Raw genomic sequence first — 139,810 nt, 5'->3', positions numbered from 1 at the left:
GTAAAAGTTATAACCTAAAGTTCATATGGTTAGACTTGTCTTCTAAAAACTGAAAAAAGCTTTACTACTTCAGTGTGACTGAAAAAAACCACAGTGCAAAACAGCAGATTTCTATGGCAAATAAATAAATAGACAACGTTATTATTATTATTGTCAGGATCACCATGCAACTGCCTAGAAATAAAAAAAATGTCCAGGATTTCTTTGAAATTTATCAGTTTAACCCAAACAACATGATATGGTACCAGACCAAAAAAAAAAAAAAAGCTTATGTACAAAAGTAAAGCTGATTTAATGAGTTTAGGGAAGGTTTGGAGAGGATCAACAGCTGGAAAAAACAGATAAGTCTTAGAGTGCATGAGTCATTCTTAAGTTCTGAAAACAAGGCAAGTATCAGTGCAGGCTGAATAACTGTCGATATTATTACTGAAAAGGAAATTCAATTCTAGCAGTCTTAAATCACACACAATCTTGTTTTTCATTGAATTTGTGTCAGCATTCTAAGATTCTATGTGTTTAAGTGGCACCAAATAGTTTTTAACTTGACAGTACTCCTTTCACAGTAAAGAACTCAAAACGTATCTTACATAACAGCTTCCAGGTGACACAGGCCATCTGCTTTCTGCACTTCAAACCTCTCCACTCTTTGGAGAATTCCTTCGGGAATTCCATGTGAAATTTTCATGCAACAGTTGAAGGCCCCAGGAAACAAAGCTAAAAAAGAGTAATAAGAATGTTAGAAACAACATAGGTATGAAGCGGAAAAGTCATAACTTGACTTCACAGAATCACAGAATGCCTGAGGTTGGAAGGGACCTCTGGAGGTCATCTAGTCCAGCTCACCTGCTCAAGCAGAGCCACCTGGAGCTGCTTGCCCATGACCATGCTCAGACACCTGGTGGATATCTCCAAAGATGGAGACTGCACAACGTATCTCAGCAACCTGCTCCAGTGTTTGAACACCCTCACCAGGGAAAAAAAAAAAAAAAAGGTGTTTCCCTGTGTTTGGATTGAATTTCATGTGTTTTATTTTGTGTCCATTGCTTTCTGTCCTAGTCAGTGGGGACTACTGCAAAGTGCCTGGCTCCCTTCTTTCATTCCCATCAGGTCTGGGAATGATGGTTACAACACCTTGATGACAACTGCCTTGAGCCTTCTCTGGGCTAAACAGTCACAGCTCTGTCAAGCTTTCCTCATATGCAAGTCCCATATGCTCCAGACCCTTTATCATCTTTGTGGCCCTTTGCTGGACTCTCTCCACTAAGTCCATGTCTCTCTAGTGCTGGGGAGCCCAGGACCCAACACTCCAGCTTTGGCCTTGCTAGTGCTCAGGGGAAGTATCACACTTGACCCTGTGACGGGTACCCCCTGCTCTTGACCCCTGGTAAAGGGTTTAGCATAACTAACGCCATTTTATTAGGCAAGCAGCCATTCTGTGACTGAGCCAGTGACATATTCATTCCCTTTCCCACATTACCAGGCCCTGAAGGTCCTGTGAACCAAGCAGATGGACCAGACACATTTCTTCCTCCCTTCTCTACCAGCCCCCAGCATGTACTGCTGCCTGGTATTATTCCTCCCCAGACACAGGACTTTGCATTTCCCCTTTTGAACCTCATGAGATTTCTCTCTGCCCATTTTTACAGTCTGTTGAGGTCTATTTGTAAAGCAGCAAAACCATGTGGTGCATCAGCCACAGTTCCCAGTTTTTATCATCTGCGAACTAGCTGAGGGCACCTTCTGCCACATTGTCCAGGTCATTAATGAGAATGTTGAACAGTATTGGGCTCATGTTGACCTATGGGGTACATCACTTGCTTGCAATTGGACTTCGTGCTACTGATCACAACCCTCTGGACCTGGTTGTTTGGCTGCTTTTCAGTCCACCTCACTATTCACTCACCTACCCTGTACTTTGTCAACTTAGTCTATGATGATGTTATAGGAGACAGTATCAACGGCTTTACTAAAGTCAATGTAAACAACATTCACTGCTCACCTCTTGACCACCACACTAGTCACCTCACTGTAGAAGGCTACCAGGTTGATCAAGCATGATTTCCCCTTCATAAATCCATTCTGTCTACTCTTGATCACTGTCTCATCCTTTAGATCTTTGGAAATGCCTTCCAGGATTTTCTCCATCACCTTCCCAGGGATTGAGGTGAGCTTGACCAAGCTATAGTTCTCTTGGATCTTCCCTCTTGCCTTTCTTGAAGATAGGAATGACATTTGCTTTCTTCCACTCTTCAGGAACCTCTCCCAGTTGCCATGGCTGTTTGAAGATCATTGATGATGGCCTCACAATGACATCGGCCAGCTCCTCAGCACTGGTGGGTGGTGCATCCCATCTGTCCCTGTGGCCTTGTGTAGGTTCAGTTTTTCCAAGTGCTCCCTAATCTGTTCCTCCTCCACTAACGATAAGTTTTCCCTGCTCCAGACTTTCCTCTGGTCTCAGAGATGTGGAATTCTTGAAGGCCAGTTTGAATGGTAAAGAATAAGGCAGAGAAGGCACTGAGTTACCTCAGCTTGACCATGTCATTTATCAGCAGTTGCCCTGCTCCACTGAATAGTGGGTTCACATATTCCCTCCTCTTTCTTTTATTTTTTATGTACCTGTGGGATCCTTTCTTGCTGCATGTCACATCCCTTGCCAGATTGAACTCCAGCTCAGCTTTGGCCTTCCTAAACCCATTCCTGCATAATCAAAGAGCAACTCTATAATCCACCTGAGTCACCTGTCCCTGCGTCCACTCTGTTCCACACTTTGTTTTCATGTTTGAGTTCAGGTAGGAGCTCTGTGGTCATCCATGCAGACCTCCTGCCACTTTGCTTGGTTTTCTGTTTGAGACAGACCTTTCTAGAGCTTGCCAGACAACTCTCCTTGACCCTTCTCCTCTCCAGAGTCATATTCCATGGATTCTTCCAAGCAGGTCTCTGAAGAGGTTGTTAATCTACTCTCCTGAAATCCAGGGCCATGCTCTTGCTTTTTGCTCTGCTCCCTTCTCCTGGGATCCTAAACTCCACCATCTTATGGACACTGCAGCCAGCACTGCGTCTGACTTTCATGTTCCTGAGCAGTTCTTCCTTGTTTCCAAGTATCTGGTCCAGCTGAGTGCTTTTTCTTACTTGTTCCTTTGATTACTTGTGCTGGAAGATGCTATCAATGCACTTGAGAAATCTTGTTGATTCCTTGAGCACTGCTGTGTTTTCCTTTCAGCAGGTATCACGGTGGTTAAAGTCACCCATGAGGGCGAGGGCCTGTGAACGTGAGGGTTTTTCCAGCTGTTTGAAGAAGATCTCATCTACTTCTTCCTAGTCAGGAAGTCCACAGCAGACACCCACTACAATGTTGCCCCTGTTGGCTTGCCCACTAATCCTGACCCATAAGCTCTCAGTAGGCTCATCATCCATCCTCAGGCAGAGCTCCACGCATTCCTGCCACTCTCATGCATAAAAGGCCTCTACTCACCTTCCAGCCTGTTCTTCCTCAAAGCCCATACCCCTCCATTGCAGCATACCCGCCATGTGAGCCATCCCACCACATCTCCATGACTCCGGTGAAGTCCTAGCCCTGTGCCTGCAGACAGACTTTAGGCTCCTGCTGTTTGGTCTCCACACTGCACACATTAGTGGAAGGGCATTTCAGAGGTGTCAAGGGTTAGTCATCTTTACAGCTTACAGGATGAGATATCAGCCTCTCAGATTTTCTGACAAGACGGGTGATTTTGTTGTTTAAAGAACAGCTTCCTCCACCTCTCCTTGTCTGCACATATGTAAAGGCTTTTAATAATACAATAAAATAACAATAAAAATATTTAAGTGTTTTATTTGGGTATTTAAGTGTTTTATTTGTGGAAGAAGGTCACCAACATTAATGACACAGGAAGTGTCATGAGTATAATTTAAAAGCTCTGCCTTGCAAGGTTGAATCAGGCTCATTATCTTTTGTCTTTGAAATTATTAATGGTGTTGCTGGGTTTTATGTTTTCTATTGCCCAAGGGCTCCCATGGCTGAACATGTCTCCAATAGGGAATGATCTCCTGCAAATTTTTTCCTGCTTGCTAATACCATCTTGAAAATAAAAAGTCACTGAGCCTTAAAAAAGAGATCATATCTCAATAATTTTTTATGACAAATATTAACATTTTGGTGTTTGATTTCTTCTGCTCTAGCACAGGAATATGTCTTCTAAAAGGGATTCCCTCCATCAGCTCAAGGACAAGCAAAGGTATGTGTCTTAGGGATTTATCTAGGATATGAGGGTCTCAGGAACAAAACCCTGCTTCAAAGTGAGCACAGCAAGGACACCTGTGTCCCAGTCCATGAGATAATCTGGGAGAAATGGTGAGACACTCTTCTTCCTCTTTGTTTTGGTTAATTTATGTTTCTTAGCCTGTAAATCATGCTGTTCCTTAAGTAATCATTTAGCTTAGGAGCGCAAGAATCATAGAGCATGAAAAAAAAAAAAAACCAAGCAAAGAAGCAGGAGAATCAATTTCAGTTCCTATAAGCAGGAGCTGAGAAATCTCTTTAAAACTGTCCCGGTAAGCAAGAAGGTTGTGTGCTTGGCTCCCTACAAGAGTGCTCACTGAGTGCCAGGGTAACAGACGCCAGCAGAGCCGGAGGAGGGAGCTGGATCCATGAGCTGGAGCAATGAGCTGGAGCAATGAGCTGGAGCAATGAGCTGGAGCAGCTCGCCAGGCAGCTGAAGTCCCCAAAGACCAGCCACACCATCCACTGCAGCGTGCAGGGTCTGAGAAGACAACAGAGCCTTGGGATTTCACATCCAGAAGGGAAAGTGGAAGAAAGCAGCTGGGCCGGCAGTTGCCTCTTCAGCAACCCAGCGAGGAGGACTAAAAATAATCATATGGCGCAGAAGGATTAATTAAGTGTTGAACGTTACCTGTATTATTTCCCTGTTGTCCTTTGCTTTTCTCTCTTTGACAGCGTACTGCTTGTGAGGCCAATTATTAATAGTTGTTGTTTGCAAATGGGAGTTCAGCTCACTGAGCACCACTAAGTTAAATTTTTTCTGGGCGCTCAAGACAGTGTGGGTAACACTAAAATATGATCTTCTGTCATCACCAGTCAGCTCCTGGCAGAAGGATTATGTGGGATAAAAACTCAAGGAAAGGTAATCATACCTTGAACTTTATCTGAGGTTGCCAGCTCTGCTTTCTGGAGAGGTCTAGTCCTGTGCTTCTTTGGGGTCTACTAAACTAAAATAGTTGGCAAGGCCAGCACTCCCATGGAATGGCTGGATATCACAGAAGGTCTTAGGGTGAGCCAGCTGCCTCCTGAACTCTTCCTCACCTGGTTACTCAGGTGTCTGGATGCCACCTCTTGCTCTCATCTCACTTCACCTACTCAGAAACGTCACTCGCTCTAATCCTCAGATCTCAGCCACCTGCATTGCACTTTATAGTGCGATATAGTGCACTGTGTTAGCCAGTTGTATACTTTATGACTGAAAATTAAGAAATATTGATATACTTTTATAGCTTTATAAATAAATATATACACAAATTCATATAAGGAAAATAAAGCAAAATTCTTGATGCATCCAGGTGGCCTTATGAGTATCGCACTGGCCACTCACAACAGACTGTCCTTTTACAGGGAACTTGGCCAACAGGAATCGCATCTTTTAGACACTTGTATATAATTGCACTTTTAGACAGCACTTCTATAACTAGAGTAGCAGTTTTAGAGTGAATTCAATCACCTGATACTCAGTCAATCTTTGGAATATTAAGCCACTGACATCTCATTCATGCAGATATACAAAAGTCTGTGCCTCTCAGCATGAGAACATGCAACAGACTGCATGTGAAACTGGTGAATACACCAACAGAAAGCAAATTGAAATTTTGTGTAAAATGTGAGTAAGGTGGTGCTTAAGATTTTGCTAAAGAGGCAAAAGCTTTTCTTATGGAGATTGAGAGCCTGCTAGTAACTTTTTATTTGATTCATATGCCTGGAGAGGGTCTCTTGCTTTCACAGATTTGTATGGGTGTTTGCCTTGAGAAATGCTGATCTGCATTGTTTTTTTGACCAAAAAAAGCTGTCACTTTTAAATATTGTTCTTGTTGTTATGTGCATGAAAGTACATCTACAATACGGAAAATATAAATTATCTTTGAATCACAGATGAATACATGGCATCAGGGTCTTTTTGTCAGACAATATGAAAGTGACATCAGCAACTTGTTTACAGAGGTATTGTGAGAACTGGTACCTTTTTACATGGGAGTCAGTTTTAAAAGTTGTGGTGTTTTGTTTGCTCATTGATTCGGTTTGCTTTGTGTTTTTGTTTGTTTGTTTTGGTTTTGTTTGTTTGCTTCAGTTCCTGAGTGTGAAGAACAATTGGAGCAGTGAGCCAAGGAATTCCTGTATTTCCCCAGAGCCCCAGGAGAGGGGATGCTGCTCTCCTGGAGCACTGAGCCATCCTGCCCACCCCATTGCCCAGTCCATTATTACAGCACAAAAACCAGTTCTGGTGGAACAAGACCTTTGTGAGTATTGTTCATTATATATGTCTTTATGCTTCTGTTCATCAGTATCAAGTCTCTTTGATGGATGAAAGTTTATTTTTTCTGATTACTATCTCCTACCTGGCCAAACTCAGTCCACAGAAACTTCTCTCATCCTTTCTGCTTTACTTTTTTCATTGTCCTTCTCAAACTTCTCAAGCTGAGGAAGCTGAGGAAGGCTGTGTCATCTAGGATTCAGGCAAGAAATATTAAAAGCAGTTATTGGTGCCTGAGAATATCTGCTTGACACTGAAAAAAGAGGGACAGGTTCTTTGTCCCTCTTTTTTCAGTGTCAAGCAGATATTCTCAGGTTTGCCTGCCTGTTTAGGGAAACCCCAGTGCCTGATGAAGAGCCGGTCTGTGGCACACAGCAGCAGTCCGTGGCTGCTCTGCCTCTCTCTGGCTGCAGTTTTTAGGCAGGTAGGAGTAGGTTAATGTCTTGGTATGGGCAGGGCAGACCACTGGTAAGGAGAAATACAGCAGTTCAGCCAGGCACTTCTGTAGAAAATTCAATATGACAGTGTAGCTCTTTCCCTCCTGGAGGGGGGCCAGATGGAGAAAAAAGGGGAGATGAAGCCTCATGGAAATGGTTGGAGAGTGATGGTGCCATTTCCCACAACCCTGTGCTTGCTCTTAACTACATTTGGTGTAATTTTTGCCTCTTTTGACTAAACACGACAGGAAAAGCTAGGTTCCAGGTGACAACAGTGGGAAAGGCACCTTTGGTCCCTGTATTCATTTCTGTCCACTCCAGAGCCAGCCCAGCTGCCTTGGGCAGGCCTTGCGCAGCCCTTTTCCTGACAACTGTCACTCCAGCAGTCAGTGTTTTGACTGGCCCTTGGTGGTCCCTCCAGAATCCCACTGGCAGCACAGAGGAGCCTGTCGGTACTGCTGGCAGAGCAGTTGGTTGTCCTTCGTGAACTGGATGTGACCCATGGACTGCTGAACGAAAGGCCATGCTGTAGACATTCTATGTAAGCAAAAGACTCCCAGAAAGATAGTTCTCACACTTACACAAACTAAGGGAGCCCAGCAAAGATGTATATGGTCATTAAGCAGAATGGGTTCCCCCAAAGCACTGCACGGTCGGTGGGACAGCTTCTCCTGCACAGTGAGATCCATCAGCCTGAGGCACTTTCTGTATCTACGCTGAAATGTGAGAGCTGCTGCTAATGGGCCTTGAGTTCAGCATGAACCGATGCTGCTCTGCACTGGTTGCACACCTGGGGCTATTAGCAGGCATTAGTGTTTCCTAATGGAACTATTCGGTGGTTACAAAGTAGGCTCTCTACATCTGGGGAAAAAAAAGCAAAACAAAAGAAAACAAAACCACCACCACCACCAAAAAAACAACACAAAAACACCCACAAACCTTTGCATCTATTAATCTGATTAATGTTTTGCTTAGTCAGAACATGATATGTACTGAACTGCTCTGGTCTCAATACAGCAATTTCCATAGGCAAGTTTCAGCTCTTAAACTGGTGTTGCTGGCTTATGGACACAGAATCCAGGCTCTGTCCTTGGAAGGAGATTTACTATCACATCACCTGTGCTTTAAGTTAGCTACTGTAAAGCAGCTCATGTAGTACTCATTCACTCATGAAGCTGCCAGAAAATGTTCCTTTCTCCTAAAAAATTCTTGAGGCTATTTTAAGAGTTCAGTACCTCAAAGCAGGTCTGTTCCGCCTAACCTAAAACAAATCAATAACTATTTTGTTAGGCAGAAGGCTCTGATCCTGGTTGACAGGTGAACAAAGCAGGATGATAGACTCACAGAAACACAGAATGTAAGGGATTGGAAGGGACCTTGAAAGATCATCCAGTCCAATCCCCCTGCCAGAGCAGAAACGCCTAGATGAGGTTACACAGGAATATGTCCAGGTGGGTTTTGAATGTCTCCAGAGTAGGAGACTCCACAACCTCCCTGGGCAGCCTGTTCCAGTGCTCTGTTACCCTCACTGAGAAGAAGTTTCTTCTCAAATTTAAGTGTAACCTCTTGTGTTCCAGTTTGAACCCATTACCACTTGTCCTACCGTTGGTTGTCACCAAGAAGAGCCTGGCTCCATCCTCGTGACACTCACCCTTTACATATTTACAAACATTAATAAGGTCACCCCTCAGTCTCCTCTTCTCCAAGCTAAAGAGATCCAGCACTCTCAGCCTTCCCTCATAAAGGAGATGCTCCACTTCCTTGATCATCCTCGCTGCCCTGCGCTGGACCCTCTCCAGCAGTTCCCTGTCCTTCTTGAACTGAGGGGCCCAGAACTGGACACAATATTCCAGGCGTGGTCTCACCAGGGCAGAGTAGAGGGGAAGGAGAACCTCTCTTGACCTACTAACCACCCCCTTCTTATATACCCCAGGATGCCATTGGCCTTCCTGGCCACAAGGGCACAGTGCTGGCTCATGGTCACCCTGCTGTCCACCAGGACCCCCAGATCCATTTCCCCTATGCTGCTCTCTAATAGGTCATTCCCCAACTTATACTGGAACCTGGGGTTGTTCCTACCCAGATGAAAGACTCTACACTTGCCAGTCCTCAGCAAATGTAGCATAGCTGTACTCTGTAAAAACAAGGAGGTTGCTTAATAGCTGGAGATGAGAGGGAAAGTCAAATACTGAAAAATGCCCTAATGCATCTTGCTATTTTGACTGCATGGCGATATACAGAGTTAAAGCATAATTCTGAGAAAGAGATGAACAAAAGATAGAAGGGATTGTAAGCTATAGCTGCTGAAGTGGTGGAAATAACCATAAATAAAGTATATATATAAATATATATATACTTTATATACATAAATATATAAATATATATATATATTTATATATATAAATACATAAATCATATAATGTAATTTTGTGGCCAAGAATAAATAAAAACAAAGCTATGCAGGGATGCTTTTCCTGCTCTGCTCTGAGGATGGCTGTAAATACGGACATTTTCAAGGCTGGAAGGCTGACTGGAGATGGACAGATTGGTATGTCATATAGGTCATGATTTTCAAATGCATCTTTGTCCACCGAATCACAGCACTAATTTGCGAGATGTCTGTACCCATGCATCATCCTTGATGCTCCTGTCTACAGAGTATCAACAAAATGCAGGATGAAAATTGGCAAAACAAAGTGGTGTGATCAAACAAACACTGGCATCCAGTACCTTATCAGTGCCTTATCAGAACGTGAAATTTCTGCTGTTCCTAGCAAAACCAAACCAGATAATGTCCTATACATTAAGACGCAAAAAGAAGCTATCATGAATATACAAATTTTTTTATATATATAAAACAACACTATTTGGTAAGAGGGAACTCACATCCCACACTGCACAGATCATCCTAACTCTGACCAGACCAGTGTTACTGGAATAATTTCACTAGGATAACTAGCTAACTCCTTCGGGAGGACCCGAAGAGTCTTAATTAGTTGTTATTCCTGCCCTGTACATTTAACACTTGTTTTGGATGTTTTTACTGTACAGGAATTACCAAATTTCTCTCTTCATATCTTCAAGATGGAATATATGCAGGAGCTTCGGAAAGAAAACTTCAGCCTTCTCAAACTAAAACTCAAACCAACCACCTTTCAAATGAGTTCCCTTGTCCAACCTGCTGCATACTTTGTCATGGCGAGCTGCCCACTTCACTGCAGGTGTGACAGCACCTGGCACCCTGTAAATCCCTGGCACTCAGATGGGATGATGGAAGAACGCCAGAAGTTTTTAAAGCAAAATTGCAAAAAACTTCTTTTGCATGATATTACTTAAAATCAAACCAAACAAAAACACCACCACCACCAAGAATCAAAACAAAACCCAAACCCAAAAATAAACCAACCACACAACAACTGTGTCACACACTACAAAATAATCTTGATCTCCTCATTTGCTGGCACTGCTTGGGAGGGCCTTGTCCCTGCCTGTGGCTGGCTGTACTTTTGGCCACCAGATGGCTTTCTTGGCCTCTGCCAACAGCTACCAATTCACATCCACAAGCAAAGGGAACTTATGCAAGTTTGCGTGTAGCAGCCCAAACCTTACTTTTATATCTGTACCATGACCCTGAAATAAATGGATGCATAATGGCCAGCCTAAGAAGCCTAACCCTAGTCAGGGTTAACCCTAAATCTGGTTCAGATCAGAGCAGGGTGTGCCTGTATCCAGAAAGCCACATTCAGTTCTGTCTATTTTCATTGTGGGTTCTTCTGTTTTAGTATTTTTGCTAAGTATGGAACATGTTTGCATGAGGAAAGTTGGGTGATAAGGGTATTTCCCCTGTGCCAGATTGTGCAGTGTAAGAAAACATGTTCTAAGAGAACCTTTACTTTGATCTGTGCATGTACATGCCAGTCCTATTATGCAAGACCTTGCTGACTGGCCACGTCATAAATCTAATAGAACACTTGCAGAGCATTCCCGTGCCAGCAGGTGCAGTGGCCATTTTAACAGGATAAAATTTTAAGGCAGATTTTGTCCAGTTTTTCTAAACCCTCAAGGAACTCCACAATTCCTAGTCCTACTGAAGTCAATGGATCTTCAGAAAGGAGCATCTCAAAGGCTGAAGTCTCCAAAACTTGAACTATCTCTTCTGTGAACACAGCTTATTTTACACTAAAAAATTACAAAGAAGAAGTAAGAATTCAAGTACAGCATTGGCTAATTTATTCTGAAAATTTTTCTATTTTGATGAAAATGCAACAAGGCAAAAGCACGTGTTATTAGATCTCTCAAATCCTCGAGACATGCTTCACTGAATGTGGAGCAAAGCTGCATGCAAAACTGCTTTTCTGCAGAGACAAGTCAGTTACCTGAAGTTTGTCATAAAAAGTTTTATAAATCTTTGCCATCCAGGGCGATTTAACTTTAAAGAAAAAAGACCAAGCGATTTTTTAAACATATTACCTCTTGAGAAGGTTGGAAAGGAGAAAACTGCAGCTGAACGAGAGAGATCCCTTTAAACAAACAGTGAAATTTTATTAGGTGTTTCCTCAGGAAATCACTGCTTCAAAGTCTTATGCTTTCAGCAGTTAAAAATCTCTCAGCTATGATGGTTTTGATAATGTTTGCTATGACAACCCACTTGGCTTTTGCTTGCTTAAGCCATCTTACAGAATCAAAGTCCCCACATCTGTTGTGAAAACATCAAGGAAATTATTCTCATGAGAAGCTCCTACTTCACTGAAACAAATACCAATTGTTCTGTGCAGTTTAAGACAGCCAGGTTTCACTGCTTAAATCTTACCATACTACAGCACAGACCTACAAACTATCGTCTGTTGTCCCGTATAGAGCTGCACAGGCTCAAGCAGACACAGTTCCAGGTAGACACTCTGTCTGTCTTCTTTTCTTTCTTTTTTTAGGCGATTAAAGTATAGAAATAGATAAAGGACAATTTTACTTACTCTCAGACGTCTGATGAGCCACAAGTGCTAGAACAGCCAAAACAGTGACCAGTTTCACATCCATTCCTCCCAGATCTGCAGGAGCACAGCCACGCAGCAGGGACGAGCTGCAGGATCTAACGCCTCACGTTACCTCCCGGCTGCTGGGATGAAGGTGCCTCGAAGCCCCACCCTGCGTCCTGTGTGGCACTATGGACTTCAGCAGGGTTCTTCTTCTTACCTATAGACGCGTGGCTAAGTGTTTTGCCAGATGGGAAAATAGGCTATTTTTCACTTAATGTCCCAAGATGGTACAGCCTTACAGCCGCCTCCCAGCCCTCCTCGCTGATGAGGCTCTTCAACAACAGAAATGCTGAGAGTAGAAATACTTCAGAAACAAATATTTGCGGGATTAAAGTAAAAGAAAAAAAACCTTCCCTGTGATTAAGTATCATCCACATGAACGCTAAGCACGCGAAGTTGTGGGCCAAACCTGCTGCAGTATGAACAGGCACTACCTCAGGAAGAGCCAAGCCATGCACTCACCGTGCATTTGACCCGTGTGTTTTCAGTCTGCAAAGATCCCGAGCAAGGACCATGTTATTCAGCACATCTTGGTCCCTTACTCCCTTTTTGCCCACTGGTAATGCAGGAGCCATGCTGCTCATGAAAGAGCATCTGCAATGTTTTTGGTGAAAAGCAGATGGAGAGAAACTGTAGCTGGTGTATCTCCCTCCATTTTTTTTCCTGATTGTTTTTTCTGCAGCCTGTTTCAATAATTTCCTCTGCTATCAAAGGAATGTTCGATTTGAACAAACATGTAGCTTTCAGTTTGGAGAGGGGGGAAATGCATATTTGGAGGCTGATAATGCTTCTGTGAGCAACATCAAAAAAAGGATTTTTCTGACTCATGCAGGAGATGGGGAAAACTGTCTCTGGGGAAAACAGCTGCTCTGATTGCCTGCTACACTTGACTATGTCACTGGTTCAAATCTCCTAAGCCCCAAGAAGATTACTTGGGTAGCAAGCAGTTACTCCAGCAATGTCACTGCAGTGCAGGCTGTCTGCTTTGACCTTTTCCAGGGCTGAACTAGAGAAATCTGTCGGAGAAGCCCCTAAAGTCTTCAACCATGCTCACCTTTGCTCTGGCTCATTACAGCCATTCTTACCATTCCTAAATTTCCAGAAAATGAGACAGAAGAACTTGCTAACCTCAAGGACTTTAATCTACACTCACACTGTCCCAATACCAGTTTTGCAATTCCATCTAATAATAAATTAATACAGTGCAATCAAACTTCCTGGCTATCACAATTTTACTTCATAGCTGTTGGTTTCTGCTTGGCATTGTTATCTACCAGGATAAGAGAACGGGGCAAATGCAGAATACTACACCTTTGAATGGAAGTCTACTGTTAAGAGGATAAAAAGTAGTAGATAATTACATACGCTGTTTAAAGTATGATTTCAGGGAAGTCATTTATGTTGAAATCAAAGAGCTGATTCATTGTCACCATTTAGTCACAGCTTTATAGGCCAGATACAGATTACCAAAGTCTCACTGCAGCAAGAGTATGGAGTATGGGGAGCTGTGGCAGTGATCGGGATGGGGGGAGAAACCAAAGCACTCCAATTTTTAAGACTGGTTCCTGCAGTGACAAGTCCAAAGTGTTCCCAGGTGGTTATTCAGACACGCACACATTCTCTGCTCTCAGAAACACAGAGCAAAACCAGATATCCACAGGTATTCATTTCTCTGCTGCTGTCAACAAACTACAGCATGTTGAATAAAACTACTTCAGTCAAATTACTCAGTTTGAGTTGAAGTTTTACATTGTGAGTTCCCTCGGAGTTCATTATATCATTTATAGGTCCAAAATAAAATAAATGTCAACTTGCTTCAGCGGGAAAGTGTAGTAAGGAAGCTATGATTATGTCAGACCTGCAACATGCTTTCTACTTTATGGAGGCTATATAATGTGTCAACACTTTAAAATGCTAAACCTATTAGAACAGGACAAAGCATAAACTGAGGAAACAACTCTGTTTGATGAGACTGAGAAATTAAAAATAAAAACAAAGCCAGGGAACAACAGCAAATATTGTGCTGTAGCTCCACATGAACATGCAGGCAGCCATCCAGCTTACAAAGGAAGAACGAGTTAGACAGAAATTATTTTCCAAGAACTGCACTGACATAGTTGACAGTGGCATTAATTACAAGTACAGCTAAAGGAAAGTGATGTTTTATTGACATATTGATTTGGATTGCATTCAAAATGAAAGTGCAAACCTGCAGGCAGAAAGTGTTGCAAATGCAAATCCTTCCACCCTGAGAAACAAAGCAAATCCTTGTTTTAATCCTTTTAGAAGTTCTACTGTTTATTTGTGAATGTGGGACTGCTGGAAAGGCTAAAACTGACAGCTCTTTTAACATAAGCTTTCAGTTTTTAAGCAGAGGTTATGATTGTAACTTCTACATTCAGATGCATTGTAATCTAATGCCTTCAGTTATACATATCGTTTTCCAGTTACTGAACCAGAGGCTTGAGTAAATTGTCCTTCTTTAACCCCCTCCTTGCCCTCAGACAATCTTCTTTTGTGAGAGCAGTGCTGATTACTGAAGATGACTAAAACTACTGGCTAAATTTGTTAAAGCAGTACAGTTCATGTTAAAACAATATGGGATCATTGCTGTCTCCAGCAGGACTTGATTTGACAAAGGCTTCTGACATACTGATAGATGCAATAGACTTATCTGTTACTTCAGTACTTCCTATTATTCTATAAATGATCATAATAATCAACTTGCAATAAGAGATATATATTTTCCTAGACTGGCTTAAATAATGAATGGACAGAGGACATAATTTACAATTATACTTTGTGGACTTCCTAGAAGTGTCTCCAATTGTTTGTGCAGGTATCAAAATCCCAAACCCTGACCTCTTCAGATGTCCCCTATTCTAGCCTGCATCAGCTGGCCTTGTGTCTACAACTCAGATACATTAAAGTTCTCAGCACAACTCTCATTCAGCCTTCTGCATACCAGAAATTTATCTGCGGGTAGTTTCCTTTGGGGAAAAAAAAAAAATCAGAGGAAAAATTTGAGCTGTGAACATTTTAAACGGTTAACGCACTTGCTAAGAAGCAAGCCAGCCAGACTCAGTCCTCTGCCCGAGAGGGAGAGCATAGATACACCCACTTCTCAGGAAAGCTCCCCTGACAGACAGCCAAGGCCTCAGGGGGCTATAGTCTACGTTTGGCAGTAAATCTTATTGATATATAAAACAAAGGAGAAACTTGAGGAGGGACTGGACAGCCCTTTTCACTCCCATCAGGTGAACGTCCCCACAAGCAAATAAAGCTCTCGCGCTCCTGCGGTGCTCAGCCTCCCCGAGAGCTGAAAGGCTTGTCCCAGCACGAGCTTCCTGGCACCTGGGGCTTGTAGGGCATGGACTTCTCACCCCTGACCATTAAATTATGATAGAATAGGCTGAAAGTTGAGTTGTCTGGAAGAATGCTGTTTTTATCCTGAAGAAGAGGCTTTACACACCAAGAAAACAAAGGTGCCAGCTCTGGCTGCAGTGCCAAAATTGCAGAGAAATACCTAGTATTTTCTACTGGCCATTTCAATAAAATTTTCATTACAGGTATTTTGAATTCCATTTGAAGGAGCTGACTTCCTCCCTCCACCCCTCTCCACCCGTCACCACCTAAGAGCCAGGCATTTTACCTGGAGGTGCATTTACTGGATTTTAGCTGTTGCGGTAGTAGTAGCTATCACCACCAATGGAAACAGCATGGAGAAAGCCACCAACACTAGTACACAGCAAGATGGACCATTCCTCACAGGGCAGCACTTTAGAGGCCAGACCACAAGAGGAGGAGAGGATGCTGTGGGACAGGTGTAAGCAGAGATGAGAAGCTGACTGGCATTCAAAAGAGAAGTGAAAATCTCTTTGATGTGAGAACGAAGTGGAAGATTTAAGCTGGTAAGTTCTGTGATTCTGTTCCTCTGTGAAGGCAAGAAACAGAGACTGCAGGAAAGATGGGTGTGAAAATTCTGCTGGCTAGAGAATGAGAGGCAGACACCCAGAAATCCATTACTGAAGAAGCAATGATTACCATTTGATAGAAACCACGCTAGCAACATATTGCAGATTTTGAACTGTTCTGGGAAGTAATCTCTGAGCAGAGCCCCAGGATTCACCTCAACAGCTTTCTTCGAGATTGCCATGGAGCACAACCTTGCTGATAAACTGGAACGCTTGGTTTCCAATGGCATGTTCCTATCATTTGAGACAGCCAAATTATAACCCCTTCCTTATATCCAATACAACATTTAAAAGTTGACATAATATAGCATTAGGAAAAGGACCTCATTGATTGTGCAAGTGAGCAAAAGGAGAAAATGAAGAACCTTCCCTTCTCAATCTCTGATTTTAAAAAGTTAATCCCAATTTAGAGAAGGACCACAAGAGGTGTGTTGAGAGGATCTGCAGGTGCTGAAGAGAAAAAATGGCAGATGTCTTCCATGGTTGTCTTGCTCATGAGAAAACCTGATGCTGAGATACACAAGTGGGAAATAAGTAGATTGGGATTTCTAGAACAAAGGCCACTAATTCTGCATGCTTCCTTATTATTTAGAAAATAAAAGGATTTTCTTGACTACATAGCTTAGTCATTCTTGCAGACCATGTAAAAAATGTGATGTCTCCTCTACTCTGCCCTGGTGAGACCACATCTGGCATATTGTGTCCAGTTCTGGGCCCCTCAGTTCAAGAAGGATAGGAACTGCTGGAGAGAGTCCAGCACAGGGCAACAAAGATTATCAAGGGAGTGGAGCATCTCCCTTATGAGGAAAGGCTGAGGGAGCTGGGTCTCTTTAGCCTGGAGGTGACTGAGGGGTGACCTCATTAATGTTTATATAAAGGGTGAGTGTCACAAGGATGGAGCCAGGCTCTTCTTGGTGACAACCAACTGTAGGACAAGTGGTAATGGGTTCAAACTGGAACACAAGAAGTTCCACTTAAATTTGAGAAGAAACTTCTTCACAGTGAGGGTGACAGAACACTGGGACAGGCTGCCCAGGGAGGTTGTGGAGTGTCCTACTCTGGAGACATTCAAAACCCACCTGGACACATTCCTGTGTAACCTTCCTGCTCCTGGATGATCTTTCAAGGTCCCTTCCAATCCCTAGCATTCTGTGATTCTGTATTTCTGTGATTCTGTAATTGTCCACACAGCCTCTTCTCAATTCTGTCTCCCAAAAGACTTCTCATGACAGAGCTGAGTGCCAAAGACCAGGTTCCCCTAAGATTTGGAGTCTTTTTTTGTCCAAGGCCTTAACTGACTTTTTGAATGAGGAAGTGAGTCTGTTATTTTTATTCCAAAAGGCAAAAAAAGCAAGATGAGGACAGAAGGTCTATTCATAAACACGTGATCAGTGGAAGCTCATGCCCTACAGAGGCAATATTTGACTAGAGAAATAAGTGGTCTGGTTCAGCATGATGCTTTTCTTCTAACATGCTTCTCCAGACTCCTAAAAAGCTTGATGTTCACATGTATTCCGAGCATCTCCTCGGATCTCCCTGTCTTTTAAAAATCAACATTGTATGTATGGAGAAATAACAAAAGTGACAAGTGTTCAATGTAAACTCGTTAAGTCAAGATTAAAAAGAAGGTTGGTGCTCTTTTCTTCCAACATAAATAAATACATAAATGTTCTGGTCTTACGCTTTGGCTGAAAACATGTTTATGGTCACAAGAGACTTACGCAGGGATGAGTGCAAACATAACCAGTGAACGAGGTTATACTAACACAAGGCTGTGTGGAGCACATGCAGCACGTTACATCAACGTGTGAGGATCAACAGTCTTGCACCAATTTTACAGGAAACAAATGTCATTCTCTCTCTTTCCTGACCCAAATCCACTGACTATTGCAGTGGTTTGTGAAGTCATTATTAACCCTGAACTATGATCTCTTGCAGCCCTTATTTACACCAGGAAATTAAATTTTGCCTTATGAACCATCCTGCCCATGTTACATTTTCGTTATTTAGCCAGCACTGAGATTTTTATACAACTCCACAGGATCTCACATCTGCCAGGTAACAGGTATCCCCCCTCACAGCTCTGAGGCTGATGTACTCTTTAGTCTCACATAGTATACTCATTTTTTCATTCAGAGAGTTGAATTCAAACTTTCTTTATGCCCAACATAGGTATGGAAGCTGGGGAAGAGGAAAAAGAGCTCCAAGATTTCTTTTATGCTTTTCATAGCTTGGGCTAAGAAATAAGAGGGTAGCTCTAATGAAAGATCTTCCCTTTCTGAATGGACCCTATGGCCCACTGACTGCAAAACAAGAGCAGCGTGCTTTTACCCCAAGTCCTTGCACAAATTTTCTATCAATGTCCATTCTGGACATCCTGGGGAACAAGATGCTGGAAACCAGTTCTGCAGAGAGGGAGCTGGGGGTTGCAGTCAACAGCAAGTTGAACGTGAACCAACAGTCCCTGGCAGCCAAGAGGGCAACCGTGTCCTGGGTGCATTCAGCACAGCATTGCCAGCCGGGCAGGGAGGTGATTGTCCCGCTCTGCTCTGCACTGGTGCGGCCTCACCTGGAGCACTGTGTGCAGTTCTGGGTGACACAGGATAAAAAAGGTATAAAGCTACTGGAGAAAATGATATAAAACTACTGGACAGTGTCCAGAAGAGGGCTATGAAGTTGGTGAAAGGTTTGGAGGAGAAGCCGTATGAGGAGCAGCTAATGTCACCTGTTTTTTTCAGCCTGGAGGGGACTAACGCGAGACCTCATGGCGGCTACAGCTTCTTCACAAGGGGAGGGGGAGGAGCAAGCACCGAACTCTTCTCTTTAGTGACCAACAACAGAACCCAAGGGAATGGCAGGAAGATGTACCGGGGAGGTTTAGGTTGGACATTAGGAAAAGGTTCTTCCCCCAGAGGGTGGTGGAGCACTGAACAGGCTCCCCAGGGAGGTGTCACGGGCCCAAGCCTGACAGTGTTCCAGAAGAGACTGGACAACATCCTCAGACACATGGTGTGAACTGTGGGGTTGTCCTGTGTAGGGACAGGAGTTGGACTCAATGATCCTTGTGGGTCCCTTTCAACTCAGGACATTCTCTGATTCTATGATCCTGTTTCAGGAGCTGCCAGGTAGTTTGGCAGATGTGGGGAAACTCACCATGTAAGGAGTGTTCACCCAAAAAAGCTTCTTCCCTGTGCCTTTTTGATTTTTTTGGTTCTTTTTTTCCGAGAAGGGCAAAAAAGAATGTCAACTCCATTATATGTTACGATGAAACAGTACTGCAAGTGGGTTAATTTCTACTGCCTCATTTGTACAAAATCCAGTATGTCCTGCTTTTGAAAAAGGCTACACTTTAACAACAATGGGAGACATATATAGTAAATTTCTGAACGGTAAAATGATTCGTGAGTTGGCTATAGATCCCCCTTGTCCTCGTCCATGGTGTCACTGTCTGTGGAAAATCTACTTGAGAATTTAAAGAGGAAAAAAAAAGTGTGGGGCTATTCCCGGCAGTTCTTTTTGGAATACCAGATGTATGAGCTTCACAAGTCCAAGGAGTACGGGAAATGTCAACATTTTGAAAAAAGGAGTAGTAATTTGCACTTATTACTTCTAATTTGCATTTATAAAGCCCATTAGTTGAAGCTAAACAAGATCAGAAACACTTCCTCTATTTTCATCTTCTTATAGTTAAATGTTATCTACATGATATAAATCAGATTATTTATACTTTAAGACTACCTGGGCAAGGACTGTCTTACTGTTACACAACATCTAACATAATGGGTGACTAAAAACTTCCTGGAATACACAGAACAAATACATTATTAATAAATTTGCCTGCTTCTGCAGCTCTTACTCATACCAGGAAGGGCTTTGATTGCTGGATTTGGCCTGCTTTTCTTCTGAATTCCACTAAAAGTAATGCAATCACCAAACATTCCTGATTTGCAATAAAGGTTACACTATGAAACTTGCTCGGTGAACCAAGCTAATCTCTCTTCCAACAGATGGAGGCTGCACAGGTGTAACAGGGTAAAATTTGATCCAGTAAAATTCACAGAAACAATTCTGCACTCAAATCTCCTTCAGGTGATGCTAACCACTTGAAGTTGGGCAAGTAAATACTCTCTTTTATTTAATCTGCCTTCAGGTACCCCTGGTATGCTGCCAGTTAAAGATGGGCCACTCTGATTTGTCCGCTCCTTCAGAGATCCAGCCTTTGGGTTGCAGAAGGAAACAAACAGGAACAAGAGAAAAATCTTTGCAGTAAGTGCTGACTGTCCTTCCCAGGGGTGGTTCTGTGCCCTCTAGGAGACATTATACACACTCTCTCCCTGTCATTTCTTTCACTGCCTTTTTTTTTTCAAGTTATCCAGTAGTTTCCAGTCCATCAAATATTTGGATGGAAGATGAGTCCTGCACATTTGTATTTGCTGGCTAACTTGGGGCAGGGAGATGATTTACTTTAGCAAGTGAATATGGTACCTTAGTTTCTCAGCACTAGTCCAAACTCTGTTTCCTGGCATTGGAAAGATGCTTGCAATGCTCTCTTTTTGTAGTTTTAAAACCTGAACTATTTCATCACTCTAGCTCAGCTAGCAGGAAGTCACTGATAGATATCATTTAACCATGAACCTGCAAGCTATTATAGTAATTACAAAATTTGAAACAAGCTCCTCTCTGTAGCAGTCTTTTTCTTGAAAAATTACATTTCATCCTAACATTCCCCAGCCAGCTCTACTTCTTTGGCTTTGAAGAATTTATCTTTGAACATACTTGTCTGTCCCAGCTTCCCCACTTGTTCTCATAACGCAATAAACCCTTTCTTTGTTTTTTCCCTGCCATAAACTAATTAGGGACCTAGTGAGATTGGGTAATGCTTATAAAGCACTTTGGAAATAAACATAAAATGCTACCACCAGGAGAGTCATGGAGATAGGAATACCAGAAGGAAGAAAACAAATGTCAGTTAAGAAATTTTATGTCAATAAATGATGAAGGGATATAACATTTGACAGCATTAAAATGTATTTTATGCATGTCATAGAACACTTCTGTTCAACTGTTCTGATTTTGAAAGCCAGCAGTTACCTCCTCTGGAAGACTGTGTGTATCTCTGCAAGTGCTTTCCTTCTCCATAAAAGGTGCTATTCAATTATTTCTAAAGGCCTGCAAGTATGGGTTACTTTAGGATAGAAAGTAAGCAGAAATAGTAAATGCCCTTTGTAAATGTGACAGCAGAGTGTTTTCAAACAATGTCTTCAACACAAAGTATTCTGCTGCATTTTTTTTTCAAGTCTGGATACAGTGCAAACTTTGAAAATTTTTGTAGAAGCTGTTCTTACTGCACAGAGAAAATCAATGTTTGTTACCTCCGTGGATGTAATTATGTCAGTGTCCCAAATCAGCTGGAATCTCAACTGAAAACCAAAGGTTTTATCTCCATCAACAAAGTAACTCCTGCCAGAGAAACTGGCATAAGGAAACTGGCATAAGGAAACAACACCACTGCCAGGGAAATAAGTGTTCTCTATCTTCAATCAATACTACTCCTTTTAAGAGATGCTTCCTGCTCCATTGGTATCACATATCGAGAACAACCCAGGAACAGGGCATTCTGCCATAATCATGCAACTCACCTTCACCTGTGAAACCTTTGAAACCTTTCATCTTTCATGTAAGCCTGTAGTACGTGTACAGGATGTGGCAACACAAACAAACTCACTGGAACACCAGTCCTTCTGCAAAGCTAGACAGGTAGAGTAACTGGCGGAAGAAAAAAACTGGAGCAAAGGAACTCTGTCTTCAAGGCTTTGTTTTTCATTAGCCTATTTTATGACATCAGTTACTTTCTTCCAGAGGAGATGCATCAACAGCCTGTTGTGTTAAGCAGTCGGGGCGGATTCTGATTAAATACTCAGTGCATGCCTAGTCCAAAGCATTTTCCGTATTTTGTTGAATACCTTTTGTAACCATGATAGGTGAATGTGAATGTGTGCCAAAGGCAAAAAAGTTGTATTCAATGTTTCCAAACTTTTTTATTTGTTAACTATAAAGGGGGAAAATGCTCATGCTCTTGATGGCAAAGAAGGTATTGCCTTCTTTTGCAGAGCTAATTCATGCAACAAAGAAGCAAAGAAAAGTGCCAACATCCATCCCATTGAAATAGACAGCAAGAATATACTTTCTTGTAAACCAATCACAGCCAAGCTGATTTTCTCATCTGAAATGAGTTTTCAAGAAACTTGATCATTCAACAAGACTTTCAGTGGCAGAAGTCCGTTGGGGAAAAACTCTTCTTTTGAAACTCAGCATTTTCTTTTTCACAGAAGCAGCTTTTAACACCCATGGAAACTGCTGAAGCATGGAGCCCTGTACACCCCATACTCAAGCCATGGCTTTCCCTAACACTGCAGCACTCTTCCTTTGCACTGAGCATGCACAAGGCTGCAGCAAGCACAACCCATGTCTCCTTGGTAGCACTGGAGAGTTATATCAGAGGTTTCTAACTGCAATAAACATTTATCCTTACAACAGGTGGTCAGCTTTCATATGTTGCCATTCAGAGAGACTGATAGTACCTAGTCCAAGCTCTGCTGTGGGATACACAAGCAGAGCCTCTTGTAAGTCACCTTTCAAGGGAGAAAGACATGCAACCCTTGAACAAATTTTACATCTCTAGCTGTGGAGCTAGAGCAATTTTTTTTTTTTTTTTCAAATAAATGTAAACTGAAGGAAAGATTTAGCACTAAAAATTTCAGACATGATAAATATGCTAACTGCAATTGTTAAATCATTTAAAGAGAAACTCCTGGCTTTGGACAGATTTTTATTTTGAAATAGAAAATAGTCTAATTTTACAATGAATGTTTGTTCTGAATTTTAAAAGTTACAATTCATTTTAAAAAGCTGATCATTGCTCTACTGAAATCCATCAGTCTAGAAGTGGTGTTAAGTGCTTCGTGAGGACTGCCTTTAGTTGTTTCATTTTTCATGTTTTGCTACATGTCACAGAATCTCCTGGATACATACTCCTTGAAAAGATTGCTTCCTTCTCCAGAAACAGGAAATCATTATGAATGCTAAAAAGACAAGTCCAACCTACAATCCCAATTTTAGTCAGCTGCCATCTAGTTAGTACAACCTATGGTGACTAGAATGCAATTGTGTGCATCAGAAGAAGACATCTTTTACAGGAAGAGGTAAATCACATTTTGAGCACCACTGAACAGACTCACTAGCTGCACACCGAATACAAAGGGACTCTGTGATGCTTTGCTGTGAGTCAGAAGTTCTGCCATTCAGCCTGCTGAACCCAGCTGAGGCATCTGCGTCAGGTACATTGATGCAGAATCATTCTTTTAATCCAACCTGATGTAAGTTAAGCACCAGAAGAGTGCAAAAAACACTGCTGATGTCTCTGTAGCCATATAAAATTACCAGCAATACCACCTGGTCAACATTTACATGGATATGTAAACGTAAGATGCATGATCCAAGATGTACAAGAACACTAAATTGGTTTTACTTTGGGAAAAAAATTATAAATAAATTATGTTCATACATTTTTATGGTATGGAGCTCTAAGTGCCTTTGCTTTGCTTATTTATGTTTGATGTACAAGGACAGAGAACATTCAGTCAAAAGATGCGGCAAACTATTAGGACTTGCACATTAACACATGTCTAGAAGAAGGGAAGATTTCTCTCTCTCCAGGGACTAATGAAACAAAAATTACTTGTGCTAGAAGTTTTTCCTAGCCAGAGTATTCTGTATCAAAACTCCCCAAGCCCCAACCATGCTTCCACAGTAAGACTAGGAAATAACAGATCGCTTGTGCCAGTATCTCATATACAGTTAAATGGACAAAAAGACACAGATGGCTTTGTTGAAAATATACTGATAAAGTAAATTACTACTTGAACCTTACAGTAATAATTTGGCCCTGAAACACTTCATATTTTCAGTGCAGTCATCACAAAATTTGCTTCTAAGTTGTTGCCAGTACTATATAAAGTTGGTTTTGTTTGACTATCAATAATTTAAATTGAAATGTAAAAGTGAAACTAGCAGCCTTACAACCCTGTAAATTCCTTATGCCACTGTTATGTCTGCTACATTTGGTTAAATTTCGTTCCCATGGTTCCTGTACCAGAACTCAGATCTACCAGCTTATTCAGTTTATCTGTAAAAACTGTTGTGGAGGAGTGGACAGCAGATAAGGAAACTGCCCCACACCAGTTCAGAAACCCTTGCACAATGTTACGCAATTTTTAATGGAAAAACTACCAAGATCAAAGTAAGACTGAATTCCCTTGGCAACATGAGGAAGGCTCCGGGGACATCAGTAACATTCCTTGGACAAAGGAATTGTTTTTGTGGTGGATATGGCAACAGTACACGGTCTGACTTGGTCAACTACCCATGCAAAAGTTTCAGCATACAAATCCATTTTCGCACAGATTGTTAACCCATATTTACTAATACAAATGTTTATAGTCAACTTATTTTGATTAAACAAATCTGTTTTTGCAAGCTGCCTAGAAATCTACTTAACATTTCCATCAAAAGGAATACAACATGATTTCATTTCTGGTTTTCAGTATTCTGAAGGTTTCCCTAACATGGTATTACAACATTTTTGCTAAGTAGTAGCATACTTGGTTTTCCTAGTCATTGAGACAAAGACTCCTCACCCCAGGAAAATTCAATACAAAATTAGGTTAAGCAAATGGAAAATGAGTATATAAACATCAAAGGAAATATCAGTGTGTGATATAAATGAGTACTATTTATCTTTAATAGCGGGCTTGTAAGTAACATAAACCAGTTCTACAATACAGCTTTGAAGCTGTAATTCAATGTAGAGGAGGTAATATTTAGGGAATTTGAAGAAATGACTGAAGGCACAAATCTATTATTCTGAGGAAAAGTGTTACTACTGTTTGGGTTGGGTTTTTGTTTGTTTGTGGTTTTTTGTTTGTGGTTTTTGTGGGTTGTTTTGGTTTTTTTTGTAATGAATGCAAAGGATACTTTAATCTGGCAGCTTTTGTGTGGTTCAATGCAGGGTCTGCCTGTAGCAGGGAAAAAAACCCTAGCTTGTGGACTCAAAATTACCAAATGATCAAAGCCCATGCTGAGTAACACAACACAAAAATTCTTCTGCCCTGAATAAATTTGCATAACTGATGGAATTTAGATTGGCTCAGTTACTTAAAAAACAATGTACTCTTCTGATGCATTTCATCATTTAGCTTCATACTGACAGTGGGTGATGGAATAAAAATACATGAGTTCAAAATTAAGTATGTAGTATCATTTCCTTTGGACTGAATTTTAACCTCTTCCCGCTCTCTCTCTTCCTGTAACTTTACTTACATTAGTAGAGGAAATGTTCTTCTGATAATAAGCTAATACCAATGGCCTGGTTATAAAATTATATCAGCTTAATTCAAATTCACCAGCATTTTCCTTGGAGCATGGCATAAATTAGGAATAATCAATTAAAGGCACATGATACCATATACTGTAGAAAAAAGTGGTACCAGTAGTCACGTGAAAATACAGATCACATTTTAAACTAGAATATAAACTGACAGAAAATGTATTAACTCTTTCTGTTAAGGCTGCAAGGGAATTAGGAGAAATTTTATCTTGTTTCCAAAGGACTGGAGAGAAGAAACATTCTAGCATTTTTAACTTGGCAATTATTAGTACCACTTTTTATGACAGTGATTCACCAAAGCAGGAGAAAAAGCAGCAGAGTTCTAACAAAAAGTCTGAAAACCCCTACACTTTCTTCAACTTTATAAGTACAACTTGAAAACAGATGGAAAAAGTTTAGATTAGCATAGTAAATGAATCACTGAAATAAATAATATTTAAGTGATACGTATCACACATTGTGCACAAAATTACTAGCTTGAGTTTGTTAACCATTTTTTGTGTAATTCACATGCTTTTTATACTTCACATTTACTGTTTATTGTAATGCATGCAGTAAAGCACAAATTCAGTATGTTTTCAGTATCATGGTTTATTTTTGCCATGGTTCTGCTACACGTGGCAGGTATCAGTGCATAGCTGGAAATACCAATGAATTTGAAATGCACATGAAATAGTGGTAAGGAATTGTCAGGCAATTCATTCTAACAGGAAGGTGTATCTTGTAGATCACATGGGCTGAAAAAAATCCTTAACTTCTCCCTTGTCCTCTAATCTGACTACTCACAAATTATAGCATTATGTGCAACACGTTCGTTTACCTTGAAAAGTTGTCAATGGCCTGGGCTAAAGTTGCTTAAATCTCAGGATGAAGCAAGAGAATGCTATGTCTGTTTGGAGGGAGAGAGAAAGAAGTCATGTCCCAAGTGCTGGCTACTTTCCTTAATACATTTCTAACTGGTGTTGACATACTGCCGTGGTAGAACATGTATAATGACCAGAAAAATATTACTTCGAAATATAGCTGAAAATTATTGTAAAACAGTCCTCAAAAATGCTAGAAATGCAGAGAAAGAAAAAACATGTTTTTAAACTACTGAAGATGTACCCATTAACTGATTCTTAAACATAACTAGAACAGTACAGTAGTAATTGTAAGGACTGTTCGTGGACATACAGCTACCAAAAATGATACAGCTACGATATAAAAATGAGACAGTGCAATTCTCCATGTGTTTCTATATAGATTTCCCTTTGCAGAAAATCTGGATAAAGGACAAAAAACATAAAAAGAAACAAGAATACTGAAAATTTTCTACATAGATTTAAGTGTTCCCTTATTGCACACAATATATTCACTATTGGCATTTCATTATAGCTTAAAATACAGGTTAGAAGTAAATGAATGAGCAATGCTCCTTCTCTACTAAACCATCACGTCTTTGGATAAAAGCCAGTTCCTGCTTTGAGGGCTCTGAAGCAAGATATTTCTGATGTAGTTTCTGGGAAACTTTTACATACTGTAACAGACAGAAATCCATGCTATGAGGATAATCCTTTAAGGAATGTTCTGCATTTCCAATCTTCTTTCCAAGAAAAAACCTTTTATTAATTTTATAACAAAAGCTATATAGGTCCACTGTACTGTCAGACAAGTTTCCATAGGCATGCACTTCTAACATAAAGAACAAACAGGGTAGAAACTACTCTTATTGTGGCAAGGCACATTTTAAAAGGGTGAAACACATCCCCAAATTAGCTGACTGTGCTGCAGAAAGTCATTAGTACTCTGCAGCTGCAGAAGGTCTCTGGTACGCATTAATCCAGCCATCTCAGTTAATGTTTTCTGTAAGTTTTTTGTACTTTATACTAATATACACTTACTAATGTAAATGTAGTATGAACACTTCACCTAATCTTTGCACCCTTCGATAACTTAAGTTCAGCACATGCTACCCTATACATGCTCTTCCATAAAAATAATCCCCTTTAACAGCTATTCATCACAAACTGGAATAGCTAAGGCCCCATTTCCTTCACAGGCAATGCAGTTCAATTAATACAAAATTAACAATTATTAACAGACATTTCTCAGCTTGTATACTGAACTAGACAAGAGCTTAATATTTACTTTGTGACTTTTTCTGAGAAATTACTATGTTATGAACCTGCAACATAGTAACATTTTTCCTTAAGCAACTTATTTATGAGGAAATTTCTATTTCTGTATACTCATAACAATGCATTTCATTTTGTAATAAGGATGATACTGCACTTAATGGAAAATGCTGCTTATGATTACAGTAGTAAGTTCTTTAAGCAAACTCACATCTGGAGGAATATTGATTTTCTTATATCTTCCTGAATCTTCCCTAAAGCTTATGTTTTACTGCAATAAGCAAGTTTGCCTTTACACAATCCTTAAATATTTGCTAAAATTCCTTAGTTGCACATTAAATAATATTCAGAATTAGTATATTTTTTAAATTAAACTATTTGGCCAACACATATAATACTGTAACCAAACTATTTTCTCTTTTCTAACTATTTTCTCCTTTCTTATCTGCAAATTGAGTATCAAGCAACTCTAGAGAAGTAAAATTTAGTGGAAACACTATATGATAGCAGTGTTCAAATAGGTGCAGATACACAGTTGCACATTGTGAAATACAAACAGCATTTCTCTTAAAACAGTTGAATACAAGAGTCCAGCAGGAAAACAAGGGAATGGTGATCAGATGAACACCATCATGACAGCAGAATGTAATGTAATTACTACAGAGAGAGACTAAGTACTTTATAAATCAGCTAGCTATGCATGAACTAAAATGGAAGACCATGTATTTTACAAGGGGAATGTACAGATATAAAATTATTACCATTCATTAAATAGGTTTCTGTGACCACAAAGAAGTGACACAGGAGCTCTAACTGGCTCCACAGGCTTAAGATGCATACCTTGGAAACATAAGGTAAACACTTCAGTGATAAACAGACAGGTTATTTCAAGTGCCAATACAAACAACCTTTAAGAGCCATAATTCTTATACATCAATGTGGATTCCATGCTTTATAGACATTAACTCCCTAGTGCCTGTTAAATACATAATAAATGAACATAGATGAGGTAAAGATGCTGTAATTGCCACATACAGCCAATATGGCAAAGGAGGAGTTTTTCCAAATGGGCAGATCCAGAGGCCATGACGAATCCCGTCACGGACATGATGAGAAGTCCAGGATATGAACAACATCCAGGGAAGAAAGCACCATGAATCCTTAAGCCTGAAAAGGTGCATAATAAACTTTAATGTCAGAGCCACAACAGGAATCACAGTAGAACAATGAAGAAGTGGTCTTTGTGGAAGAGTCAGAGCAGCCTGCAGGAAAGAAAAATAAAATTGGCAATGGCTACAATCGTGACAAGAAAATAAATGTTTAATGGATGTTTACAGTGCACTATCATGTGGCTAAGCAGAAGGACAAAGGAAAACAAACTGTTCTTTTCCAGTGTAGTAGGTCAAAATCAACAATATGATTATTTAGATGTATGAGAGCTGTGTGCTGCCCTGTCTCTACATTGTGTGATATGAGCCATGCATCCTACATGCATTACCAATGGCAAAACAGGGATGGAGAGGGATGAGGCAGCTATTTGTCATATTGTCATGTGGCATACAGGAATTTGTATAGTCTGCTGCACTGATTATATTTAATTTCAATATAATGAAATGGAAAACAACCATACAATACACCTGAAATATTTAATATGCTTTACTTGAAATATTTCATGTTTTAATGGCATTAATTTTCAAAAACACATCCGGTGTTATCCTACATTTAGCAGCCGTGAAGTTGTTTTAGTTGGACAGTATTGAAAATAGAACACTAATTTCCAATACAACAAAAATATTAGCTAAGTTACATGTATTGTGGTTGCCTTGACGAAGTATTCTTTATGGACAGGCAAAAGACAAGTTCAGAAATCAACATCTGAATTATTTGTGACTTGCGTTTTTATATCCACAACTTGTTCAACATTAACTTGGTGAAAGCCTGATATTTGGTTTTAATTAAGGTGAATGTCTCGGCAGTGACATTACATTTAGCTGTCTTAGTATGTTAAAATTATCAATTTAACATGTATACTTGGACATATATTTCTGATGTACCTACTAACAACAGCTAGAACTATCTCCACAAATTCAAAGATAGTAAAGAAGTTAAATAATAATATTCTAGATTTCTAAACAACGAAGAAGTACATTCTTGTTTCTGTAAGCACAGGAGAAATGATAGCACATTACAAAAGCATCTATACAGGTGGTAATGTAATATCAACTGGCTCAATTCAGATACCGGTTAACATTTGAAAAGACTGCAAAAGGCACCAGAGATGCACTCTTGGCACTTGATAGTGCATCTGATCGTTATGCTGAACACATCCCTCACTCCCCCTACTGCAGAAAGCAAACAAAAGCATCACCACAAGACACCAGACAGCAACCCATTAATACTTCAGTTGTGTTAATTGTTGCAGGGTTCCATAGCTACGCTATCTGACAGTGGAACTCTGTAACAGCTTCATCAAGTTTTCACGGATAATTTAGACAACTGCTTGGAACTCTGTCTTCTCTGTAAGAAACTCTGATGTAGCCTTAGCCTGAGATGGAAACTTTTGGACTATCTCGGAATTTAACAGCCTGTGCTTTAAACCAAAGTCAACATAAAAAGGGTTGCAGTAAGCTTTGCTCTGTTAGCTTCCCACCATATGCCTGTCCATGACTCTTTCAATTGGGTGACAGGATTGAAGAAGCTCACAAAATGTCTCAACAACTTTTAACTGTAATGGTATGGACTCAACTCCCTACAGTTGGTGCACATGGTACATTTTCTACAACTTCATTTCTGTTTCATATAAGCAGATTGTTCACAGATCAAAGTAGAAAAATCTTGTGATGGTGGAATTGTTTATCACCTACCCTACCAAGACAGATTTTTGTTACTGTCAGCGAGAGCCTAGAAAGTCCATATCAGCCTAATTTTGAAAATCATTTTGGCAGATATCCTATTACCTGGTCACTATTTGTGCACTTTGAAAAAATCAGTGACAAAGTCTAAGCAAGTCTCTTCCCTCTGCCCTATGGAGGTTAGGTGCCAACAGGAACACAATGAGTAAAGAGAATTTGAATGTTAATTACATAAGAAATTTATCAGTATTAGTGCCAAATTTCATCCAGTTTCAGGGAGGTGATGCGTATCTTTTTTCATACAGAATTTTAGATGGCAGGCTTGTTCATACAACAAACCTGAGTGCTCAATTTTAGCAAAAGAAAACCTTATTTCGTAAGTGCAGTAGTCATTAGGCTTCTGAAATGCTGTTGCCGAAGTTCTCAGAGAAGAATAGTCTGTTTTCTCTTTTACATTCTGTAACTAGAAGAATATTTACATCTTTGAGTTGCCAAGCCCAAGAGTAAGTAGTTCTATTTGGTAATATAAACTGTTGATCTCTTTCTCCTAACAAGCAAACTTGTCTGCCTTCAGAAATCACTAGATATAAAAAAAAACCCAAAAAACAACAAAAACCAACAAACCAAAATAGTACAAGCCTCTTCCGCGTTAAGCCTCCTGGAAAAAGATGATCATGGTTTGGGTAGATTTAGGGGGATGCCCACCATAAGAGATCAAGCTGCAGTTGCAAGCAGAGTTTATTCATAATACAAATTAACTTTCCATTTGCCTACATGTTCAATTAGGTGCAAGATCTTCTTGAAGATCCTGCTTCTCCAGCCCCTCTCATAGACTACAGTGAGCAGCTGGAGACAGGAGACAACAATCACATGCAAAAGAACCTAAGTAAACTCTGTGTTTTAATGCTCAAAGTGACTCCACTGAATTTATGTAAAAACATGGCTTCCCTCACTCATGTTCTGTGATGCTTAAAAAGCCTGAGGTCCTTAGTTTTGAGGCTGATATATAAATTCAATGTTAAATTAATTATGTGTGTGCAAAGCTTATTCTCCAATTCCAGAAACACTCCTGTGCATCCCAGGTCAGTCACCAGTGGCACATTAACCAGTGATGTTGCATACGTTTGCTGGCACAATCTTGTTTGCCACCGACTGCATTCTCAACATTTTTAGAAGTTGCTGACTCTCAAGTAGCAAACCAGCAATTTCTGCATGTTTGTTCTGCAACATGAGTGTTTGGGTTATAATCCTGGTGGATGCCGGGAGCAGCCCGTCACACTGTTCTTGTTTATCAGTAACATTGAGTATGATGGCAGGCTGCAGTAACTTTCACCTTTAGCGCTAGTCAGTGAGACAGATTATTCAAACACTGATTCTTAGATTCCTCTACACTTGTGTGTATATAATACACAGTAAAAACCACATGGAACACAAAGAACTAGAAAACCTAAGTAGCAAGGTCTTTGTAAACTTTATACTTGTTGCAAAAATTCTGTGGGCAAAAGGGTAGATCACATGCTACTCGGTACACAGGTATTTATCAGCGTAAACATATAAATACCAGAGGTGCCTATTTACCCTGAATACTCCAGAAAAAATAATGATGACACTGTGAAAAACAGCCCAATAGCCAAATAATCCAAGCAGCAAGCTGTGTCAGCAGGAGCAGGAGTAGATGACTGGAATAGTGTGAAGGTCAAAACTGGAGGTAGAAGGCAATACTGCCTTCTGCTGCACAGTAGGGTTACTTCAAAAAAGTAACCCATCATCAGATTTAAGAGTGATGATGAAGAGCTTTACAGATAATTGTGTAGAGCCATTTGAAAAATACTGTTGCTACAAATTAGTAATAGTTGTGTGATTAAGTAATTAGATTTCCTAATTTATTGGTTACTTAGTAATGTGTAGCATAAGTAGTAAACATTGTAGTCTCTTAAATCAGTTTATCTCAATCCCACAATCTAAAGAGGAAGAATGGGTCTGGAACTAATAAACACCTAGTAAAAAAGTACGCCATGAAGCAACAAATTACATAGACAACAGCATCAACTTAGGAAACAAAACTGGAAGGCATATCATATTACGCTGAGGAAAGAAAAATCAGATATTAAAATCAAGTCTAGCTAGTCAGGTAACAACGCATCAGAAAAGCTTATCGGGATTACATTTTATCACAAACCAAAAAGACTCTGATGGCATTGCAAGAAGACACAAAACAGTTGGGTTTTTTTCTTTTTAAAAAGACACAAGTGTTGTATGCATGTGACATTAAAAGGAATTAATCTAAGCTATTTGGCTCAAATGAAGTCTCACCTAGAATACCATACACAGTTTGGGACAGGACTCTCTAAAGATAATTTAGGCAAAAAGCAATCCAGAGGAGATGAGAAAAAAATAGCAAGAGGTTTAGAACACATAAATCCACACGCTTCACTTTTTTTTTCTGCAAGTTATTTAGTTAAGAAGAAACATTTTATAAAGCGTAACGGGTTTCCAAGTTGTAAAAGTAATGCTGTTACTGCTGTGAGGGTCAAGAGGTATAAACAGGATGTGATTTACAGGGAAACAACCTTTATTAGCCCAGTTAATATATTGAAGGGGGTTGAGTTTGCAGGCAAAAAACTATGAAAAAGCCTTTGTGAATCTTGCCTGCTCCTCACCTCAGCTAAGTAAATCTGTCTACTAAAGGTCTATTCTACCTGCAAGATCTTTTATTTCTCATTTGAAAAACATTTTTGGGGAGAGCACAGCAGTCAGCTGCCTTTCACAGAGAGACCTCAAAGCAGGGGTGTCAAACCTTTTTTCACCGGGGGCCACATCAGCCTCGCGATTGCCTTCAAAGGGTCGAGTGTAATTTTAGGACCGTAGCTATTCCTACATTTATACGGTCCTAAAATTACACTCGGCCCTTTGAAGGCAATCGCGAGGCTGATGTGGCCCCCGGTGAAAATGGGTTCGACACCTCTGCCCTAAAGAATGAGAAAAACAAGATCTAACTGTCAACAACAATACTTCAAGCTGGATATTAAAAAAAAAAAAATTGCTAGCTGCTTGGGAACTGAAACAAGACAGGAATAAATTAAGTAATGAAATTGCAATAATTTACATTGTTTGGCATACTAGGGACAGGCTACACAAACATTCTCCATCATGGAAAGTGTAAGCATATTTAATCTTGCCTCATGGAAGGCAGTAAAAAGAGGTTACCTGCCAGTTCTATGATACAACACAATATTTAACTTTCTAAACAGACACTGGTGAGGAGTGTCATCTAGTGGTCATAATCATGAAAAAAACCTGGTAATTATCTCAAATGCAAGAAAAAGTAGCAATAAATTTTAACAGTACTTTCTAAAAACTAGACATTCATTACTTGCATTTACTGATTTTAAAATAAGAAAATACACATAAGCATAATTATAAATTGAAGTGCCATACCAAAAAGTTAACATTATAGGATACATTAATCACCCAACTATAATAACTTCTCTTTCTATAGTTTAATAATTTTACAGTATTTCCATATGCAAAAAGTAAAGAAAAGAGGAGAACTAGAGACTACATAGGGAAAAACAATGCCAGGCACCAGTACATGATGGAGGCTGACTGGTTGGAAAGCAGTTTTGAGCCAGCAACTTGATCCTGTGGCAAAGAAGGCCAGTGGTATCCTGGGCTGCATTAGGGGTGTTGCCAGCAGGTTGAGGAGGTGACCCTTCCCTTTCTCCTCCTCCTCAGTGCTGGTGAGGTCAGGAAGGGACTAGAGCCTCTTGCATATGAGGATGGCCTTCCAACTACAACTATTCTGTGGTTCTGTTAAGTGCCCTCTTTGTTGTAGACAAAGATAAATGGGAAACTAACCAAATGCATAAATAGGCAAAGGTCTTTTTTCTCCAACAGTGATACTGTATGTAAACAATAACTATTTCCCCATCCGAAGTCCGACTTTTACATCTCAACTACAAGCAATAATGTTTCTTGCATGTAGCTGTCCCTCACATAATTTAAAAAAAAAAAAAAAAGGTAAACCATTTTATATTGTTTTTCTTTAATCCAAGGAATACAAGGAATGGCATTTTTCCGTCCATCTCCTTCCTCTGCTTCCCGGGAGCCATTTCCTCTGTCATCCATATGAAGGGTGTAACACCATTATGTTACATAGACACAGGCAGTCAAACAACTAAGTTACACTTTGGCTGAACGGATAAAGGTTGGTATATTCCCCTTATGTGCAGCGCCATCTGTAGGTGGGGGTGTACATTTTTGGGGAGGGAGGACTAAGTACCATATATGTTTAAGTATGCTAGCAACAAATACTAGCATGATCAAACTGTGAGGAGTTGTGTTGCTGAGTAGACCAAATTCCTGACAAGGAGAGCAACAGGGTTCTAGCTATGGGGACCAGGGCTGGCTGGAGCCTGAGGTGTAAGATCTGGAGGACAGTGTCAAGAGAACTGTGGCCCGGGCTGGCACAGCTGGAGCTTAGAGAAGGTGCAAATGTTCTGGAGAGTACACAGAAGAGACTGCTGTGGTCAGTGAAACCTGGGTATAAATGTTTGGAGCAGGCAGGAAGACGGGTATATATATATGATATATGTGAATGAGGAAGCAGGAACAGGACACATCTAAACCACTGGAGGGCCACCAAAAAAGAATGCTATAATGTAGTGGTACTAACCCTATTGAGAAATTCTGTCCTAACAAGGAGTTCTGCAAATGGATAATGATAATATGTATTCCTTAACAGGAGTCAATTCACCTTTTTACATCTACTAAAACGTCTAACACTTTTTTTTTTTTTTAATGAACTATATTTAAGAGCAAACTCAGATGGCCTTTTTAAAGATGACAGCTCATACATAGGTTGCTTCTGGGAGAAATATTTAGGGCTGGCTAAAATCAGCTCACTAAGACTGAATGAAATCAAACAATAGCTGGATTATCAACTTGCCAGATATTTCTGCCCCTTATTCTAAACAGAAATGGAATAATCCACTTTGTTCACAAGGCATGTATAGCAGTACTTAACTGCTTAGATTTGATAACAAAGCCTATGTGATAGATGTAGGATATCATGTACAAGGGCTTTATGAAATCTTTTTTCAGAGCCTTGTAATGAGCAGAACTTTACAGTAGATATAGAATATTTTAAAGCTTTTAAAATCAAAACAACTGCATACAATTATAATTCACATACATCTATTAGAAATGTATCTAATTAAAGTATGATTGGAACTTTTTTGTTTAAGATACGGTGTAAGAACAATAAAGTAAATATTAATGAAGAGAGAAAACAAAAGATCACTGATTTACTGACTTACCTTTAAGGACAGGGAGCCAGCAAGAAAGAAGTGGTCCACATCAATGACAGAGGCAAGGAAGCCAGCCAGAGTGACCTCAGTGAAGTCACTTTTCTTCCTGAGTCCAATCACTATTGCCCAGGACCACATTCCTAGTATACCATGCACAGCATTATCAGAGAAGGCTCGGAGCCAGTCATTTTGCTGAATGAAGGAAAACTGCAGAAATCTGTCTGCTACAAAGCAGAATATTCCCAAACCTAGACTAGAAATAACTGAAGCTGTGCTGAAAGTCTGGAGAAGAGCATGGGCCTTTTCAGTCTCAGATGCCATGGCAAAAACCACGTCACAGAACACAAAATGCCATCAGGATATACACTGTGCATTGTCCTTTGTATTGTCAGTTGTTCTGTGAATGTCAGAGGACAGAAAGAAAAATATTAAAGAGAAACATCCATTAGCACAAAGTGTGTGTTATCACATCTACAACTGAGCACAAAACACAAAAATTCAATGTCTGCACCTAATATTCCTACGGAGTTTTTTATTTCAGTTATGTTAATTTGTTGACTTAAACACTACAGCTCTGAATTAAAGCACTTGTCCTGTTTTAATTAGAACAAGCACCTTTGTAACATGGAAAGCTCTAACCCCACTTTCTGAAATCTTAAATTTTATAAAATAACTTGAAATATGTCTATGATAATACATGTAATATGTTTCAAGATTCCTTCTTGTCTTAAATACATGATATTCATGAAATTAAATCCTTTGCACTATAACAACAAAAAAAGATTCAATTTGGAGGATTCTTAGGACTGTCGCTTGAAAACCCCAAATCTTTCTCTGCAACAGCTGTTAAAACAGAGTTATTATTCTACAATCCAAAACACTATTTTCATTTACATATTTAGTAAACACACGTGTTATCATTCTGGTACCCCTGTCTGAGCAATTACTTGTTTAGCTTGGAGACGGGCATGTAGAATAAGCAGTAAGAAAACCAGAACCACTAAAATACCTTTACTATTTATCATAAACACAAAGACAACAACCATTCAGCCAAGCAAGACTGAATTCAAGATCTTAATGTTCCCCCCACCCTACTCCCAAGAAGCAACTATAGAACACCCAGGTTATGAGTACTCATTTCTGTGGTAACATTAAAAAGAACACTTTTGAAATAAAAATTCTCAATAAACGATGTATTTCCTAGCCTTGTTATGTTAAACACACTTAAAAGCAGTCTTTGAATGACAGTATCAATTCTAACTGTCCCATCTGCTCTTCTACCTTTTCAGAGAGACAGACCACTATTTCAATGCCTGCATCCTATCTAAAACCAGATCCTTCCAAAGTGGTTGCTGTTTCTGTGCAATACATTAAATCTTCATAATGCTTCTTCAACTGATTCTATCAGGTAAATTTTTACTCTAAATTGGCTTTTTGTGAGCGTATTAGACTTCCTCTAAAAATGAATACTTCTAACAACATTGACACATAATATTTATAACTTTATAACTTTAAACACATTATTTATCATAAGGCCGTGAAAATATGTTTCTTCCAGATTATTTACAGGCCTGTTTATTGTGGAATTATCCACAAGACATGACTACTGGTATCCTTATACAAAAAAAGCCCACTGAATCATTTATTTGGAAAACATTTTTTAAAAAAGAGAAGAAAGCATGAATAATGCATGGACTTTGCACATAGATTAAAGAAACTGGGTCAAGTTCAGAGTCTGTTAACCATGACTGCACCTCTTCTGAATTAAAATATTGACATGAAGTATTTCCTGAAACACTGGAACTGCCATTTTCTGGTGAGTGACTACAATATACACCACATTTCTGAATAATTCAATTTTAAGGAAAAAATGGTGATCTCTTCACAGATGTTTCTTCTATATAACCATCATGTCAGACTGGATTTTATTTAAAATTACCATAAAACCTGCATAAGAATCCAACTTGTGAAGAACTGATGTATCAACACACCTTTAAAATGCACACCAGTATTCATAATTAAACTTACCCTGGGACTAGGAGAACGTTTTTTTTTCCATTGCAGCTTCCTTATTGCAGTAGCAAACGTGGTCTATGCCTCTGTGTTTCTTGAATTCACTCTCCCCAGTCAAATGCAGGAAAGGCCAAACACCATTAGTTCCATTCTAAATAAACTGAACCAGGCAGCAGTAAGCACTGATGCTACACAAAGATCTTCAGTCTCTCTGCAAAACACACATGGTACCAAGCAATAGTCAAAAACACAGAAAGAAGCAACACCTTTTTAATTAATTCCTCAACAGAAATATAATTGAGCTAAAATAAACTTCAGCTGGGGCTTAGAAGCTCTATTAAAGAAAGCAGAAAAAAAAAGACAATAAAAGGGGCAGAAATACAGATGGAACAAGATAATAATTTAAATATAAAAAACCCCAGTGTCACAGAGTCAGAAAAGGGCACTTCCAGCCTTTTGGTTTAAGTAATTGCATTTCAAAATATACAGAGATCTACTTTAACAGATTCTTCCTTATGCCTGTGTGCCTGAAAAATGCCCAGATTCCCATCTAATGAAAAATCTGAGTCACATTCAGGGACCTCTCTTTAATTTAACCCCATCAATTAGTAACCTTGGAATAGATAAGCAGAGACCCATAAATTCAAATAACAACAGAGGTCTGTGTCAGTTCTGTGGTAGGCTTACACTACTTTGCTACAGATATTATTAACATGTGCATAAAGTTCACAGGAAAAGTACCACTTAAAAAAAAATCCCAGACTGGTATGATTTGAGAATTACATATTATAAAATTAAGATAACAGTGCCAACTGGATGACAAGGACAATATGTGAATGTGTGTCTTTGAGCCAGAATGAAGAACATAAAGCAAAAATGTGGCTTCAGATTACCGTTAGTCAAGAGCCATGTCAATGGCATAAGGGTTCTCTTTAAACAGTCTATTTCTGCTGTCTTTTGTAGACAAAAATGACTGCTGTCTGTGTAAAAATCAAGTCACATTCCCAGGTACAATAACTCAAGTATAAATATGCTTCAGATCAAGAGTGAAATCAGAGTAGAAAAAGTTTGTTCAACTAAACAATCTAGGAAATTACAATTTCTAATATAAAACTAGAAACTGTACGTTTTGTCTGAAAAGTAATGATTTTCAGACTGTTTACAGAATACCACACAGCGTGGCAGGTTTTTCTACCTTATAAATCTCAGAAATAATACTAGTGGAGCTTACATTCTTGTTAAAAGAGAAAAGTAGGAAATATATGTATTACACAAGAATGCTTGGAAACTTATGGGTGGTCAGTCCAATTAATATAGTGAAAGAAAGATTTAGGTTGGGTTTACATAAGACACATGCACACAAGAGCTGGGAGACTGACACTGTTTAGAGTTGTGATTCCTCATGACATTTTTATATGAGATAAAGCATTATGCATAACCTCTGCCTATAAGAGGCCTTTCAGCTCAAGGTATAAGAGCAAAACAAAAATCCAGTGGCTAAAATTAAAATTCAGAAATATCACCCTCCAAAATTTTTGCCCCAATTTTGCAAGAAGTTATCAGGTACATGAATACGTATACGAATATAATGCATAAAATTAGGACAATTATGCACTTTATCCAAGAAATTAAAAGATCACAGTAGTCCCTTATAATTCTATAATATCCTAAAAAAATATTTTATATTGGATGTTAATTTATATTAAAAACTCTATGAAGTACAATTACCATTTAAGACACAAACTCAAACATTTAATGTATTATCTCATGGAAAAGCAGCTCCAAGGCTAAAACGATCTGTGAAGAACTGATAATGCAAATATTTTCGGGTCAGGTAATTATAATGCATTACTGGGGTCGGAGGGTGGAAGGAGGCTGAGGAATAGAGTACAAAAGCATGCAGAAAATCAGTGTAATTTTACTAAACCACTGAAGAACAAACTGAATTAAACCAACAAAGAAATCAAGTGAAAAAAAAAAAAAGCCAAACAAACAAAAAAAGCCCCAAACCATAAAATCAAGATTTAATTAAATTGTTTCTTTCAGGGACCATAAATGTAAGTGTTTGAAAAGAGATACCAACAAATCACAATACAGACATCCTTAATAAGTACTTTGGAACGGAGACGTACCCAAAAGAAATAGTTGAAATAAATATCCTAAAAGTATTTAGTAACTAGAAATAGACTGCCCAGTGGAAGGAAAAAAGAATCATTTGTCATTCTAGACCAGGAAAAAAAAAAAAAGCACGAAAAGCATGAGCAGTTTGTGCATCACCCTCATTAACTTCAACAGCATTCGGGTCATAAACAGCTAATCCAATTTAAGACTAAAATACAATCAGTATGTTTAAGAGAGGGACAAAGGGAAGACGAGCATGCGGCAGACAGACAAGTAAAATTACAGAGATCACCAACAATTTTTAAGTCTTGAGGAAAGGGTACGGTTTGTTTCAGCACCCAGCACCACAACCCTTCATCGGCCATCTCCTCAGTCAATAAGAAATAAAAACGTGCTATCATCTTCACCGCAAAAAAAGAACCAAGAGTGTGAGGGAGCCTTTTAGGCAAATGACACGCCTGGCTCTCGGTGCAGCGCATTGCCGTGCCTTATGCTAGGACCTGACAGGACGTACAGGCACATATATATATATTAATAAAACAGGAATCTGACGCTGGCACCTGTCAGACCGCTACGACAGTCTTGCTCCGTGGCAGCTTCTCCTCAGTAACACCCAGCGCGCTGCGAACGCCTCGGGCTCCCCTCACCAACCCACCTCCGAAGCCCCAACCCCGCGGCCCGGGGAGGGCGGGCGGCTTCCCGCCTCCGCGGGGCGAGGGGGTTCCAGCCCGCCGCCGCCTGCGCCCTGTCCGCCCCGCTGCCCCCCGTGCCCTGCCCGCCCCGCCGCGCCCACCTGCAGCGCGGCCGCCGCCGGTCGGCCCCTCGGCACCATTAGGTGAAGCGAGGCGAGGCGACCCACCCGCCCGAGCGGCGCGGAGCGGCTGGCGCGGGAGGAGTGCGCGGAGCATGCTGGGGCGGCAGCGCTTCTCTCCGCCCTCCGCGCCGGTGCCGCGCTGGAGTGAGGGGAGCGGGGCTGGCGGCTGAGGGGAAAATTTCTCTAGAAATATTAATAACAGGGTTTAAGTGTTCTCAACATCATTAAACGAAGTGCTGGAAGAGAAACCAACGGTAAAGGCTAGTATTTTGTCATTAAGGATACCGTGGTCCACGGAGTGGCAGGCCACACACCAAAAAGGGCTGAAGATGCTTTAAATAAGTATTTATTCACTACAAAACGGTAGAAAGCGTTTGAAAAACTTTTTATTCAATTATCGGACTATTTGGTGCAAGCTTCTGAATAAGAGCACATTTTCACAGTTAAAACTGCTTATCCCTACCCCAGTCACTTGAGAAAGTTTCTGACACAATCCTCTGTATGATTAAACGATTCAAACAGACGTTCACACATTTAAAAGCAGCACTGTTATGTCAGCCCTGATGCACTTGTACAGCTGTGCTCCATTATTTTACCTGTTCTTTTTGCCTATCCCTAAAATACAACCACAGCGTGACAAGGGCAACCAGTGGACTTTGCTGGTCAGAGGTCACTCCTCTGCCTCCGGCCTCCATCCTGTGGTTGCTCCGGCACCTCAACGCCTCCTCAGACGTGGTTGGCACGGATCATATGAAGATACATAATGCAGGTCTTCATGTTCTCTGAGGCTTCACTTCCCAGAGGCTGCAAGCAAAGATTCAATATCCTGAATTACTTTGGAAGTTTTTTCCAAAGCCTCTAAGACGCACCCTTCACCAATCTCTTCCAGCTTGCTTCCATTTTCCGTTTTTCTTACAGTAATACCAGATGGATTGGTTTTCGCAGCAGATGTCCTCTCCAGAACATTGCTACGATCCAATAAAACTAGTGTTATTTCGTTAAGGAAAAAATATCAAACTCTTCCTCCTAATGAGAAAAATGCTTTTCCATATTTGTGTTCATCATTTTGCATAGCAATTACATAAAGCTAAAAACCAGAAGAGCACATTACTTAAAATGTCTAACATTTATAAAAAATGTCTTTAACTAAGACTCCAATTTATTCAAAAGTTATTTTAAAAATTAAACTACCTATCTGATGTCACACTGTACAATTTAACAGCATGCACTTCACATAATAATAAAATTGCACACTGGCTTAAAACAATTACAGAGTGGTTTTAAGCATGTGCGGCATGGTACGCTTTTTTGAGCTGGCTGAACACAACGGAACAATATTGAAGTAGCTGATAAACAGAAAGGTATTGTACTGCAACAACAAGCCCAAAGGTATTGTCCCTCTTTCAAGAACAGATCAGCAGCTGAGTGTTAGCAAAACCAATGCAATACCCATTAAAGGGATTCCTTTTTTGTGATTTTAATTTTAGTTTTGTACTGTGCCACTGTTTTTGTTTGTGGAGCTGTGATGCAGAAGTTGGACAATATGACAAAACAAGAACGATAAATAACAAAAAATGGCTTAATAATTTTAAGAAGACAGTAAAAAAATGTGTGAACAGGATAGAAAGCCTTTGATGATGTAAAATGCAGATTTGTATATGTGGATGAAAAACAGAATATACAAGTGAAAAAATCTTCGCAACTTTCAAAAAGATACAGTTAAATCTCTGTATTTTTTCGAGCTCAGCTTCAGCAGACCTGTCCAAGAAAACAAATATTATTAAGCAAATTAGTATCATAAAAGGTTCTCAAATATATTTTCCACTTGAGATTTTAATTTTTCAGTTTCCAGCAATACCGAAAATTAGATGAGCAAAATCCAAGTGAAAACAATGCTCTATTTTTGTCTTCCATACCACTAGTGAATAGCTGCCATTTGTCCATCATTTGTGTTTCTAAAAATCAGGGCTCTGCTCTAAGAATAGTCTCTTAGCTCTAGGTGTGTATAAATATAGACAGAATTTTCATTTCATCAGCTAATGAATCTGCTATAATTTGAATAACGAGTGCAATCGATTTCAATTAACACATTTTTAGGACCCGAATATGCTTGTATGTGATGTCACCAGACCTTTGGTCAGTAGCATGTATTAAAAAGGACAAATATGTTAACAAGAGATACAAGTGTTGTTCAGCAGTTAAAAGTACTATTTTGAACTGCTTGTTGTTCTGTTAAAAGGTGCCTTTCTTAGTCTGGTTGCTATTTTTCACCTTGAAAGATACTGTCTCTCTACCATTAATCTTCTTTGGCAAAATCACCAAATGTCTGATATTTAAGTAAGGCAGGCAGAAGTGCAATGAAAAAAGCTTCACTCAGAACTCAACTTACCTAACATTTTAAACACTAAAAGAAAATATGGAACCATAAAAAACAAATAGACATAAAATTGTCTTTTTTGACCCTTAGGAAAAGCAGTCTATAAAATTCAGTTTATAGTCTTTTTGAGATAATTTTCAACATTGTTCGTAGTCAATTATTTAGCATAAAGATGAATACCAATATTCTTCTGTTACAGAGTTTGCAGTACATTCAGGAATCTCCTTCATTTCATTCAAATTTCTGCACCATTCTATTGCTGTTTTGATATACCTATGTGAACATGAAAATTCACAAAAAATAGTTATTTATATGAGAAATACACCCTATAAATTCAAGAAAAAAAAAAAGAAGGCATTAAGCAATACACCTGGATCTGAAAGAAAAAGGCATGATACAAAATCTAACTTTTTCTCTAGGTTTCCTTGCCATTTTTTTGATTCCCACGTTTAGACCAGAATCTCCTTCATATTTAAATCAATGTAATTATGGAAAATCATAACCAACCTGTACGATTTGTAATGTATAATGTGCAAATGTTTATTTTTGTTTGTGAATATCTATATGCTAAAATGCAGCCGAGTAAGCTTCTAACAGTTCCCATAATGATGGTCTAATTAGAGTAAGCAGTCTAGAGAAAGCACTCTGCAGGCAGAGGTCAATGTCTGTAATGAAGCATAAACTGGATCAAGTGCTATTCAGTTCTACGTACCAGCTCCATAAAGGACAAAGATTTTTTCCTTATCCACTGATGTAAGTGCCAAGCTGTATCTCTAGTTTTGCTTTTTTTTTTTTTTTTTTAAAGACATTACTGTAACAATTATAATGGAATGGCTGCATGCAGTGGTCCTGAGTCGCACAGTTCTCAAATCTTTGCCAGATGTAAGATGGAGTTTAACTGTTTGGTTCCTCCCCCTTGCCCTGTATTTTCAGTAAATACCATTTCTTCATACAAAAGGATTTGTACAAAATTGTTTTATATTTAACTTTATATTGTTTACATTACTTATACCTTTCATAGATTCCAGGATGACTTATTTGTATTAGCTGCTGTACGCCATCAGGAGTAGTTAACTTACACCAGCCTACATCTTCATTTACCTTAGAAGAAAAAAAAAAAAAATTCTGCTGCAGTTTGAAGAAAGAAAAGCAAGTATAATATGGCAGTTTAAGAATTAAGTATCTATGAACATTCCACTTTGAGCACTTAGAAATTCGGGTTTTATTAAGTATGGAATTTGGTATAGCCTGCTATGACAAATGCAGGTAAAAAAAAAAGCATACCTAACATGGCCCCAACATTAATTCTATGCTACTGAAGAATAAATTATTTCTAAAAGTGTGTAGAAATGTTTTCAAACCTGTAGAATTTTCAGTTCTTCCTCCTTTTATCAGGAGTGAGCATCCTGATGTGAGCTAGCTAGGAAGTTATACCGTATCTTTTGACACATTGACTATGATATTTATACTATTTATAATAACTATATCTTCAGATACTTTAACATCCTTTTTTTGTCTTGTCACCTTAGAGTAATAAGCAAAGACACTGAAGCCAAAAAGTCTCAGCAGCCAACCTGGAATCCCATGTTCATATAATTTTCTCTGTAGTGTCATTTTACAAAAATCAACATAGTATTTTTACTTCTATATTAAGGAGATTTTAAAATGTGTATGGAATAACATACGTGCAAGGCTACTATTCTGAGTGATTTTTCGCTATCCATTTGCTCACTTATAGAAAATTTGAAACAAAACCAAACACTTCCTTCTTTAATCAACAAAGGCAACTTCCTGAAAGACAAAGTTTCATCTGCCTCTTTGAGCATCAGTTACCTACTAAAATGTTTTTCCCCCTCTTTTCTGGCTAAAATACTGGCAATACATTAATGGTGGTGCTTGCTGATAGCTCCTACTTTCATTTAGACTACTCTACAAGCTCAAGAGTAAGCCACAGCAGTTTGCTGCTGTATGTTATCAATCTCTCAAAGGCTTCCGTTTGTATTTTATAGGCATCAAAACTTTTGTTTCATTTCCACATTAGTTTCCTAGTAACAGTTTTTTATGAAGGGTTTTAAGAATAGTCATTCCTCTAACTCATGCACTACCTGGATCTTACTACAGGAAGAGCTGAAATCCCAGACCATATTCAAGGTTATCCCATCCCAAAAAGCGGCATAGACTTTATGATCTGAGTACACAACGAGTCTTCCTATGCTGGGAACAACATTTTCATACAGCAAAACGGGCAACATTTCTCGTCCATCTGTCTCAGGTACCTAGAACCAAACAAATACATTAAAAACTTGAGGAAATGTTACTTTCATCAATACAACTGTTTCTATCACTCCCAGATTTTGAATTCACTTGTTTTTGCAGATCACAGCACCTTTCTTTATCATCCAGTGGCTTTCTGCTTCACAAATATATCTTTACACTGCATGCATTTAGGTCCCAAATGTATACATTTTGATCTTTGAGAATACACTCACCATGCTTCCCTATAGATTAGGTCCTGTTCCCTATAGCCAGTATAATCATCCTTAAAACACTGAAAGATTTACAAATCTCCAGCTACATACCATTTTGCAGCAGCAGAGATAATAGTTATGAGTTAATGATAGTTTAGCCTTGTAGCAATACTGAAGTATTCTGAGGAGAAAAACAAACAAACAAATTATTAAGCATTTTGTACTTACTATGCCTTCTGAACAGTTGTGACCTTTGTTCTGTAAGTTTATAGATGTCCTCAGTGCTAAAACAAATTCCTTTAATTTTTATACTTAATATCATAATAAGTATTATGTGTAATTTTAACTACTGTCCCTTCAAAGCTGGAGGAATTAATGTAATGAAGAGAAAGCTACCTGGTTGCCTGAGTAATAATGGAGGATATAGAGTACGGATTTCCTGGTACATCAGGAGGTAGGCTGTTTACCGAATACATCTTTTCTTCTCTCTGCAGTAAAGACCAGAAAGGAGATGAGTTAGTTACAGGTACAGTAGCATGAAAACAGTGTTAAGAGCTTGTAAGAGACGAAATTTCTGACGTCTTGGAAAGCAACTATAATCACATTTAAATTTGTCCTAGAACACAGGTAAACAGCTCCTTGAAAAGAAAAAAAAAAAAAAAGAGCTGTTGTATCCTTTAAGCCTACTTCTGTGGGAAGAAACATTGTTTCCACTCCCTCAGCAGGAACCAACAAGTTCTCTTAACACAGACTGTAGTCTGTTACTGAGTAACTATGTTTGGCTACAAGTTAAAGGCTATGTTCAAAGGGTACAAACTCGACCCTTAATTTTGCTTTAAAAATACAAAGCAATGCATAGGCACTTGCAAGGATCAGTACTCTGGGAAACTTAACAACAGACAGAGGAAAAAACACTTTTCCAGCACTGAACAGCTGGGCTGTGGCAAAACCAGAACAGAATCTGCATCTAGTAGGTTCTGTCTCCATACAGTAAAAAAAAATACAGGGCTCTTAGAAAAGATGGACCGAAAACAACTTGTGTTGTGATTTCAAACTGGGTCCATCTTTTTGAAACATCCTGTACAACGCCAAGTACATAAAGATTCAACAAATATGTTTAAACACTAAACTTCTAAATTAGTGAGAAATGGTTATTGTGGAATCTTACTTGAGCTTGTGAAATAAGTGTTACAATGAGCAAGATTGTTCTTCCTATGTCTTGACTATAGACTGCATAGCCAAATGTCTTAAAACTAATAAGACTGCTAACTTGAAGGAAGTTTGAATATACTTTTAAATAGTTTAATACCTTTTTCGTTCTTTTTTGGATGGCATAATGTATGAAATAGTTTCCCAAAAATGCTCCCTCTGACTTGAAAAATGAGTCATCACCAGGATAAATTTCTATGATGTTTGTCCTACCATGGATAAATCTGAGAGAAAGAATAAGATTTTTAACAAGTATTTAAAACGCTGTGTCACTAGACAAACAAAACAGGTCAGCATACTTGAAGAAAGCACCAAGCAGAAACAAATTTTCAACACAGCTCTCACATGAAAAGCTTCTACTTTTTCACAAAAAGCAGAGCATACCAATTACCTCTTTTAACACCAAAGATTCACATTACCAGGCTTTCTCTAATCTGTTTGCTCTAATTAGATGGTCATTCTTTGCATGTGTGCAGGTGGGGTGAGAATTAAGTCAAGGAAAGCTTTTTTTTTTGTGCTGAGGTAAACATCTCACAAGAGCTGCTCATTCCACTGACCACTAAATATAGTGATTCTAAACAGGAAAATCCAATTTTGTTAGTGGACCAGCCTTATCTAATGTACACAGAGAACTGTTGGACTGAACAATTTCTAAGCAACCTGAAGGTCTTCATTTCCACTGCAGCTCTGTGTTTTTTGCTAAATCAGTGGTCTTTTACTTGTGACCATACGGTATCTCGGAGCCTAAAACCCATTCAATGACCCAGTTCTGCAACTCCTTGGTTAGGGGCCTGGACTCTGGCAATGGGACTTAAAAGACTAAGTATGGCCACTCACCATACTTCCATAGAAATGAGGTATAGTACTGAATAGCTGCTAAACGGTTTGCTCAGATGAGATAAAAATTTAGGAATTACACTGAGAAAAATGAACAACACTGGTGCTTTTATCAAAGACTTTTAGATACTGATAGCAACTGTAGCATTTTCAAAGTTTGTATAACAGAATTTAAAGGGCAATTAAAAAAAAAAAAACAACCACCTTTTTTTTTTGTCCATGTGGACAAAGTGATTTGCCACGAAAATCTACACTTTAGCTGTTTGCAACATGCAAATTACATAGGTCACCAAGACAAATGTTTCTAAGGCAGGACATCTTCAGCATCAAAAGGAGCAATTTGCAAAAAAAAAAAGCACTATAATTGTCAGCAAAGTCTGTGTGAGCTCCAGCTGTCCAGGAAACCTTTAAGAAATCAGATAATCAGACCACTTCTTTAAAAGCCTTAAATATGATTTCAGACATACCCACTTTCAGACCTGAAAAAGTACTGTATTAGCAAATCTGAGCTCCAGTGAAGAAACAACAGAAATGAACACACTCTTAGATGAAGATTCTGTACAATTTCTCTAAGAGTGAGAAAGGGATAAAGTAAGACATTTCATCTTAAAGCTTAATTCCCATACAAATGAAGTCTTCCAAAGATGAAATGCATGATCTCCTACATACCTATAAAAAACACCCTGGCACCATACAATTTGAATTAGCTGAGAGCATGAATATTGTTCAGCATCTTGATTCTGAAAGAAGTCACAGAACATCCACCTGTACAAAATACAATGAAAGCTTCAGTAAGTGCAAAGGTCAGGGTTTTTTCTTTTGTGTGTGTGTGGGGGGGGGGGGGGGGGGGGCGGGTAATCATTCCTGTACCAAAACCAAATGCATGTACAACTATTCAAAGAGGCCACATATTTTCAGAGTCCTTCGATGCCTTAGTTATCCACACTAGTTACCAAATTAGTTTTCTCAAACCTGCAAAACTTTTAAAACTATTATTATTATTTTTAGTAGGGCTGACAGAGAATGTATGCCACAGGCCGGCCTCAGAAATATAATCTCAAAAATGAAAAAACCCAAACCAACTAAAAACCTGTGCTCTCTTTTCAGTATTGTCTTTCTTACTTACATATTTATAAAGCATGACAGAAAATAAAATTTATTTTTCTCTGGACTAGTTATTAGATATTCATTAAAACAGGATACATAATGCTGGTTTCACAAATTTCAAGTTTCAAGAAGATCCTTAAAAAAAAAAATACGGTAGTAATTTTTAATTTTTTTTTATAGCTAGAATTCAGTTATTTTAACAGAGATTGAAGTTCCACACTGTAGAACTGTAAAATATATGTTAGCAACAATGAAGTAAACAGCTTAAATTACCTGTGTAAATGTGGGGCTCTGCAGCTGAGTGGCAAAGCTGTAGGTAAATGAGAAACTGTTTCACATGTTTTGGGGTAAATTAAAACATCACCTTCCATAGATGTATGGCTGTTTTCCTCATGTGTCTTCATTACATTCTCAACAGTTTGTAAGTTATAGCACATTAGTGCCAATGACAATGGGTATTTCCATTCTTCTGGATAGAAAGAAACAGACCAGCACTGTGTAACCCAGGTGTACTCAGAAGAACAATTTGTGTAGAACAAAGGGACTCCATCTCTGTCTTTGTAGTCCTTCGGTTTGGTTGGTTCTCTGTATTTATCTTCAGGACAACCCTGTTTATTATTCTTATTCTCTATTCTTGTTTGTTTCAATGGCATCTCTGCAACAGAATTTTTACTTGATTTTCTGTTTTGATATCCAGTTTGATAGTTGCTGTTCTTTTTAGAGGAAGACTGGCTGACTTTGCATAAGAACTCCACTGTAAATTCTTGCTGCAACTTTGACAGGTAAAGGTGAGCATAACCATCTACTGATGAGATCTTCACACTGCCATTCTCTATACATCTTGTCAGATCAACCGAAGCAGGGTCAGGCCATCTAATTTCTAAGATATCACTGAAAATAATCTAATATAAGAAAAAGAATTGGAATGTGCAGCAAGATAAAAATGACCAGCTTCCCAGAAATTACAGTGGGGGATTTACACCTGGCTGTGGTTTAACCCCAGTCAGGAATCAAAACCACGATAGCTTCTTGCTCACTCGCCCCCATCCTCAAGTAGGGGAGAGAACTGGAATCAAAACCATGATAGCTTCTTGCTCACTCGCCCCCATCCTCAAGTAGGGGAGAGAACTGAAAGGGCACGGAGAAAATTTGTGGACTGAGATAAAAACAGCTTAATAACAAAATAATAGTAATATACTGCTACTAATATCCATACATTTTTTTTAAAAAGTGATCCTCAATGCAATTATTCACAAACTCCATCTGTCCTGAGCAGCCGATCCCAGGGAGAGAGCAAAAAAGGCCAAAAAGGCCAAAAGGCCTGAAGACCAACAGCAGAATGGCAGAATAGCAAAAGGCCAAACTAAAGGAGCTCCTGAACAGAACTCAACTGGAACAGAGCTGAACTGGAACAGTTTGCACCAGCCGGAAAACCTGACTCTCCTTGAATACAGAACATGATGCTTATGGCATGGAATGCTTTCACTGATTGGCCTGGCTGTCAGTCAACATCTGTCCCATCTATGCCCACCCTTCCTTGCTGCCTCACACCTGTGGGCCGAGTGCCCAGAAAGACCTTGGTCTCCCAGGCAGCAGCTGTCAGTAAGTTCTTATGTTCTCTTCATTCCAACTCAAAACCACTGGAGAGTTACTTGAAGAAAAACATTAATTCTATCCCTGGGTGCTATCTAATTATTCTCCAACTAAATCTAAATGACCATGCTTGCTATGAGAAAGAAAAGTTTCAAAATGTATGAAGAAATTTAACTCAATTTCAGTCAAACCACCACAATTTAAATTAATTCAATCCGTCCGCAAGGTGATGCATGGCAAGAAACTTTATCCTGTATTTGTTTGCATACTTGAACTCAAAAGGAAGCAAAATATCTAACCTTCATGTCTGCTTCCTCCTGTTCTCACAGAGTTCCGTCCAGGAATAACGTTTTCATTTAATACCCATTCATAAACTAGCAAGGTACATGGCCAACTGTGCAGGCACAACTGTTCAGAGACAGCAGATAGTTTCTCTTTCCAACTGCTTCTTAAGAGACACTGAAGAGAAAGCCTAAATTATCTTGACTATATCTGTTTTCAACAGACTTCATGAAAAGCCCACGTTAAACATTTTGTATGTTAAAACACCCATGTGCTCTGAAATCTTCTTTTTATTATAAGATTAAAATAAGCCTGCAAAATGCCACAAAAAATGCACTTATGTGTTCTCACAAAAACAGAAATTTGTTGAAAATGTTTTGCAGCTAGATGGGTAAAATTACTTAATCCTGTACCACGAAAGATTAAATTACACAGCTATTGCTACGATCTGAATAAAACATATTTCTAAAGAAGAATTTAGAGCTTTAAAATACAACATTTGGAAAGTCTCAAAAGAATAGCCTTATCTTACTGCAGTGATATTCAAGTACAGATTGCTGCTTCAGTTGGCACTTAGTTCAAAACAAACAAAAACATTTTCACAGCATATGCCCTGTGCTACCCCCTCTACAAAAATGAAGCAGATCATTCCCAACAAAGTACTTCAAATAACCACTGTATCTACCACAAACCTCAGGTTAAAGCTTTTCCCAAACAGAAGATAAAGTTATAGTTTAGAAAACGCACTAATCATCTCCTGAAACTAGAAAAATTCTGTCAAGCTAGAGATTGCCTTTCTAGCCATCTGCAGAAGTTCTGCCCTAAAATAAGGTATTTTTGTTTGTATTGTCCTTATACCCGATCACCATACGGCAAATATGCTTAGTTTGCTTTTGATTGAAGACTCTAAGTAAAGCACTGGATCCCAAATAAAGACAAAATGCAAACCTTCTCAACGTGTGAAAGAAACTTACCAAATGAGTATTCACACTCCCCATCATTTATTTTATCTCAATTTAATCAGCTTTGTCTCATTTGACTGACCTTTAATCAGGTATGTTTCAAGTCTGATCATACTTTGGCCCAGAACTGGAAAACCCTGGAAGTCCAATAAAAATGAGACACGGCAGCACTGGTGTATTAGTAAGGTGGGAAAGTCTACTGAAGCTATTTGGGCCATTAAAGAGGAAAATTTACCATAAAGAATTGCAAAAGGACCCTAAACAAAAAATCAAGTGATTAGACAGTAAAGCTGTAGATAAAAATTCAGTAGAGATAAACATAATGTCATCTAAATGGGGAAAAGCAATCTTAACTTTACATATAAAATTATGGTCTCTGAGCTGATTACCATCACCAGGAATAAGATCTCAGTGTTAGGACTGACAGTTCTATGAAAATGTACTATGTGTTCAGAAGCAGTTTTAGTAGTGTATCAAATGTTTGCAAATTCTAGGAAAGAAACAAGAACAGAAGATAGAACCATACTGCTGAAAATATTAATGGTTGATGTTCGTTTTGAATACTATTTGCAGTTCTGACAGGCCACAACACTGACAAGATCCCCCTCATCAAGCTGTCTAGACATGCGGATGCTTAGTGTGGCCCAAGCAGAGGCTAACCAAACTGCGGTACTAGGCTGTTTTGAATTCAAGCATAAGCAAAGCAGTGCAGTATTAACTGTAGAAGTGGTCTTGTACCCAGTGGCCTAGTGAAAGCATTGTCACTGTGAGCAACAGGCCACAGGCCTCAGCCTAACTGTGCCTTACAGGAACTGAGCGAGGCCCAGGCTGGCCCGTCAGGCTCATCATCAGCTTGCTACCAGAACATGCTGAGAGAACTGGAGCTTGGTAACTGTTATCTCATTATAATGGACTGCTGAAGGGTAGCAAATAGCAAAGGCCTTGAAAATTTGGGCACTGGTTGAAAACTGAGGCCACAGAACAACAAACTGATAGTAAATTACTGAAAAAGTACTATCTGAAGAGCTACAAGAAGACTGCTTTTGCTTCCCTAAAATCCTGAAGCAGGTAGTCACAGTGGAAGCTGAAAGATAGAAACTGTCTAGAAACCCAGCCATGTTCCTGAAGAACAAGAGCCTGGCCTGGGGGAGGGTCACCCCCTAGTGCGGCTGACAGAGCATCAGCTCTGTGCCGCTGTGCCTCGCACAAGATGTACAGCACGACTGCTAAGGCCTAACTGCTGTTAAGTATGTCATGATAATGAATGACAGTGTTTTCAGCAACTAAACGTTAGCGTGAAGTGTGTTAGTAATGACGTGCCAGTCTAAAAGTTTTAAAACTTTAAGCTTGTGCGATCTATCAGTTGTCTTGAGACTCCCACCACACTCGCATGCATTCAGTAGGAACACCAGAGGGAAGTTGCTGAGGAGCAAAGCTCTTAGAGCGGTAAATGCGGTCTCTGGATGGACCTTCAGTGTGACACGGTGCAGCCATTCTCACAGTGTCACTGCCCAGTCCTCTCACAGGCCCCTGTAGCAGACTCACACTGGTACTTCAATAGGGAATTCTGAACCTGACAGCCCCTCGGAAAACACTGCCATATTTCACGCGGTCTTCCTTGAAAGGTTTCAAGTGCAAAAAAGTGATACATAAAACAGCTCATTGTATCACATTACAGAATTCTAGGTTTTAGTCTTACTAAGAGTAAACTAACTCTTTAGTGTTTGGCTACAAAGGACATACATAAATAGAGGACTAAATAACAGTTAAAACTGTAATTTAAAATGGCAGTACTCTAATCAAGTTGACAAATTCATTAGCCAAATTGCACTCTATAGATCTTCACGGCCTATACTCACACACATGCATGTAAAGTTATGTCAGACTACTAGGGAAGTTCATTCAATAAAGCGTTACACGTGTAACTCTCACCTTTTTTCTTTCCGGAGGTATAACATGTGAAGGTAAGTATGGGCAAGACGAAAACTTGTTCCGGAAATCCAGAGCTCGCAGAAGCTGTTCCTATAGAAACGAGATGAAGAACAAACCAAATCAACACAACCCTGAGTTTTTCCATGCAGTGGTAAAATTTTAAGCTGATTTCATCGTCTCCTTTTCTGGAGCAGAGGCTAAGAAACCCCTCTCCGTCGCACAGAGCAACTACGATCCCGGTTTTGCGGTGGAGCAGAGGGAATGGGGCTCCCGCGTCCCAGGTTGCCGCCGCTTCCTTCCCGGGCGGCAGCCCCGCCACCCGCCATCGGGGCGGCTTCCAGGACACAGGGCCCTCCTCTCCCTCCCCGCAGCGCCTGACAGCCTGGCCACCCACCCTGTAGGTACTGACGGCGAAGGCGACCCGCTGGCGGGTGGTCTCGGCCGGTCGGAGAGGGTGGGCAGCGGCGGGGAGCGCCGCTTCGTACAGGTATTCGCAGCCGCAAGGAGACAGCAGCAAGCGGGACCCGCCGGCGTAGTGCACCTCCACCGAGTCGTCCCCGTACAGCACCATCAGCCTTTCCGCTGCCATCTCCCCGGATGGCGCAGGCAGCTCTCACCGGCCTTGGCAGCGAGGCGGCCCCGAGAGCGGCGCGGCCGCCGCCTCCGCAGGGCGGGAAGCCCGGGGCGGTACGGCCCGCTGGGCTCCCTCCCTGCCGGCCCCCCCTCCTTTGACTGCTGGATTAACCTTCTCTTCCTGCCAGTAGGGAGCGGGTCGGTAACGTGGTCTGATTTATAGATACATTTGTAAAACAAGCTATTAAAAAGTAGAAAAAGGCTATAAAGCTACTGGAGAGTGTCCAGAAGAGGGCCACGCAGTTCATGAAGCGTTTGGAGGAGAAGCCGTATGAGGAGCAGCTAATGTCACTTGTTTTTTTCAGCCTGGAGGGGACTAACGCGAGACCTCATGGCGGCTACAGCTTCTTCACAAGGGGAGGGGGAGGAGCAAGCACCGAACTCTTCTCTTTAGTGACCAACAACAGAACCCAAGGGAATGGCAGGAAGATGTACCGGGGGAGGTTTAGGTTGGACATTAGGAAAAGGTTCTTACCCCAGAGGGTGATGGAGCACTGAACAGGCTCCCCAGGGAGGTGTCACGGGCCCAAGCCTGACAGTGTTCCAGAAGAGACTGGACAACACCCTCAGACACATGGTGTGAACTGTGGGGTTGTCCTGTGTAGGGACAGGAGTTGGACTCAACAATCCTTGTGGGTCCCTTCCAACTCAGGACATTCTCTGATTCTATGATTCTATATGGAAATACACGTCTTTTTATTTTTAACCTTTTTTTTTTTTTTTTTTTTTTTTTTTTTTGTCGTTATTGTTGCTTTTATCTGCTGGAAACAGGGGTGTCTTTTCTGCTGCTCCAGGAATGAAAATTAACAGTACAATGGTCTAGATAATAGAAAAAACCACTCCTATTTACCTGTAACTGTGCTTCTTCAAGAGTTAAGTGACAGTTTATTATCAGTTCCTGCTTAAAGCACTAGGTAAATGTAATTCAAGATCCTTTGCTATACAGGACACACTAGATCTCGTGGTCTCATGGAACTGTACCAATTGTTCCCCACCTGTAGTAATACAGGTTTTTCAGATCAGTGTGCAATCATGGAAGAAATGCACTTAGTACATCTTTTCCATTCTCTGCAACTGCTTTCTCAGCAATGCAGAGAGTAAATCAACATCCAGTCAAGTGGCTCCACTCACAGCCATGCATGAACATAAATCTGGTTCTCTTTGCAACATGCTTTTAAATTAATATTATTCTGCATAGTACTTGCCTGAAGCAAGTTTCAAAATACATATTTGGATTATGAATCCTACTTCTGTCACTTTTATTGTATAAGAATTTAGCAGTGTAATGATACGTGGTTTTTAGGCAAGCAAGTATAAATCTTTATAGAGCTGGATTAGGGTTTAGAAATGCAGATTCTAGTCCTGTCTGGGTTTTGAAGTTTTCATCTGTTAAAAACACAAATAATGGTAGTTCTCTGCTTTATTACTTTTTATTATTTATGGATGATGCCTTATGTTTTGTCAGCAACTTCACTGCTGTGGCTGGAACCCAGAGAGTAGGAGCTATGGTAGCTGCTCAGGGAGGCTGAAGTAAAAGAGGCAAAGCGGCAATTCATTAGTAATGCAGTATCTTCCTTGACTTTTGGCCAGAATGTTGTTTTCTGTTCCTGTATCAGCTATGGGGATCCACAGGCATAAACTGGTTGGTTTGAACTATAATTTAGTATATTGAGTTTGCCTGGGAAAGTTTTAGTAGCGGGCAGCTACAGAAGTGGCTTCTGTGACAAGCTGCTAGAAGCTTCCCCTATGTCTGACAGAGCCAAAGCCAGATGTCTCCATGATGGATCTGCTGCTGGCCAAAGCCAAGTCCATCAGTGACAGTAGTAGCATCTCGGGGATAGCATATTTAAGAAGGGGGGGAAAAAAAAACCTGCACAACTGCAGCTGGAGAGAGGAGTGAGAATATGTGAGAGAAACTGCTCTGCAGTCACCAAGCTCAGTGCAGGAGGGCAGGAGGTGCTCCAGGCACCCGAGCAGATTCCCCTGCAGCCCTTGGTGTAGCCCATGGTGGGGCCGGCTGTCTCCCTGCAGCCATGGAGGTCCATGGGGGAGCAGATCTCCACCTGCCGCCCGGGGAGGACCCCACACTGGAGCAGGTGGATGCTCCAGGGAGAAGGTTTTATTTCTCATTATCCTACTCTGATTTGATTGGTAATTGTCATAGTTTAACCCGAGCTGGCAATACAACCATGATAGCTGCTCTGCTCACTCACCCCGCTTCCCAACCCTCCACATGGGGGAAAGAATCCGAAGGGAAGGGAGAAACTTGGATTGAGATAAACACAGTTTAATAAAATAATAAAATACTAATACAATACTAGTAAATATTACACACACATTATATATATATATTAGTATATATATACTAGTACATATATATGTATATATATATACACACATAAAATAGAAATAGAATGTAAAATGAAAGATACTCAAGGCAATTCCTCACAAACTCCATCCAGACTGAGCAGCCAGTCCCAGGAGGCAGCACCTGATCCCAAACAGCTGATCCCAAAGAGAAAAAAAAGCAAAAAGGGCAGAAGGGCCCAGCAGCCTCTGCAAATGGCAGGATGGCAAAAGGCCAAACTACATGTCCTGAAGAGAATTCCCCCGGCTCTGTCAAAAAGAGCGAAAAAAGCCAAGAAGTGAGGGACCGGAAGATCCTGAGTCTCCTTGAATATGGAGCCTGATGCTAATGGGATGGAATACTCTTATTGATCAGTCTGGATGTCAGTCAAGCTCTTGCCCATCCATGGCTCCTTCCTCGATGCCTCACACCTGTGGGCAGAGCTCAGAATGTCCCTGGCTCCCCGAACAGAGCAATTAAACACATCGACTCTGTCCTGGGGTGTTATCTGTTGTTCTCAAAATAAATCCAAATAATGACTCTGCTAGCTATGAAAAAAAAACCCAGGTTTTTAACTGCATGAAGAAAATGAACTCAGCATAGTAATAAATTTAATTTCTCCTAGTCGAGGCTGTTTTGCCTGTGATGGTAATTGCTGAGTGATCTCTCCCTGTCCTTATCTCACACCTTTTTGTTGTATTTTCTCTTACCTGTTCAGCTGAGGAGGGGAGTGATAGAACAGCTTGGTGGGCACTTGGTGTTGAGTGAGGGTCAACCCACCACATTCAGAGAGAAGTTTCAGTTAGCAATAGTTCAAGTTTGCGTGAGTTATGTGCAGCAGGAAGGCAGAATGTGATAAGGAAGTACTGTCCCACAGAAAAATAAAAACGGCTGTTCTAAACCAGACTGATACTAATACTCAGGATCAAAATGCATTATTCTATTAAAAAAAAAAAATCTGAGCTGTTTGTGATACCTGATGTCTTACTTCTTTCTGTAGTGCTACAATTACACTTAAAACCAACATTCAAAAACGCAGTGACCAGATTTTTCCTAAAAAAAAAAAAACGGCCAGTAGCAAAAGGTTCTTAGCAGGTTTGAAAGGAAACTGAGAAAAAGCTGGCTTTGTTTCTGAATATATAACTCTCATTCAAAAGCAAAGCACATGCAAAGCAGCGCCTCTTGCAGCCCAGTTTTAAATTACTATAAGCAAAGTGTGATTTTCAAATACTACAGAGTTTGGTTAACTCATAATTGACATGTCAAGAGTGGCAAATATTGTGCATACTTTTTCTGATGTGTGAAACTTGGTCACATGTTAGAATTCAAATACCAACTATGGTTCTTTTCAGAACCAGTGCTAAAGAGATTTGCTTCAGATTTGCTTTCCACACTTCTGTGCCTTCACTGGCTTACCATTACGTTACAAAGAAAATAAATATTTTTAAAAGGTTGTTTATCTGTAAGGTATTGTTCAGAAACCTGTAAACGAGAAGCATTTTTACACAGTGCACCTGAAATATCTAAATGCTAAAATTAATATGAAATAATCTTTAAACTTCTCAAGACTAATTTCTATCTTACACAGAACTATCATAACTAAAAGCAAGCAGACAAGCCACAAATGACAATTACGGCAGTGCAAAACCTGCTTTCTTTTGCTCTCTCACATCTCATTACACCATTACTAATTTATATTAGACCTGTCAGAATTAAGACAATTAGAAAAGATTAAGTGTTTATGGCAAATACTACCCTGTCTTCCTTACTCAATAGGACAGGAGTTACAACCAATTTTTCCTTACTGCAATACAGACCTAAAGCTCTTCAAAAACTTCACACGTGCAGAGACCACAAACTTCTCCACTACTTTGAATAAACGTATCTCTTTATGATTTTTCAGTATTTCTGGTGGAGGACAAAGCTTATTTTGCAAACCATGATCTGAATTGCTTCATATATACAATTCCTAGTTCCCACAATTTTTGTACAGGATGACTTACCCTATTTCTTGTCTACATGTAGATATCCTGTTTCTGCAAGCTGACAGAGTACATTGGGAGTCTGGCAGCTACTTTACAGAAAAAAAGACACACTACAAAAGATGCAGAATTAAAACAGGTAAAGCGGAGTGCCTTGAAGACACTATCACTTTACGATAACGTATATACAAATGCTTCTTCCTTGGGACTTTAAGGTTTGAGTAAATAGGCTTTCCGCAAGGCATCTGCTTATACACTCAGCAGGAAGTCTGGCCTGTATTTGAATTAATGTTTGTATGAAAAATATGCTCAATGCTAGAGAAGATGATAAAGGGAGTGGAGCATCTCCCTTATGAGGAAAGGCTGAGGGAGCTGGGTGTCTCAGCTTGGAGGAGACTGAGGAGTGACCTTATTAATGTTTATAAATATGTCAAGGGTGAGTGGCAGGAGGATGGAGCCAGGCTCTTCTCGGTAACAACCAATGGTAGGAGAAGGGGCAATGGATACAAAGTGGAGCACAGGAGGTTTCACTTATGAGAAGAAACTTCTTCATGGTGAGGGTGACAGAACACTGGAACAGGCTGCCCAGGAAGACTGTGTAGTCTCCTTCTCTGGAGACATTCAAAACCCCGCCTGGACACCTTCCTGTGTAACCTCATGTAGGTGTTCCTGCTCCAGCAGGGGGATTGGACTAGGTGATCTTTTGAGGTCCCTTCCAATCCCTGACATTCAATGAATTAGTGTATGAAAATGATCTAATTTAACTTTCACTTTTCCAGTTTCTGGATTTTAGTCTGGAGACTTTGAAATGCTAATATAGTTCTTATCACCATATTGCCCTTTGATAGATTTTTCCAGTGAGTATTAAAGGATAATACAGTCTGCAAGTGTGTACTTTAAGAAAAAAAAAAACAGTACTAGGTGAAGGGGAAACAGAAGAAGGATCAAAAAATTTCTTTTTTTAAAAGCAAAGAGACAAGTTAGTGAAATTATACCAAGGGAAGCAAAGCTAGTTAAATTTTATTTTCTGAAACTCCAACCTAAACAAGTATGTTAAATAAACATCCAGAAAACAGTCAGTGCTCACTCTATTAGCAGATGCAGAAGTTATTTAACCAAACAAATAACAGTGAAATATTAACAGAATTATTTACATGCATATTTACAACATGTGTTCTTTACAGTAGATAACTTCTCGGAAATATTTCAATTTCTTTTTGGTGAGGGGTTCTATTCAGTCTAACCAGTAACAGTTAACAGAAAACAGTAAAACTGAGTTTGGCAACAACAACAACAGACTATTCTAGGAAAACTAACATGATTATATGGGATCAAAAAAAAAGAGTAGTTGGCTTCAGGATATTAACATTTATGCAAGATATGAATTTACTCCAGCTACAAAATTAAATCAAACTACATAAAATTAGAAGAACAGAGAAAGTTACAAGGATTGCTGGAAGGTCAGACATGTTAAGATACATTAAAAAAAACAAAACCAAAACCAACAACCAAGCACTGCACATACTCTTCAGAAGCATGGTTTAAAACATAACTATATTCATACAGTCTTCAAGAACACAACAAATTATAGTTTTTGCTTGTAAAAATTGAAAATAAGCTTATCTGAACCAAAGACCTGGAAAGCACCTGACTTCCAAAATACTGCTTGCTTTTTCACATATCAACATACACCATATTTATTCCAGGAAAAAAAAGTTCAGAACTCAGCCATATGGGTTTTGGAAGAGGAAGAAAATAAATGAAACAAAAAATCCACCACAAAACAAAATCTTCACAAGCCATTTCTCATTATTGTGATCTACACAAAAAACCTCCAGATTTGGATCATACTCTCATTAGCAATAAAAAAAAAAAATTAAAAAAACCCCAACAGAATCAAATACCAGATATCTTTCATACAGTAAGAAGTTCCAATATATACCAAAACAAGCAAGCAAGCAAATAAATTTAGATCAAGTTATTCTTCCTCTTTCAACCTCAAGGGAAATGTTATTGGATGATCCCCATTAAATTTTAATTTCAATTATGATAACTTTTAAATCGTTTTTATTGCAGCCAAAAAATTGTTCATATACCTGTACATAAAATAAACTATTATATATACACAACATTTTAAGTTACACGGCATAAGTTTACAATTTTTGGCAGATTCTGTTAAACAAACAGAAATTATATAAGTCTAGTACTCTGAGAAACTCAAGTTCCTTATTTTGGTACAAACGTTTTATATCCCCTTGTATTTTAAGTGTACCTAAACTGGTTTAATAGACTAACATTAATGTGTAAAGTTTCACTGTTTTCTCTTATGTTCTGATTCTATACAGAACTTTTCATATGCTTCTTCAATTTCAGGATCCATCTCATCATCAATGTCATCAAAATACCTAAAAAAAAACCCCAAAACAAAACAAATCACTAAATATGTTATGTTTACATATATATTTTCAGAAACATTTATGTAGATGTCAAGAGTAAAAAAGAGTTTTATAAGTAGCAGTTAACGATGACATTTTCTTAAAGAGAATGAAGAGGAAAAAAAAAAAGGACATGGGTACCAGGAAAACAACCAGAACCTTGCAGCTATTTGTACAGAGCTATGCTGGTTCAGTGTTTGTCACTATTTGAGATCTTACATTCTCTAGTTTAAAGGACAGAAACAGTTCCAGAGATGACAGAAAACGAAATAATGCAATGCAAACTTTCAAAAATTTAATAATGCATCTCTAGTGACATATTTTCAAAAAACATAATCAGCATAATATTAGTATAATTTTTGGTTGGTCAATATCCTAGGTCAAATACTGCATCAATCAACTGTGTTGGTTGCACAGTAGTCAAATAATGTATTTGTAAAGAAAACCTGCATTCGTATTTGTTGATATGTAAGAAGAGAACCTTAAGTCACCTCCCTATTGCATCTGCATTGTATTACCTTCTATTCTACTGTAACCAGTCTTTTGTAAAAGACTTTGTAAGAAGACTTTGTCTTATTCAGGTTACGGAAAAGACTGGATCTCTTTACTGGCAGTAAATATTGCACAGAGTGGAGACTATGATAAAAGCTTCAAAATAAAGTGGGAAGTGATGGGGATCACTTCAAGTTTCTCCCCACAGTTATTAGGAAATAAATTCAGTCTTCCTTGTTTTCTCCAGGTTCAACTGGAGTGTCCAGCACTATAAAATCACCATAAACTAGGAAAATGAAGTTACAGCTTGAATGTGATAATGTATATAGTTCTAAACAGCCTTAGCAAAAAAAAAAAAAAAAAAAAAAAAAAAAAGAGGCCTGCAGCTACTAACTCTCAAAAAGTGTGCACTAATTTAACGTTCTCAGTTCTATGACTGGGTTCCAAGCAAGCAAATCAGTGCATCTTATCTGCATAGAAGCCATAAATGGTATGTTTCACACAAAACCACAGTAAGAGCAACAGAAATGTATACAGAAAGTATTTTTTCTTCAGCATTGCGCATTGAAGAAGCAGTCTACATATTTATTTGTTCCTCCTTTCCTATGTAAGGGTAGACTTGAGAAGGGACTCAACATAGAACCTTCTTCCTGAGGTCAGCCATGAGAAACAGCTGACAGAGGATCAGAATACCTAAGCTTTTCTTAAGCCTTCAACAAAGAAGGTTCCACAGTCACCCTGCATGAAGGTTGACTCTGTCTTCCACATGTCACTATTTGGATCTGCTGTGTTTTTTAACTGCTGTCTCCACTTAGCATTTAATTTGTTGTTCTAAGCACTGTAGTTCACATAGGTATTTTTTTCCCCATAGTATGAGACTCTTGATTTTTTGTGACAGCTCTAATTTATCTTCCAAAGTTCTTGCCACTCCCCTCAGCTAGGCATCATCTGAAAGTTTTCTAATTTACTAACAAAAGTATCAATCCAGGCCAGCTCTCTTATCACACATAAACACAACACTGAAAATGTTCCTAGGTACCAAATAATGATCTGAAAGTCCTCCTTCAAGCACATGGGCCCAAAGCTCAGAGCAATTTATTTTAGACCATACTTCTTTTTACTAGTTACCTATTAAATTCCTATAAACTGGTGTCAGAAGTCAGACTATATTCCCATCTACTGCCTCCCCCTTTGCCACTGGGTTGCTGGTTTTGTTCTACAGGAATAATGAATAGTGATTTAATTGAGGGAACACTACTTACTCTGAGGAAAGAAACTTCAAAACCTCTCTTCGAAGGACTCTGAAAATTCTGTAATCATCTCTAGTTAGAATGCGTATGTGCATCAGTCAAATGAATTCAGGCTGCCTTGTTACCAACACTTGAAGATCTGGTGCTTTGCTTTACTTTCCTTTTTTTTTTTAATGCAGAAGGGAGTGTGTTTGTACACGTGTATAAATTTCTGAAATTTAATTACCCTACTCAGTTGGATAATATAAAATTCGTCTCAAACTTGTGCGATTACAAACCAACTTATACCTGAACAAATACATAACTTCCATTGTTGAGCTAAAAAGTTGCTATTTAGTTTCATTTTTATCAAGATTGGATTCTTAATTCTGCAGTAAAAATAACTAGTATTACAAAAACCTATTACTCAAAAAGAAAACATACGTGTCTCCAGATCCTGATAAATCTGTTCCATTTTCTTCATAATCTGGAAAAAAATCCTCTCTTTCAAGCAGCTCCTGGTATTTTTCTTGGTAATCTGGCAAAATAAAAATGAGTCTGAGTAATATGTAAGACTAGTCCTCTAAATTAGCATACTTCTGTACAATTTGAAAATAGCCTATTTAATGAAGCCATAAATGGCATGAAACATATTATAGAAAAAACAGAGTTTTCTCAGGACATCCATTGTCCTCCAAGAACGGTACCTATCTTCCCAGAGAACTTTAGTCACAGATGTCTTTGCTTCAAATGATGCATGCTATGCGATGTTGTACTCAGGTTATAGAAAGCAAATAAACTAAGGAAGAAGAAAAATCTTTTGCTACTAACAGTAGACGAGCAAAAGAAGACTTGAAGATTTCTGCCTTCCTGGAGATACCAAGTACTGAGGACTGTAGCAAAAATTCTTATGAACTATATGAACTCAAGTACATATTCTCCATTTCAAACATTTACCTTCTTTTAATGAAGAATACATCATGTGTTACACAAAGCCAGGAATTCCAACATCATTTTGTCTTTCAAGTTGTACAAGTTTCAGATATCTGAAGAACAACTTTATGTACTTTGACAGGACATAAACCTAATTACAACTTTTTAGAGAAGATAGAGAAGACAGATGTACTAAACTTGTGACGTACCTGGATCTGCTGCAGTGAAAGGAATACCATCAGGAGTGTAAAATGTTGGCTCATTCTAAGAACAAATTTATACAGAATGTTAATATGCATTCAGAGATAACAGCTGTTTGTAGTTTTCAGCAATGTGACCACCCATGAATCAAATTAAATTCATGTTAAATTAAGCAACTTAAGTGTCTGTAAATTCTTACCATAAAATAGTTTGGGTCATTTTCAGGGGTAGCTTCTGTAAGTGGAGAAGTTCCATGAACTCTACCCCAGTTACTTGATCGCAGTTCTACTAGTTTCAGAAGCATATGCTTCACATCTCTGAAATAAAGAGAAGCACTACAGAAGTTAGAATGTTTTGTGCGAGGCAAGATATGGGGCTTATCTTGCAAATGCTAGATAGTTAAGTCTCCCAGACTATAAAAAGCAGAAAATTTGTTCCAGTCTGCAAATAATTTTTAGTGGTGTGTGTTCTTCCCCCCTCATCCCCCGCTGCAAGTCTAGTTGCTTTTTTTGTGTCAGTTATGAGATAGTCACTCTCCCCGTTTCCTCTATGGTAAAGTGAGAAGCCCACAAGAAACAGAACTTGCTGTAGTTTTTAATCAAGATACCAAACCTGCAGCACAAGTTGAGGAACAAATCCTTTTCTGATAAAAGGACAGTAATGGGAAAAACCAGGAGGAGGATCTTCAAATTGCATTTTAATAATCTAATTTATGCTCCCAAATTTAGCCCTCTTAATCACACTGAAATTCTGCAGTCAACTGTGAGAAGAAATGACTCAAATTCATTAGATACTACCACTCATTTCACCCCTAAAATAAGAGAAATGGCTTTCTTCTTGTAAGCAAGTCCATGGAGAAGAGTCTCATTAAGGAATAAATAAGTAAATAAAATCTTCGGTTGTTTTCTCTATTAAAAAATGTTTGTACTTCTACGTCTTTGAAGCCTCAGCTCGTACTATCAATTTTCTCTGGTTAGTGAAGCAAAATTTTCCTCCTCTTCCCTGGGGGCAGCTCAATTACAACCCACAAATGCTATGAGCTGTATTGTTGGCCTTCCTTCATGCAGGAAGAGATCAGGTCACTGTGTCTGAACCCTCTATAGGTTTTTGTAAGTTTGCAAGAAGCTGAGAATGAAGTGCAGCAGAATCAGATAACTTCATGCATGCAGTTCACTGCAAATTAAACAGCAGGCTACATTAACCAACCACTCGTTTTTTCCAGACTGTAGTAAGACCCTGCCAAAAAAGTATGGTCTGCAGAAAATAAAAGCCAAAGCATATTCCATTTTGCCTTGATATTTACAGTGATCTGTCTATATTTAATACTGTTTGTATATATCTAATACTGTTAAATTAGGATTTTAAAGTATATACTACGAGATATCGTCACTATTGTCTCTTTGTATCTATACTTGCTCTTAGAGCCTAAAGCACTTATGGAAGAATTCAAGACCTGAAAGGTTAAAAAAAAGAAAAAAAAATTAGAGTGGAACATGCATCTCTATTAAAAGATTAAAAAAACCCAACAACAACAAAATGCAGCCAACAAACCCAAACCCCCTCTTTTTTTCTTTCCTGTGGGAAGTGACCCAAATATCCCCTTACTTTTCAAAAAGAAAACTTTTAAATATAATGTTTTGGACATGTTTATTATTCTTGAAGATTTTAAGATGTTATGTTTAGTATAAAAACAAAATGCTACACATAAATTTATCTTCCCACCTACTACAGTTTGCATCCAACACAACATTTTCAATTCTTTGAATCATTTCCTCCATATCATTCTTTCCTTTTTCTTTCCAGGCATCTTCTAAAACTGAGCCTGTCAACTAAAGACAAGGGATTAACATTTTTTTAAAAGAAAATTACAAAACTTTAATAAAGTGTCAACAGAAGAGATTCTATAACAATTCAAAACATTTAGATGCAATGCGTGACCACCTGAGGGCTGAAGCTCCCAATCGCCTGTTCTTTTTGCTAAACAGATTAACAGATCTTGTAAATTGTTTTAGACTAGAGACAATATGGTAGCTCTATGTCCAATGTTTATATTACCTAGAAGTTCACAGAGACTTCTTTCAGTCTTGAAATATTATTTTGAAATAACTCCAGTGACTGGCATTTGTCAGATCTTATTTAAGTATATGCTATGAAAAAGGAGACCTTATTTTTGCAGATGATGCCACCAGCTTACCTGAGAACAACAAAGTTTAAGAAACTTTAGAAACACTTCAGTCAATTCAGCTAGCATCAGACACGCCACAGAATTTCATCTGAGTATACATAAGATTAGCCAAAATTATCTGACTGAGCCAGCCTGAATTTCAATTCATAAAATCTGTGATACTGAAGCTGCTGCTGATAAAGCCTTAGTAGCAGTTTAGAACTGCTGTGGAGGAAAGCCTTTCATGTTAACAGTAGGTACTTCATTGCCCAATAATTGCACAGTAGTTAAATCAGAAAAAAATAGTTTGCCACTATGATCAAAGTTAGTAGCAGTTCCTGATGTACTCAGCATAAATATTACATGATCCAAAATGCTTGGAACGGTACCTGATGATGAACAGGAATAAAAAGCAAACATAAAAGCAAGCACCTCAGTACTTGTTTGGTATTCCTAGTTTTGTACTGCAGTCCCACCTTGATTCTAGATAATAGCACCAAGAAGGCTTAATTAAAAATAAACATATTGTGAAGCAAACGGGTGAAAAACCTGTATCTGTCACTATATTAAATAGTAATCACAACAGGAGACATTTATTGCTTCAGCAGTGGAATCAAGGTTTCATGAGGTAGCCCAAACTAGCTGCAGATACACTCCCGTATTTGTAGATACTATAAGACATTAGAAAACACTTGTGTTCAAAAAACCCAAGTCTCTGTTCTGTAACACCTTTTAGATTTAGCAACGTATCATAAAATAGTTTGGATCACTGTCTTTTATTTTAGAATGGATGCTATGAACAAAAATAAATGTTCCAAGAATATCCATAGAAATAGTGAGACCTCCATCTTCTTTGGAGAATGATCTTAAAAAACCAGCAGCATAGGAAAGCTTCCTAATTTCTGTACTGCCTTTTTGAGAGGTCCTTCAGTGGGCCTTGCCTCAGAGGCACTGCCAATGTAAGGATTTACCACAGAAGTGAATGTGCTTGTTGAACACAACCTCACACCTGCTATGAAGCAACCTGCTTAAACATCCAAATTTCAAATGAAGGGCTTAAATTGGAAGGTGTAAAACCTTTCTTGCTGTTCCCTATTTACCATACCAAAAGAAACTGCCAGAATTGGAATTCAGGAGAGAAAAGTCTAAAAAGTAGTGCAGTGGAGAAATGGGGAACAATAAGGAAAACCAAACCAACCAACCCTCCCCAAGACAGAAACAAAACTCCACAGAAATACTGCTTAGCCTTTTGTCTTAATTCCTAAAATAAAGAGTGGTTTCCCAATTATGCATATAACCATGGCTAGTGAAGATAAATTTTCTCACTGCATAGAGGGTAAGAATTTTTTAAAGAAAAAGTAAAATGTAAAAGCAAAGAGGTTTGGTCACAAAAGAGAAATATATAAATTTCTACAGTAATAATGATGCAGACAATACAGTGTAAAATAACTGATATCAAGAACTTTTTGCCACAGAAAGTGGTAGACTTTAGCTGCTGAGTGTCCTTCAGAACGGACAACATAGCCAAAAGCTCATTAATTCATTCAAGTTGGTTACAGTTTCCTCTCACACCAGAAACAGCAAAATGAGACCTGAATGGACTGCTTCTAACTCCTTTGTGCCTTGGTTTTCGTTCTATTGCTCTTGTGTGTACACAAACAGCCTCACTTTTTACTTATAGAGCAGCATGTTATGTTTTTGTTGACTCAATTTCACAATGATACTAAGAAAAAAAACCCTACAGCTTGCTCTGCTAATGATGTAATGCATAAAGCCCTATAAACACTTCCTCATTGGCAGTTTCCTCCACTGCTCCCAAAGGTAGAAAAGTGAAAAAAACTGTTTTTGAAAACTACTGTCTCACCTTCAGCAGCTTCACGGCACATATCAAATTACTGTCCACAGGATTAGAGAATAGTGAGTTTAGTAATTCCCGAAGGCCTTCTTGAAGAATTTCTGCTCGTGTCACCTGTCCCTTTGTTCCTTTAATCTGCAAAATACATAGAAACATTTAAAAGACTTAAGCCTTAGAAATTAATTTAGTTAGATTTTCTCTCTTGAATGCTGCATGATTTTGTGATCAACATAGTTGAGCACTTTAGTTGGAAGAACATGCCACATACTGTAACTATTTTAGAACACAGACTTTGAATAATTACAATTCTGACATGTACATAGCAATGCATGTCTAGCACTTTTTTTTGTTTGCTAATAAATTGCTAAGAGAAACTACCAAATGCCTGGCAAATGGCCCATAAAATCCCAAATTGTCAGAATCCCATGCTCTTTCCCACCCTACATCATGTGTTCTCTGCAGCTGTAGTGGCTTACTTCTACCAGGCACTCTTTATGTATTTAAAATTTTATAGAAAATTGTTTAAAAATAAATGGTAGACACCACAGAACTGCACAACTCCCCCTTCCCCAAACCCTTTGCAAATCTTCCTTTTTACTTCTAGCAACTGAAAAACAGATTTCAAGGCCCACTTATGAACAGAAATGTAAGAGTCAGAGAATTATTTTCTTTCCTCACGTCAGCAAAACGTTTTTATAGTGCCTGTTTAAAGCAAACCACTGAAATAATCCACACAAAAATATACTTCGAGTACACTACTACAGTAAATGAAGTTACTGAACTCACGGGTATAACAGTCAAATAAGTTTTGCTTGTCCATACACTTTTTGTACACTCTAAAACAAAGATTTCATAATTCATGCACTAGCCAAGGACTCAATTTTCAGAGGAAATATGGTTAAAGACCTGCATTTTTAATTGCTTATTTTAAGGATTTCCATGCTTTCCTCAAGGGTTTGATAATAGCTCCTATTAGTGGCTGAATATTGAATTACATGGGTTATTGATCCTGACGGGCTTCTCCTAGGTTGTAACATTTCCTGTGTTGGTTAAATGTAGTCATTTGGGGGTTTTGCCAGACAAAATACCAAAAACTTCATTCCAAAGGTGGTTTATGGCTGGTTCTTTTTATGAAGTCTTACACTATTTAAAAATAATCTTTAATCTTTATACACTTCTGTTTCTAATGATCTTGTCCTTTTTTAAAATCTGTTTCTTGGACAAGTTATAACAAAACTGTTCTAAAGTTCTGTTACTTTATTCCCCTCTCCTTTAGAAAAACACCTCGAATTATATCCCATGTCAGTGTTTACCTAAACACAACAAAAAATGTAATGAAAAACCACTTGACATACAACTTTCTTCTTACCTCTAGGTTAAGGTAAAGTTCAGCTAAGAACAGCACAAAAGCATGAAATTGTTTTCGAGTCGTCTCCTCTCCTTTGGTAGCTTCATCTCTGTTTTCATACTCTGTTCGACACCTATAAAAACACACAACAAAACATCATATCATCTGCAGACATGCCATCATATATAACATCCCATCATATATAACATGCTATGTATTTAACAGAATGCTAAGAGCTGATGAACTTCATTAAAACTGTTAAATGCTGAATGCTGGGAAGTATGATTTGTGAAGGAAACACAAGGACTTCACAAAAACACTATGGTCTTGTGTCCTTTTAGATGAATACATATGATTGCATAATTATGTTTTCAAGCACTGAGGTATCTGACACAGCAAGATGAAACTGTGCAATATCCTGCACTTGATGCAGGGCAATCCCAAACACAAATACAGGCTGGGTGGAGAATGGATTGAGAGCAGTCCTGAGGAGAAGGACTTGGAGGTGTTGACTGATGAGAAGCTTAACATGACCTAGCAATGTGCACTTGCAGCCCAGAAAGACAACTGTATCCTGAGTTGCATCAAGAGAAGCGTGGGCAGCAGACTGAGGGAGGTGATCCTGCCCATCTATTCTGCTCTGGTGAGACTGCACCTGGAGTCCTGCATCCAGGTCTGAAGACCTCAGCATAGGAAGCACAGGGACCTGTTGGAGAGGGTTCAGAGGGGGCCACAGAAATTATCAGAGGGCTGGAATAGTTCTCCTTAAGAAGACAGGCTGAGAGAGTTGGGGTTGTTCAGCCTGCAGAACAGAAGGCTTCAGGGAGAATTTACTGTGACCTTTCAATACTTAAAGGAGGCTCTTAAGAAAGGGAGGGACTCTTTATCAGGAAGTGTAGTGATAGGATAAGGGGTAATAGTTTTAAATTGAAAGAGGCTAGATTTAGATTAGATATTAGGAAGAAATTATTTGCTGTGAGGGTGATGAGGCACTGGAACAGGTTGCCCAGAGAACTTGTGAATGCCCCATCCCTGGAAGTGTTCAAGGCCAGGCTGGACAGGGACAGAGCTATAAGCCACCTGGTCTAGTGGAAGAGGTCCCTGCAAGGGGGTTGGAACTAGATGATCTCTTTAAGGTCCCTTCCAACCCAAACCATTCTACAATTCTATAATTCAGATAGAAATACAAATACAGAGGATTAGGATAACATGACAAGGAGGTATTTTTTCCAGTATCCAAAAACTGTGTCAAAAATATACGTTTACATAGCAGTTCAAAAACAGAATTAAAAAAATATTTGAGATAAAAGGAAAGTCAGACAACTTATAGTGTATTCTCAGTGGTTATTTAATGGATTAAGAACAATCAGAGAAACTGAAAAAAAAAAAAATCTAAGCAGCTGAAATAGAAAATTAAAGGTACCAACGTGGTCTGAATAACAGAAGAGGAGCTCTCTGTGGTCATACTGTTAGGTTGTTTGCCCCTCTTCCCCCTCAGTTTAATCCATATTAGCAATGAAAACATAAGCAACCTTAAACTCATGGCTTCAGGGTGCTAAAATGAATGTTATCTATTTGGCTGGCTTTAAAAAACAGGAATCAGACAATCCAATGTTAACAGAGATTTCCTTCATGTTCAACTGAAAAACATAGTCAAAAAAACCCCACAAAAGACACGAGTGATCATTTTGAAAGCAAAAAGGCTCATCTGCTTTGGGACAAGGGAAAAAAATACTTTCATCATCTTCATAAGGTACCATTCCTGATGCAAGGTCATCTGAATGCATCACTGTTGAAGTTTATGATGCTTTTGTTCCTAAACATAGCTGGACTACACAAAGCTTTTAAAATAAGAAGTAGCCTGAAGCTTTTAAAGCCTTAAAGAACAAAGGGCTAATTCCTAAAGAATTCTTAAGTATTACAGTGTACTACCTGTTCAAATGTCATGCAGTAAAATTTAAAAGGAAATATATCCATTTAAGAAGGCAGCATTTTTGTCAACTACAAAGTCTAATCATCATTAAACTGTAGAAATAAAAAATAACGGAACTGTATTCATCAGAATATATAACATAGGAAAACGGAAAAAAATAATTGGCAAGCTATTACTGTTAGTACATGCCTTGAGCAGAAACACCAAGGATTTATCTGTGAGAGTAATGACATTAAGGCTTGAGGTATTTATCTTGATTCTGAACAAAGCATCTGTCATTTTGAACCGCAACCTGATGAAACCCCTGAAACTGTATTTGAGCACATATGTCCTGGTTTTGTTAAAAACAAGTTTCTCTTTTAGTGAATTTTTGCCTGTCAGCTAAAGCCTTCATATTAGCTGCATTTTCCTGGAGAACCCGACACATGTTTTGGTTAAACCTAGCAATGGAATGCAAACTTATTGATAAGCACGGATGGACATCTCGTGAGAGGGGCAATGAGAAACTGATGTCCGAGAGACTGACCAACGGTGTATAACATTCCATTCACGTGAATACTTCATATAAAAGTGGGAGATCACGAGGATCTCGTCCCTTTGCCTTTTCCCTTTTTTTCCTCATGGCTGACATTAGGAGAGGACCTTGCTGGTCGTCCCTGCAAACTGAGGCCTAGTGAGAGACTGAATCCAGCTCCGGTTGGCTACAGAGTCTAATCCAGGACTTTGGGTGCTGGTTCTGCAGTTGCTGAGACTTACAAGATTGGTTTTGTATATTTTGTATTATTTTCTCTATTCTTATTAGTAGCATTAGTAAAACATCTTTAACTTTTCCAACTCTCTTCTCTCTGTCCTTCTTTCCCTCCCGATCGCCTGTCCTGAGTGGGAAGGGGGAGAGGGAGGGGAAAAAGGGGGAAGTGGGGGGGAGAAGAGGTTAACAATACATCTGCCAGGCTTTGATTGTCACCCCACAATCCTAACCCTCGACAGCACAGTAGAAAGGAATGCATTTGTATGAGAACACTTTGTAATTCTATATTCATAGACAATGTGCTTGTGGATATAAGCAATCACTCAAATAATTCTATCTGTAATTGTACCAAAATTACAGGCTGTACTTTTAATGATTCAGCCATTGTAACCTCCCACCAATTGTTACAATGTAACTATACACTATGCCAAGATTTACTGCCTGTACCCATTGGAATAAACCTCACACTAGTAAGAAAATTACTACAGTATCATGAGCTACACCAAGCTCTGAAATAAGCCAAAGAAAGTGGACAAAACGCTTTGATCACTGTCAACCATGATATAAAATAAAGACACAGTACAATTGAAAGACTTCAAGATCGAGACCACCACTAGTGGGAAACCCTCTTGGGCTAGTCATGCATACAACTGGAATATACAACCACATGTTGCATCCTGTAGTTGTCGTACTAGGTTTAGCCTTACTGTACCTCATACTAATAACCATTTTGTATACAAAACTTAGAAAGATGATAATGTGTTTAGAAAAACTTCATGAACTCTGCTTCACATATTAGCAGCAATGCATACCAAAAACAAAGAGAGGATTAATAGAGAACAGACTGCCTTAGCTTCCTGAATTACTTGGTATACAGCTTTTTGTAGAACTTGTTTAGAAACTGCTGGTATAGAATTTGCTTAGCATAAGTAATTTTGCTGAGAACAACTTCCACAAGCTGTGAACCTTTGAAACCTTCTGCTTCCTGAAGTACAAAAAGGCCTTAGAGTCTACAAGCTAGAAGATAAGAGGAACTGCATCCCTGGAGATAAGGAACAGGACCATGACTAACAGAAGACAAAATAGAAGAATGTTTTGACTATTGTCAAGAATTTGTTTTTTCCAGCTGCAGATGCAAAACAGCAACTGAAGGAAGGTCAGAACATTAACGGACAGCCTTCCTGACAAAAACAAACAGATCCAATAAAGAATGGGGACACCCCAGACTCTGATTTTGTAGATGGCCCAGGATGACATGCACAGGCTGAGGACTTGGATTGTGGGGGTATAACTGTCTTAATTTTTTTTCCTGCTGAGTGTCCCTCTCTAGGACGTATCCAGCTTCAGCTGCTTTATGCTGTACCTTGCAAATAAATTACTTATTTTAGAAGAATTTCTGGAATCCATGCTCTGTTATGGAAAATGTATGGGAAAGGAACTTCTCAAACAAGTAAGCCATCAGAACACTGTAGTAACGGGAAACTTCAGAAACTTATCCTTCTGGATTTTATGTACCTATTTTATGAAAAACAACTAGCTGATCAAAGAATAAACTTTACACAGCGACTCCAGCCAGAAAAGTAAATAAAGAAAAAAACATAATTAAGCCCTGTCAAGAGTCAAAGGAAGACAACAGTACACATATGTGTATTTAGCATTCACTAACCTTCAATTTATCCTGTAATTTGGGATTAGTCCAAGATAGTTCAAAAGAACCTACAGAACTCCGAATGGAGTCATACTTCCATATTTTAAAATATTTAAAAAAATGTATTTGATATTCAGTATGTACATGTGCTTTAACAATCCTCAATGTAAACTTCTATTTTAAATATATACCTCTTTGCACACAACATTAAGAGTTATACACAAAATAGGAAGACATGTAACCTGAGGAAGTAACGGGCTTAAAATTACATGCTGATACTGACCTTTGAAGTAGCAACTGTCGGAAGTTCCCACTTTGTGGACTAATGGTTAGATGGTGAGATAGATAGTTACACAACCGTGCTCCCATGTAGGAAAAATTTGGGACGGACGTAGCCTTCCAAAAAAAAAAAAAAAAGTGGAAAAATTAATTATTCATTAAAAGTCATGATTAGGCTATCAGGAAGTATCTTTAAAAGCTTTTTTGAAAGCTGTGTTTAACAACACTTGATTAGACAACTGCAGAGCAGAAAATTAATATTACTATATGCCATGTTTATTTTTTCCATCTCATCAACACTTTTCTATATGGATTTCAGCACTTGAAGAAATCATTATACTGTGATTTTGTGGCTTTAAGAAAACAATCACCGTTATGTCACGTGTCCTCAACTCTGCTTCTCCATTGTGACTTAATTCAAAAGGTGTCTGAAGGTCACTTACAAACTGTGCATTAAAAAAACCCAAAACCAAAAAAACAAACAAAAACCAAAACAAAACCCTCCCCAAAACAGTGGACATTAAGACACTTTTTCAAGGATGCAAACTCTCTCAAGGACCAATGAGTACATTAAAACAATTTGAATAAAGACACCTTCATTCAGTTTAAGAGCTATTTATCCCAGAATCTATTTTTGGCAATACAAAATGCCCAGGGAAAGAGTACAAGAACATGGAAAGCAAGGAAATACCTTCTCCTGTATGTGCTCCAGCAATGTGCAGAATAGCAAATTCCTGATTCAAAGGCTAAAACTGTATCATTACAGTTAATAGGTCTTGATGAGTCCTTTTTTTTTTTTCTAAAAGAAGTCCTGCTACTGTTGAACAATTACACTTTTATAATTTAAAAACTGGTGGTAGCAATGGAATTACACACTTTAAATCGAGCACTTTCTTAAAATACTTTAAATCTGAGACTTCAAAATTTCAAGAGGTGGAAAAAAGTAATTGAGAATTCAAAGTCTACATTCAACCACTCACAGATCTTCACACAGAATACCCCCTTATTTTGACAATTTATTAGTGTTCATTTGTTTTAAACTCTTCTAACAACACTTGAATTTAAGATTATTTCTCAAATATAGCTTCAGTGAAAAGAGGTTTCGGTGTAAGTAACTCCATCAGCTCCAACTAAAAACCCCAGGAATACTAAGAATTCGTTCAACTTCTCCTGTGGATTTATCAGCTTGGAACATTCCTTTTGCCTCTGCTTCTAACATTTTTGAAAAAAAGCATCTTGTCATCAGCATGTCAGTGCATTACAGTTAGTTACCTTTGACAGGCAGAGAAAAATACACACTCAGTGTAACTGTACTGTGTGCAAAAAGTCGCTGGAAAGAACTGAAGTGCCTTTGGAAGACACAAGTTTAAATAATTAAGATAGTAAAACAGAATTCAGTTTTTATTTATAAGCAGATGTTCATAAATACACTTCTGCAATTTTTTTATAAGCCAGGAAACACAAATACTTGAGCCTCTGCTCAAGACAGAAGAATAAGAAGCTTAGTCGAGATACACTTGAACACAATCCTACCCTGACATGCAACAAAACTAAAACCAGATGCTTTCGCACACTAGCACAGCTTATTTTGCACCAAGTTTTATTTTTCACCTGATTTCAGACTGATAACACTCAGTGCTTTTGAGTTAAGTTAGGCACAGCCAACCCTAACACTGGACTTTTACATGGGAGGTGACAGGAAGAAGCAACATAAACACTTACATTAAAGGAGAGTCAATGTATTTAACATATATGAAATTAAAAATGGGATAATTTCTTTTCTTTTTTTCAATAAAGTTCTATGGAACATGCTAATTTTTTTAAACTATCCTCTATGTGTTCAAATAAAGGACAGGAAAATGATGCAGCCAAGCACAGCATAGGTAATCTTAACATTTAACTAAATGGTTCTGAATTAAATGTGCAGCAGTTCTGTAGGATAAAATAAGAAACCTGAGCCTCCATAGTTCTTTACAATGATCAACCAGTCATGCAGCTTTAACATACCCTAGGTTATTTTACAGCAAAAATATTCTGCAAGTATTTGCACTTAGCAGGTGAATAAAAAAATTCTTCAAGGTAGAATTTGAAAACAACAAACCCAGGAAAGTGAGGTATACCCAATGTAATAAATACCAAGCACAGGTGTGACTTCATTCTTTGCAGCAAGCCCAAAAGGCAGTAACAGCAGCTCCTTTGCTAAGCAACAAATATTAAGCTGTTACTTCCAATGGCTCTCCCAATTAGTACAGAGTTCAGCTCAAGGTCTCTGTCCTCATTACCATGGCCATCAATTGAACTGGACCTAGTTACCACTAGAAAAGCTTTCCTTCCCTCCAATTACGCTGTTCTCAAATACAGATATCGCAAAAGAAGAAGAAAGCATGTTAATAAAGCAGCGTTTCCCAAAGGGTGATGTGTGCAGTAGGTATAAATTTAATTTTTTAAAAATACCAAGGAAGAAAAAGTATTTAAGTGTTATGAAGAAATCTTTTTGCAGGATAGAATAAAAATGTACAACTCTGACATTGCTAAAGACTTCTTCAATCTCTACTGTATAAATGCAGCAATTCAAATACAACTCCCTTTAAGTGCCATAATTTCAGCTCTGGTGTGTGCCCCAGGAAATCCAAATATCCAACAAATGAAACAGAGTAAACTGCAAAAATTTATCAAACATCCAAGTATCCCAGAGTTGAGTTACCATTTGAATTTATTGAGCAAAATCTTTCCTTATGTTTCGATCTAAAAAGAAAAATTCAAGCCATTATAATATTACGTAGATACAATTTCATAAAAATTATGTTTATCTTGGACACTATGTAACAGAGGCATACCATCCACATTATATGACAGAATACACAGGCTACCTGCTGATAGATGAGTTCAACAAGTTCTTGTAAAGCTTCATCCTCAGTGACCCAGCCATTCAGTGTTTCGGCAAACTGTGCTATTTCAGTTTCAAAACAACCCGGTTGCTCGGTGAGGTGATTTAGGAAGTCTTGCACATATTCTACCAAAGTCAGATAGCCATCATATCTATCTTCAAAGGAAGAATCCTATGGCAACGAAAGAATATACCAACTATTTTAAATGAACCTAAAAATATGTTGTTACACTTAGTGTCTCCAGTAAAAAATACACAGTCCTCAGTCTTGAATCTCTGCATACTTAATAGTGGTGTTTATTACACGGTTCACTTCAACATTTTCAGGAAGCATGAACCTCATTGCATCAGAAAGCTCCAGTAGTTCTATCATCTTAAGAAATAGGTAATGTTTCCATAGCATTTAGGGTCTCTCAGCAAAATACATGAAAAGATACATAAAAAAGCAATCACATAGTTTGCCAAGTTGTGTGCAAGATTAACTACCAAATAATTAAGTCTATCTGTTAAGAATGAAACTAACAAACTGAGGCTCAACACCCATTCCTGATGTGCACACAAATTGTGCTGCAGATATACAAAATGTAGAAGAAAAAAATAATTGAAAACAAAACATTTAGGCTTAGTGTGTACAGTGCTCCAAAATATGAAGAAGGCGGAGAAATTACAGAAATACAATAGATACAGTGCACTGGTCCCATGTAGAATATGTAGCCATGAAAAGTGATCTTTTAAAGTCAGCAAATTTGCATCTCTTGTTAGTGGCTGAAAGATTACAAGGCATTTATGCTACCGCTGATGGAACAGAAGGCTGTTAATTTTGTCCATTCAGAAATTACTTTATTTAACAGCATCTAAACAATACTGTTCTGGATGATTACAATGCTTGTATATGAGATGAATGGCTAAGGAAGCAATATACTTTGTGATGACATCTAGCAATAACACAGTACAAATAATTCACTTTGTCACACTACACAAAAGATTGTGAAAAGCATCTGAGATGTCAGAAGTGCAAGCAGGAGCCTGACAACAGACTGTTAAAGAAACTACCTACAATCAGTGATTCAGCACATAAAGGTAACATACAGAATAATGGAATTTTCAACTGATCTAGTATTTAACAAAAATAAAAGTTTTAAAATACATCTAATGAAAAAATTGAGCTACAAACAATAACACAATTTAATTCATGAACACAAATAAATTGATAAATTAGATAATTATATTCTCCACGTCCCCACCACCCCTCCCTTGATGAGCAGATATTGTTTACTTTCTGTCTTTAGAATGCCTCAGTCCCTCCTCAATTGTGAAGCAATATGACCTGTGAAAGATTTTTATCTGGATATGAACTGCAGAGAAAGACAAATAGACATTGCTGAAAATCAAATACTGACATTCATTTCATGACCTATGAAGAATGTGTGAGGAAAAAAAATGCAGATTTATCAAAATGTTTCAAAGACCCATGTTGTAAGTGTATACAACTTAAGCTAATGGCAGACACATCAATATAACCAAAAAACCCTAGAAATATTTCCTGTGATGTTTATCTAGGTAGAGTATTTGCCCAGTGAATAATACTGAAGACTGTTACTTAATGCTGCCCATCAGAAATAGGAAAGAAATACAGTTTTACAAAAATGGTATCAAATTGTTAATATTTATAGCCTTCATCAACCTGATCTGAGTTGGTTTTTGCATTGAATAGGAAGTTGTAGCAGAGGAACTTCAGAAGTCCTTTCCAATGTAAAGTATTCTACAATTCTAATGGTTTGGAACTTATAAAGCCAAAGCAGGAAGGGTAACAGGCCTCTGTGTAACTTGCTAAGTGTTCTATTTCTCTAAAGGAAGTCAACTTTTACTAGGCAATTTCAACTGGCCCACTAAAAGTTCCATACAGTAACTTAAACCATTTTGTTCCATGGAACTATGACAGCTTAGTCGCATGCAGCTGAACTAGCATCTCTCCAAATAACCTGTTAGAAAACTCTCCAGCCAGGTTGCAGGGAATGCAATTGCTACAGCTAGTAGAAATAGCTGCTCTTTCTGACAGCCTTCAGGTTGTTATGACATCCTCATTCAGCAGTGAAGAAAGTATCTTCCTTTCATCCTCACTTCAATTAAATATCGGAGAAGAATGTCCTTGTTTTGGAAGAGGCCCCAATACCTTCTGGCATAGTGGTGCCCCTGTATTCATACTCCTCTATCCTTTTTTTTTTTTTTCCATTTTTCCAGGTCCTGCGTTTGGGTCATAACACCATCATGCAAGGCTACAGGCTCAGGGAAGAGTGGCTGGAAAGCTGCCTGGCAGAGAAGGATCTGGGGGTGTTGATTGACAGTGGCCAAACACGAGCCAGCAGTGTGCCCAAGTGGCCAAAAAGGCCAACAGCATCCTGGCTTGTATCAGAACTTGTGTGGCCAGCGGGACTAGGGCAACGATCATCTCCCTGTACTCAGCACTGGTGAGGACCCATAAATTTCAATGATTTCCCACTTAAGACAACACTCTCTAATCCTTCTCTGTTATGTTTCATAGCTGTAGGATGGGATCCTGGATAATCCACAACAAAAGTGTCTCCAGTTTAAAGATTACAGATTTGCCTCTCTTCTACTAAGGGTCAGTTCATGAGTTTAAAGACATAGCAATTTAAAGGCTAATAAGGTACTAAAACGCCTCTGATTTACATAAATACCAGAAAATCTACAGAAAAGATCTATGAGCTGAATCTACTCTTGGGCTCTGTTTCTGTACGTGCTAATTACCATTTTCCTATATTTGATAAGTGTTCACAACATTTTCACTTAGGAACTTACTAATAATTTATCATTTATTTGATTACTCTGCAGACTTCTTTAGCTTTTTTCCCGTTCAGACAGTATGTGCTCAACAAGTTTAAAATAATTGCAAGATTAAGTACAATGATTATTGCATATACAAAATCACCTGTCCATTCTGTATCAAAATCACCTATCCACACTTAGCTAAACATGTAAAACCAACACTGATGCTCCTTAGCCTCCTTTCAGAAATAAACTGAAGATAAAAAAAAAAAAAAAAAAAGAAAAAAAATAGAAGTAGTGGGGGAAGAATTCCACCTAAGCAAATACAAAACTCACTCCTAAAACTATGAAGTGTGAACATCATTATGCCCTTCTGATGGAGTGATAGTTGTGTTATTATCTTACACCCACGCCAGAGAACAACTGACATTTCCTACTAGCAATCCAAACCTAAATCCAGTCACCAATTCTACTGCAGACATCCATAACATCTGATGGGATGGACAGCTATATGCAAACAGAGAATTCCACAGAAGTCTTCCCTTCCCAAAGTCCTGGTAAAGTTCTTCTGAAAATTCTAGCATGCCTTGAATACTGTACTCCTTAAACTATCTTCACAGGTAACTGATAGTTTTGAGTATCTGAACTACCAGAAATTAATCTAATAATCAAATGTTACATGGGTATGCATAGTAATTACAATAATGTACAATCAAACTAGAAAACAACACTTTATTTCTAAAACAACAAAAGCTTAATAGGAAAACCACTATGTATATTGTAAGAGAAATGAGAATTTTCAGATCTAAAAATTCCAAGGAACATTCTAAATAAAAGCTAAAATGTATTAATTCTAAGTCAGAGAAACAGAAGCTTCTCAAAACTTTGTTTTGATTCAAATTTTAAATCTCACAGTCAAAATTTGTGTAACAGTAAAGCATGCTAAATTCCTTATTTTTATTGCAAGTCAGCCCAGTTTATAAAATAAATTCCGTCATTAAAGTAAAAAAACCAAATGTCATAGTTGTGAAGGACTAACGTCTGAAACATGACTATCTTATACCTAGTATATTCTGATTTGATTAAGGTCCCTGCAACATACTTCCAAATAAGTGTTTTAGGTTTTGGTAGCATTTTAAGAGTTATTTTTATTAACAAATGAGTCACTTACATTCATAGCATTTTCCTACAACATAGCAACCAGGAACTCCTACATGCTTAGGTGTTTCTGTAAAACAGCTGAAAAGCAACATTGCGGGCCTCAAAACTTTGTAATTATAACAATGCATTATGTATGCTATTCCAAATGGCTCTTTTTTTTTTTGTCTTGAAACTGAAATCCTTCATTTATAGAAAACATGTAACATGTACTGGGTCAAAGTAGTGATTTTTCCCCCTAGATTATATATTCACTAAGGCATGTTAGCATTGGCATTTTGTTAACAGTTGTGTATTGGCTATGGGCTTGTACTATCCAGGACAGTAATTCCATTCAGCAAGCTGGCAACATTAAGATAACATCAATTTTACTGGTGAGGAAAAGCCTTCAGAACACCAAACCATCATATTTAGCATTCAAATAAATTATCTGACTTATAGAAAAATAAAAAAAAAAGTTTTTTCTTTACGTTACTAAATATGTTTCAGTATAATTGTTTTTGCTGACTTGACTGTATTTGTAAAAGTAATAGTTCCCACCTGTTGACATATAGTACCAGAGTTTGGCTGCTTGCATAACAAAAGGATATTCCAAGAACTCACACAGATCCTCCCTGGAGTAGAATTACTGAAGCAATACCCAGAAGACAAAGGAATAGAAAATAAGAAGTGCCAGCTTTTATTACATGGTGCTTCTACCATATTGATCTGAGCTCACCCTTAGTCTAGCTGCAAATAGAGTTCGCATTAGGTATGTGGATAGATAACTGCTAGGAATGAGCCTAACCCCACTTTTTTGCCCTTTGGAGCTATACCACTGAAGGAAAAGACACATGATGGCACATCAAGTTAAGCAGCCATAGCAAATCATACCCATGGCACAGTAGATTTATGAAAGGTAAACCCTGTGCTCAGAAGAGCTAAAGTTCAAGCTTTCTGTCACATTTGTTTAGAAAACCTGTGAAATCTGTATAATAGTGCAGGTAAACCTTTACTTAAAATGCGGTGAAGATATAACTACAACAGAGGTGGTCACAAAAAAAGACAGCTTACTCTGATGTTGGGTGTTATCAGTGCTTGGTGTAATCAAGAAGAAAAGTGTTTCATTTGCAGTAAGCTTTACCAAAATATCCCATGCTAAAGGCTCTCAGATACACCATAATATTCACCCATTATCACTTAACATTCTGACTGTGATTCTGGAGGTGCTCATCAGAATTTTGCAAGTCTCTTCAGCAAATGCAACACTGAAGTTACCTGATACACAAGACCTCAAGAAAACATTTTAAATTTGAATATAAGTAAATTGCCATATACTAAGAAGAGAAGAAAAACACTTACTGTGAAGTTCTGATTGAAGTTCTGGTTGTATCCTGATGGATAGAACTCAGGTGCTTTAGCAGACAACTTTGATGTTACCACAGGAGCCACAGTCACCTGAGGTTCACCCATTTCTGGTCCAGAATCAGGAACTGAAACTTTATCTTGTGATCCAGATGAAATTCCTGTCTGTTGCAGGTGTTCTGAAAAGTTTGTTAACAGCTTTTCTTAGAAACTTCTAAACTTTTATGTATTCACAGAGAATACATAATGTTCTGGACTTCAAATATATTTTTACTATAAATATACTTTCAAGTTTTCTTCAAACATATTTGTTTTATTGTTTTTCTTAAAAATAGATAAAGTTTTAACTGGACCAAACTCTAGATGTCTAGCTACATGATCAAAAGTGAACACAATGTTCAAAAGAAGGTGGCCAAAAAGAGGGAGGGGAATGAAAAAAAAAAAAAAAAAGCTCTCTTAGTCTCTCATGCATGTTTTCTAAAAGAGATAACCTGAGAAACTAGTAAATCTTCTCATGGTATGCTTGCTCTTCTTGAGGGTTTTTCATAGATTTCAGATATACAAATGCAAAATGCAAATGCAAAACTTTCAAGGTCAATAAAGACCTCACTCATCTTTAACACCACAATTTTTAATGTAATCCTCAAAGACACAGCTATTATTGCTCTTACACACCATTTGCCAAAATTTCCAGGAAAACAGTGTTTTTAAAACTGCTATTTTCTATGTTTTCCAAATATATCTTTAAGAATAGCTCTTAAGTTCACTGAAAACAGAACCTGATATCTGCTTGAAAAAGCTAACCATCAAACCATGTTTTGTGTTGCTTCTGGGTTATTTTTTGGCAAATGTTTAGGCTGGAGTTCTTCAATAAGTGGAAGGCTGAGACCATCTGTGGTCAGATTAACAGACGGATAAAACACATGCACAGATGTGAGGGCACAGAAAGGGGGGGATGGACAGAGATGTGTTGCAGGCGGCTGCAATACAAGATTACAGGTTTACCTGCGCACAGGCCCATACCCCAGAAACATGAGCACTCTTCTTAGGACACGTGCAAGTACCCCTATGCAGCTCATCTCCATGCGGTGCTGAGAGGAGCCAGCCAGGTGCCTAGGGTGCGCAGAGCGCTGACCCTCAAGGCTGAGGTAACCCCCTCAGCCCCTACATGTGGCGGTGGGGAAAAAGGACGCTCCCCCGTGGCCAGGCCGGAGGAAGATGGAAAGGTAGCTCCCCCGCCCTAGTCTCAGTGGGACGGCGAAGGGAGCCGAGGTGGGGGGGGGGGGAGGGGGCAGTCGGAGACGCAAGCGAAGTGGGAGCAGAGCGGTGTGGGCAAACGAGAGGAGCGCAGCAGGCTACAGGGAGCTGCTCCCCAACACCGGTAGCCTCCGGCGGGGCGGGGGCCGCTGCGCGGCGGCCAGTACCTGAGTTTCCGGTGCCCAGCGGGGCCGTCTTCGGAGGCCGCAATGGTTCCTGCTGCGGGAAGAGGCCGCCCGTTTGGTGTCTCTGCTCCTCGGCCGAGCCTGAGCTGTGGGAACCGCTGGCCCCGGAGCGGACTCCGGAGCGGGCTCCGCTGCCGCTCTCCGCTGCACCCTCGCCTCTGAGGAGGGCAGCGACTCCTCGGCCCCGGCCGGCACCTGGCGCTCGGTCGAAACTCTCCGACATGCTGAGGTCAGGGCGGCTCAAGCGCTCATGGGAGAGAGCGGGCGCGGGGGAAGGCTGGGGCCCAGGGGAGCCAGGCGCAGCGCAGTCCCGCCTCGCTGCGGGCCGAGCCCTTCACTTTCAGTTTTATCCCCACACGCAGCGCCACGATGGTCGCGGCCCGGCGCAGCTGAGAGCGCCCCCTGGCGGCTTGGTCACGCCCGTCGCCATAGTAACCCGGTGCGGAGCCGCCGCCGGGGTGGCGGGGAGGAAGCCGCGTCCCCGCCCCAGGCCGGGTGTCGGCAAAAGCTGCCACCTCCGGAAAGGCCAGCTCGGCTGTCACGGGTTAAAGGCTCTCGCCCGGATTTCGGGCCGCGTTTGTGAACCTCACGTGTTCAGAACTGATGAGTCAGCATCGTCCCCCCCACCACGGGACAGACTCTGAGCTACCAACCAGCACGCAGCTTGTTTGTGTCAGCGACCGGTTCTGAGGCCGTGGGAGGCACCCGTGTCACACCTTCTTCCAAACACACGAAATCTTGGAAACGGCATTTTCAAAAAGGCAATGTTCTATTGTAATTGCTTCCCCACAGGAACAAACAGCGTGAGCTGACGCAACAAGACCAAAACGGCAGCTACACTTAGTAGGAGACCTGTAGCTACAGGTGTCTGCCTTTAACAGCATCACACAGCACTCTGCATGTACAGCTGTTTTACACAAGAAAAGGGTTTGTGTGGAAAAGGTGCAGGCTAAAGTCTAAATTTAAGGAAACCAAGTTAAGCCTCCAATGTGACAACACTGTATTCATTATATATGGAGACTGTCCATGTAATGTACTTTGCTAATATCACTATTAGCTGCAAATGATTCGATTCACAATTTAATGCACCTATTTATGTTCAGAGCCTTGCTTTACTTGCTTTGTGAACTCCAGACCACAAGCTGATTCGAGACGAGGAAGGTAACTGGGATCTGGGATGCTCAGCACAGACCTCAGCTGATGCTCCAGGTGATGTTCGTATTTTGTCACCCAGAACAGCCTGGCCTGTGCCCGCCTGGCCACCTGCACCCTCCAGAGCCAATGGCAGAGGCTGCTGTAGTGTTAGGTCAAACTCTGTTTGTCACCCATGAGGAGATGAAAAATATGCAAGTATGTATCATGCATTATATATCTATAAAAAAAAAAATCAGAATAGCACTGTCTTGTATTTAAAAAAAAAATCCAATTGTATTGTAAAATGGTACCCTTAGAAGTCATACTTCTGTTTGATTTATTATTACATTTTACCATTTTTAATTATTAATGGGGGGATAAGGTATAAAATATTTGTTACTTCCCTGAGGCATGAACTGGCTGATTTTTGGTGAGAGACAAAGTTGGCCATACAGTAAAGGTGACACAGTTAAAATTAATTAGGCTTATGGGAAAACTGTTCCTAGGCAACCCTCACTGAAAAGGAAGACTGGTAAGCTAATAAATCTGTACTCTGCAACTTAAATGAGAGCAAATGTAGGAGATTTTGATGAGTCTTCAGAAAAACTGCAAGACTTCCTTTGCGTAAAAAATTGTCAAAACTAGACTTAAGCAGTATTACCAATCCTTTAAAGATCACAAATTAGCTACTAAAATAAATATATTAAAACTAGTCAGTGTTCTTGTGTTATTTCAGCTTCAGTTTTATAGCCTATATGGTGACCTTTGGCCACATTTATAGACTTTACCTTACCTGCAGGAGAATTAAAAGCTTACATTAATGTGAAAAAGGAAGCTGAGATTCTCAATCTGGTCTCAGGAAAATCATCATGATATACTGGCATCCCTTTTTAACATGCCAGTCTTTCAAGAAAGCAGATCTGATTCTTCAAGGTATACACCTATATAAGTATTTAAATGCCTCAGGTTACTATTATTGAACCAGACAACTTTTCACCTTTAGTCATTAATGTGACTTCTTTTCACTTACCTGACTTTCTGCATTATTTTAATTTACCGACTGTATGGCAACTACTTACCTTTTAAAGTGGAATGTGATCCCAGATCCATCTTTACAGACGCACTACTGAAGTCTGCATGAGAACACTTGTGTTTGATTTGGACTCAAATTTCTCCTCCCCAATGTAGACACCTAAAACAAAAATTAAAAGAATAATATTTCAGGACATTAAATCCAAAATTATAATCCCCAAATACTATCTACAATAGTCAACCCCTTTAGACAATGCCTAAAATTCTGTCCAGAATTTTCTGGCCTGTGTAGCTCAAGTCCTGTCAAGTACTTTCAGTCCCCTGAGACCAAACGGCAGGAAAGCTAAGCTGGCAAGACAGCCTAAGCACCCAACAGCTGGATTAAAACTTTCACCAAATGCAGTTATGACCACTTATAAATATCCACTAGAGGAATTACCTACTTTGTCCTAAGCATGTTACCTAATAGTCTAAAACTTAATTCAGAAGCAACACTGCACACATCTGCAGCACCTGCTGCTGAGAAACCACACTCTGCAACTTCGTCACTATTCAGTACACAAGCACTTTCACATGGATGCTTTTTTTTTTTTATGCTGACAACAAATTTCTAGTTAGAAAAATGGAGAGGACTGGCTCTAGCCGTATTATTAATAATTGGAATTATAATGATCCCTATTATACTGATGAGGCATGCTGTTGCACTAGTTAATGGTTACTGGGCCCAAAACACAAACCGCATAAGCCATAACTTTAAATTGAATCTTTCTTCCAAATTTATTTAAAAGCACAGTAGCCTTCTAAACATCTAGTAGTGGGGTACGCAGTTAATTACTGTCAGAGACGTATTTTCACTGCTTCACTTCTAGTCAAAATTCATCAGTTGTGAGCCTAGAAGCTGTGTGACACCTCCTGCAATGCATATTTTGCAAGAATAATTACACAGATATAAATAAATTTTTAAAAAGCCTAACACACAGAAACTACGGATTTTGTGAAAGAAGACAACCTATACAGGCAATGAACGAGCAAGCAGCACGTTGTTCTCTGTAAAGTGCCTCTTTAATAGCATGGTTTTTAAGAAATTCATAGATTATTTACACAGTTCCCAGAGTTCCTCTTTCTGTTATTCTCCCGTACTGCACCTACCACTCAGACACCAGATCACTGCTTTATTACACATTTCAAGAAATAATGACAAGAATAAAGAAGATACCACCTATATGCTGTGGCGTTTGTCCACGTGAGACAACCACGTTGCAGGGAGTCTCCTTCCAAGTCGGCTGCCTCGACCTTCGCCTCCTCGCCCTGGTCACTGGCGGCCCGCCACGGCTGAGGGACGGAGGCGCCAGCGGCTGCCTGTGCCCGCCTGGTGCTCGCGCCCGGCCTCCACCAACGGCCGCGACGTCTTCAGCCCTGCCGGCGATACCTCAGCTTCCCCCAGGAAGTCCCTTGGGGGAGCCCCGGTGCCGGGCAGAGCGGAGGATCGGAGGGCGAAGCCGCCGCTGCCAGATCCGCCTGGCCACCCCTCAGCCGCGCGCGGGCACACAACGCGCGGCCACGAGCGCGAGCCGCCGGCGGCACGCAGGCACCACGTGACGGACACCCCCCGCCCCGCGCCGCCGCCGCCCCCTCCCCGATCGGGGACGCCGCGTAACGCGCCCGCTGCGACCTCCGCGTTCTCCTCACTTCTTCCGGGTTGGCGGGCAGCCTCCCCCGCCCCCCTCCCGCTCCACCCCCCGTTCCGCCCCGCGCCGGGACTGCCGCGCCGCCTCGCCCCAAGGTCGGTCAGTGCCGCGGCGGGGCCGGCGTCGGCGGCACCGCGGGGGTGAGGCGCTCGGCGGGGCGGTGGACGCGGGGCCGGGGACACCTCCGCTTTCTCCTGGCGCGGGCGGGGCGCGGCCGTTGCCGAGGGGAGGGAAGGCTGCAGTGTCCCGCTCTCGCAGCGCCTCGGAGCGGCGAGAAGGAAGGAAGGACGGGCGGGCGGGAGGAAGGACGTGTGTGTGGGGAAGGCAGGTGGCGCGGGAAGGGGCCCCTAAGGTAGTCCCTGGCGGGGAGCGCAGCGCGGAGGAGCTGCGGGCTTCTCCCCGCGGCGGGGGCGGTGTCCGCCGTGTCCGCCGGGTGTTGTGGCGGCGGGGGCGGCGGGCCCGGGCAACGGAGGGCGAGCCGGCTGCCCAAGGTCAGTCAGTGGCCGCGGGCTATAAATAGCGGCAGGAGGGGAATGGGCCGCTGGCTTGTGTGCCGAGCCGGCCGGGAGCGGTGTGCCACCGCTGAGGGGAGGGACGGGACGGGACGGGACGGGACGGCACGGCACGGCACGTTAGAGCCCGGGGGTTGGCGGCATTTCGGGTGAAGAGCCTTTCCCTCCGCCGGCAGCCACCTGCTGATGAGGGCGGCCTGGCTGCCCTGTTCTGCTTGCCCCGCTCCGAGTGGCAGCTTTGGCGTGTCTGCTGAGCCTGTGAGCTGCTGTCCCACTCAGGGCAACTCCTTCGGGAGCTCTGGCTGGGGTTTGAATTGTTTGTCGGGTTCCCTGGGGGTGTGGGCGATTTTCGCGTGTGAAAGTTGCTTGTTTAGAGCAACGGTGTGAAGAGAGTATGGCCTCGAGTCGCAGAAATACAATTTCTAGGTCAGCTTGTAATGTCAGTCCTGTCAGTCCTCTCATGGACTTGTTACTTGCTTTTGATAGTTTCTAACTCAGTTTGAAAAAAGTGATTTTGTTTTGTAGCTGGAAAGAGAAGGTGGGGAGTAATGATCATCTCATGGCTACTGGCAGTTGACCAGGCTTAAGCTGCAGAGTTCACATACCTTCTGGCTAGTGTAATTAATAATTCTTGCTTTGTTTTTACATGTGCAGCAGGGATTCCATACGTGGCAAGGAGTTGGCTGTGAGGTCTGGGTGAAATGGCAAGCCTTCTGCGTGTTGCTGTCAGTGGGTGCTCAACTCCTGTTTTTGGCAATGTGTTACCACCGAAGGTGCATTCTGCAAAGATGCCATGTTTGCGAATGTTTAGGACCCACCAGATGCTCAAGTCTCAGGCAACTCCAAAGCCAGGTAAATGAATTAAACTTCAAAAAATAATATTTTATTTTAAAGCATGAGGATACCTTGAATTTCTCTCTCAGATATGCAATACTACAGAAAAGACTTTTAAATTGTTCCAGCTGCATACTTGAGTCAGTCAATTGCAGTACAGTTTTACACTGATTTTAAAGGGCTGGTCCAGAAAGTGTTTGTGTTTATTATGAATACTTTGGATTGAAATAGTTTTTAAGGGTAAGGCATCAAAGCTCCTGCTGACACTTACTCTGATTGAGGGAGGTATATAAACAAATGCTTTTCTTAGTTAAAAGCCTAAGTTCCCTGTGAGTTTTGGTAGTGCAACTCTTTGTGTGTATGTAGGGGAAAGTATAGCCCTCACGAAGAGGGTATCTGCAAGCATCACTGTATGTAGATCTAATTATCCCATCTAAAAAAAAGTCTTAAATTGTTTTAAGGAACTCTTGCGTTGTATCACCTTGAAGAACTTCTGGTCTGCATGTTCACGTGTAAGGTTTAGTGGTATATTTACGTTATTTACCTTTTAGTACAGATAATGGACAGGTTCAAGTACTTTAAGGAAAAAATGGAGGGAGGAATGGGAGTATCCTTGGTTCTAGTTTATGATGGCAGCCTGGTGTGTGAAAATCAGAACTGACATTTTTTTTTTCTCTATCCTGTACTGCACGTAGCCTGACAGCTAGAAGACTGGAGAATATATAAACCTGATTTAATTATATTTTTCCCAATTATCCTGTGTAAGTCATGTCTCCCTGAAGGAATTTGGACACTTTGCTTCTGTTCAGATTTAGGGTCTTCTAAGTCTGTGACAGATTAATGTGGAGAGTTAGACTGTACATGTGATGTTTGTTTCTTCCAAACATACACAGTAGACAACTGCATTAGATATTTTGGGGTATTAGAAAAGTGGTGCTGTTTCTGAACAGCACTGTATCTGATTGTGAAAACACAGGATATTAAATGAGACACTATAACTTGAAGAAGCCTTTGTTATGTAGAATTTCTAGCAATACTAATAGTGCCTGGTGCATTTTGGTGCCCTTCTAAATCAGTGACCCAGTGTTTTGAAGCTTCTGAAGAAATGTGATGAGAGGAGGTTTCTTTCCTCAGAGGGCTCCTGATAATCTGGATCACATGGCTTTTTACCACAGTTGCATAGTACTTTTTACACAGTTGCATACCTGAATTTCTTTGGTCTGACTGACAGCCGGGGATCTGGGGTCTGTCAGAACTAATCAGATAGTAGTTTTGCCATCCTATTAATTTGTGGTGCTCCAAACTTATTTCTGTATTGGTATCTGAATGAGACTTCTGTTTGTCTTGAGATGGCATTGTCCCTTGATTTTTAGTGTTAACCTGGGATGTAGGAAACTAGGTTCAAAATTCTTTCTCAAATGCCCCAGGTAAGTGCCCTTGTTGTTGTTTGAGTTTGGAATCAATCTTTTCATTTGACTTTGACTACAAATTTGGTCATGAAACTGAAAGATCTTTTCAGTTTTATTGAAATTGGTATGCTTGTCTGTGTGTGTTTACATTTTTCTTGTTTTTGTGAATCACTTTTCTGAAATTTTTCACAAGGACAAAGCATTCTGATTAGTGTAATGTGTTTAAGCATTCAGTGATATCCCTTCAGATCTGTTGTGTCGAAGCACTTATCTAAATGTTAGTAGTATTTGTACCATGCAGTTATTTAATGCTGAGAATTATAAGTTTAGCAAGTTTTTTTGGTTGGTAATTAAGTTGTCCTCATAGTTCATTTTGTAACATGAGATTTGTTATTCAGTAGAGGACAAATCAAGGATAAAGCAGGCATTGAATGACAAATTAGTAGCAGTACAGTTGCCTATGTGTACTTTAAAAGTGCTCTTGGATCAAAATCTAACAGCACATGAAATAACTATATTTTATTCTTACTTTTAGAAATTATCTTTGATTATAGTGATACTTGGTGAAATCACCGTAACACTAAGAAAAGTAAGTTTTCTGAAAAGTCTAGCGTCACAGTAATTTTTTTAAACCTGTAGTTGTTTCTTCCATTACCTTGGATTAGCTTTCGTTTAGTCCAGGATATGTTATGTACAAGAAAAATATCTGCTTGAAGTGCGAAGAAATTTCGAGTCAGTTGAAAAGTAAACTTGGAGCATGTAATACTTTTCTTATCATTATATATTTTGCTGCTATTTTCTTTGCTGCTTAGAATCACAGGAATTTTCATACACGAGTAAACAAGTGTTCCTGGAACTTGATTTAAACAGTTGCTAGCACAGGATGCCTCAGAAACATGCAAAACTTTCCCAAGCTCCTCAAGGAGTGACTGACGCTCAGGTTTCCTCTGTACTTCCAAATGGATTTGTCCTACATCTCTGTGATTTCTACCCCTCTCTATATTGGGATTTTTAACATCCTTTTTATTTTTATGCCTAACATTTTGTGGTTTTTTTCTAAGTCTTGCAGAATTTTTAAACCTTAACAGTTTATTGTCAATTAATTATCTAGATAAGCTGTACATTATTTGTAGACCATAGACATTCTCCTTTAATGTCATTTGGTTATTGTATCTCCTGCTTGTGTAAGGAGAGGGATCAGGTGTTTAATCTTCTGTACCATTTTTTTTTTTTTTCCCAACATCATATTGCTGTTCTTTGGAATATGTCTTCATCTTCAGAACAGGTGAGATGGTTTGTTTAAAGCTGATATTAGAGTAACTTAGAACTTAGGCTGATTCTGTATTCTGTTTTCCCATCCCAGAACATGCGGTATATAGTCAAAACTCCTTTCTCTGAAGTCGGTCTCTAATATTAGTTGGTACCATTTTGCCTGAAATCAGGTTAAGAAGATAAAAAATTGTCATTTTCTCTGTTTCTCTATATAAAATGTCCTGAGTTTTCATGATAGTTTTAGGGTCTTCTTTAAACACTCAGTTCATAGATGGAAGTTAGATGGAGAAAGTAACTTTTATAGTTAGTTTTAATTGTTTGATTTCTAAAGCTTGGAGATGTAGACTACCTACTTACTTTGTTTACTTGAAGTATGAGATTGTGCTTTGAATATGTCCTCATTACACAGTCAAGATTGTGTTAAGGGGATAGGAAAGAGTGGCTTCTTACTAGTTCTTATAGATTCTAATATATGTACATTTCATACTAAGATTCTAAGGGTTGTGAAATTTAATGGTTCTACTTTTGATAGTGGCAGAATCCTTTTGGTATTGTTTGTGTCAAAAACAGTATTGTGTATCTTCTATTCAATGAACAATACATCCAAAATCTTCATGTGACTCAGAAAGGTGCTCAAGGTATGTGTATGTTGGTCTGGCTTTGGAAAATGTTCTTGATGTCATAAACCAATACTAAAATATACTCGAGGCAGTTCTTCAAGAGACTATCTGATGTGGAGCCTTAAAAGGCAAGTTGGAAGCTTCACTCTCTCCTGCACTTTTAAACCCATGGCAAGGGGTGCTTTCTTAAAATAAAACCCAAAAATCAGATCCTAAGTTTAAGCATAGATTTCAAACTTTCAAAACTAGTGACTTTGATGAAATTGCTGAGTTCAGCAAACCAAATCTGTGTTCATAGTATAGATTCCTTTGGTCATAGTAGTTGTTACACCATGTCCTGAAGTTTTAACATAGATGTTTGTTTTGCACATGTAAACATCTGCTCCTTCTTTGTGAGTAAGGATGTGATAGGTCAGGATAGTCTGCCTGAAAAATGCCCTATACCTGCTTTAGCTAAAGGGTGGCAAACCAACATCTGTTTGCTTCTGTATTCATTTTATTCTGTAGTCGCTGGTTACTAGAACTGTGTTGGTGGGACAGAGGAGAAAAGAAGGTCAGAGGCAAATGAGATGTATTGAGTGTTTATCTTGGATTTGATCTCTCAAAGCACTCGAGGAAGGTGTAGTGTAGTGGCAGAGCCCCCCCCCCCCGCCCCAGGGGGATGGGGTTGTCGCCAGCCTGGCTGAGAGGTGAAGCCAGAGACAAAAGAAACTAAAGGAGCACCATTAGAAGGTAATAATGAGTGAGCAATCGCCTTGGCAGCAGTGAAAGAATTGCCAAATATAGGTAACCCTGTGCCACCCTATTCTACAATAAAGCAGGATCCTGGGGGACCATATATGAAGTTTGTAGATCGTTTGAAAGAAGCTATAGATGCCTCTCCTAACTTGACTCCAGAGGCAAAAGCTGCTGTGGGGAAAGATTTGGCTATGATGAATGCAAACACCCAATGCCAACAGATATTAGCCGGTTTGGGAAAAACTGCTTCTTTAGCAGAGATGGTGGAAGCTTGCACACAGGTACCAATTATGCAACAGGAGGTAGAAAAAGCAAAAATACATGCTCAAGCCCACGCTGCGGCCTTGGCTGCAGCACGTAAGCCTGCAATGAAAGGTGGAAGCCCTTCTTCTTGTGGCCTAGCATGTTTTACTTGCAAACAGACAGGACATATTAAAAGAAACTGCCCTCAATATGCTTAGCAGCATTGCAAAAATGGCATAACTCTCCAGTTAATCTGGTAACAGATTCTCTTTATGTTGTGGGAATTGTACAAAGAATACATAGAGCACTTTTGCAGCGAGTTTCCAATTCCTTATTGTTTGAAGCATTGTTAGATTTGTGGAACGTATTAGATTATAGGACAGCACCAGTATTTATCATGCATATAAAAAGCCATACTAGCATATCAGGTGGTCTAGTAGAGGGAAACAGCATTATAGACAAACTTGTGGCAGTAGCAGATATATCCCCTTTTGAACAAACCAGACAAGCTCACGAATTCTTTCATCAATCCTCAGCAGCATTCCGAAAGCAGTTTACAATTACAAAGGAACAAGCTCGAGCCATTATTGCAGCTTGTCCTGATTGTGCCCGCATAGTACCTCTCCAACAAAAGGGAGTAAATCCTCGGGGCTTGCAGCCAGGTCAGTTATGGCAAACTGATATTACTGAATTTGCACCATTTGGCAGACAAAAGTACATTCATGTCTCCATAGATACCTGTTCAGGACTGCTGTGGGCTACAGCCTTGACCTCAGCAAATGCAAAGGCAGTACAACGTCATTTACTACAAGCTTTTGCTGTCGTGGGTGTCCCTACACAAATCAAAACAGATAATGGTCCTCCATACCACTCTGACAGACTTGCAGCCTTCCTCACCCAGTGGAAGGTACAACACCTGTTTGGAATCCCTTATAATTCTACTGGCCAAGCAATTATTGAGCGTGCACACCGTGCATTAAAAAATCTTTTGTCTGTTTTGAAAAAACAAGGGGGAATTGGTGTGAGCCCAGAAGAGGTATTGATGAAGGCATTGTATGTGCTGAACTGGCTTAATCCTAAAAGTGAAACTGAAATGGAACCGGTTGTTATGCACCATATCAAAAATGTCAAAGATTTTTCCGAAAATGTGCCTAAGGTTAGTGTGTTTAATCCGACAACACAACAATGGGAAGGTCCTATGTCACTAATAACCTGGGGAAGGGGATATGCTTGTGTTTCTACAGGTAACCACAAAAATTCATGGATCCCAGCAAAGTGGGTGAGACCTTGGCTAGCTAACAGAGAAGAAACCGATTGCAGTGATGACAACCCTTAACCTCAGACATGTTATCGCTTTAAGCAACGAATGTAGCCAATGTTGAGAATACCACTTTGTAAAACAGAGCAGCAATTAATTTTTTGTTATTGGACATGTTCACAGTTATGAAGAGTTTGATTGTATGTGTTGTTTGAACTTAAAAGTTAAAAAGATAGAAGATTTGCAGAACAAGAAAATAACAGAAGATATTGGGTTTTTTGGGGTGAATGCCTTGTTTGGTTAAAAGGAATATTGAAAACAGGTTTGTTCTTGTTAATTGTAATTGTATTAGCCTTAATGTTCTTACCCTGTATTTCACACTGTATTTAAAGCATGATACGGCGTATTGTTAATATTAAATAAAAGAGGGGGAGATGTAGTGGCAGAGCCCCCCCCGCCCCAGGGGGATGGGGTTGTCGCCAGCCTGGCTGAGAGGTGAAGCCAGAGACAAAAGAAACTAAAGGAGCACCATTAGAAGGTAATAATGAGTGAGCAATCGCCGGACACATGCGTGCAGAGGGCGTGGACAGCCCATGCAGCCTATCATGTTATTGTATAACACAAGTTACAACCAATCACGTTGTTGTAAGGCGCGTGGACAGGGCAGCTTTGCTATAAAGCTAGCCCGGTCCGACAATAAAGCGAACTCTGTGAACATCATATTGGTGTGTCAGGTTCCGTGGCTCGCATGGATAAAGCAACAGTGTAGTCCTCAGTATTGTATCTGATCATTCTGCTTAGTAAATAAGGTACAAACACTTTGTATCTGAAAATCTTTTACCTATTTTTATTGCGAGCAAGATGTAACAATACGAAAGAAAAAAAAGAGGAAACATTTGGCAGGTAGCAGGTGCATATTCTGGTCTCATCCCTCCTAGCCAGTTAGTCGTCTACTCTGGCACCCCCCACAAAAGTAGGTGAACAAAAAGAAATCAGAAGCATTGATTGTCATTTAAACTTGGGCCTTGGGCCTTAGGAGCTAAAACAAACAAAAACCACACCCCAAAATAGTAATTTTTTTGCTTGAGAAGTGTATGAGTTTTAGTCGAGTGTTTGTGTGCCTTTACATTTGCAGTCATGCTTCCAGTCCCTAATTCCTTCTTTCTTCTGCATCTGTGTGCTGGAAAAACTTCCAAAAGACATGAAGAGAAAGTTCTGTTCAAATGACAGGGGTAATCCGTCTGAGTGACAGCAACAGTTAGTGTAGCTTTTGAGTCGTTACTGCTGCTGTGATAGGGATGCCCTGACTTGCAGGGTAATGTTTGGATGTGATGCACACTGATGAAGCAAATCGTCGTGAAGCGTTGTTACATTTGTGGGTCTGTTGTTTTAGGTGTGCTTTCTTTCTCACTCCTGTTGTGACTTTATGTTCATTTAAAGGATGTTTTTCTGAATTTGATTTTTGTCCTGTAATCTAAAGGATTTTAGGTGTTTTCTAACATAAAATATCAAAACACTTGTGTCTTAAAATTATTTGTTACCATTTTATTTGTTTAGTTTCAATCAGAAAGCTAATATTAAAAAAAAAAAGGTAAAAATAATTAGAATAATGTACTATTATGATCTTTCACACTGTCTTGTTGGATGTATTAAATCAGGTCTTTTCAATGGGTGAGAAGCCTGACAAGCACAGGTCGATATTTAAGTACCAGTTTTTAGGAACTCTGTATTGCATTTTCAGAACATTTTAAGTTGATAGTATCTTGAAGTTGTTAATCTAAGCCATTTTCAGCTGTTCAATTTCAAACACTTTACAGTCCAAGCTTTATTTCGTAGATGGATTTAGATTTAAAAATATCAGAATAATTCAGTTCCTCAAAGCTCTTCCGATACGGTATGTTTTTGGCTTTGTTTTGCTAATTTATATTGTAAAACCCAGGAAAAGTGTAAAGGAACCCTTTCTGAAATGTGCAACATATTACTTGTTTGGTACAATTTTTGTAGCACAATACATAGTATTGGTGGCTAAATTAAAGGTAACTTTGTAATTTAAAAGAGCTTTTTACGCTTCCTTTTTTTTTATTTTATTTTTTTTCGTGGTTGCTTGATGTGAATGGTTGCTTGATATGAGTGACTACTTATGGTGCTCAAGTTATATGTCATTAATGTATATGTGGTGTAGGTGTCTCGTGTATACATGTCATACTGCAGCTTTAGATTGTTGATAGAAATCAGTGAAAACTGGGGTAGAACTGGGCCTGTGTGCTGGACTGCCTGCAGTCTGATGTAATTGAAGAAATGTGGTAGTTTGATATATGCTTATTCTGCCTGAGTCTGTGTATTTATAAATAATGTTTTTAAACACATGGTTGTATAGGAGAAGTTTAACTCTCAGATATTGAACTTGAAGCCTACAAATTGTACATGAACAAAGTTAGATGTCTGTAGTTTGAAACCTTAAGCTAAAACTGATAAATTGTTGCTTTTGCAGTTTCCTTGTGTTATTTAGTAGAGCTTGGAACAAGTAAAGACAGGGAGATGATACTGAAGGGAAGTATAATTGGACAAACCAGTAGACAGATATTCCATTGTTCTTCAGCTACTCCTGAATTCACATTTTTTATTTCTGTAGCAGCTCTTGGAATACCTTGATATATTGTGCCTTTCAATGTACTTTGTGGTATGTAAATTACATTCATTGATAGTGATCTGAGACAGCTATAATTTGATAGACATTAAAAATGTGTTCAGTTAAAATGCAGCTTAGCTCTCCAAGCTTATTTATTTCTTCATTATAAAGCTGAGGTGACTAGAGAGGGATTTAAATTCTTCTTAACCCAGACAGAAGGTGTTATCACCAGAGCACCATGCATTGTGTAATTGCTATTCTGATTTATACAATCAGAACTGTATAAATACAGGTGGGTAATAGATGTACCAAACACTCATGACTGCTAGTGTGGCTGATTGTGCTGACCTGCTGATTCCTGAGAGAACAGGGATCTCTAGCGAAATGGTGTTATTTAGGGAAATGTAAACTACACTGCCAAGAAATATGATTCTTTTTCCCCGTCTCTTAGGAAGGAGAATTTTTAAGTGTGAGATGTCTGCATGTGTCTGTACAACACGGAGGAGTACCATTGATACCAATTTGTTATTCTTTAGTGCAACTAATGCTGTCTTATCTGCTACTGTTACAGGAATTCCTTACAAACAGCTGACTGTAGGTGTCCCCAAGGAGATATTTGAGAATGAGAAGAGAGTGGCTCTATCACCGGCTGGAGTTCAAGCCTTGGTTAAACAAGGCTTCAATGTTGTGGTGGAATCTGGTGCTGGAGAAGCTTCCAAATTTTCTGATGACCATTACAGAGAAGTTGGAGCAAAGATCCAGGGGACCAAGGAAGTCCTGGCTTCTGATTTGATTGTTAAAGTAATTGCTTTATTAATATATCTCCTATTACAATATTTTTAGAGAAACATATAGGTCAATGTTTTCTAATAGTCTGCTGAAAGTTCAGTAAGTAAACTCCTTTAAATGAGTATTTTTTGTTCTAATTCAACTTTAGTCTGTCTTCCCTCTTTTTTCTTAATATCTAATAATACAATATAATACAATAATGTGTAATAATATAAAATTACAATACTATATAAATTACATGAATATAATAATAGATAATACAACAATATAATATTTATTAATATATTAATAAGAGCTCAGGTGTACATCTACAGTAATAAACTACTAAATGGCAGCACTGAAAAAAATGGAGGATAATTTCTTACCAAGTTTTTAACTGCTTTGGAGAATCTGTGATTTCTGGAGTTCCAGACTCTGATCAGATAAGATGCCTGCTTTAAGAAACATTTGCTCCAAAATTACTAACATACAACTCAAGTTTTACTTTTCAGAGAGAGTTGCTTGGAATTGTGAAAATACAAGTTTCTAACTTTTCTGAATCAGACATCCAGCAATTCCACAGAAACAATGTGTTTCAGAAGTGTTTGTAACTACGAGTTGTAGCTGTTCTGGAAAGATTGCTAGAAGTGAAGCTGCTTGTTAGGTGTTAGAGTGTGCAGAGGCCTGAAGGAAAAAATAAGACCTTAAATTTGATGTTGAGGCTTCCTTTAACTACTCTGTTTGAAGTTAGCGTGTCAGAATTGAACACAGAATTTCTGTGAGCTAGTTTGTGAAAAACCCTTCTAAGTATGTTTCTTTTTGAGGAAAAATAAGAAACTGAAAAGAAATGAGTACAGATCAAGATGAGTATCTGCTGGATTTCGTGCTTGAAATCCCCTATATCTAGTGGTGCATCGTAACCTCACTAGTGATTCGTAACCTGTAGAGCTTAATTGGCATATCTGTTCAGTAATCATTTGCTTAAAAATGTCTGATTTTTGGGAAGCTGTCATAAAAGCCAGTAACTGCTGGTTAGAAGCCATCAAATCTTTCTGAAGGTGTGCGCTGACTACTAGTGCCCTGTCACCAGCCTACCTAGAGCTAATCCTAATATGTAGGCTGCAGTTAGGCAGTGCAGTTACGAAGTTCAGCTGTGTAAACAGCCTTTGATATACTTCCTTCCTGTGTACTGTCTGGGTGGGAATGGACAGACTGCAAGCTGGGAGCAATAAAGTGGAGTGTGTTCTATTTTCTCTGATTAATTTGGATTCTGATTAATTAATTATCTCTTTCTTCAGGTGAGGGCTCCTATTTTTAACTCGGACCTAGGTGTACATGAGGCAGATCTTTTTAAGCCGGCGGCTACCTTGATTAGTTTTATCTACCCAGCACAAAATCCAGACCTCCTGAAAAAGCTTGCAGAAAAAAAAACTACTGTCTTGGCTATGGATCAGGTTCCACGGGTCACCATTGCTCAGGGATATGATGCACTTAGCTCCATGGCCAACATTGCTGGGTATGAATCTTACTCTTTTTTTTTCTACTATTTTTTTTTTTCTTCCAGCTAGAGTAAGTATAGCTGAATTAAAAGCCATGTACTTTGATATTAGGTACATCTAAAACTGTTGAGCATCTTTATTTTTATAGAGCTGTTTCAGCAGGATGAAGCTGTTGGAGGTGCCTTAACTACTTAAGTAAATAGACAAAGAAAATTAAAGGCAGTTCTTCTAATTACTGGGCTACTTTGTCTGGTGCCTTTTTGGTCTGAACTAGATCAGGGCAGGCTCAAAAGTACCCTTGATACGGCTTGAACAAGAATTGTCTGTCATTGGGATCTGATGTTGCTGGGAGCTAACTATCCCAAACAGCACTCAGTCTGAATGTGGTTGCCATGGCATATATAGACCAAATACTGTCAGACATCTTCATGCTTTGTGACTGGTATTGTAGTGAATTACAATGTTATTGCTGTCAAGCTGACTTCTATTATTAGGTTGTGGGGTGTTTTTTGTTTTTGTTGTTTTTCTTTCTTTGACCTCTTACACAGATGATGTGTGTGAGGCATAATAAACCTTGCAGAAGGCTGCCAGATTTTGTGCACGCCAGTGGTATACATCCATGTCTGTGTTTGGTTACTCCTCTGTCTTTTCTTTCTGTGTGATTTTACTGAAATATAGAAATTCGTAATGTATTTAAAGGTACAAAATCTACAAGCTGTATTCCAAATTAGAACTAATTTTATGACCCATAGACCTCTATATGTTCCTGATAGGACGGAGAGTGGAATGAGTCTGTTGAACCACAACACTGTTAGGAAAAATGCAAGAAGATGTGCACTGTTGTTAAGAAAATATATAATTGCATATTAATCTCCATTTTTAGATAGCTCTACTGATAATTTGGTATCCAGCCCTCCATTCTCAGATGGTTACAAAGCAGATTGAGCAAGGTTAAGTAGCAAGGTTAAGCTATTTGCCCTAAGCTGTATAGCTCTGCAGTTAGGTTCAGAGTATCTTTTTTGAATATGTGCTTGCTTGTCTAAATGAGATTACTGCAAAACTGTGGTGGGTTTTGCAATGCTTGTTCATGTTTCTGTCCCTAACAAGCCTACAGTTACAACCTCTGAAGGTAGCTTCGACGACCACAAAGTTAACTTCTGGCAAGCTATGTGTTTGTTACTCAGGTAAAATTTTGAGAAAGCAAATAGTTGTGGACATCCAGTATACTGCAGTCCAAAAATTGTGTCTGAAAATGCATTCCATGATTTGAAAAAAAAAAACAAACCCAAGAAATATGAATGAACAGAGGCTATTAAACTTTTACTCAGTGATAAAATATTAAACTTTGTCCTGCTCATACTGTGTTCAAACATTCATCCTTTTGAGTGCTCTCATGAATGGAATTGTACTGGTCTTGGGAAAATACTGATATGTGTGTGTGTTTCCTTAACTGACAGATACAAGGCTGTGGTATTGGCAGCAAATCACTTTGGTCGATTTTTCACGGGTCAGATCACAGCTGCTGGTAAAGTTCCTCCAGCAAAGGTATGTGTGTACTGTTGCGGAAGAATATGTGAGTTCCTGAGCACAGCTGACCACTACTGAAACTGTGTTAAAAGGCATTTTCCTTGCCTTGAGGCTAGTTCTAGAGACTTTAGAAATCCCTGTAGTTATTCCCATACCGGTTTTTGTTCAGTACCTGTAATGTAATTTTTTTTGCGAATAATAGAATAATTGGAGTTTTATTTAAGCTTGGTTAGTTTTAAACATTAGAATATCTATACATGGATGGATTTTTTCCAGATGGGAAGAGGCAAAGGGATCAATTAAGAAAAGTCAGATATGTTGGGATTTCTTGTGTGTTGAAGGCTCCAATGGAAAGGATTGCTTGATCGGAATTGCAGGTGGATTGAGTTGAAGAGAAATGGAGTTAGAATTAGGGAAGAAAAAAAAAAAGGAGAAATAAAGGAAAAAACCTGCACTTATATAAATGGTTAGCTACAGATGAGTTTATTCTTGGAGAAGAGAAGTTAGGAGTTACAGCTTTTAAACTGTTGCATTTACAGGGAAGTTTTTCCAAAGTCATTTTGGGTTCTGTGTCCTAAGGTAACTTGTTTAAATGGCTGATTAATGAGTTTTATCTGTAGTTGTGGAAGTGGTACAATGCTGATGTTTTTCTAACCAGCTGTAGTTTTAGTTTATGCTCCAAGCACGATGATGGTATCGTTCTAGGTCTTGATCATTGGAGGAGGAGTTGCTGGCCTGGCTTCTGCAGGAGCAGCTAAAGGGATGGGTGCAGTGGTTCGTGGATTTGACACTAGGTAGGTGTGTGACAATCGTAATAGCAGTCTGAAATTATTTGAAGATTAAGTAGTTTGTAGCTGTGTTACAGTGAAAACACTTACACTGCACCAAATCAAAATTGCTTTCCTACTTTTTTTATTTCATCATTATTCCTCCATTTTTTAAATTTCAAAACAACCAGACCTTCCAAAGAGTCCTTCACATTAAATCATTCAGACCTATATGAATAAAAAAATTGATACTTTATGCAAATGAAGAGGGTAGGGCTTTTATCCAGAATTTCATGTCTCTCTTCTTCTTGGGGACACAAGGCAAATAATAAAGAAGTAATCTTTATGCCCTCATTTATAGCTTGCTTTGATCCAGGTTCATACCGCATATTCTCATTCATCTCTGTTCTGATCCCAGAGGGGCCAGCTAGGAACTCTTGGAGGGACACATTTTTCACTCTGCTGAAGGAAAGAGACCAAGTTATTTTATTTATGAAACTCAAGATAAAAGAACAAAGTGCACCTGAAGCTGCTTTAAATGCTGTTTTCCTCAGATCTTCTTTATATTTGGAAGGATTATTTTGTCCTGTAGCCATTTTTTAGAGCAATAGACTGCGAAAATTACAGATCACAAACATTTTTCTTACAGCTACAGGGACTGCAAACTTGATTAAATTTTTTTCTATTAAATGGCATTCTTATATTGTATTTGTATGTGCTTAATGTCGTATTTACATTAAAACTATTTATACGTGTTTGTTTTTATACAGAAGTGGCATCTAGTGTTATCTCTGGTATAACAGCTATATCTAATGTGAAAGAATAAAAATGAATTTATCTCCAGATGTATGATGTGCAACACGAAATAACCATCATTCTGGTTTGTTAGAAAATCTGCATATACCTTAAAACAAACTGGAAAAAGTTTTTTTCATAAAAACATGATCCAAATCAGTCTAAAACTTCCCAGATTTTAAAAATTCCCTTTTTAGGCGTCCTGTATACTTTTATCTTGGTGTGCAAGAATGTTTGTGTTAAATCGTCCACATGTTGTGAGTGGTCACCTAACACTGAAGTTTGTTCTCATTATTTACTGTGACATCATGTGATGCAAAATAAATTACAGATTTACAGGATAACGTAAAAAAACCCTAAACCATAAACCAATATACCACCTCCACCCCTCAAACCCTCCCAAACCATTTTTCTCAGTGAAAATAAGACTTCCTAGTATTTCCCATTTCACGAATTATAGACAGGTCCACAGGCTGTGTGTGTAACACCTGTTTTAGGCATCAAGTTTGGGCTGTAGATTTACATAGTCATGACAAGAGAAATGCATGAGTAGAGTTAGTCAGCAGTTAAGCTCCTAGCTTTGAGACTTTTCTTGAAGCAACTGCTGACTGTATAGGAAACTGCAAGCTGTCTTCATTCCTTATTGAAGTGTCTTCATTAGGGACCTAAAATTTGTGATGCGTTTCCTTTTTTTCCGCTAAATGAGAGCTTGAGTTATGGTATCGTTAATCCTAGAAAAGTTTTAGATTTCTTGTCTGATAACTGCTACTAAAAAGAACAAAAAAAATATGATGGATTTTTGAAGTGATGTTTGTTTCTTTTCCATGCAATTTTCTTTTCCTAGAGCTGCAGCTCTAGAACAGTTCAAGTCTCTTGGTGCTGAGCCTTTGGAAGTAGACGTAAAGGAATCTGGAGAGGGACACGGTGGTTATGCTAAAGAAATGTCCAAAGAGTTTATTGAAGCTGAAATGAAACTCTTTGCCAAGCAGTGCCAAGATGTTGATATTATCATCACTACAGCGCTTATTCCAGGTATGTTTTATGTGCAAGATGCTAATTTTCATTTATCTTGCATAAGTTGGCATGTTTTGGAGCTGTGTCTGTAGTGAAACAGAGGTCTTAGTGGATTATGTCTATGTGTGCATGTACCTTATTCCTTCCCTGATAAATACCAGGTTTTAAAGTGTGCGCCTTTTTTCACAACTTCAGTTTTCACAAACCATCAGTCTTTGTCTCAATATCATAATGTATTCTTATTAAATAAGGAGTAGATAAGTAACAATATATAATTCTTGTGTGTATTTATTGGATCACTTCTACTGTGTAACTTGTGCACTGAAACAAGTAAAATTGAAACAGTACTGTCTTTTGTAATTGAAACATGGTAAGGTAGAGCTTAGGTTTTAGTGCTTTTTATTGTTCAACATCTGTGTTTTAATAACTTATTATGTGACATTTCTTCTTTTTCTTGAGTGTGTGTGTTTTGTTTGTTTGTTCTGGCTTACTGGATGTTGTCAGTTTACTGAGGGCAAAATTGGACCTGCCAGCATCTTTGGTAGACTGCCTGTGCATACCTTTTTTATATGCTTGGGAGCAAGATGGTCTAGGATGTCTTCTCTCTGCATGTATAAACAAACTGTGACATTTCATCCTAGGTACCAATTACTTGAAAATTTTGCTTATGAAAATAAGGTTTACAGAGAGAGAAAAGGGGAGAACTTGTATCCTGAGCTCTATGGATAAAAAGCTGCGTTTTGTGTTTGACTTACTGTGTCTTATCTTGTCAGGCAAAAAAGCTCCTGTCTTGTTTAAGAAAGAGATGATTGAATCAATGAAGGAAGGTTCTGTTGTTGTGGATTTAGCTGCAGAAGCAGGGGGAAACATTGAGACTACAAAGCCTGGAGAACTGTATGTTCATAAGGTGAGCATTTCAAGCAAACTGAGAATGTTCTGCAGATTTAATTCACATTGTGTTTTGTAAAGTGTATGCTGAAAATGAGTAGCTGATTTTGCTATTTGTGTTAAATTAATCTTTTAGATTTGCATTTGGTCACTAGTGATATCTCTGTATAACAGGTTGAAGATTTTTAAACAAACAAATGTTAATTTGGTTGTTAAGTATGTAAGTGGTACTGCTTAGACATCCAAGTCCAGTGATTTGCCTCTGCTGAGTGTGATTTGATGTCTGTTTCTTGATCTATCTAATGAGACAGCAGTAGCAGTAGCTTCTTTAGCTTGCTTATCACCTCCCACAGTTGGAAGTTAACAGTCCTGTCACAGGTAAGCTAAACAGCTTCAGACTGTGTCAGAATTTAGTTCAGTGCAAAGTCTCTGGCTTAGCTCAGAATAATTTCAGTTTCAGGAGGTTGCTCTCTTTGTATGTCTTTAGCTTCACCAACATGTGTGTCTGCGGTAGAATATCCAAACCACTTGTAGTGCACACTAGCAGTAGCGTGAATTGAATCATTAAAGTAAACATTTTTGCTCTGAACTGAACTAACGACTTGATTTTGCTCCAGTGTTCATTGACTCACTTGAGAGCTTGTTTTTCTGCTTTTTGGGTTTTATTTTTGGTACTTTTGAGAAATCTACCAGCAGTTATATATACTTGGGTGATGAGATTTAAAGGAGCAGATTTATAAGGCTGTTATTGGGTAATGTATGGACATAATGCTGTTACTAGGGAAGCCTGTAGGGACACATTGCTACTAGGACTGTTATCAATCTAAGCAGGACTATGTGTGTATATGTCATGAGTCACACATTGTATTTGGCCTTGTGGTTTTCTAGGGCTTTTGATGTAATTGCTTAAAAGCTGAAATTAGAGTATGTAGAACAGAAATAAGCAGGTATTTGCATGAAGAATTAATATGGAGCACTTTCGCTCAGAGGAATATTACACCTGCATATAGTGTGTACTGGCACTGATTTGTGGAAAAGGGCAGCAGTGCCGAACTATTAGCAGTGTGCTGGAGCGTTGCATTAAGAAACCACAGTTCTCAGAAAAATGCAGGGATCTTAGCTGTAAATTGAGCGAGCAGTGTTCTAACACAAGCTTGTTTGAAGAGTGTATGTCAGTCTCAGCTTCCCATATCTTCCAAAAGCTCAAGAGCCTGATAGCCATGAATACTCACCTTTGTTCTTCAAACAGTGTGGAGATATTATGTTACCTCTTTACATAAATGTGAAACTGAACATATTACTTGCACAGCTAGCTAACTCTGAGGAAGCTCTCTTCACTCCTCTGTCATGTAGAAAGTTGACTCCAGAGCATGCCCTTGCAGAAGTACTGAGAAGATGCCAAGCATCGAGCGGGATAATCTGTTACCTAGTTTTTTTAGGAAGCTAAATTCTGAGAGAATAGTTGGATTTGGAGAAGGCAAGCTCTTGCACCAATACATCTTTCTCTCTGTGTAGGCTTGTTGCTAATAGCATTTAAGGTGCTGGGTTTGATCACGTTGAATTCTGTAACTGTTGTGAGTAATCCTCCACCAACTTAATAATGCTAGAGCTGCAGGTAACAGTTTTAGCTGGAGTTAAAAATAGAAATAAGTGAAACAGTTTGAATATATATTTCCAGAAGGATACATTGGAAAAGATGCTGCTTTTTCAGAGATTGAACTAACTTTTAATATTTTACTTGAATCTTTTTCAGGGTGTTACACACATTGGCTACACAGACCTGCCTAGCAGAATGGCTACTCAGGCCAGTACTTTGTATTCCAATAACATTATTAAACTCCTAAAGGCTATTAGTCCTGACAAAGAGAACTTCTACTTTGATCCAAAAGACGAATTTGATTATGGGACTCTGGATCATGTTATTAGAGGAACTGTAGTAATGAAGGTAATTCAGTAAATATTCTCTTCTTAGTTTCTGAATTCATACTTTTACATTTATCAGTGTTGTCTCTTTAAAATGCATTCAAAGATACTGCATGCCAATGGACTTCAGATGTGGCTTGATGGACAGTGTGAGGAATTGTTTGTATTCAGCTCGATATTCCTCTATCCCTTTTTGTTAAGGGAAACGTTTTTGCTTTTTGTGTTCTTGTCATGGTTAAACAGATACCTAATCTCTACTGTTGAAAAACAGGAAAAAGATTAAATTTGCATGTTTTATTCATGTGATAAAAACACAGTTATTTAAAACATGTTTGAAACGTTACTACAGGACCTGAAAAAAAATTATTCTTTTTTAATTCTTATATAGTTTTATTTTTATAAGAGCAACTTCTGAAAAAAGTGGTGGAACTAGTATATACAGGGTACTTTAAGCCCTATTAGGAAAGAATACAAAGTTAGGGCATGGGCCAGTATGGGCTCTCCTCTTGCAGTTATAAGGAAATAATAATTTGCAGTTTAGGTGAGAGGTATTCACTTTTGTTGAGTTTTGCTGCTTAATGTTGCCAACATTTTGTGATGCTTATGATATCTACCCTGGAGGAGGCTTACATTGACTTCAGCTCTCCCAGAGCACTGAAGTGGGAGAGATGAGGAAGAGAACAGGAAGAGAGGCCTGGGGAACAGCAAGAAATGTGAGATACCATGCTTGGTACCCAGCTGAGATTTGGGCAGGCTCTGATTGGAATTCAGATCTGTAGTCGATTTTATGATTACCAAGACCCTGTTTTATTTTACATAAATATTTTCCATGTAAGGAACTTTACCTCTTTGTTTCAGTTCCTGCTTTCAAGCCTTGTGCTGTGTTCCTCCAGGTGCTCTTGAACACTGATATTAAATCTTGTCTGAAAAAATGTGTAAACCGGTATGATTAACTTGGTCAGGCTGCACTCATCATCCATCCTTGCAAGCTTCTGCTGATGCAGAAAAGGAAAATGTTCCTGTGGCATGGCTGTAGGATGTTAAGACATACCTGAGTAAGGAGAGTAGGCTCCTCTAAGTATAAAGCATCTGCCATGTTAGGGTTAACTGTAAATGTCTGTTGTCAGGATGGCAAGGTGATTTTCCCAGCACCACCACCAAATAACATTCCTCAAGGAGCCCCTGTGAAGCAGAAGACCGTAGCAGAGCTGGAAGCAGAAAAAGCAGCTACTGTCACACCTTTTAGAAAAACTATGACTAGTGCATCTGTATACACAGCAGGTATGCAACTTCCAGAGTTGGAGAATCAGTGTAGAGTGCTCCTCCTTTGGCTAATACTGTTTAGTGACTCCTCATCTTACTGATACAGTTTAATAACTAGTTGGGAGAGCAATTGATTGGCTGGTGTATGCTAGTGCAAAATCAGCATAGTGTAATAATTGCTTTTGAGAGGGAAAATAAAATTTTAGAAACTTAACCCAAAGTGTTAACATTTCAAACGGTACTGACTCATGCCGTGTGCATGTATGTGTGTTTGGCTTTATTTAAGTATCAGTAAAATACTGAAAATTCTGAAGGGTTCCTTTTGGGGACTGTGCTCAGACTTTACAGCAGTATAAATTAAATGCCATTGCTTTCTTCAAACTTTAATGTATCGTGTGAGACTTAAACGCCCCCAGTCTACTGAAGTACTGAGAATAGGACTTTTGTCTTGACAAATAAATATTTGCTGCTCTTGTCATTTGGTATTCTGTGCATTAGAACTTCTGCATGATGTAACTAATGAATTGAGTATTCTTAATTTTAACTTTATTTCTTCATATTGCGTGCTTTGAGTCTTCCAAGTAGTATTTCAACATTATTGTGACTCTTCCACATTTTTGCTATAGAACAGGAGAGTGATAGGATTTAGTGTTGGTGTAGACACCTCTCTTTGCTGCTTTGTGTGCATGCATGACAAAGATACATGTATTATACTTATGACTTTATATTCTACTGTAAAAGAAACACTAGCACTGAAAGAGCCTTTTAGTTGACAAAGATGATCCAGCTCATCTTGAAAGAAGTCTGTGCACAAAACTCCATTTTGCTTTTAGCTCAATACTGGATTTCTGTTGTACAAAGTTTAAATGTAAGAACCGCTGGAATGTTATAGAAATGTTTTGCTGTGCTTTTCTTCTAGGTTTATCTGGTATGTTAGGACTGGGCATGGTAGCTCCTAATAATGCTTTCACGCAAATGGTGACGACATTTGGCCTAGCTGGAATAGTGGGTTACCATACAGTATGGGGTGTGACTCCTGCTCTTCACTCTCCACTCATGTCAGTGACTAATGCTATCTCAGGTAAGTAGCTGTCACACAATTGCTTATCTTCTGTTTGAAGTATGCACAGCTCCTTTTACTCAAAATTTAGACGGAAGTGTTCTGATACGCCTTTTAGAATGCTAGAGAGCCTAGTACTACTTTGCATGTCTGAGTTTACTCACATAAATAGCTGACTCTGAGAGTATGTTTTTTCAAAAGGACAAATGTGATGATGTGTGTTTTTAATTTTTATGAGTAATTTTTCCCTCTTAACCTGTTTGCTTTAAAGTTTGTTTTACTTGGAGTGCTGCAGTCTCTCCTTTGATAGAATACATTTTTCTTCCCATCTCTCCAAAATGTAGCCCTGAAAATAACTTGTCATTCATATTTCCTGCGTTCTGTTTTTTTGCTCTCCTCAAACTGTGCATTTTGAGAGAGGGGAAAAGAAAAAATTCCTAAGATTCCTGTAAGATTTGTAACTGTTTAAGTATGTAAGATTTTTTGTATCTCTGTGTGTGTATATGTGACAGGACATGTATGAGTCTGATCTACTCTGGCTGTTAAAAGCAAAGTTTCTTTTATTGAACAAGTACTTGGAAGCCTCAGGCACTGAACTTCAAAACTATATTCATGTACACATTTTTTTTTCTTTTGAAACATGTTTGTATTTCTGAAAATAACCATAGTAGTCTTTGTTTAAATACTACTGTGTAAAGTTAACTGTTTTCTGTTTGACAGCTGCAAGGAAACTTGCTATAGGTATAGGGCTTTTTAAGGTTCAGTAACACTTTTTTTCTATTTTAAATAGGGCTAACTGCAGTTGGTGGGCTGGTATTAATGGGAGGAAACTATGTCCCTGAAAACACTCCTCAAAGTCTAGCAGTGCTTTCGACCTTTATCTCTTCAGTCAATATTGCAGGTACGAATGTTAGGTTTTCACTTAAGGGTAACTTTAAAGCACTTGTGTAATGAATTTATTTCTTCTAGCTCTTTAATAGATTTCAGAAATACTATTCTAGGAAAAGTATCTGAGAGCATCCATCAATAAAGAACCACCTCCCGCTGCTCCCAGTTTTCCATATTGGTTATTATATCTGGTTTGTACACTCTGTGATGTAACCCTTTTTTTAGGGAAGCATTTAAATGTATGTTTTTGTTTTACAGTATCCTTTAGGTGTTGATTATATGAAATACATTTTCCTGTAAGTCCAAAGACAGTACTGCATTTGAATTTGTATTCCTTTTCCTAGTTGAAAAATATACCATTGTCACAGAACAAAATTCTGCTTGCTCAAGCTACAAAAGTCCCAGCTTCACAAATAGAAAAGATAAGAAAGTGAGCAATGTGACTTACAAATACTGTTTTTTGCTAGCATAGATTGGAAAGGGACACAGTCATAAACTAAGGTGTATCCTGCAGTCAGTATGGAGCCAGAGCAAGTTCTATGGCTTTTCAACTCATCCTTTTATGAATTTCCTGCAAGGGTTAAAAAAAACCAACAGCCTCTCACCCTGATTATACCTTTGTTTTCAGGTGGTTTTCTAGTCTACTAGCTTTTCAGAGGCTTTATTGGTGTCAGTTGCTGACTTTGGTAATATGGTTTAACCAAATACTTCTCTTATAGCTTGGCATATGCTTAACTTCAGATTTTATATTTGTAAAATTCTTCCATTGCTTTGGACAGGTGGGTTTCTAGTTACACAGAGAATGCTGGATATGTTCAAACGTCCCACAGATCCTCCTGAGTACAACTACTTGTACCTACTTCCTGGTGGTGTATTTGTAGGAGGCTATGCAGCTGCTCTGAATGGTGGCTATAATATTGAACAGGTAAGATGATGACTTTGTGGCTCATAGCCCACTGTTCAGAGTGTGATACGCTGCTTCACTGCTTGCTCTGTTGAGGAATACATAGCAAATCAGCCATGGTCTTTTTATCAGCTATGTATTCCCACAAGGCCAATCTGAAATTGATTAACTTTAAGCTTGTAATCTTGTAATTATACCTCAAATGCTGAATCCGCAAATTTTAAAACTTTTTTTTCTGCAAAGTAGCAGGTACTTTATTTAGTGGAGAGTTTTCCTAAATTACAGCTTAAATATTAGACCAACTGTAGAAATCAGTCTTTGGTTTAAATGTTTCTGAAAATTCAGCTTGGTGACACAGTTAAAGTAGGTATGATGCCTGGATGGAATGAGATTTCAGTATAGAGGGATGTACAGGAATTGTACCTATGGTTCCTTTTATGGTAAACTTTTGTTTGCATTTGTTTTAATAGTAAGAAAAAAAATCAGTATGCATTGCCTTCTGTGTTTGGAAAGGTGAATACAAACATACCTTTATGCCATGGACTTGTGATATATTTGAGTTTCTTCAACTGTCTAGATATGTACAGCTCAGTTCATTTAAGTTTGTTTATGCTTTTTGAAAACAGGAGTTTAGATGTGCCATAGACAAATTCTGAAACTATTCCTATAATGAACAGGACAGTTTTGCATTGGGTTTGTACTAGGAAAATATTGCTTCTGAACTGATGAGGAAAATTTGATTGACTCAAGTTTAATATTCACAGTGCAGATAAGCCAACGTGATAAAGTGAGTGAAGTTTTACTAGATACCACATTTTAATTGTCCAAAATCACAACCTGTACAACAGTTTCTCATAGTCAAGAGTTTTGACTTCAGTTAGGAACTGTGACTTACACAGATTCTGGAGAAATCGACCCTTTCGTGTAATAACTAGAAAGATTTTTATAATGATTATGCAATTTTACTCTACTTCATGTATGCATATTGATGTTTTTCTTATTTTAAAGATGATGTATCTGGGCTCAGGCTTATGCTGTGTTGGTGCCCTGGCTGGTCTATCCACCCAAGGAACAGCTCGTCTTGGAAATGCTTTGGGTATGATTGGTGTTGCAGGAGGATTAGCAGCAACTCTTGGAGCCCTTAAACCCTCACCTGAATTGTTGGCACAGATGTCAGGTGCAATGGCACTTGGTGGTACCATAGGTATGTGTATGATACTATAAGCTAACAATACATACTCTATATGTGCATTTGTGCTAGCTGCATATTTTATAGCTGACAGGTAAATTGACTAACTTACATTTATGGCTTGTATGTATTATTCTGTAAATACGTGAAGAGAGAATCATAAGTTCTAGGGCTTTTATTAATGCATCAGGATGTGGCTAAGAATGGGGGAGACTGGTGGAAAAGTAGGAGCACAGCATCACTATTAGGGAGACTGGGTATGCAGAGATGAATGAACCTGCCCAGCTTCATGCTTCTGTCCAGTGCCTGACTGAACACTGCCAAATTCCATTTTTCACACTGTGCTTTCATCACAGAAAATGTTGAATTTCTCAATATTTATTGAAGTTTCTAAGAACATTATATGCTTTAATCTTCTCTCTAATTTCTATCATATCCTCTTTGCACAAAATACACATACAATTTCAGTTAAATGTCATAGCAATTTCTAGGGTAGAGCAAATTTTTCCAGGCATGTGTGTGTATTGCACACTGAGCCATGATACATCAGTTTCTACCTGCACATATTGGTTGTGTTGTGTAAGTTTTCCCTTCTGTCTTCAATTCTCAATAGGTTTGACGATTGCAAAGCGCATCCAGATTACAGATCTGCCTCAGCTAGTGGCTGCTTTCCATAGTTTGGTTGGTTTGGCTGCTGTGCTCACCTGTGTAGCAGAATACATGATCGAATATCCTCACTTTGCTACTGATCCAGCTGCAAACCTCACCAAGATTGTGGCGTACCTTGGCACATACATCGGTGGAGTGACTTTCAGTGGCTCTCTTGTGGCTTATGGAAAACTACAAGGTGAGACCTTCTGTTCAGAATTAAGTATTTGTTAAAGGCTTGTGTTTTTTTTTCTTTTTTCCCCCTGGGGCTTAGCTCTGCCTTTATGCTGCTGTGTAACTGGAAAGACACCTTGTATTTTGCATCAGGTAAAAATTTATATGTTTAATTATGATGAATGTGCTTTTTTATTTTTAGTTCTATTTAATTTGTGTACAGCTTTAGTTATGAAAGGTTTGTTTTCAGTGCTTGGACATACTACTGCTATTAATTATCAAGTCATGTAAACAACCCACAGTTCATCTTGTCTAGAAGTAAGTGGTGTTTTAGTGTTGTTAAGACACTACCTAACACTATTTCTGTAATTGGTTTTATTGAACATATATGATTACGATTTTATATTCCTGAGCAAACATTTTAATTGAAACCCTGGTGTTGCTAGACTTAGTGAGCACTGCTGATATTTGTGGGATTTTGTTCTTGACATTGCAGGCTTCATTTAGGTAGGTATTGTAGTTTGCAGTATCCATAAAGACTGCCTCACTTTAAACGTTTCAGTTCAGTGTCTGTTTACCTACTGTGCAACCTCCAGGCTCCAGACCTCTTGCTGTTTTAGTAAATATGCTGTCTAAATTAAATAATAATTCCCAATCCTTATGCGTCTGAAGGTTTTCTTATTGCATTTATTTTTGGTTTTGTAAGCAAATGGCTTTTAGGAGACTGAAATAATACCTGTACTAAGAGGTTCCAGCTAAGAGCTTCCTATTACTAATCCTGTTATTAGCTTTGCCATAGTTCCTCTGGGAAACATCTGTTTGCTTTCTTCAGTGTTTATGAGACCAGCCATTGAAGGAGGAAGCATGACATGGATGGAAAGCTGTCTTCTCTAATAATCTTTTGAAGGATTTGTCAGTAGTATGTATTTCTGATATATTTCTGCTAAGTAGTTACTCATTTATTTCTTCTTGGTTATTTTTTTTTCTCTTCTCCATCTTACCTCCTCAGTGATTTGTGCGCATGTCCTTGGTGAGCTTCGCTGCCTGTTACAGCCCACCCTCCTGTTTTTATTTTTTCCTCCCTTGCATTTTCATATCAGCATGATCTGAAATAGTAAGCTTACGTAGACTATTGAACTAAAAGTAGCAGGTCACACACTTTGACTCCTAGTCCTGAAGCCATCAGTTCATGCTGTCCATTGAATTCAGCTGAAATTAAATGAGACACTTGATAAGTAATTACTTACACCAAAGTAACTGATAAACTTGCATTATTCTTACTCTTTGCTGTGTTGTTTGGAGAGTAAAAAAAAAAAAAAAAAAAAGAAAAAGCCTAGGGTGAAAATAAATGTGTTGTATTTTTAAACTGAATCACACGAATACCAAACCTTCTTTTCCCCTCAAGTCTCTGCCAATGTGAGAAGCTGTGTGAAGTCTGTGTGACTGAAAGTCTTGGTGATATTAAAGCATTTGAAAGCAGGAGTGTTTATATTTGGAGTTATCTGCATAGGCATATTTTTCTAAGCACAGAGCTTTTGAGAGACCGAGATAATACCTGTATTAAGAAGTTCCAGCTGAAAGCTTCCTATTACAGTGTCCTACACAACATGCAAAGGCTTGGGGCCAGAATGAAATAAGGTGTTTATTTTTTTTTTTTTCTTAAGAAAAACTTTTCAAGAGGAGAAGAGATTTTTGTACTTATTCTAATGCCCTTCAGTGAGATTATGAAGTAAAATGAGTTTAAATATGAGTATTTGAGAGTTTAAACATGAGTATCTAGAGTAAGTTTAAATGTGTTGGCAATACCGAGTCAGCACAAGGTCTCAGCTTCAACTAACTTTTGTTATCTTCTGCCCCTTTTTCTTTTTTAATTTTTTCTTTTGCTGAGGTATTTGGTCTTCTCTGAAAGCAAGAAACAGGCTCTCCTACCTGTATGTGTCTGTCTCTGAATATGCATTTGATTGCAGGTATCCTAAATTCTGCACCACTGCTGTTGCCTGGCCGACATGCGTTGAATGCAGGATTGCTGGCTGCCAGTGCTGGTGGAATGATTCCGTACATGCTCGATCCGAGTTACACTACGGGAATTACTTGCTTAGGTTCTGTGTCAGCTCTCTCAGCCATAATGGTAAGTTGGAGAATTGTAGGGGGTGGAACAAATTAAACAAGCAGTTTGTTCCTCAGCCTTGCAAGTTCCCTCTTAATGATTGTATTTCATCATCCCGAGTCACAATTGTCCCAGTGCCTGTATGCTGATTTGCAGTAGCAAGTAGCAACTGACTTCCCTGAATCTATCTGTAAAACCAGAGCTGTTCCAGAGAACAGGCATGCACATATGTAATTACTTTTTGCAACTGTGACTTAATGGAGCCTTTTTATATGACAAACTGATATTTTAAAAGACTATTTGGAAAGGTTATCCTTAAAATAAAAAGCTCCAGATCTACAGATTATTGTGGTGACTTAGTAAGATTATCCCAATATGTAACTTCCCCCATTCACTCACACAAGCTGTTGCAATACTTACCCTGGATATTACCATGCTGTAAACTGAGTCTTGAAAAGTCTGCTCAGTATGAGTCCTTTAATGGTATGAGCAGTTCCTTGGAGCTGTAGGATATTTTTGCAAGTAAAAACATGAGACTAAACCCGGGATGAGGACAGTGGAGTGACTTTATGTCCTCTCTCAAAAGGCAGAATTGGCAAGTCCAATTTGCAGGCCACAGCTTGTTGTCTCCTACATTGAATATACTTGAATAGGTTATTAAGTAACTTGATATTTATTTTTAGTGCTGGAGGCAGACTGTCTTCTCTGTGTGTTCTCCTTAGTTGTAGCTTATACTGAAGTATTTTATTTCCTTTTCCAGGGTGTCACTCTAACAGCAGCTATTGGAGGTGCTGACATGCCTGTAGTTATTACTGTCCTGAACAGTTACTCGGGATGGGCTTTGTGTGCTGAGGGCTTCCTACTGAACAACAACTTGCTGACCATTGTTGGAGCACTCATTGGCTCATCTGGGGCCATCCTATCATACATCATGTGTGTGGTAAGAAGCTGGCAGAAGTTGTGCTCATTTTCAAATAACGAAAAACCTAATTCAGCATGTTTGCTAGCAAGATAAGCAATCGGAAGACTAGGGGTTTGCAGACTAGAAAATTCTTGATTGAAGCTGTTGGACTAGATGTCAGTCATCTCTCTTCTGTTTGGGAAGATGCATACTTAAAAACTGAGCCTATGCATTGATTTGGGCACTTGAGGTTTGAATCTGGGCTTAAAATAGATATGGTTACTTGTGTTCAGATGTGTGGTGTGTTTTTTTTTTTTATTCTTTAATTAGTCATATCACTCTGCAGTGTTGTTAAATTTAAGCTGAATTGAAAATTTATCATCAGGAGATACTATTAAGTAGTGAGTTCCTTTAAAAAAAAAGTTTGGTTCGATTAGAGAGTAGTTTAAATTTTGTTTTCTGGAAGGAAAGTGTGCTACTTTCTTCGGAGCAGATACTTCGAAGTACCACGAGGTGGCAGCACGCTTGCGTTAATGTGCTGCTGATCCTAATGTCTGTCAGCTGAAACTTCAGCGTCAACTTTGTGTGTAAATCGTACCGCACTATTAGTAATGGTCTCCTTTTCTCTAGAAAATGTGTACAAGTCTCTTGTTTTCCTGTCTCTCTCTCTTTGTTCTCAAAGATGGAGAGGTAATGACTTAAAACTGTTCACAGTGCAACAGCTGCCAACCTTGTAATTCTCTGTTGTGTAAATCTGTTTCCCTTCTGCTCTCATTCTTGTATGATCAGTGTCACTGTTCTCCTCTCCTGATGTTTTCCTATGAACAGCTCTGGCTGTCGTCTTTTACTTCGTCTCTGCTGATAAATAGTGTTGTTACCATGTTAGGAGTGTTCAGTGTTGTCCATTTTCATCTCTTTTGAGGAGAAATTTCAGAAAAGCTTAAAGTATTTTTGTGCAGCTTCCTAGAGATGAGTTAAGAATATCAGATATGAATTTTAAAGAATCTTGTTGTTTCTTTAACATTTTGTGTCTCCTTATCAAAAGGAAATTGGATTATGTGGCTCATAGGCCATCTTTTTATCTATAGATATGTAAACATATATATTTGTATGTAGTCAGCAATTTAGTCCATATCAGTAGAAAGATTATGGTTATAGGCAACGCAGATACAGAATGTATGTTCTTTTAAAGATCAAATTCATGTAGGTCTTGGTGAAAATATGATCTGTTGGGTACGTATTTACCAGTAGGCATAATCACTCTATACCTTCATTTTGCTTTTACTGTCCCCTTCCTTTTTTAAAAACTTATTTTATTGCTAGCTCCTCTCAGCACTCACAGAAAGTTTTAGGATACTTGCATCTGCTGGCTGGAGGAACTAGAGTGAACAGAAAGCCTGGGGAGGTAACTAGCAAAATAGTTACGCAGTGTCAGAATGGCTTTCCTCTATGTATTTCTGAAATTTCAGGAAGTTTAGGTTTTGAGGTACTGTTCTAGAAATCTTGTGCTGGCTTATGTAAGCTTAGACCATTAAAGTTGATCAGCCAGTAAAATTAAAGTTATATTTTATAATTTCTGCACTATAACCAGAATAACTTTTTTGTAGCCCATATTTTTTTTTTTTCTACTTTACCTTCTTTAATGGAAACCATTACCTTAAAAAGTACTTTTTATATTCAGGGGATTTAGTATCATTGTCTTGAGCATTTCTAAAGAGTTTCAATAAACTCTGTTTTAGGCTCTTGCAACTTGTTCTAATGAAGTGACAGTTCCCCTTCCCCCTCCCCATATGACTTCCATCCAAAGCAGTGCATTTAGTATTGTTTGTGTAAACATCTTCATGGTTGAAACCTTCTTTTTGCAACATCTCCGATTACTTTTTGTGACAAAACTGTAGCTTAGTCATCCAAGGCCTATACAGGTAATCTCTTCAAACTTGAATTGATAAAGTTGGCCAGCGTATTCAGGGTTTGGTTTTCCCTGGGCTGTGAACTCCTGGCCAGTATCACCTGTGTACACACAGCAGAAAGAGCTTTTTCCTGATAGCTGGAGTAACTGTAAATGGTGAAGCATGCACTTTATTCATATATGCTTGTGGTCTGTGATGGTACAGAAGGTGAAAGAGGCTATAGAAGAGTTTCCACACTGTTCTTTTGCTGAGTAGATCTTAGCTGTATTGGTTACTTGTTACTTGATGAGGTCTTGGCCTGTTTTGAAGCCTTCCGTAGCAGTCCCTTTTTTTGCCAGTCTTTCCTCGTCTCTCTGGTGCAGAGCCAGGCAAAGGTGCTTTGATCTCATGCTTGCTTTGTGTGGATTCTCAGATTTCTAATAATATTTGAACTTCTTCCCTTGGCCTGGTCTTAGTACTGTCTTTTGGTTTCAGTATGTGTAGAAAGTGCTTTGCTGCTTGTAAGCTTAGCATGCACAGCATGTGAAAAGGACATTTTTCTGTCTGAAGTGTCTTACCTGATGCTTAACTGCTGGAAGATACTAAGCAGTCTGTTTTCGTGTTTGAAGGTTTAGTATTGTGATACATGTGAAAGGCGGTGTGTTCTTAGAGGATATGAACTACTGCCAACCAGACTGTAGAAAGATGCTGATTTCACTGCATTTGTGTGCCTTCCTTACAGTGTCTGAAACAGTGATAATTTTTAAGGATAAACAAGAGCTCTTTTAACATCTTCATTGTGCTTGGTTGCTAGCTGATGCATTTCACAGAATGGTATATCTTCTCAGGCTATAGCAAAAAACCCGTGGAATTGGAAGATTTAAAATGTCAGTGGAAAATGGACACCTGGAAACATACTTTTGTGTGGGTGTTTCCTCTCACTTGTATGTGTGCCTCTCCAGATCTATTCTTAAATTTTGCTGTGGTTTCTGAGCTAGCACAGCAGATGTATGACACACATGTTTAATTAAAGAAGCAATTTATTCTGTTCCTTTCCTGCTTCTAAAGTTTTGTTTACTGCAGTTACAAGTTTCGCCTGCTTTCAGATAATGCTTTGGGACCACACTCACAAGGAGACATGCCAGTGAAAGCATTTAGCCAGTGGCTTTTGCTGGCTGTGTATCTACAGAGCTGAATTTTCAGGATGCGTTCTCCTCTTAAAGCTCCTAGTTTCAGATCTCTTGTTCCCCCTTGGTACTCATCCAGTAAGTTAACGGCCCCTTTCAGTTCATTACAATTTGTTTTGAGTTAGCATTCCTTTAATTTTGTGTGGCTACTTAGCTTTGTTGTGTTTTTTCCTGTCTTCATGCTATAGGAGCTTTGCTTCTGTACTACCTGTAAGAGCTGCATGGTTTCCATGTTGTCATATAGTAGTTCTGTGCTTATGTGTTGAATTTCTCAAGAACTTGAGAAAATACCTTGCAAAAATTGTGTATGTGTGTATCTATATAAATATATATGCATGTTAAAAATATTCTGTCATCAAATACACATTCTTTTATATACCCCCTTTTAAGAACAAAAAGAGAGCATTATTTGGTATTTGTGTTGTTTTGTTCTTGGTGTTGGGGAAATGCTGATGCTCTCTCATACATGTGTAACATAATGTGTTAGAAGCTAATGTTTGGCTGTTGTTGTCAATCTGAGTCTGTTTTAAGGAGCCAGTTTTAAGAAATTTTGAGTTGTAAGCAGGCAGAACCAGCTGATAAGGACTGTTGTCAGGAAGGCTTTAATATTTTCTGAAGTTTTCTTTGCGGACATCTATCCTTTATTTTTGGATTTCATCTTTAGCTGATCAAAAATCTCTTGTCTTTCAGGCTATGAACCGTTCCCTTGCAAATGTGATTCTAGGGGGCTATGGCACCACATCAACAGCTGGTGGGAAGCCCATGGAAATCACTGGAACACACACAGAAATCAATGTGGACAATGCAATTGAAATGATAAAGGAAGCCAATAGTATTATTATTACTCCAGGTAAGACACTCTTGACTCATACAGCAAGATGTTCAGAGGATGCGTTAGTAAAACATGACAACCAAAAAAACCCAACAAACCAAACAAAAAATGTAGCCTATCTTGCAGTTGCAACATAACAGCATTATGTGAAATGTTTACTGGGTCTGTGGGATCTATTTTTGTTTCCAGATTAGTCAGCATTCCTCTGTGTAGAGATGTGTATGCCACTTTATTTGTCCTTGTGTGTGTCTCTTCAGACTTGGTCCTATTTATTTAAGTTTTCAACTCTTCAGGGCAAAGACTGTCTCTTGTAAATTACATTTACAGTTAGTTTTGTGTACAGCTGTTGTGGTGTGAGTTTCTAAGCACTACCAAAGTACCAGTGGTACCAATAACAAAATGTCTGTTGAGTTACTGGGAGGATTTTGTTTATGCTTCTCATCTACTTGCATAATCCTGCATTGTTTTAGTGAAAGAAAAAAAGGCAGAAAAACATATAAAACTTAGTTAGTATACAATAAATACTGGAATTAAAGTACAAAAAGCCCTGAAAACGAAATCCTTACTTGTATGAAGCTGGTGAGGGGCAACTGAGGGAACTGGGGCTGTTTAGCCTGGAGAAAAAGAGGATGAGGGGAGACCTTATCACTGTCCACAACTACCTGAAAGGAGGTTGTAGCATGGAGGGTGTTGGTCTCCTCTCTCAAGTAACAAGCAATAGGATGGCAGGAAATGGCCTCAAGTTGTGCCAAGGAAGGCTTAGACTGGATATTAGGAACAATTTCTTAATGGAAAGGGTTGTCAGGCATTGGAACAGGCTGCCTAGGGAAGTGGTGGAGTCACCATCCCTGGAGGGGTTTAAAAGACTTACAGATGAGGTTCTTAGGGACATGGTTTAGAGGTGGACTTGGCAGTGTTAGGTTAACAGTCGGATTTGATGATCTTAAAGGTCTTTTCCAACCTAAATGATACTATAATTCTACTATGTTTGCTCTAGACTCATATGATTCAACCCTGTTAGGAGAGGTCAGGTAGGGAATAGCTCCAGACTTGTTTTCCTTCGACTAAATGGCACAACTGTTAAGATTATTTTCACATTGGAATGGGAAGAGTGCTAAAAAATAGAGTTGTCTTTCAATTTGTTTCAGCTTAAATGATATCATCAGTGAGGTAGGTTCTATTTTGGGAAGTTACTTTTGTTTCTAACAAAGTTTGCAACAAATTTCAAGGAATTTGCCTCTTGTTCCTGTGATCAAAACTTGAGGTCACTGTTAATAATCTGTGCACTCCATGTTCTTCCTGGGAATTACTGCTCTGATGAATTAATTCAAACAGAAGCACTGACAAGTTTATTTGCTGCTAAAGGCCATATTCAACTACTGGATTTGCATTATGCAAATACAAAATTTCATTGAGGGTCAGGGTGGTAAAGTAACCTGATAGTAGCCTCTTCATTTTTTTCAGTATACCTGTCTGAAACGTCCTTCTCTGCTAAAGGAACATGTATTTTTTTGTGAAGCTGAACTAAGTTACTCATGTAGTTTGGCTGGGCATACCACTACACTGTTAGTGGGTAAGAGATTAGTTAAAGTGGTCAGACTGAGAATATATGATAATCTGATGCGCGTGTGTGTGTGTATACATAATTTTTTGTTTAATTATGAGAACTTCTGTTTGTATGGAAGGTACACTTATTGTCTGTAACTGTTCTATATGCACTGAAACAGAAAAGGAGCTTAAAGTTTGGAAATTCTTTCAGGTTATGGTTTGTGTGCAGCAAAAGCCCAGTACCCCATAGCTGATCTGGTGAAGATGTTAAGAGAACAAGGGAAGAACGTCAGGTGAGTTCTTTCCTTGATGAGAAGTATTACAGGTTTTTGATTTTTTTTTTTTTTTGTGTGTGTGTGTGGTTTTTTTTTTGTGTTGTTGTTGTTTTCATCCATTTCATTAAAATCCATTTACAAGTCTTTTTTTAGGTTTAATATTTTTTCAGCAGTCATTATTATGTTGGACTCTTTCTCAAAAATACTAGCTGAAAGAATGTCCTAGTCTTACTAACCTGTAGCTGAATATCTAGAAGTTTCGTGCTTTAGTGTAAAAGATCCTTTATTCCCTTACATGCTTCTTGTTTTTTTTGAAGTAGCCTCAGCAGCTGGAGAAAATTTTTTGTTGTTTTTTTGTTTGTTTTGGTTTTGTTTGGTGTCATGAAGTTCAGTTAGAAAGAATGGCTTTAAAATTTAATATTTCTTTATTGTAGTAACAAATTTTTTTTAAGGGTAAGTTAGCTCCTTTACTCTGCCTTTGGATATCATGATGTTTTTCTATGAAACAAACAGTGGAGCTTTTTGTAAAATAAAACTTTAAGATAGCTTTTTGTATTGTGTTCAAGAGAATAGTTAGCAGACTTTTCTGAAGGCGTAGGTTGGAGAGCTGGTGAAAACATCCACTTTGTGGAAATAAGTTACTGTGAGGAGTAATCACAACAACTGACTTCATTGCAGGGAGAATAGCTTTTCTTTATGCTTGTAGTTTGTGGGGAGATAGCACAGGCTTAACTTAAATGCTTGTATTGCCTCTTTGAGAAACCTGCATTAAGGGGGACTATTTATGAGGCTAAAATAACTTCAATATTTTTTTTAAGTCCTAATTTCCTAAGGAATTGGGTGCATCGCCTTAGGGAATAGTTAAAGACCTGCAGTGGGAATAGTTGAGACCTCTTGCTCAAACCACAGAGTCAACTGGAGCAGGTTGCTTAGGATCTTGTCCAGTTGGGTTTTAAAAATTTAGTCCCTGGAGATGACAACTTGACAGCCTGTCTGGGCAATCTGTTCCAATGTTCAGTCACCCTTAGAGTAAACCAGGTTTTTCCTGTATTTCATTTTGTGACTGTTGCCTCTTGCCTGTTCACTGCATCCTACTGGGAAGAACTTGGCTCTGTCTTCTTTATTCCCCTCCATCAGTATTTATACACAGTGATAAGATTCCCTTGAGTCTTCTGTTCTTCAGGCTGAACAATCCCAGCTCTCAGCCTCTCCTCTTGTGACCGATATTCCAATCCGTTAAGCAACTTAAACCTACTCCTGCTGGGTTCCCATAAGTTTTTGCTATTGGAAGCAGGAGTGCTATCAGAGTTTTTTGAGTGCTGCAGGGAAAGATTATTGGAGTGCACCTGGCCAGTCCCATGGATTTATGCTGCTGAAGTGCTGCTCCAGAAAGCAGAGATAATTCTTAGGTGCCTCAAGTCCTACCTTTCTTTGATTTTTTTCATAGACCTTATAGATGCAGAAAGTACCAGAATGCTAACATGCCTACTTTGCTGATTGTTTGGAAAATTGTTTTCTGCTTATGGGAACTTAATATTTTTAAGTTAGTCAAGTCTTGGTTTTCATTTGAAAGTAGATATTTGGACAGATGCTGGCTAGCCAGACCCATTCTCTGGTTGCCATGTGCTTATTTCAGATAGATGGTGACTTTCCTTTGGAATCAGTACTCTAGCAATTACTGTGTTTTTATTTTGTTTTTTCTTCTTCCACTATTTTTCCAAGCTTATTGAAAAATCACATAAGTTTTTGTAGTGTTTTACAGCATGTATTGTGATGGATAACAGCATGGTTGTTGTAGGTTTAGCATCAATTGCATGTTAGTGTTTACCCAGAATACTGCAATTTTGCATATAAAATTACCTTATAGATGTTTTTTTCATGCATATGTAAGAAATGAGGGCATGTGCTGGTGTATCTGCTTCCTCTAACTGTTCTCTTCACACTTTATTTCTCTACGTTCAGCAAAATATCTCTGTGTGTCCTAATTGCATTAAAATTTTTGAAGACCTGTTAGTTGTGCAACAAAAGAACCTTTCTTGGCTAATGTAGTGAGAATGTCATGAGCTTCTGGCTTTCCTTTCAGCGCTTCTGTGGGAGCAAGCTTTATTTTTTTATCAACCTTGGTGAAAAAAAAAAAATGTTGTTTTTGCCTTTTATGTTGGCTTTGCAGGGGAGAAATGTGAATGTGTCCTTGAAATAACTGTTTTATACTTGAAATGAGTCAATTTCAGGAAAGGATCACTGCAGTGATTACCTAGCATTTTAATGAAATAAATCTGTATTTACAGTTTGTGGTAATTCAGGCCTTTCATCACTCTGTGGAGCTCCCACGGTGTTCATTGAGTGCAGCTGCTGTCCCTCTGGTTTTGGTAGGCCTGGAGTGCCTCGGGACCCTGGTGCGCTCACCATCCAGATGTAGTGACACTCTCACACATCCGCTGTGGAGGCATGCCAGCATGGACATATGATTGTCATCAATTTGCAATGCCCATACCATGCCAAGAAAAATTGCGTCTGTCATACAGTCTTTTTTTGGTTCATGGCTCACAATTGATCCAGAGGAGCGGTTGTTTTCATTTACTTTGCCTATAGCCATAACATTCTCAGTGAAGAGCACAGATTATATAACAAGATGCATAACCTTTGACTAGGGTTTAAATTCAGAAATACGGGACAGTATGGAAACTTCAGACTGTTTTAGTTATTAAATTGCATAGCTAACGTCATCACTTAGTTGAGATGGTCTTGCAGCAGATCACATCTTTAATGCATTAGTAGGATCACACAGAAAGCTGAATATTGCTGAGCCTTCACTGTGGTTTTCCCATCTTATGGATGGGTAAAAACCAAAACTTTTCATAGACTAAATCCTGTAGTCCACAGGATCCTTTGGCCTTGGAGAGGAAATGGCTGTTCTACAACTGGTGCCGTATTTCTGCAAAGTTACAACTGAGTAAATTGTTGAAAGTTCCCACCTTACCAGAGTTCTTCAGCTACACGCTGTGTTGTTTGTAGGCCTCCAGTTGTGGAATTCTGATGTTTTCTATATTATTAAATTATTTTGTATAGTAATTCTATATATAGATACAGAATTATTCTGTAGTATAATACAGTTAAAAACTGTATACATTCTTACATGTACATGGGAAATTGATACTATCCCTGTCTGTCTAAGCTTTTTCCACAGTATGACTTTCTGAAGACTTTTTCTATCAATATGTTTTGTTTTCCTGCATAGTAAGAAATTCTTGATAAGAAAAATGTATTGCAGGGTGAAAGGACTCTTAAAATGGTGCTTTGTATAGACTTTCTAAATCTAACTAATAATTAAATATGGTGGCTTTCTCGTGACCCTCATAGTTGAGAGAAAAGCAGATTACCTGTTTAACAGGCATTCAAATTAGTTGCCAATATGTTAGTGTTTGGTTTTTTTAACTTAATTTTCATAGGTGGATGTCTTGAAGGACTTAGTTTTTTGTCTTCTCATGCTGGATAATCTAATTACTTTTCAGCAAACAGAAACATGGGTTTCTTATACTTCGGAAAATGTGATAGCATGAATTCAGTGTTGAATCCACATTTTACGGTTTTGATTGCTACCTCTCTGGCTGAGCTCTAGCCAAATGTGTTTAGGGTTCTGTTGTTTTCTCTATTGTTCTAGTTGCTTATGAGTAATAGAACATGCGGATGGGTACCGCTTCCACGTTTATCTACAAATTAATAAATAAAACCGATTAACTTCAGTTGTTCAGTTATATGAATTTACAGTCATTATTTGTTGGTCTACAAGAAAATCTGCAAGACTTTTAAAGGATGAGGTGTTAAGATGCTGTCCTAACCAGTCTTAACATTGTATAGCTCAGGCATGCATAAGATGGAAATTACTGTCACTGCTGAATGGCAGCATAAGAATGTGTGTTGGCTCAAGTTTCTAGGAAGCTGATGTATGCTTACTAGAAGGACACAAAGTGTGTACGTGTGTGTGAGTTCTCAGTTTGTTTCTTATGGTCAAATTAACTGGGTGGGTTCTGAAGTATTAATGCTGCACACAAAGGGACAGATGGGGTCCAACAGATTTATTAGCTCAAGATCTGTATTGGTGTAGCTAGAAAGAACGAGCAAACCTTGCTGTACTTGATCATGAAGGATTCAGCTACAGCTGTACGCTTCTGCCGTTGTATTGTAGGCATGCCATGGGTTCCATATGGATCAGCTCAGACCTTACTAGGTCAGGTGTGATGCTTTGTGGATACAGGCAGGCTCTTCTTCCCTGCACTTGGGTTCTTCAGCTAATGTCTGTGCTGTGTATTTGGATCTTGCTCCTGTTAGGATGAACCGTAGTGGTTGGAAATAGGGAGCCAGTACCAACCCAAACTTAAGTATGCTTAATTTAACTGATGTGATTCATTTTAAATTTAACTGGCCTGACCCCAGCAGAGCCACTGAGCTTAGTCCATGCTGAAGTACTCTTTCTGCGCACATGTTTTTGCCTCTGGCATGACACCAGGCCTAAAATAGCTAAGCTAGCTGTGTGCGTTGATTTCAATAATCTACATAGTCATCTGTAAGTGTGATGGGAGCACTATACGGTAATACAAGTCATGCTGTGCTTGCAGCTGTTCTTATATGGTAGGATTCAAGCTGTGGAATTTCTCAATGGTACACTTCTCAGTTCATCTAGGTGGTGGTGTTTTTTAAATTTTCTTTCTCTCCTGTTACATTGAATAACAGATTGTTGTTTGTACTGGAAACAGAGGTGGAGAGGCGTGAAAACATGAATAAAGTGAATGGAGCAGAGGGAAGAGGAGGTGAGGCAAAACCCTTGGGCAAATTATTCTCTGTGTATACAGCCTCTAAAGTGTTGTGAAAGCTAAATTAGGCATCGGCCAGATGTTACTTACTTACATCACTCTGTCCAGCTTTGGCATAATGACAGGAATCCTATCTTTACATAGATGAAGTGATCTTAAAACACTTCTGCATTGGGTTAGGTAGGTGCTAGCTCTTTCAGTATTGATTACAAGAATGTTATCTAGCCAGTTCTAATAAAGATAGATACTGACTTTATGAACTGTATAAAAAGTAATTTCCATTCTGGGATTTTTCAGTAATTCTTCATGCAATAGCTGTCTTTTTCATACTACTATGATTAACTTCATACTACTTTAAATAACTTCCCCTCCCACCCCCGAAATTAAGTGCTTTCTGTGCTGAAAGTGCTGCCCTAGATATGATGCGTATGTCAGGAGTTTTAGATGTTTAGTCTAAATTTAAAAGAAAGTGTTGTTCTCTTTGTATTGCAAAAAAAGGTTTAAAGCATGAACTCATTTTGCAGGGTACTGTGTTGCCTTTCTAAAGCTAAAAAGTGTCTGAAAGAGGTTGATTGAAAAGGCTGAATGTTGTGGCCAGGTACTCAATGCTGTTTAAGTGTGAAGTGTTAATAGCAAGGTGTGTGCTCACTTCATTGTATCTGACAACTGGAGGTGATAAGCTCCATGTTACATGGTCAAGATCAGGAGAAAAAATTCCTGCTGAATTCGTTGTTTCAGTGAGCTACCAGAATAATGTTTCAAGTCAGACACAGCGTGATTATGAATCTTTGTTATGGGTACAGTGTATGTAGACTGAAAACTTAATGTCATTTAAACAGAAATTCAGAAAAAAGTGAGAGTTATGCTTGATTTAAAAACAAATCGAACAACTTAAAGGAGTTATTGCATAACTGATATTAAAAGCACATAAAAGAAACTTGGCAATTTTTCACTTTAAAACATCTTTACAATAAAACATGTCTCTGTTTTAAAATAATTTGTGTTTAAATTTTTGAATAAGAATGAGGTTCGTATTTTGAACATCTGGGAGAGCATATGTGACAATGTTTCTGCCATAATGCACCTAGCATTGTAGAACTGCTGCTGTTGTGGGTCAGGAGCAAGATACATAGCTTTTATGAGATATGTTGTGAACCATCAAGGATTTTAGCTATCTCTTTTTCATGCTTACTTGAATTCTGCTGTCTATTGGACAGGCTAATTTCACTCCAGATATGTGTAGATCTTACCTTGTGAAATAATGCAAGCCTTAGAGAAGTAGACATTTCTAATGATTCTTTTTGACACACTTGCACATCTAGTTTCAAGAGGTACTGGCAGGCTACTGTCATATTTGGTTAACAGGCTCTTAAAAGGAGACTTCAATATTTATCCAAAAAGCTTTTGTATAAGCAGCTTTCTCAAACTTTGTGAATACGCAGTATGTGGTTTCACAGTCTGTCAGAAGTCTAACTACTGATCGTTCATGCCATAACTCTTCCTGAATAAAGATAATTTGTCCCTTTCTTTTCTTCTTTCTTTGTGTCTTGCCAGGAATGATGAAGTCAAAGGTGAAATTCTCTTGGCAGCTTCAATTTTGGCTTTCCAGCCCTTGAAATAAGTTTGTCTGTGTATATAGTATTTAATAGAAACCTCATGAGTATTTTGTTTTGTGTATTGCCAAAGCAGCTTTGGTCACAAAGATGCTCAAATAATTTTATTAGAAACAAAAGAGAATTTTGTTGGAAAATCTATTTTCACTGCCAGAGGAGTGATGGGTTTTCTCAAGTGTACTTCAGAATAAGAGTTCTACTGTACTGTAAGTGATTGAATTTGGTACACTTCAGCACTAGCTGCAGTACTACACATGGCTTATATTACTGAGCGAGTGGTGTGAAACGTAAACTGTTAATATTTTGTCCTGTATATTTGCTCTCCTTTTTTCTGATTCGAGGTATTATCCTTTGTGACAGTGTTCCTTTTAAAGCTAGCTTTTGTCCTGCTGTTTGACCAAGAGCTTAAAACTGTGGTGTATCTGTTATTATGTGGATTAATCATATGTCCTTAATTTTGTTGCTGGAGTTCCAGTTGTCTCATCTTTGCATTGTCTTAATGTTGTCTTGTTGATGGAGTGCTTAGTTGCCCTTTTAAGGATGTATTTGTACACTGTTAAATTCACAAGTGATCTGTGTTTTGATTAGACTGTGACTTGTGGACCATCAGTGTTAGCCACTTCCATCACAGCAGAGCAGAAAATTGAAATATGTGACAGTCTGTCATGTCAAGTTGATTTATCAGTCTTTCCCTCCTTTCTGAAGAAGCCTGAATTGTTTTTATTGCATTCCTGACTCACTTGGATTGCTGCTCAGAAATTTCTGTTCAGAAACTCAAGAATTTACAGTTTTCTTCTGCATATTTTCTGTCTCTTCCAAAGTACATGTAGGCTTCTTTATTAAACAAGAAAAATTTACTTCAGCTATATATACACCATTCATCTGAGGCATTTCTGGTGTACTTTAGTCAGCATTACATTTGGTGGTTGCTCCAGAGCTGGAAAGACAAAAAATGCACAGGAGAGTAGACCTTGACACACTTAGTTTATTCAGGACCAGTAGATGAGCAGAAGAGTACCATCTGCCCACAAAAATTAGAGTTTTTTCTGTCCAAAATAAGTCTTTGGGAGTTGCAGCTAAACCTGTTTAACATCTCCATTCTGAATTTTATAAGGTTTTTACTCTTGCAGAACTACCTGTGTGCCTTAACAGCTCCCACTGCCACCCTGTGTGTTTGCCTGAATTTTAGTAACTCATAAGCAGTGCATTTTCTGTAAGTTGATTTTAAGCTGTTCTGAAAACAATTCTTAAATTTTTATGGTTAAACTGGTACAACTTCTTAACTCTCCTCCACCTTCTTACTCCCTCTTCTTTTTTTTTTTTTTTTTTTTCCTCCTGAGATCAAATATGAGACAAAGGGAGCATGTTAACTTAATTCATCAAAGCCTTGTTTTGTGCTTGAAGTAGAGTCCCCATTAATTTTTCTCTTGGATGTGTTAGACTGTGATAACCATGCATAGTATAGAGATACATGAGCCAATGAGATCATTTGCCAAGGGCATTTCTTAGGTCTGGGAATGGGTTTGCTTCAGGAAGGCTGCAGTCTTTTGACCCATTCATAAAGAGTGTTATATTGTGGCTGGTTCATTTACTTTGTGGTGCCTTCACTTTTAAATTAAGTGGAGGGCCTGTAGAGCATATTAATGTGGGGAGTGGTTTTGCAGTGAAAAGGCTTATTCATGAAAAAAAACAAAGGTGGACACAAATGCTTGCTGTATGTGATGTTGATCAGGCTGACAAAATGGTAAAATAGTCCTATTATTTTCAAAAGTAATTTACGCAAAGCTTGTTGGTATAAGCTATTGCTTGGTGGAAGATTTACTCTGTTGGTCCATCTTGTAGTGATGTGTTCCCAGGCACTTCTGGCCATGAGTACCTTCTGTGCTCTCACTAGAAGTGTCCAGCAGGTGCAACAACCTGCACTTTGCAGGTGCAACAACCTTCTGAAAGTCTTCTTGTGATGGAAAGATTGAAAATGTATTCCTAGATTCCTTAGTTTTACTGGGAAGTGATAATATTTTTTTGCATACCAGTTGTGTCAGTCATACTTTTAAGTTTGCAGAAAAGGAACAGCTGCTGTCCAGGTGAAGAGTTGAGTCTATGGGCCTTGTTCCTTGCAGCGCTGGAAAAGTAATTACGATATTGTTAAGGTTTAACCATTTCATTTAATTAATTCACATGTGCTTATACTAAAGAAATTCTCAGCCTTGTAGGTCATGGGTGGCAATTTTGCTGTATAAAACAGAGTGACCTGTACTTATTAATGTGGTTGAACTTTCTTTCCTGTTAGGTTTGGTATTCACCCTGTGGCTGGCCGTATGCCTGGTCAGCTGAACGTACTCCTAGCAGAGGCTGGTGTTCCCTATGATATTGTACTGGAAATGGATGAGATCAATGAAGACTTCCCAGGTTAGCATGTGAGCTATAACTTTACAGTAGATTGGATTTGATCTTGTAAATTTTTATTTGATTCTGGTTTTATATCGCACAAGGATTTAAAAAATAGAGAATCTCAGGCCATTGTATTCAGTTTCTCTTTGTGCCTGTTGCGATACCACTGTACAGAAATGGAGGTCTTTCACTTGCAACCTGAGTGCTCTCCCAACGGAGAGCAAGTAATCACAGAGGAATACAAGAAATAGCCTGACTCAGAAGCAGAAAACTGAGAAGCAGAGAGTACAGACAGGTAAAGCAAAGGGAAATATTGAATGCAGGATTATAGAAAAGAGTAGATATTGAAGGGAGGTTAAATAGGTCTCTGAAACTTGTTTCCTCCGGAACTAAGAGAGAACAGTTTTTTTGTGGTGTGTGTTTGTTTGCTTTTTGTTTTGTTTTCAGTTCCTTGTAAGTGTGAAATGAAGGACAAATGCTGTGTCTTTCGTATTACTGTTACTGCTCTGTACAGGAAAACTACTGTTGATTCTTTAGGTCAGGTGCTGTGGATAACTTGACCCTGTCATGTCTTGCAAACCACTATAGTATTGTACAGTCAACTTTTTGCTTTCTTACATTGCTTTCTTTTATTTAAAAATCAGAAAGTTGCTGGTAGAAGGTTTTTGGAAAGAATATTCAAAGCAAATGCCAGGCACAAAGAAATTTGAAAGTGATGATACTATGTGTGTATGAAACCACATTTAAGTATCAAAGGATTTAATTTTTTGTGGTCTAAAGAGTCCCTTGGAATGAGGTTGGGGATAACTGCGGTTTGCTGCAGGTAGTTTGTAGCACACTTTGTCTCTCACCTATAACTTGCCTGATAAGTTTGTAAAATATTTGTGAGTGAAGGCCTCATAAATGTTTGTATAAAGCATTATTAGCATAAAGGATTCTTTTGCCTCTAAAGACCAGATTTAACACAAAAATGAGCACCAGCCTCAGTGTTCAAGTTTCAGATAATTTTTCATCAGTTTTATTTTCTTTGTCTTGCTGCAGAAACTGACTTGGTCCTTGTAATTGGTGCGAATGATACAGTTAATTCAGCAGCTCAGGAAGATCCGAACTCTATCATAGCTGGAATGCCAGTTCTTGAGGTCTGGAAGTCCAAACAGGTGAGATTAACAGAGCTGTCTCAACACCTACTTTGGGTGGCATGTTTTTAAAAACATAGTTTATAGCATAAGCTAACAAGATTCTCCTACTTCTCTGGTTTCCATGAAGCTTTTCTGCAACTTGTCCAACAAAACAATCACTACTTCACAACTGTGATGTGCTCTTCATGATTTTATAGTCATCCACAAGTGCTTTAGTGAGACTAGTGATGACTGCAGTAGAAAAGACTGATGAAAGTGCTTCTACTGAAATTAGTATAAATGCTCACATCTGCAGCCCAGAAGCATTTTTGTACAAATACCTGCTTTTTTAAGTTTATAGGAAATTTGATTGGCAACTTTAATATTGAAGTGGAAATAAAAAAAATTATTTTATGCTTAAATGAAAAACAAACCAAAAAACTAAGATCTCCCTGCCCGTTCCCCCATACCAAAAAGTGAGTGGCTAGGTTGGGTATAGAGAGCTTAGTCTGTCCAGATTGAACTGACAGTTCAGTTACTGGTTTTACTCTTTGAAAGCAACATCGTCTGATCTATAGTATATATACTTGAGTTTCCTTAATGTGACATCTTTGATCTCTTGTTCTGAACCCACTCATAGCCTCAGCAATTTTGTGCATTAGCTGTTCAAGTACTCAGGGTCATAGGCACATACATTTATCAGTGTTTTGTGTGGAGCTGTGTGTTGCAATTTGAGAGATAAACATGGACTTGGTTAAGGTTGATAAAGCTTCGTGGTTTCTCTGTTGAAGGTGCCATGGTTAACTAATTTGACATTTAATAGCTAAGACTGGCAGAAATTTATTTCAAGATTTTTTTTTTAATCCCATGTATGAAGTAATACAGAATGATAGTCTAGGGAAGCACCAGAGAACATTGCACCAGCTGTTGATGTGAACATTCATCTGAATTGTGTTGCTATCAGGGTTCTTAAAATATTTCAAAAATGAAAAAGCCTCAAAAAGCTTCTATGTTAAAATCATCAGTGCCCATCTTGCTTTGACTTTATTACATGGAATAAAGTAAAAACATATGCGTGTGTAGTGTCCACAGTCTCTTCATCTGACATGTAATATTGTGTTTAAAATGTTTCTGAAACTGATGCAGATATGAGTTTGTTTGCTGTATTAAAATTTGAGATACAGTTTTGTAGCAGTGAACATCCTGTTTTGGCCAGGGGTCTCTCTTCTCCCTGTATGTGTGGAGGCTGGTTTTGTGTTTTCTGTGTTTGAGGGGTCTGGTAGTTAGTTTTTGCTGTTTCAATCATGAACTCTTTATGTGCAGGTCATTGTAATGAAGAGATCTTTGGGAGTTGGTTATGCTGCGGTGGACAATCCCATCTTCTACAAACCCAATACTGCCATGTTGTTGGGTGATGCGAAGAAGACTTGTGATGCCCTGCAGGCCAAAGTCAGGGAATCGTATCAGAGCTAAATACTGATTTATATTCCACTTGTGATTGTGACTACAGTTTTGTCACAGAGGTGATGGAAAACAAGAGTTAGAAGAATCTCTTACTGTCACAATGCAGCCAGCATTTGGAGAAGACTGCATTGACTCCTAGGAGATCTAGTTCAGGAATGTAGCCTTTTATGAAAAGATGGACACATTAGCCCTTGAAACTAAATCTCCCAGGAGGCAATGCATTAAAGAACAAAAATGTGCTTTTTAAGGTTAGCATGGAGCTGTTAGAAGCAGACACTAACAGCTCCTGTTCATCTTTCAGTAGTTATTGGCTTCTTTCTCTTTACTGTACTTCTGTCATAAACATTCACTAAAAAATACTGTGCCAAAATTGTATTCTCTTATCAAAGCTGTTCTTTAGCCAATATGGACAAAACAACTATTTATTTCATCAAAATTGAAAGCAAAATTACAAACAGATGCAAGCAGATGCAAATAGATGCTTACATGATTTGAGATTCTAAACATAATATTCTGTTTATTTTGTGGATTGTATGGATGCTGTGAAGCAGAAACATTTTAGGAAACTTAATTTTCTTTAAAATACAGTTCCACTTTTTTGTAGTGCTCACATTATGTATAATGTAACACAGGATTTCAGGGACCTACCAAGTGATCTTCAAGCCTGACAAGGAAATGTACAATTACTTGCACTGCTTAAGTGTTTTGAGCAGCTGCTAAGTTCTCAATCTTTTCCAGTTGTTGTCTTTTTAAGTGTCTTAGGAAAAATATGGTCCAGTTCTGCAGAGGCAGAACATCTGGTGTACCTGATCTGTTCACAGAACTTGGGCCACAGTGTTTCAGTTCATGTTCACTTAGACTTTTAACTGTATTTGCTACTTTAAAATTTAGTGATGCTTTCTTAATTAACATTTTTGTGATGCTGGAAAAGGCACTTTTGAACATATTTAAGATGCTGGAGTCTATTAGAGTTTTTCTAAATAAATAAGCTATTGTTTGAATAGCACAGAAACATACCAAACTTAAAATCCAGTGTTTTGATTATTTGACTTCTTCCTAATCTAATTAAAGGCACTGTTAAATTCTCATAATAAGTTCAGCAAGGAATTAAATTATGACATAGATTGCTGTTTTGTTTTCCTTAAGTGTACTTGAGTGGAACTCAAATATTCGCCCAATAAAATGAATCTATCATTTTTCCATAATGATGTAGCAACTGTCCGTGGTGACAAAGGGTAAACAGAAATAGCTGTATTTGCATTAGAAAGCATTCATATCTGGGGATAAAAAACTGTTATGAAGTAAGCCTTGAAATTAATCCATTTTGATTGCTAGAACAAACATTTTTTTTTATTATAGCATGTATAGAGACCTCATAAAACATAGTATTTCTACTTAGCTACCTCTCTCTTTATCTGAGGATCACTTAAAAAGATCACTTAAAGCACAAGCTTTGAACAGGTAATGCATTAAGAAATATAACAATGTATGAAAGAAGCGACCCTTCTTGGAAATCTCTTTAATGTAATTTGAAATAAAAATTATCATGTAAGCATTAATATATTGTACGCTGCAGGAAAAGATTTGTAATTGAATTTTAATTTGAAACATTGCGGCAGCTATATTTGAATTTAGCATATATGGCCTCTTAATTTCATTTTATCCAACTTTTCATTTACGTCTGCAAAAAATAGGTGGGAAAGGGAGAAGGTGAATGACAAGGAAATAGTCTTCTATCTCTCTCCCTCCCACCTAAGCAAAAAGGGGATTTGAAGGGATTTAACATCCCAAAGCATTAATTTTTGTCTTGTCAAACTTGAAGTATCTAAGTGCGGTATGTCTCTGCTTATAAGTAGCTATTAGAAGACTTAACTTTTCTTAAAGAAAACACAATGGGGCAGGGGTAATACATTTTTTTTCTTCATATTTGGAAAAAACCCTATACTGTTACATTGCATCAGAGTTACCCATGTTATCTTTGAAACTGTGCTTTATTATGGAGCATCAGGTAACTGTTGAAGTGCTAATAAAAAGTCAAATATTTTTCTTTATTCATCACTGTCTCTTCTCTCCTGTTGTATTTCCTGAGGAGGTAAGTCTGAGATTATTTCTGTGAGTTAGAAGATCAAAATGCCACCCTGAGGTTCTTAAGATTGAACAATGTAGTGAAAAAGAATAATAGTGAACTGTGCGTTCTTTTTTTTTTATTTGCATGTTCTCTAAAATACTCATGCTAGGTATGACTGATGTCACCTGACTTAAGCATCTTCACTATGAGCTTCTGAGAGAAGTTGATCCCAATATGTGTTTTCTTTTTGACTTTTAAAAAATAAAAAAAAAAGTCTGTAAGAAGTAACTTGGCTTAAGTAGTTCATTTTCTATTGGCTGAGGTGCACGATGAAACCTGTCTCTTTGAAGCTGATGCCATATAAGTTTGCTTTAGTTCTTAGTTATTTGGTTCTACAAGGTGGTCAACTTGATTGCTGTCAAGGTTTCGTTTTCTAACTTCAGAATGAATGACAAAGGAGTAATTCTAGCTATCTGATAGTCACGTCAATGGTATAGCTGCACGAGTCTCACATGCAGCTTTCATGTTTTCTTCAAGCTTTGGTCAAGCTGAGACTTGAGGTTTCTTTCAGAGGCTGCAGCCTGGTGTTGATTCATAAGGTGACCTCTTCCCCCTTGGGGAAGCAGTCTACCTGGGGAGCATGTACCCACAGTGTGTGGATTTTAGTCTGACAAATGGCAAAGCCATAGTTTCTGTCCCTTTGTGGATCTGACTGCTAGTCTGAAGATTTTATTCTTTCTACCCCATCTCTAGCTGCTTGTAAATACCCAAGAAGTATTTACTCTAGCCTGCCTTAAGCAAGCTGTGAACATCTGCTCAGATCGTGGCAATGCAGTGAAGCAAGAACAAAAGGAGAGGATGGAGAACACTGTTCTCTTCAGCTGGAGGAACGGAAGACAGTTTGCAGTGTGTGTCCATGGCCATGAGACACCTTGGATTTATTTTTTGTTTTAAATACAAGTTTTTGCACTCCCAAAGTCACAGAGAAAATTAGTTTAAAAGAGTCCTCTAGAGATAATTTTATCCTGTCACCTGCTGAAAGCAGATCCAGTTTGCTCAGATTGCTACAAGCTTTGATTTGAACATCTCCTGGGTGGAAATCCCAGAGTTTGTTTCCCTGTTCCAGTGTTTGGTTCTTCCCATTATGAACAGTTTTGTTTAATATCTAATTGGAATTCCCTTTGCCGTGAGTTGTGTGCATTACCTAGCCCAATCCTGTTACTGTGCCACTCTGAGAAGTCTGTTTTCATCACTGTCTTATGGAAAACATCAGGAAGGTTCTGCCCATATCCTTCCAAGGCTGACAAACCCAGTTCTTTCAGTTTCTCCTTATATGTCATGTGCGACTGATGGCTCCCAGTTTGGCGTGCTTTAGTGTGTCAATGGCTTTGTGTACTGGAGACCGTAATCCAGATGCAACCTCACAAGCACAAAGTGCGGGGGAGTCAGGGCTTCTCTCACCTGCTGGCTGGATACTCACTGACGCAGCCCAATACGCAGTTGGCCTTTGCTGCAAGGTTATGCTGCTGTGTCTTGGTGGTCTAGGGCAACCATCCTGTTTTCTACAGAGTTGTTTTCTAGCTAGTCAGCCTCCACTCTACTGCTGTTTTTTGGGTTATTGCATTTGGGATGATGGAGTTTGTATTTGCCTTGAAACTTAATGAGGTCCCTATCAACCTGTTTCTTAGTCTGCTGAGGTGCCTCTGGCTGTCATGCCTTCCAATATAGAATTTGTTCGTGCAATTTGCTAAAATCTGAGAGTTTGCGAGTGCTTTCCTTCAGATTGTCCACGTCAGTAATAATGATATAAAAGAGTGTTGAATTCAGTACTGACCCACTAGCAGGGCTTCATATTGTGATCACAACCCGGTGCCTGGTGAACCAGCTAGTTTTCCACCCAGTCAATGTTCCGTGTATGCAAAATATATGTCTCCAATATGCCTGGATACTGTGGGAAACCTTGTCAAAAGCCTTGCCAAAAATCAAGGTATACAGCATCTGTTTCTCTTCCTGTGTCTGCAGGGCCAGCCACCTTGCTGTAGAAGGCAGGTTGGTGGGGGGTGATCTGCCCCAGTAAAATGGTGCTGCTTGTTCCTCGTTGCCTTGTCTCTCCTGAAGTTCCCAGAGGAGCTGTCTATGTAGCCTTCCCAGGGTCAAGCTTAGGCTGCCCGGCCTGTTGTTTCCCTGTCCTCACCCTTGCCCTTTTTCAGCTAGCGGCTTGTTATTCAGATCACAAGTTCTAACTTTGTGAAAGCTGCTGTTTCTAGCAGATTCACTGTTTACTTTCTGTCCTGAGAAGTACAATGTTATGTGCTGGTAAATTGGCTTTGTAACTTTTTGTAAGGGAGGGAAATTTCACATATTACAAAGTGGTGAGTTTGCAGTTATGTGATCTGTTAATACGTCAATCTGTTTCTCAGATCTTGCTTTACTTTGGAATTTTAGAAACCATATAATAATCTAATGAGTCATATATATCTTGCTAGCAAGCATGTAATTCTGGTTCATGCAAATTGGGCAGTTGGGTGCTGGACCTACTTTTGTATTTTAGTTTGAATATTGAGCTGGCTTTTGGAGTGAATCACAGTTTTTTCTACTTGCTAAATTTTGTTTTTTGTTGCAGAGCCGTCCCTGAGCACACAAACATGGATTCCTTTTAAACTAAGCTAGAAGATGCGTTAGTGCTGTGAATGAACATTCAGTCTGTAGGACCAGGTTAGAGGTATTCCACAGTAAACACCCTCAAACATACAGGAGTGGATTTCAGATCCTCAGCACCAAGTGCCTTGTTTGCCAGGTTTGATTCTGCCAGAATAATCACTATGGTAGACTTCCAGATCTTCAGAGCGTAAGACAGAATGAGAGGATATAATTCCCTTTCTTCCATTCTAAGGCTGAATTATTTGCAACAAGTTAACTTGAAGTTTAAATTCATAAAACCACCCCAAAACAAAGCTTTTTGCTCCGCTAGCACAGGTATGCTTTTACGTAAGCTTTCAAATTCTGCAGTAGAACTTCACAGGAAGGAACTTGAATACCGGGCAATCTGAGCATTCAGTACCTAAACAGGCCAGTTCAAATACTCATTTCATGAGATTTGCAATGAGTGGTGTTCTGACATTATCACTAGTGTGGGATGGTTAAAAAAAAAAAAAAAAATTAGAAGTGGTAATGACTCGCATAGTCCCAACTGCTCTGTAGCTACCCAGAGGATGTATTAATTGTGTTAGACTAATGCGGTACATGGTTCTTCCTGAGATGAAGATACATATTTACACATTTTCATAAATGGGCCTAGTAGTATTCAAAGCTCCAAGTTGCCAAAATGTGGTGTTTTGAAGGAGCAAAACCAGGCAATTTTAAGGTATTACTTGAGAAATTAAGGGACTAATTTGTAGCCCTTATTCTAGTGTGATCATCACAATGACTTCTAAGGAAAGAACTTTTTCTGCCATTGCAAAGATAATGAGAAATGTTAGCTCATGAGAAGAGAGTTAGCTCATGAGAAAAGAGTGAGTGTTAGAGGAGACACAACTGCTCTGCTTTCTCTATTTCACTTTTGCCTGGAAGCAGATTTTTTCCCTGAGAAAAAGGGGGATCATACTCTTAAACTGAAGCTAAGCGTATGTAGTTTGTGTTCTTCCCTTAATGACAGTTGATTAGTTTTATTTTTCCCCGTATACTCCAAGGCTGCTTATAGCCCTCTACATCAGTCTGAAACTGGGAACTCCACAGTCCAATTTTCTGCACAGCATATATAAATTATAAATTAATACCCAGTTTTACTTACCTGTTAGAGAAATGTCTCTCTGAATTTACATTGTGAAGTTTTAAATTCAATCCTCTTGACACTTCTTTGAACTCTACAAAGCAGTTTTGGTTAGACAAAGATATGGAAATAACTATTAAACCTTATTTATCAACTACAGCTGCCTTTAGAATATTATGTGAACAACTGGTACAAAAGATATCTGTTACAAGTTTTGAAAATAGGGTCAAATTGGGTCAAATGATAGGGAAGAAATAGTCATGCTGCAAAGATCAGACCTTTACATCACATGAAAGTATAGCTTTGAAAACAAGATTATACATGATGTAGTTCTGTTTGATATGCTGAATGACATTTACTAACAGTGTGGTGTTTTATAATTAGGTATGAGACTAGGAAGAGACCCTGTGTGCCTCTTGACCTTTTTTTTTTTTTTTTCTGTCACTTGTTGACAAAACTCATTAAACTGCTTATTATCCAAACTTTTCCCTGTTAAAAGAAGGAAGCAGCAAAGGAACAGGAGAACAAAAAGGCTGAGGAGGCTTCACACTCAGTAAGATGTGTCTTCTGAAAGAAGATTGCGGTTGAACTCTAGCACAGCATGAAATTAAGTTATTCTATTACATGGTCAGTCTAACCCATAATTTAAAAAATCCCTAGCAGAATGGAAACTAACAGCTAGTGAACATAAAAAGCTCAAGCAGATGTTAAAGCTGTCTCATACAGTAATAACTAGCAGTTGCCCATTCTCCCTATTAAAATATTACAGATGTGGATGGAAAAAAACATTTGGTTTCCTGATTTTACATTCTCAGAAGCTCATTGTTGTCATAGGCCATGATAGAATGAGCTGAAGTTTAAGTGTTTTATGGTGGACTTGCTAACGTGCAGACACAACACAGGAAGCTGGCTCTTTAATTTATAGGCACATCAACAATCCTTATTTTTCATCAGCATTCTGTCCCCAAATGTCTCCATTGAATTTTAATTTAGTGAACCATGTAATATGAGGTGATCTGGTTATATTTGAGTTTTAAAACTGCACAAGTGTAATTGACATAGTGCAGTGTGCTAAGTATTGCTATAATTTTCATGTTGCACTCCGGATGTAACATGGACTTTTTTTTTTAACTTTCAGAGATAGCATAAAACAGACTTCCTACCTGGTCAATTTAATCTGTGAGCAGTGTTAAAATTACCCATGGGGCAGCTCAGAAACATTTTTTTTCTGCAGGGCAATGAAGCAAGAGGTATCTGTTGCCTTTTTGCCTACTTGTTCATTTTTTGGTTTGTGTGAAATCATTACAGCATTTGGTATTTAAATGCTAACTTTTACTGAGGGGTCTCATTTATGTTGTCTTCCAAAGAAGGTAGTCACCTTTGCAGTTTTTGTGGAGTTGATCTTGCAGGAAACCATACAGTAGCCCCACCTTACTGTCCTGTATCAATAACTGTTGCTAAGCTATTGAAGAGACGCACCTTCTAATCTCTGCTGTAGACTGGCCATTGTGGTTGGTCCTAGAATGTTACTCTGCTGCCCTAATCTACTTTACTGCAAGGGTGGTGATGAACTGGAACAGGTTGCCCACAGAAGTGGATGCCCCATCCCTGCAAGTGTTCAAGGCCAGGTTGGATGTGGCTCTGAGCAACCTGGTCTAGCAGAAGGTGTTTCTGCCCATGGCAGGGGGCTTGGAACTAGATGGTCTTTCCAACTCAAACCATTCCACGATTCTCTGATTCATTTGCTCTTTAAGATAACTGTAAGTCCCTTATATTCATTAAAGAACTGAGTAGAGAGAATATGACATCAGTGGGCGCTGATATGAATGAGAAACTTCAGTTTTACTTTGGAAAAACTCTAGCATGTTACCTTGAGATTACCATCGTCCTCATGTTAGACA

General features: G+C 38.8%; 4 protein-coding genes across 10 annotated transcripts; 1 reads left to right on the top strand and 3 right to left on the bottom strand.

Moving 5' to 3' along the window:
• Positions 1-22,789: 22,789 nt before the first annotated feature.
• On the bottom strand, positions 22,790-40,724 carry TMEM267 (transmembrane protein 267). Of its 3 annotated transcripts, none has more exons than XM_065861692.2 (4): positions 40,628-40,724; positions 37,729-37,924; positions 35,710-36,097; positions 22,790-28,801 (listed from the first exon to the last, which is right to left on the bottom strand). In XM_065861692.2, the coding sequence occupies exons 3-4, from the start codon at positions 36,019-36,021 to the stop codon at positions 28,466-28,468; spliced, it is 648 nt and encodes a 215-aa protein (XP_065717764.1). In that variant the 5' UTR covers positions 36,022-36,097; positions 37,729-37,924; positions 40,628-40,724; the 3' UTR covers positions 22,790-28,465. The 3 variants fall into 3 exon arrangements, with proteins under 3 accessions (XP_065717764.1, XP_071658164.1, XP_071658163.1); XM_071802063.1 differs by lacking the exon at positions 40,628-40,724 and adding an exon at positions 40,490-40,548; XM_071802062.1 differs by lacking the exon at positions 40,628-40,724 and adding an exon at positions 40,395-40,482.
• Positions 40,725-41,016: 292 nt separating this feature from the next.
• Positions 41,017-54,369, bottom strand: CZH5orf34 (chromosome Z C5orf34 homolog). The gene is made up of 12 exons (XM_065860699.2): positions 53,810-54,369; positions 53,416-53,505; positions 48,920-49,548; positions 48,209-48,304; positions 46,803-46,926; positions 45,890-45,981; positions 45,605-45,674; positions 45,131-45,301; positions 44,038-44,126; positions 43,206-43,298; positions 42,366-42,406; positions 41,017-41,632 (listed from the first exon to the last, which is right to left on the bottom strand). The coding sequence occupies exons 1-12, from the start codon at positions 54,002-54,004 to the stop codon at positions 41,439-41,441; spliced, it is 1,884 nt and encodes a 627-aa protein (XP_065716771.1). The 5' UTR covers positions 54,005-54,369; the 3' UTR covers positions 41,017-41,438.
• Positions 54,370-59,366: 4,997 nt separating this feature from the next.
• Positions 59,367-86,940, bottom strand: PAIP1 (poly(A) binding protein interacting protein 1). Of its 2 annotated transcripts, none has more exons than XM_065861357.2 (12): positions 86,646-86,940; positions 85,474-85,586; positions 81,816-81,997; positions 76,513-76,701; positions 73,647-73,759; positions 69,056-69,167; positions 67,696-67,821; positions 65,390-65,496; positions 63,867-63,984; positions 63,676-63,730; positions 62,978-63,071; positions 59,367-60,782 (listed from the first exon to the last, which is right to left on the bottom strand). In XM_065861357.2, exons 2-12 carry the CDS (start codon positions 85,502-85,504, stop codon positions 60,689-60,691), a joined length of 1,221 nt encoding a protein of 406 aa, XP_065717429.1. In that variant the 5' UTR covers positions 85,505-85,586; positions 86,646-86,940; the 3' UTR covers positions 59,367-60,688. The 2 variants fall into 2 exon arrangements, with proteins under 2 accessions (XP_065717429.1, XP_065717427.1); XM_065861355.2 differs by lacking the exon at positions 86,646-86,940 and adding an exon at positions 83,243-85,335.
• Positions 86,941-87,095: 155 nt separating this feature from the next.
• NNT (nicotinamide nucleotide transhydrogenase) lies at positions 87,096-134,127 on the top strand. 4 transcript variants are annotated; one of them, XM_065861353.2, is made up of 22 exons: positions 87,096-87,209; positions 88,281-88,478; positions 97,201-97,430; positions 98,696-98,913; positions 100,354-100,441; positions 101,129-101,217; positions 102,830-103,017; positions 103,773-103,906; positions 105,641-105,832; positions 106,938-107,091; positions 107,993-108,154; positions 108,924-109,034; positions 109,801-109,946; positions 110,934-111,129; positions 111,728-111,961; positions 113,904-114,064; positions 114,804-114,983; positions 118,711-118,870; positions 120,612-120,693; positions 129,390-129,508; positions 130,532-130,647; positions 131,932-134,127. In XM_065861353.2, the coding sequence occupies exons 2-22, from the start codon at positions 88,328-88,330 to the stop codon at positions 132,079-132,081; spliced, it is 3,261 nt and encodes a 1,086-aa protein (XP_065717425.1). In that variant the 5' UTR covers positions 87,096-87,209; positions 88,281-88,327; the 3' UTR covers positions 132,082-134,127. The 4 variants fall into 4 exon arrangements, with proteins under 4 accessions (XP_065717425.1, XP_071658423.1, XP_065717424.1 ...); XM_071802322.1 differs by having other exon boundaries at positions 87,096-87,254; positions 88,284-88,478; XM_065861352.2 differs by having other exon boundaries at positions 87,096-87,254.
• The last annotated feature ends 5,683 nt before the right edge of the window (positions 134,128-139,810 follow it).

Source organism: Patagioenas fasciata, chromosome Z (assembly GCF_037038585.1).
Source record: "Patagioenas fasciata isolate bPatFas1 chromosome Z, bPatFas1.hap1, whole genome shotgun sequence".
NCBI lineage: Eukaryota > Metazoa > Chordata > Aves > Columbiformes > Columbidae > Patagioenas > Patagioenas fasciata.
Note: the sequence above shows the minus strand (reverse complement) of the source record. Positions and strands in the feature narration are given on the sequence as shown.

What these genes read in the sequence shown, in the direction of transcription:
- TMEM267 (XM_065861692.2), bottom strand. Translation starts at nt 36,021, where the DNA reads ATGGCATCTGAGACTGAAAAGGCCCATGCTCTTCTCCAGACTTTCAGC. An exon ending in CTGGCTCCCTGTCCTTAAAG is followed by an intron (nt 28,802 to 35,709) that starts GTAAGTCAGTAA and finishes TCTTTCCTGCAG; the next exon opens with GCTGCTCTGACTCTTCCACA.
- CZH5orf34 (XM_065860699.2), bottom strand. Translation starts at nt 54,004, where the DNA reads ATGGCAGCGGAAAGGCTGATGGTGCTGTACGGGGACGACTCGGTGGAG. An exon ending in TCGCCGTCAGTACCTACAGG is followed by an intron (nt 53,506 to 53,809) that starts GTGGGTGGCCAG and finishes TCGTTTCTATAG; the next exon opens with GAACAGCTTCTGCGAGCTCT. An exon ending in AGAGCCCCACATTTACACAG is followed by an intron (nt 48,305 to 48,919) that starts GTAATTTAAGCT and finishes TATTTTGTACAG; the next exon opens with GTGGATGTTCTGTGACTTCT.
- PAIP1 (XM_065861355.2), bottom strand. Translation starts at nt 83,483, where the DNA reads ATGTCGGAGAGTTTCGACCGAGCGCCAGGTGCCGGCCGGGGCCGAGGA. An exon ending in GCTGGGCACCGGAAACTCAG is followed by an intron (nt 81,998 to 83,242) that starts GTACTGGCCGCC and finishes CAAACTTTTCAG; the next exon opens with AACACCTGCAACAGACAGGA. An exon ending in AACTTTACCTTAACCTAGAG is followed by an intron (nt 67,822 to 69,055) that starts GTAAGAAGAAAG and finishes TGTATTTTGCAG; the next exon opens with ATTAAAGGAACAAAGGGACA.
- NNT (XM_065861353.2), top strand. Translation starts at nt 88,328, where the DNA reads ATGGCAAGCCTTCTGCGTGTTGCTGTCAGTGGGTGCTCAACTCCTGTT. An exon ending in TAGTATTATTATTACTCCAG is followed by an intron (nt 118,871 to 120,611) that starts GTAAGACACTCT and finishes AAATTCTTTCAG; the next exon opens with GTTATGGTTTGTGTGCAGCA. An exon ending in AGGTCTGGAAGTCCAAACAG is followed by an intron (nt 130,648 to 131,931) that starts GTGAGATTAACA and finishes CTTTATGTGCAG; the next exon opens with GTCATTGTAATGAAGAGATC.